Raw genomic sequence first — 144,179 nt, 5'->3', positions numbered from 1 at the left:
TTCCATTTCTTAAATTAAATAGCACATTTCAGAGTTAGTCTGATGATTTTTATGTTCTCTGCTTCTCAAGGAATTGTGATTTATTAACTTTATGTGAGTGAAAAGGGAATAACAGCAACCTTGTGTTTCACTTCCTCAACGTGTGTTGTGATACTTAATATGGCAAGGTTACTTACTTTTCCTTAAAAAACAAATTTCTAAATGCTTGATACAAAAATATAATATCAAGTCTTCCCAGGTACATTTACGTACCCAAGATTTTGGCTTACCATCAGTCAGTTACTGGATTTCTCAACAGTAGTTCAGTTGTATTCCACTCTCAAGCAAGTCAGTGCCACAGTAGCTGATAGTACAACGTTAAAGATATGTGAGTTTGTTCTTTTTCTACTTTTATATTATTAATTAGTACATATTACAGACATACGTTACCTCAGAAAATTTATGTTCAGCATCACTTAGTACTTAATAAGTATATATCTTACAGTTACCTGTAATGTGACATATGCTGCAATAATTTTGATCTCGAGTTTTGATCTAAAATACAGTGATCTAGATTGCCGTCAGCTAATCCTCAATATATAATTGAAAAATAATTTATTTTCTCTAAGTAATTCTTTTATTAAGCATCTATTCCAAATCAAATTAAGAACTGAACAGCATAAAAATTGAGTCATTAAGAGTGACTCTTTTAAAATAATAATATTGGTTCATTTAACATTTAATACATAGGACTTCTTATTTCCACTACCAGGGTTACTTTGTCAAAAAATATGTACAGATAATAAAATTACACCTAGTCATATATTCCTTTTCTACTTGGATTGTCACAAGTCCATGAGACCAGATGGGATCTACCTGAGTGCACTGAGGGAGCTGGTGGAAGTGATTAAACACACTTTCTGTTATTTATCAATAGTCCTGGTCAATCAGGTCCCAGATGACTGGAGACTTGCCATTGTGACGTTTATCTACTAGAAAGGTTGGAAGGAGAACCTGAAGAACTACTGGCCTGTCAGCCTGAGCTTGGTATTGGAGAAAAATCATGAAGCAGATGGGAGATTGGGGGATGATACCATTGTTTTCTGTAAAGGCAAGATGCAAGTTGGTGCCTCCATGCTCCCTCTTATCTGCTGGCAAGGCCTGGAAGATGGGAACAAAAGGAGTTCCTGCTGAGATCCAAAAGCCAGAAGCTGTCCAAAAGGAGCTGATTCAATCACTTTTGACTTATAAATAAGTTTGTACTGTCTTTGGAAAGTATCACTGTGGTCACCATTGTCAACTGAAATACAGCCCCCGAAGACCCATCACTACTGAAGACAAACCATGCTGGACCCATGATGGTGACTATCTCCCTCTTGCTTCCTACAAAGACTCCTTGCTTTTATTTTCTATCTTTTCTAGTGCCCATCTCCCCTTCCCCATCTCTATGATTGATTAAGATTTGTAATAAACTGGTCGGACAAACATTTGAACCATTGTTTCTTAATCCCACATCGGGTATACATTTATCAAAGATCTTCCACTCCCTCCTATACACTGGAGCGAGACAAGTAATGATGAGGGTACACTAGTATTGTGTACAGTTTTGGGCCCCAAGAAAAACATCAAAGCCATGGGGTATGTCCCAAAGAAAGGCAACGAAGATGTGAAGAGCCTGGAACAAAAGTCTTATGGGAAGTGGCTGAGGGAACTGAGATTGTTCAGTCTGAAGGAGGCTCAGGGGAGACCTTATCATTCTCTACAACTATCTGAAAGGAAGGTGTAGTGAGGTTGGTGTCAGCACAGGTTGGATATTAGGAAAAATTTCTTCTCTGAAAAAGTGGTGCTCAGGGAAGTGAAGGAGTCAACCCTGAAGATTTAAAAAAAAAAAAAAAAAATGGTTATATGTGTCACTGAGTGATCTGGTTTAGTAGGCATGGTGGTGGGGATGGGTTGAGACTTGGACTAGATGATCTTAGATGCCTTTTCCAACCTTACTGATTCTATATTTCTCTGAACTGAAATCTCTCTTCTGTCTTTACCTGAATTCTGAAAATACTGTAATTCGAATCTCTTGATAAGAATACAGTATAGGCAAAACAGTCCTTCAGATACCTAGAAGTAGTTTTCAGCATGGGTAGCAGATAACATGAATACTGCCAATTAAAAGCTGTTTTTGCTAAAGAAAATGAATGACAATTGCTTTTCTGCATTCTCTATGGAAGTATTATTTTTTAGTGCTTTTTCTGCTTAAACTAATGTCTCTATTTATCGCATAATTCTTAGTTTTCAAAATGTATCATGAAGATTCATGTAATTACTGATAAGGTAGATGAATTGTCTTTCAAACAGTTTTTGGATACAACTTCTATCATAGGTCCCCTTGTCTCCACTGCAGAAGAAAATGATAATGAAAGAAGAAGAGGCCATTTAAGCTTTCTGTTAAAAATAGAAAGGTTCTCTCATAAATTGCATTGGAAAATTGACACTGAGCTCTATAGTTATGTCTCTGAAATTCTCATCTTCAACACAATTAAACTCATTCATCTAATTCCAATACATCATTCACTTTAATGGCAGTCCTCAAACCATGTAACAATATTTCCAAGAACTTTTTTCACAGTTACTTTGTCACTGATAGATTTTTTTTTCCTTTTATTTAAGATAACATACTGCAGTAAAAGCTTTTTTTGGCAGCAGACAGTAAGTATCCTAGCAGTAAATAAATAAAAGTCACAGCAGCCAAAATCATGACACTGACAATTTTGTACAGTGTTTTTTCTTTTTATTCTTCTTCTTCTTTTTTTTAGTAATAAAGAAAAATTGTACAGGCAGATTTTCATTCTAAGATTTCACTTTACTAAGTTAGGTCAATATTTACAGCTATTTTATAGGATGCTGTGGGAGACAGCTGTTGCAATGTTCAGTGGTGTAACTGAAGAGAAAGTTCTTGGGTTATCCTGCCTAATTTTAAGTTTTCCTTTGGTGGTTAGTTCTTACAAATAGAGAAATCTTTCCTTATAGTTCACCGTGTGGTCTTCAGCTGTGCCTGGAATGAAGATAGGAGGCACTAGGCCAAGAGATAAAAGAGAAAATTATAAAATTTGAATATCATCATTGATTATGTTACATAAAAATGTATTTTGACATTGTGTTTTATTTGCAGGCAAGAGTTTTGTTCAGTTATTATTACGATTTCATTAACCTGTAATTAGTTATGATTTCATTAACCTACTCATTCATAATTTTCCAAATTGACACAAAGTAAAAATAAATGTAATAGAATAAATCCTCCACTTTCTCATTAAATCAATATAGAAGTTAGGGACCTTGTTGCAGATAACATTCCACATATACGTAAACAATATTTCATTGTTGGTGAGGTCTACTTTCATGATTGTTTGTTACTATTTGATGAAAGAAAGTTCCTCTGTCAATAGTTAGCTTCACTCATAAATTTTCATGCTAATTCAAAACAGTGAAAGAAAACATATTTGAAACAAGTTAAAAACTGCTGACTCAAAAGTGCTACACCAAAAAGTTCTGAAATCTTAGGTCTTCTTTAAATTCTTTAATAAAGGTGTATTCATAAATTCACAACTTGCATTCTTTCAAGAATTTTAGTTTCTTTTCCTATAGCATTCATATACATACTCAAAGATATTTATTTACTTAGGACATGACCAAGACAACTGATGAAGAAATAGAAGGCATTGCAGGTCTATCAGCTCTGGAAATAACAGGAAATAGCCTGGAAATAACAACCCTGAAAATTACCTTATATTGTAGTTCTCTTTACTTATCCCTCAAATTAGGGCAATAGCAGTCATATAAGACTAATTAATTCTGACTTGAAGATGGATTTGAAAAATTCACTGTTTGTGTACACTGGTGATTCTCCACAGTTGTGTTATCTCCTGAGGATGCTTCTGGAGCTGCCAGACTCATTGTCTGCCAAGTTTGGTTCTGTTTATTAGCCTGATACATTGCCTGATGACAATCTCCAGCTCCATGTGTCTGAATTCTATCTTTCAACACACTGCTTCAGGCCTGTAGTTTCTAACTTTCCATCAGGTGCTGTCATTTTCCAGTAGTCAGCTGTAGAGATGTACTGCATGATTACTTAGCAAGCTACAGCTCCTGTTTACATTAACACAGTCTTCACTAGCTATAATGTTGACTCACCCTCTTGATAGAGTTTTATTAGGTAACATATAAAAGTGAAATGTATAAATAAAAGCCTAATCTGGAATGAAGCCAAGAGATTACACTAAGGATTTGTCCCAAATAAATTTTAGCAATGAACTTAAATATGTGCGATATTCTACAATAAACAAATGTCTAGTTCTTGCACTGACTGATTTTCTGTCTCCAGAGGTGGATATTACAGCCTAGTGTTGTATAGTGCAACTCATAAAATTCACTTAAATTAGGAAAAAGTAAACCATTTAGATTTTTTTTAAAATGAACAAATATTGCATCTCAATATGTTCTGAGATCACTTATTTCTGATGGATTTATTTCGATAGGTGTTCTAGGAATTTGTAACTTGTAAATGCAGACAAAAAAAGTTTGTGGAGACTCTAAGTTCTGTGTAATATGGTTTCACAGTGACACTTTCCAAGAGATCTTCCTTTTTTTGCAGAGCAATGGCTTCATTTTACAGCTAGTAATTAATTTGCAAAAGATATTAGCTATTGTGTAATTTCGTTTATTTCCAAAAGCTAAAATTTCAGCTCTGAAGGGCTTCATTGCCCTTCTCTAGACATGCTCCAGGGCTTCGAAGTCTTTCTTGCAGTGAGGGTCCCGAAACTGAACGCAGTACTCGAGGTGTGGCCTCACCAGTGCTGAGTACAACGGTACAATTACTTCCCTGCTCCTGCTAGCAACACTATTTCTGATACAAGCTAGGATGTTACTGGCCTTCTCGGCCACCTGGGCACACTGCTGGTTCATGTTCAGACAAGCACTGATCACTACCCCCAGATCTGTTTCCTTTATACAGTCTTTCAGCCATTCTGCCCCTAGCCTATAACATTGCCCAGGTTTACTGCGGCCAAGTGACCTGGCACTTGATCTTGTTGAATCTCAACCCATTGTCTTCAGCTCAGAGATCTAGCCTGTCCAGATCCCACTGTAGGGCCTCACTATCCCCAGGCAGATCAACACTTCTGGCCAAATTGTGTCAGCTGCAAACCTGCTGAGGGTGTACTCAATGCCATCATCCAGGTCATCGATAAAGAAACTGAAGAGGATAGGCCCCAGTACCAACCCAGGAGAACAAGCTTGTGTCCAGTTGCCAGCTGGATTTAACTCCATTTGCCACCACTATCTGGGTCCGGCCCTCCAGCTAGTTCTTTACTCAGTAAAAAGTGTATCTGTCCACCCCATGGACATTAAGCATTCATGTTTAAATGGTTGGTTCATCTGCCTCAGATATTTTAAATAATTACTGAGGTTTCTTATGTAAACAGTAAGAATGATTATAGCTAATCTGAAAAATTTATCCACTGGATGGAGTGATTCTCAGGCTAAATGGGCCTAGAGAACCCATGCTTGTGCTCCTGTGGACTGCCCATCTCGAGCAGGTCATCTGCACAGCTATTCAGTGTTGTGGGTACACCCTGGGTTTTTCATATCAATTCCTTTTTCGGAAAAGGATGAACTATTTATTATCTGGATCTCACTGATAAATATATTGTTAGTCACTGCTGAAAAGTTTAACTCTGAATTTTGCATTTGTTAAAGCATATTTTTAACTGCTTTCTATAAGTATTGCTGAAATTAGAGCTGTGGTGTTAACCCAGATTTGGGAATTCAGCTTTGAACTAATGTTATGTTCAGTAGAGTATAAAACCTACCACTCCTGCATATTGACATTTTGTACGTGCTCATTCTGAAACAAACTTTACTCATCTGCCTTGTACTTACGTGGTATATATATACACAAATGTACTGTGAGGAAATGGACTAATGAAAATTAGTTGTTCAATACTTTTTGCCTATATATTGCTGAATTCTCAATAAAAAGTACTAGGAAGCAAGAATGACAAAAATGAATGTATTGTCTACTGAGTTTGCTCAGTATATATTCTCTGAAAGTGGAATATTTGGAATATTGATACCCTACTAACCACCAAAAAGAAATCACTGTAAATGCCCTCTGTTCTATTTCTGGAGGACACTTCTCAAAAAAATGAGGGTGGATACACTGCCCATAAATGGACATGAGGAATCAAAATGAGATATTAACTTCCCTGTTAGGGATAAACATAACTCTTAAATCAAATATCTACCATTGTTAGCTGTCAGGGATCAGCTAGCTGTTTCCGAAACTTGATTGTTTTGTATGGGAATATTTACAATTTAATGACAAACAATAATTGGAGCCATAACTGTATTTAGAGGATGAATTATAATATGCAGAGATCTACATTAGACGATGTTGAAATGAAAATTTCTAAAAAGAAACTAGAGGATTGTAATATGAAAATTAAAAAATATTACATGAAAATACTGAATTTATGTATTTAGCAAATAGTAAAGCTGATGCTGTTTTTGTAAAATATTATAAGATACGCCCAAATGATAGAAAAAAATTTATTAATCACTCTACATTTATGGAGAAATAAATATTTCATAGTTATAGGATAATATAGTATAGTATATTGTTTAATTTTTATTTATTTAGGATTTAACAATTATATAGTTATTCAGTTTTCTTAAACATAATTAACTTTTTTTCAAAAAGGCATCATTTCATTATTCCTTGAAGCTATAAGAATCTCTTCCCCCTCACAGAATACATCTATTTACATGCAGGATTGCATGAATTGTCACATTCTAATGTTTGTTACAGTTGCTCAGAATTTTAGGATATAAAAAGACAAGTCCTTACTGCTGGAGATAAAAGATGTCTATCAGCTAAAAACTTGAAAGACTTGAAATTTAAAAAGGGAACATAAGCTATGTAAGTCATATAAAAATAATATACATAAAGTTTTGCAACTGCTCTTGCAAGTGAGATTTCAGAAAATGCTAACTAGAAACATTCACATCATTTTGAAGTTCTGCCTTTATAATTAGGTTTCTATAGATAGCTGCCAGTGATCAACCAATTTGCAAGAGTGTAGTTGTGCTGAGAACAATGCTTTTAGCATTTTGTTCTTTATCTATTTATTTATTTTTTAAAAAAATATATTTAGGGAAAGGCAGAAATTCATGGCTTGTTTTCTCATACTAAAGAAGTCTCTTCAACCTAATCAAGAGTGAGAAAAATCTATTCTTTCCAATCATCAGTCATTTATGAAAGCAGTCTTTCAATTATTCTCATTTTTCAGCTTAGAAATTAGTCTCCACTACTACAGAATGTATTAATCCTCCTGGCACCTGAAGGCTTTTTGACTTCATTCTCTTCGTTGTGAATGAAATACCAATTTTCTGTTAGAAAAATCTGATATAAGGATCCATGCATTATCATTTTTTTTACTAGTAATACATAATTACAGATATTTTTTTTATCTTATATTTATTAGATTATTATTATTATTATTATTATTATTATTATTAAATTTGGCATAGTCTGATAGACTCTCTCTTGCCAGTGGACTGCTAGTTTTAAGGTTTATAAGTACTTTGTCCCAGTTCTTAGTATTTTTTCTTTTTTAGCTGAATGGTATTACCTTTAAAATTGTCATAAAACTTTTATTTTTATGCTAAATAAGAAAATATAAGTTGTCTAAAAATATTAAAGTTCAACAGCTGTAGACTGACATATGTTTTTGTTTCTATTTAACCTAAGATGTACCTACTTAAAGAATGAAGTTTGTTTTAAATTATGAGATCATTTTGTTCAATTCTTACAGAGAAAAAATAAAGCGAAAAATGAAGCAGAAGGAGAATTGATCGAGTTTGCTTTTTTTCCTGCATGAGGAAAATCATCAGTACTTAATATTAGCACAGCAATGCCACTATGCCTTAGCTGTTTTCTTCACCTTCCACAGCTAGTAGAATAAACTCCACTGATTAGTAAGAAAGAAAGCAGAAGACAAGCTAGAGTCTGAAAAAGGAAAATGGGAAAATCACATTAAACAGTGAAGGAATCTCTAAGGATTTTCAGTCAGAAAAGTCTGTGGTTTAAAAAAATGCCAATTCAAGAAATATTAGGATCTGCAAACCTCAAATCACTGTTTCAGAAAAAGAGAACTTGGAGGATGAGATTTAATTGCATCCATCTCCTTAGTGTCTCTAAAAGCAATTCTAACTTTTGTCTGAAAATGGAGTGGTCACCATATACTTCTGCACTGACTGACTACTTCAAATACTATCTTCTATCTTCACTCTGTCTCCTATGAAAAGCAATAAAAATTAAAACAGCACATTTTGAGTGTGTTTTCTGAAATTCTTCCAAATCACCAAGAAATGATTCATATTGTTATTGCTGGCATTTCTTTTTCAATTCAAAATTTAACTGCTTTCAGTTTGCTCACTCTTCTGATTGCTTTAGTCTAGTTTTCACAGTATTCTTCAAACACGGACTGATAGATAGTCACCTAAAATCCTTTATTCTCCTCAAAGGAGTGATTAACATTGTCTCTGATCTCGATTAAAAGTCAGTAATAAGATGTGGATATTAATTCTTTTTCTATTTTTGTAAAATATAAAAATAATGTTAGTCTATTTCCTTAAATAATGAAAAGCCTCAAAGCCTGGAATGGAGTGGCCCCACACACAAACGGGATGGTACTCAACTTGAAATTGTATCCTCCATCCTCAAACCTCCCCAAAATATTGTGAGGTCCAATGTTCTACCTAAATAATATACTTCTTAAGAAGGACATAATATATGTTAGGCAGCCATGTTCTGGTCTATACAAGGATTAAATAAGGTCTAACTTGACTGATGGAAAAGAAGAAGGTACATGAAGAGGAAAGCAAGGGAGAGGAGGAGAGGGGAGGGGAGGGGAGGGGAGGGCCATGATATCAGTGGGAGATATTGGTGGTACAGCAGTAGAGGCTGAACCTTCCTGCTAATATTCCATTAAGATTTGTTGCCATGTGACAAATGGCAGCAGAGGAGCAGTCTGATACAATGACATGTGACATAGTAGTGCGCATAAAGCAAAGGTAAGCCATTCAACTCCTGCATGCAGAAATATTTTCACCCACTGATACTCATTAATGCTTTCTGAATATTTACTGAGACCAAATAGTGGATGTGACCACATTGAGGTGATGAGTTGTATCTTTCAGCTGCAGTGACGATGACAGTAAGTCACCTCCACTGGTGCAGATTTTTATGAGTGTGGCATGCAAACTCTTGTTCATAGCTGGCATAGATAATGGCAGTGATGATATTGAAAAATGGAGCTTTGTAGCTGAGAATTTGCTCTATCAAATAGTGTTATTGTGCTCTTTGTATCTAGATTAGTTTGGAAATATTTAGGAGGCGTTGCAGTGCAACTTATCCAATTATTTTGCTATTTAACTCACTGTAGTTAAGATCTATTTTGCCCTTAATCGCTCTAATTTTTGACTTTCACAGGAACAAGACAGCAGCTAGCTACTGACAAGATCTAGATCCCTCAACGACTGATTAGAATCACAGAAGTGTTAAGGTTCGAAAGGACCTCTGGAGGTCATCTGTTCCAGCATGGACATCAAGAGCACTTTGGCCAGGATCACTTCCCAGCAACTTTTGAAGATAACAAGAAGGAGATTCCACATTCTCTCTGGACAACGTGTACCACAGCTCCATCACCTGCACAGCACAGAAGTTCGTGTCGTGCTTTCTGACGCTCGGATGGAACCTCCTGTAAGAGATTATTCTTTTACATCATTGTCTCAAAGCTTGCTGGGGACACAGATGAACAAGTCCAAGCAAGTCCTGGGCAAGGGTTGAGAAATCCTTTGTCTGCAGAACACTGATGGACAAGGCCAGGGGCGACTAGAGAGAGATAAGCTGCAGCTTAGTGGCCGTGAAGCGATCTTTCGTATGGGCTTATCTTGAGGAAGATGACCATCTCAGGAGGTGCTGCACATGACTCTTACCCAAGTGCCCAGGAATGCCACGCTGGCAGAAGAACGATAAAGAGGGGACCTATAACAATGAGGTTAGGTTTTCTGGCAACAGATTCCTCATGAAGAAGAAGAGGTTTCTGTCATGAGGAGCCTCACGACCTGCCTCTCTCCCTCCTGGACTTGCTCTGCGCTCTACCTGCATGCTAAAGAAGAACAAAGGTGTCTGCCATCAGATTCCTCATGACAGAATTCCTGCATGTTGACGGACTCTCCTGGGCATGCCGCCTGAGTCCTGCTGCTTCCTCCTGGATTGGCTCTGCCACTTCTTCCTGCTACCTGCTTGCTGCCCAAGGTCAGCCATGCTGTTGCTGCTCTCTCCCCCTCCTGCTTTTGCCTCAGATCATCAAAACTGCATGCAACAGGACGGCTGCTGGATCCTGGTGGTGACTATCCTCACTTTGCGCAATTCCTGCTTATTTCCTATCTTTTCCATCACCCTTCTTCCCTTCCCCATCACCATAATTCATAATAGTCACCGTCCTTCCCTTTCCTGTCTCCCTGATTAGAATTTATAATAAACTGGTCAGAAAAACGTTCAAACCATTGTTTCTTAATCTCATGCCAGTTATATTAAAAGAACCTCCTCTTTCTCCTATAAATTGGAGCGAGACACCTCCTTGGTTTCATTTTGTGCCTGTTGCATCTTGTCCTGGCAGTGGGCAACACTGGAGTCTGACTCCATGTTCTTTATATTTTCCATTCAAGTATTTACACACATTGACCATCCAAGAAATGACATCCATTTGTAAGGCTTCAGTTTAGGAGATTTTCCGACAGTGAAAATTGTTGTATTTTCTTTTTGTTGTTGTTTGTTTGTTTGTTTTTAATGTATTACAATCTCATAAATCAAAGATTACCTCCATGCAGAACATACTAGTGATGAACACACCGTTACCTGAAGTCATCAAGTCAGAATCGGACTTCTAGAAGACGATTTTTGTCATATACAACTTGCAGAACTTAGTGCAGAAATAAATGCTTTTGCATTTTCCAGATCTGTTATATAAAGGCTTGTAAGGTCAAAAGCTTGAACTTACTAATATGTCACCTTGATTTGTGGCAAATTTAAGTGTTCAGAGGCTTTTCTTTATCACATTCTAAATTTTAAAATTATTTCTTTCAAGTGGAAGATTCCTGAGAAAAGGGAACATCATATTAAAAAATAAAAAAAATTTAAAAAAATACAGCGACAAACGTCAACAGTAAATTTGGTATTATTTGTAGTTTGTGAATGCTATTTTAGAAGTAATTAAAAAATAATTATGGATTCAGTATAGAGATGTAAATATTTTTACTCTGAATATTTTAAAAAAATATATTATGAATAATCTGTAGCAGTCTGCTAACCTAGAGATTGTGCAGAGTAGATAATTATATAATTGGGAATATGTCAGCATCAAGATTCCTAATCAGATAAATAACCTGGAAAGGGAAACATCTCTTATTTGAATGTTATGGATTTTTTAAAAAGTAATCTATCATTTCTCTGTGAGAATGTGTGTTGGGCTTTTTCCCTTGTATTTTATATTTAGTTGTCCTCTGACATTTTATTTTGCTGCTTTAAATTTTTGCAACTTTGAAAAAAGAAACACTTTTTATGCATTGTGTGTTGTAAGTTAATTTTTCTTGTCAGCTAAACAGTTCATCTTGGGAATACAGCAAATTATTATATTTTTAACAGTGGATTTTTAATGCACTCATGAAAAATAAAGGGAACTGATGTAAAAACAAACAGATAAACAAAACAATAGGTTCCACTGCCCCTTGAACAAATAAAATAATAAGCAGAGCTCAGCTCATCCCAGGAAGAGCCTTTAAGCACTGTCATGTCAGATATTGGAGAACAGAGTACATTTACCCTTCAGGAAAGACATTTTTAAATTCATTTCAGTCATTGTTCATAATTGAGTTTAACAGCTGAAAATCCTTCAATTGACCTCCTGTCTATCTTTGTTTTTTCTTCTGACACAATTTCTCAGAAAATAAGTCTATCCAAACAATCTAGAATGACAGCAACAATACTCATACATACACATAAACATACATAAGAACAGAAAAACACTACAGGCTTTAGATATATGTTATACTTGTGCATATGTAGAGAAACATATGTCACATACATACATATAGCACTGTTACTCAATATATGTATGTATACTTTGTTGTTAAATATATCTAAAAATATATATTTATATGTTTCTACCAACCCCCTACACAAATACAAAACTAAAAAAAAATAACCCCATCTGTCTTCAAAGTGCTGGAACTGATGCAGGTAAATGACTAAAATTGCTTAAATTTCTTCTTTTTCCATACACAAAGAAAATCTCAAATCCACATGGTATAAACAGATCATATATGGAAACTAATTAAAACCCTGTCAAAGTGAGCTTGTCATCTTCAACTGAAGTGAATAAGAAAATAGAACAACACGTTACAAAATTTGGCACAGAATGTTGCTTTTATTTTGAAAACATCTTGAGAGAATTTAGAAGCTAAAATACTAGTTTTTTGAAAACATTATTTCAACAAGTGTATTTTATCACTCCCCACTACTCTTTTCATATCTGGAAGTAAGGGAGGGAGTTTGGAACACATGGGGAGGAATGATAGCAAATGTGTTAGTACAGGTTCTCTGCATAGAAGGACCAGGGTATCCTGGTGGACAACAGGTTGCCCATGAACCAACAGTGTGCACTTGTGGCCAAGAAGGCCAGTGGTATCCTGGAGTACATCAAAAGCAACTTGGGCAGCAGGTCGAGGGAGGTGATCCTCCCCATTTACTCTGTCCTGGAGAGGCCACATCTGGATTACTGCGCCCAGATCCGGGCTCCTCCGTTCAGAAATACAGGGATCTTCTAGAAAGAGTCTGGTAGAGGGTAACAAGATGATTAAGGGCCTAGAGCATCTGTCCTACCAGAAAGACTAAGAGAGTTGGGACTCTCAGTCTGGAGAAGAGAATGTTGAGAAGGGATTTCATAAGTGCTTGTAAATATCTGAAGTGCAGGAGCCAAGTTGATGGGAGTGATCTCTTTTCAGTGATGTGTAGCAATTGAACAAGAAGCAACAGGCTGAAACTGGTACACACAAAATTCCATGCTAACACAAGGGGGCATTGGAACAGGCTGCTCAGAGAGGTCATGGAGTCTCCTCTGGAGATACTCAAGACTCATTTGGATGCCTATCTGTGAAACTACTGTAGGAAACCTCTTTCAGCAGGGGGTTTGGACATGATGATCTGTAGAAGTCCCTTCCAGCTCCTCCAGTTCTCTGATTCTGAATTTCTCAGATACTGCTTTAAGTCCAGTAATACTGACCCAAAACTTTGACAAAAGTACTAAGAATGATCTAATTATCTAAGTGAGTGATAGTCTGTAATTTTACCTCACACAAAGGAGTTTATCATATTTAACTTGCTTTAGACAATTCATTTAAAATGTTGCGTTATCAGTTATGAAATCATTCAGTTTTCATCTTAGTCCCTGTCCTCTCAGGACAACTTGGGCTTCTCCAGGGCTGTACATAGAAATCTGTTCCTTGTGATGCCTGTGGTCTGCAGGGGGACAACCTGCTCCACCATAGGTCTCTTCTGGGCTTCAGGGAACTTCTGTTCCACACTTGGAGTACCTCTTGACCTCCTGCACTGACCTTGGTGGCTGCAGGGACATTTCTCTCATATTTTCTCACTTCCTTCTCCCTGCTGCTGCTGCTCAGCAGTTTATCCCCTTTCTTAAACCAACTACTGTCACTCAGTGGCTCAGCTCTGGCAAGCAATGTGTCTCTTTTGAAGTTGGTTTGAGTAGGCTCTCATCTTGACATGGTGCACCTCCCTTGCTCTGCCCACAGGGAGCAGCTCTGTAGCCATGCTTCAATCAAAACCTTGCCATGTAAACACAAAACAGTGAGAAGAAAGAACTAAATGAATACACAGACATATCATGTTATGTAGACCAATCAAGATCCAGCACCCTTATGTAAGATTTTTGCAAATCTTAAGGGATTGATTTTAAGACGGGAGCTTTCTTTCATAAGGATCATGAGCAGAGAATTGAAGGTATTTGTAACTAACGCTTGTTGTGGATTCTATGCTGACAATTTCTGCATTGTTATTTAACTCATTGACAGAGAAGGAGCTTGGAATTTGGCTTTAGCTTTTGTTACACGTTTCCTTTTCAGTAGAATAGTTGAACATGCACAGGTTAAATCTAAACACATCATAAACTGTTTAGAATATAAATAAGCATATTTTACTTAACATTACTGAATTATAAATTCTGACTGGGAAGCAAATCAGTGTGTGTATGTTTCTACTATTTATTGTATAAAAGTGAGGTTAGAAAGATGGTTTTGAATTTGGAAAGAGACATATTCTCCCATTTATTTCTTATTGAATGTAGCAACAACATTGCCTTTTGTCCTCCTTGAGTGCAGGATTTCTTAATTTCCCTTTAGTGTTTTAGATGTTCCTTGTACTTACTTATACTAGAAAATGTATTCAAGAGTATGAAAGATACAGTCATTCATTCCTGCCACTGGATATTTATATAAAATATAAGATACATATATATATTAAATACCAGAATCCATTAATATATCTATCTTGGCTACACCAGATAAAATAAACAAAAAAAAATATATGATTAATTATCTTCTACAGCCTGATCTCAGTTTGGATATCTTCCACTACGATGATTGTGAATCCTGCTATGTTGTAAGATTTCTCAGATTCAGCCTCTGTTCAGTAGTCACATTGAAGCAGGACCAGAACAAATCATTCCAGACTCTCTAAGCCAACAGATATCATTAGGTTTGAAGTTACAAGCATAGACAGATGTCCTAAGAGTGCAGTACAGATCCATCTGTAATTAGTGAAAATGAAAGAGAAAAATTATAGTTGTACTTCTACAGTGAATATTAATCAAACCCCAAACTGCAAGTGAAACAGCCAAGGCTGTTTGTCTCCTTCATTTGAGAAGCTGTTATTTGTTTTTGTACAGGGGTTCTAGACCTCAATTTGCTTATGGCATTCCATGTTAAACATTAATTTTGGAAAATTAATTAGAAATCTAGATCTCATAGAAGGCAGCGTTCAGTGCAACTTCCACACTCAAACTACGAGAAGGGGAGGAACAAGATTTAATTGTTTCTTTTCACTGTGTCAGAATGGTCAGCAGAAAAATTTCAACAGTTGTCTGATTTTTACCTTCTAGAAAAATTCTGTAAGAATAAAAGTTCAGGTAGCTGTGCATTTCCAGTCCTAGCAATAATGGGAGAACTGGAAGACTTGCTAAGTCTGTTCTTCCATGTTTGTTTTTTAATTTGGTTGCAAAAAAAGCTAGAAGCATAGATATATTTGTGATCAAATGCAGATTTTGTCCTTTAGTATGTAATTGCAATGTCTTGAATTTCATCCAATTACCATTCCTGATTTTTCAGGCTGTTTCCTTGTAGCCTTTCTATGACAGTTTCCTCACATTTTTTGCTGTCGTCCAAAATCAATCAAATTACAGAGATGGTGTTTGTAATGTATATTTTGATTTGATTTGTATGAAAACTAACTCTTACGATGACTCTCAGAAATGACTGGCAAGCTAGGATACATGCAGAATGTTATGTTATGTTAAACAAAAATAATTGGAACCACTGAATTTCTATACATTTCTTTTATTTTGTTCTATCTGATTTGTTGCCCTCATTTATGGTAACAGATAAACATAACTATAATATTTCATTCTCTCTCCCAAGTTATTCCAGCTAAGTAATTGCTTCATTCACATTTTTAGAAAGCTTTAGAAAGCAGACCTTCAAATTTTCTTAGCAGTTTAGATAATTTATATAACACATTTCACGGACTGAATTTATGATGCTTTATTCTTTTGTTGCTCTGAGTATATCAGTCCAGTAGTGATGTTCTTCATTCAGTGAATCAATTAAGAAAACTCTAAATCATTATAATAATATTAATATTATAATGAAAGTAAGTTGCAAGTAATTATTTCTATTCTCTGGAAAAAAAATCAAACTATTTCATCACAAATATTAAAATAATGTAATACTGCTGCCCATAGGAATTCATGCTAGTAAATGTCAGTTCTTTAATGTTTGTGAAAAATAATAACAATAAAATGAAACATGAATAGATGGATTCACTTATAAATCTAAAGAATATTACTAATAGCTTTTGTATTTTTTGTGTTATTTTTAATACTAGAAATGAATGTTGATGCTGGAGACAACGTGATCTAACAGTGGGAAAAGTCATCAAGCATGAAAGAAAAAGTTCAACTTGCTCTTCCTTTACAGATGTGTATTGTTATTTTTTCTTCAGTTCTAATGAACTTTTTTCAAGTAGTTTCCATAAATGTTAAGCATCAATGACAGTGAATAGGTGCCATTTTTTATGCACTGAAGAATTCAATGGCCCACCTTTGCTTCATATGCACATCCATTTCAGACATCATTCTGTCAGACTGCCTCGCTGCTTCCAACTGTTACACAGCGACAAAATGTAATGGAATATTGGCAGGAAGATTCAGTCTCTACTGCCATGCCACCAGTGTCGTAGGCCAAACCACAACTCTGCCACTGTGGGACAACAGACTAAAATAGGAGATATTACTTTTGGAGCAGCCCTCGTAGAATATATTGAATTAATGGTAGGCCTGATTATGCAGATTTTACAGGTTGATGATTGCTCTGGTTTATATTTCACAGGCAGCTAAGCATTGCACAACTGTTCACTCATTCCCCCAAAGAGAGAGAACTGGAAACAAAATAGAATTCATGGGTTGAGAAAAAAGTTATTTACTAAGACAGACAAGGAAGACACAAACAAAAATGCAATTATAACTAAATGTGTATATATATTTATATTTATATTTATATTTATATTTATATTTATATATATTATATATATATATTATATATATATACATAAATGTATTTAAAATACAATTAGTTACCACCCTCGCAAATAACAATACAACTTCTTGTTGGTCAAAGCCCTCCTGACACTACAACATCTCACTTCTCACTGGCTGACATCCAGTCAATCCCCAAGCAGTAGCCAGACCCCAACGAACTTCCCACAGCTATATGAACTTCCCCATGATGTCATGTAGTATGAAATAACCCCTGTCTAATTCAGGCTACTGTCCTGTCTCTGCCCCATCCCCTGCAGCCATGTCATAGAGGCAGTGACTCTTCCCTTCTGAATGGCCTGAACTAGCCCTCTGTTTGCTCGTCAATGACCAAAACATAAGAGTGCTAGTTGCACTATCTCTACTGAAACGAGGACAATTGTATCACTGAAGGATGAAATACTCACAGTTTACACAAATTTTGGAAATACCAAGGAACTTAGATACAGAACTGAATAGTTTCAGTGTTTTTTAGAGTGATTCATGAGCGTGTATACTTACTGCTTTTACAAACCTAGCTGTTTGACCATTAGCTGAAGAATTTAAATCAGTGGTTCATAATTTCCCTACAAGGACATTTAATAAATATCCTTATGTCTCATGCAGCTTGACAAAGTGCAATTCATCTCTTACTTCAAATTACCTGCTGCCTCTATTTATAATATTAACAAGTCTCAAGCAGACCAGACAGGAAAGTAGAAATTAAATGCAGCTCTGAAAGCACTAGGATGTTTTTTATTTTGCTTTGTTTTCACCCTCTTGCTAAGAGTAGACATTTGAAAATATTGTGGTATTGCTGTAGGAGGAGAAGGATTAAGCAGAGCTGATGTTAAGCAAAGGCATCTGTTAGTTTTTGGAAGAGGGAACAGACAAGCATGGAGAAAATACCAAGAGGAGCAGCACACAAAATATGCATATGATGAAGAAGAAAAAATTACGGTGGAAGAAAAAAATTCTGATTCACCCAAATACATATAGGACAGCCTAATTTCCTTGAATAATTCTTCCTGCTTTATGTGTTGCTACTTAAGAACGCAGTGGCCTATCATTACTATCCCTCTACTGAACTGGAAGAGCGATATCATTGACAGTCCTGAATCCTATGCACAGCACATTTTCACAATGTTTATGTGTCTATATTTAGCTAGTTAAACAAGAATTCCAATACACTAAGATTATCTTGCTAGACAGCATACCAAACCATTCATCTCAGGAGAAAATTTCAACCTTAGCTTAATCTGATACAGAACTTGAAGATAGATCAGGTAAGGTCTGTTCAAATCTCATCAACTTGTCACATTATTTGCCTAATCAATGTCCTCTGACAGCAAAAATAACATGGAACGTCCTACTCTGAATATTCCCCCCTTAATTTTAATCTCTCTTTATTGTGTATTAAATACACATACAAACACATGTATGTACCCCTCCCCTCCACCCCCACAATACACACTCACACACATATCTGAGGGCTTCTACGACTTCTGAGGACTTTTGGTTTGAAGAAATATTTGGATGGCAGTTATGTTCTAGTCATCATATCCCTATGAAATATCTTTCAGCCTTGTTTTTGATAACGTCATCTATTTTGTCCTATGTGTTTCTGGCCAAAATTTAAACTTGAGAAAATTTCATTCTCAAATAGTCTAAGGATGAACTAAGTACTATGCCACAAGACATTCAGCATGAAAGTGGGAAATAAAAAGATCTCCCTTTCAGCTCCTGTTTAGAATCTTTACAGGTGTAAATTTATTTTAATCTGTTCTCAAGTCTTTAAGCATCAATAAAACCTGTTCACCTTTTTTTTTTTTAAATTTTGAAATAATATATATATTTAGATTAGAATGTATTTATATAACTTCTTAGTTATTCTCCTTAACAGCATAGAGAGAATAGAACTGCATTATTTTAAGAGCTTCTACTATATTTTTACACAGTGAGTGTTGTTTCTGATCCAGAAGTGAATAGTGATTAGCATAGAATTAAATACTTCAAGATCCAGTTTCTAAGATATTGCTTCACTCATTAATGAATAAATAAAAAACACTGATTGCACTGCAATATGTATTCTGATATATATATCTATCCTTATATATATGAGTATATATCTATAAGAATATATATATATAATATATAAAGAGAGAACTATATATATTTATGTACTACTAAAGCAAAATACTGAAATAGAAATTGTAGTATTTTGATAAGCTGATGAATGAAATTTATGTAGGTCTGCTGCAATTTAATCAAACTTTGCATTCTGTGCTCTGATAGAAATGCTTTGAGCTAATCTTGCAGGCTGATTTATCCCAGATTCCCTGTATATTATCTGTCAGGGTAGCTGTTACTTTTGCTTTGTGGTTTACTGATATTTTTGGGACAATATAGATTTTTCTGATACTATGAAAAGATTGTTCTTCCATTCTTAAGTGCCGAAGTTCTGCAGAAGATAATGACATTTATTTTTCTTTCTCGGCTGAAGACTTTTAGAAAATACATTTCTAGAATCTGTTAGCAGATTATATTATACACTTATGGTGTATAATATATGCAGTGAATGGTAAGTTGTGGTTGTGAAATACTTCCATTTCAGATTTTACAGATAATTTAAATTGTTGATTCCATCAGAGAAGGGAATGTAAATTGATTCAATTGATTCATAAGCCTTTATGCACATTACATATTTTTTCAAATGTCTCTTTTGACTACTTACGGAAAAGAAAATACAGGGAGGGCTATCTTGTTAGTATTACAAAGTCAATACTTGAATCATAAAATGATTAAATGGAACTAATTTTTTTATTTTTATGTTTTTCTGACTCATGGATCACTTGAACTAGCTGCTTAATTCCAGTCTGGAAATATATTAGTATATACAGTTCCTGGCAACTAGTGTTTTTAAATAAGTTATTCATATTTCATAATCAACGGTTTGATTAATAAATAAATAAATAAGGTAGATACAGGGGCAAGTAAGGCAATCCTTAGCAAGCATATTAACCCTAAATATTTTCATCATCAGCCTTCCACACTATTCCCCAATTTAAACATCAGTATTGACTACTGAATATCAGAAAAAGAAACTTCAGAGAAAATACAGAATAGATCAATTTTCCAAGAAGAATTTGCTTCTTCTGTGTTATCAAATATTCAGCTTACCCTTGTAGAAGTATTAAAGATGAAGCAAAATATATAACCTCTGAAAAGTCAATCTGTTAGTTCAAGTCAAATTTGCTGTTAGATTTTAAAATATAGAAGAGAAGAAAATATTCAGTTTTCAGCAGGGCAACTAATACTGGTTTCTTCAGTGAGATTTCTTCATCTCTTTAGAATTTAATAGGTAGTCTTGTGGGAAGAAATATATGTTTACTCTAAAATGTAGATAATATAAAAAATTGTTGATATTTCTAATGTTCCTCATGGTTCGTAGTTCAATCTTGGCATTTATGACATCAGTGAGATGAGAATTTCAGAAGTGAGTTATTTTATATATGTATATATATATGTCTACATATTTTATATATATATATACACATTTGAAGTTCTTCACATACCTATGCTGAAATACTATAAGTTATAAGACTTGACTCAGTAAATATTTAAAAATTAGCATATCTGAACATTTATCTGGAACTTTACAAAAATTATTATGTTTATTAGTAAATCTTTTTAATCTTATCATCAGTATTTAAAAAATCTTCTATGAGTACATAAATTTTGTGATTTTTCTGATGCTATTTCTCCATGGATTTTCTGGTGTTTATTTTTGAGAGGAGGAGGGAGTATCCTTGAATTTATATGCTTATTCAATAATACTGCTAGCACACATGTACAGAATAATGCCATGCATTATTTAAAATCCATCTCTTGACAAGTGATGACAGTTGAACACGACAATTTTGAAGATGCTTATTTGTTAAGATTTCACAATAATCACTTTTTGGACTTTTTTCAAAACTGTTAAATAATAGTTTGAGGCAGATCAAAACCAGTTTTTTATTCTATTAAACGAGAAAATTCCTCCCCAAACCATCTGGGCTGGCAGGTGTTCATCATCAGATCTAGGTTGCTATGAAACAAGAGATTGCTTATGCTAATTAGTCATGTAGCAAACAACTCTGATTTTGCTCATTTGAAGCAAATCGCTTGCTATATTATCAATACCTGTGAAGCTCAGGATTTAAAACTCAAGTCAAGGATGTGAGAAAGTGACAATTTCATCAGTAAAAAAGCCCTGCAGAGTAAGGCCTCTGATGGGGCTATTCATACACATAAAACTCAAGGTTTGTCCATGCCTCTCTGACCCATGAATATCTGCATTATATGAATGTGTTATTTTTTTACCAGCTTTAAATAGTCCCAAGATTGACTCATTTATTCAGTTTAAAAGAAATTTGCAGTGCTTCTCTGATTTGGAGTCGCTGTATTGTTTAACTTTGCTCTTGTGAATTTTCCTGAAGTTTTAAGGTATAGGACTGGAGAAGGCAACCTGGTTTAGTATTAAATGGGGAGGTTGGTGGTCCTGCCTGTGGCAGGGGGGTTGGAGATGCATGATCCTTGAGGTCCCTTCCAACCCGGGCCATTCTATGATTCTATGATTCTATGAAGGTAGGAACAAAGTGTAAAATTCAGACTGTTTGAAATCTGTTTAATTTCAAGTATTTTGCATCAGAAACAGTGTTGCCAGCAGGAGCAGAGAGGTGATTGTTCCCCTGTACTCAGCACTAGTGAGGCCGCACCCTCGAGTACTGTGCCAGTTTTGGGCCCCTCACTGCAAGAAAGATATTGATGCCCTGGAATGTGTTCAAAGGAAAGCAACAAAGCTGATGAGGGTTCTGGAACGTAGGCCATATGAGGAGAGGCTGAAGGAGCTGGGAATGTTCAGCCTGGAGAAGAGGAGGCTCAGGGAAGACCTCATTGCTCTCTATAACTTCCTGAAGGGAGGTTGTAGTGAGCTGGGAGTCAGCCTCTTCTCTCGTGTCATTAGTGATAGGACCAGAAGGAATGGTTTCAAGCTACGGTAGGGGAGATTCAAGCTGGACATTGGGAAGTATTACTTTTCAGAAAGGGTGGTCAGGCACTGGAATGGACTGCCCAGGGAGGTGGTGGAGTCACCGACCCTGGGGGTGTTCAAGGAAAGACTGGATGTTGTGTTGAGGGACATGGCTTAGTGGGAGCTATTGGTAGTAGGTGAACAGTTGGACTGGATGATCTTTTAGGTCTTTTCCAACCTTGGTGATTCTATGAGTCTATGATTCTATATTCAAACAATATATTCTCCATGCCACCTAAACCTGGTAGCACTCTGAGGAAAAGATTACAATCTTTGCTTGCAAATTTCTCAACCCGTTTGTTCACAAATAGTCTTCATATGATGATCTAACCAATTGGTGTCAAACCTTTTGGCTTTCCTGGGCCACATTGAGCAAAGAGGAATCGTTTTGGGCTGCGCATACGCAGGTCTCACAAAAAGGAATGCCTCTTATTTATTTATTATCAGAGTTTCGTCTCAATAAATCTTCTGAAAGCATTGATTAACCCACTGAAATTCAATTTTTTCCACATAGAGGAATTCAGTGATACACCTTTGCTTCATACACACTTCCATGTAAAATGCCATTCTGTCAGACAGCACCTCTACCACCACCTGTTGCACAGCAACAAAATTTAATGGAATATTGTCAGAAAACTTCAGTCTCTACTATCATGCTACCAACAAACACCTGGACACCTTGGACATTATGGTCCAAGATAATAAAATAGCAAGTGATACATTTTTAGCTGTCATTGTAAAATCTATGTTTATATATATAAGTAATATAAAATTATTTTATTTTTAATATTTTTCATTAAAATGTTAAAAAAGAGAGCAATAAAAGCATAAAACTAGTGGGATATTTGACCTTGTTTTTCTAAAACTGACATATCAATCTGGTTTGATGACAGTGCTTGCAATTCTTAGAGAGTTCTCAAGGTATTCATCAGAGATTTTTGATGAAGTTTTATTGTTTCTGTGCTTCATCCTTGAAAATAGCAGTTCACAAATATACCTACAGCCAAAAAAGTGATGATGTGAATAAATGCTATTGTGAGCTTGTGAATTTTACACTGCTGGCAGGACAATGTTTAACCAATGTATCAAAATGCATAACATTTGTCTTAATTTGTGATAGCACTACACTGTGTCCTCCTTGTGTCCTGGTTTCAGCTCAGGAATTCCAGATCTCAGAGAATCTTCATGCCGTTGGTATACAGAAATATTTCATTTTTTTTCTTTTTGTTATTTTTGCCCAAAAATTTTACAGATATTATAGAAGGACCTTTGAGAGGGGATAGGCAGCCTGTCACAGTCTTGCTCATAACTGGTGAGTAATAGTGTAAACTGTAACTGAAAACTGAGAGTTTCAATTCTCTTGGATCAATAAAGTCTACATCACCCTTGTCTAACGACAATTTCTTTGTTTATCTAGTACTCAAAAGCCAGATATTTCTCTCTTAAAGTTTTGTGCCTGTTCTGAAATCTGGCAAAGACAATTCTTAATGAGCAGCCTTTTATCAACTACGAAAACTAGAAATCACCTCATAAAAGCTCTTTGCATAGTCCCTGAATGTTTTGCCCAAGGTCATGAAATGAAGTCAGACCTACAGGTTGCGTCTATGTCTTTTGAGGTCATCCATTATCTGTGTATAATTAGCTCAAATAGTGTAAAAAGGTATTTATGTTTTTACAATTAGAAGGTTTTTTCTGTTTCATCTCTGTCATCTGGATTTTTTATGTACTCAGTAAAATACGTAGGGACTAATTCAAAGAAAGAGACTGTAAGCAACTGTAGCTTCCCCTGTTCCTAATACTTTATCATATCTGTACTGCGGCAAGTGTCCACCTGGCTTGGTAAGTGTACAGGGCCACAGAATCTGACAATGAAAAAAAAAAATACTATGACAGAGCATCTTATGATTCACAATAGTTCTTCATACTTCAGTTCATAGTGCTACTAAACAACATTAAGCCTTTAGCAGATTCCGTACATGAAAAAATGCAGTGTGCAATTTATGTTGTTTTCAGTATTCCTCTCCAGCCCCTTATTTTTTAATTCGTAAGTGTCTAGTTTCAATTAAAATACAAAAGAGTCAGATTCTGAGGATGAAGATTTATTGTTAAAAATTGTTATTTCAGGCTTAATTCTGCAGTCCTATTCATATAAGGGGAGCCTTAACTGCCTCCAGCTCTGTCTACTCTAGCAAGTCACAGGAATAATAGAAGTGAAACTTCAAGAATGAATCTAATGATGATGAAGGCTTGATGTCCATATGAATTTTGAAGTCTGAGATAAGAGAGTATGGAGTTAGGAGTTAACTAGTGCACTGAATTAATCCCTGAAACATGACTTTCATTTTACCTTTATCTGAAAACTAGTCTTATCTTGTACACACCAAGACTGACACAGTGTGAAAGCCAGCAAAAAAATGTCAGGCGATTCACTTCAGAAGCCTTCTGTCTTGATCTGAACTAAAACTTGATACTGGTTAATGACTCATTATTCAATTATACAATCATAAGTTATGAACTGTATTGCAAGTTTTCCACAATATCTCTTAAAACCATAAGGTTTTAGGTCAAAATCATGTTAAGTCTCGCTATACTATATATGACCTCAATAGACACTTGCAAGGTCCAAGTGCAAAGACCTGCACCTGAGTTGTGGCAGCTCCAAGGCTGGGTAGGAAATAACTTGAAAGCAGCCCTAAGGAGAAGGAGTTGTGGATGTCAGTTGATGAAAGTCTCACTATGAGATGGCAGCCCGGAAGGCTAACTATATCCTAGGTTGCACCAAAAGAAGCTTGACTAGAGAGGTGATACTGCCCCTCTCCTCTGCTCTCATGAAACACACATGGAGTAATGTGTCCAGTTTCGAGATTCCAGATTCTCAACACAAGAACACTGAGCTATTGATGAACAGACTATAAGTCCATCAGCTAGTCTGACTACTGGACTGTGACTGTTTCCACAGCTGACATTTCACATGAGTGTGAATTGCAGTCTGTACTCTGCGTATGGTTGTTGGAAAAGTAGGTGTGTACCTGCAAGATTCTCCCCAACATGCATGTGCTGCCCACTGGAAAGCTAAGGAAGCTAAGGAAAGTGCCCCATCCTCCCCTCACAAGTGACAGTACCAAGAAGTGATGTGTCTGGTACTCACACGAGTCACCTCAGATTCCAAGCTCTGCCTTTCCTGGGTTTGGGCTGAGCCTCTGTGCTGTTCCAGGCAGCCTAGAGGCACTCTTCTGCTGCTTTCATAAAGAGAGCACTGTCCATACCTTGCATCAGAGCAGGGTAAGTAATAATGACACATTTCCAATAATATTTGAGAATTTCAATGCCAGAGGACATTTCCCTTGGACCTTCCTTGCTATCCTATGACACCCTGATGATTTGTCAATGATGCAGAAGGCCTGAGTCACAAATCTGGCCCATGTCATGCATATAAATCACATTGCTCTCAGTGCTTTGTTTCAGAGGATGCTGACAGAATTTAAAAATGTTCTTCAAAGAAAAATATAGTCTCAAACACATGCAAAGTCCTATTAAATTACTTCCCTTAAATTAATGTCTAATTGGAAAGTGCTTAGTGCTTATGGTTCACAACTTCTGACAATTAATATATATATTTAAATAAATTAGTGAAATCCTGTTGGTAAGATAATTAGTCAACTGCCTTTCATTACAGTGTTGTTTCAGCCTTTTATTAGCTTGGATTTTTATAAGTAAAATGAGCATGATAATTACTTATTTTCTAGCTACCTGGCGTACTGAACACTTATATCTGGCATACCTCAGCAGTTAGCATAATGTCCAAATGTAATGGGTTTGCTGGTACTGCATCTGAGCTCCATTTCTGGTAACTCATGAAATTTGCTAAATGAAATAAACAAAGCATGGTTTATAAAAGCAGAAGTTTATTGTCAGCATGATGTATGAAAGCTTGAACTTTTCTTTGTTTCAGCTGTACATTATTTCCCAATAATATACTCCCCTGGATAAACAGGTAAACAACTGAGCAACGCTTTGAGCAGAAGATTGTTATGCAAGTGTAAAAAACAGAGTATATACTACTAATAAGGACTTCATTATCTGTCTGTGTGATGCACATGGACTATGCAAATGACTCAATCATTAGAATGACTGCATAAAATCCTTTGAACTGCCTTCTACTCTCTGGAGTAAATTTGTCCCAAAGAAAACTCTTCAGCTGCTCAGATGTGAAATAGGGAAAATAGCTTTTCTTTGTGAGAATAAACACATCTGGAAGACAGAGCAATGGGATAGATGGGTGGAACAATGCTGACAACTAAAACGAACTTCAGTCCTTTTCATGACACAAAGAGATAAATTCTGCGGCAAGGTGAACATGAGATAAGATCCCCTCAAAACACTTTCTTAGACTGCAAGAGTTTTGCTTTTTCATCTTTGAACTCATTGAAATTACAAAGGATTGGAGAAAAACAAGCAAACAAAAATCCTCAAGCCCTCTGCCCCTCCTTTTGGGAAAAAAAAAAAAAAAAACCTTTGCTGCTGTTTTCTTTAGATGAAAGAAAGACTGAGACGAGTTCTCTGCAAGTAAGTAATAACCAAGCCCTCCACAATAACTACACTTTACAAAACTCAAAGCCAGATAACAAGATAAGAAACCCTCTACAAAGTGATAATAGATACATTGTTCATGATAATACCAGCAATAACAGCAAGTTGCATTTTACAATAATGTATCTTCTTGTACAGATGATAGCGTTTGAACTCCTCTGTGCTTCTCTTTCTTGCTATGAAAAATGAACAGTAAACAATGAGTGCTTTTGCCTGACATCTCAATTCTCTGTTTGAAAGATGCCACTTTTAGGTAAAGAAAGCTTCAAAAGCCTGCCCTTACCAAATGAAATAAGAACAGTATGAGTTCAGGTGTTTGTACTTAGAATCCTTGTTGGATTTGTGGCAGCATTAGTGTACACACACACAAATATATATAAAAAATATATAGAACAGCAACAACAATAACAGTAACAAACTATCTGATTTCATTTATTTATTGCTTTGGATGGATTTCTGTGCTGAAACACCTTATAGTGTATAATTTACTCTGGCTGATCTCTTGTATAAAAGCAGAAGAAAATACATACCTGATCTTACTGTCATTAATCACTCTTCTAAAAGAGCTGCCAGTAGTCACAGACAGCAGTTGGAGCCATGATCTCATTACTAGCTCAACTCCTCAATGAGGACAAGTTCAAGGCAAACACAGAGGTGAGGAGTTTGTGCTGATTCCATAGGTATGACTCAGCTGATGCTACTGCCTTGACATCAAATGAAACAGCCTTGGCACCAGGATGAGAGTATGGACCAAAACACTGCAGATGTTTTAGGAACTGAAATAATTAATTAACTCAAGAGTGAGGTCTTCCAGAAGTCTATGCAAATATACCAAGTAGCACAAAGCTGGAAGTTGATGGATAGTGCAATGGACTAATGGAAAATTAAATACAGTACTTCCAAGAATATGTAACATCTGTCTTCTGTTACCCTCTTAGCAAATGTGGATCTGATCCCTGGACTGAGATGTCCAAAGGTGTCAAAATGGAAAATTAGAAGCATCAGATAGCTAAGTAGTAAATGTCAGGTTTCGGGAGAGAAAAATCTGAATTTCATCCCTCAGACTTCCAGTTAGCAAAGCGCTTCCCATACTACTTATACCTAGGAGATGGACATGAATTTGAATATTCTCATGCACTAGCAGTTCACTTCATTTCCTAGTAGATCACCAGAAGCAATCCTCATTAGTTGCTCATATGCTGACAACAGCAGTTCTGAATATTTTTCTTTCCTCCCTACACGACACATGGATTCTCTCACTCTAAAAGCAAAATCTCAGAGACCCCTCTGAGAAACTATAACAAGACTTGGCTACTGATTCTGACTCTGATCTATTTTATGAGAATATAAAGTCTTCAATTTCATTTTCATAGATTCTTTTTTTTTTTTTTAAGTTAATAGAAAACTTAGCAATTAATTAAGAATACGTTTAATTTTATCAGAGAAAGAATAACTTAATGATGACTTAAGAGAAGTTCATAAAAATAAATTGCTTTTTATTCACAGACCTTTCAGCCCAGGGTGGGGTAAGCTCCCTTATCTACCAATTTACTGGATTGAATTTTTTATTATTATCATTTATTTTATGTTCATCAAATGTCTTCTCATAATTCTGTTTCCAAATTTTAGTCAGGGTTCAAGAAAGATGCTTGTTTTAAATCTGTGGTATCAGTTCAGATCTTGCTAACTCTATAAAAGACTGCCCTGTTTTTTCTTTTTTTTTCTTCCCCAAAATATTAACCTACATTTTGCTATGGAATGAAACATGAATTAAATTAAATTAATATCTGTGTAGTTTCAGAGGTTTCTGAGGATGAAAGTAAAAAAAAAAAAAAATCTATAGCTATATAATAAAAGATTATGATATCTTAATTATTCTCATGGGCATAAAATTGTGAGAGTGTCCACAAAATATTATAATAAGTAAATAAAATAAGTTGCTCCCTTCTGGAGTCAGACTTAAAAAAAAAAAAACCTTCAGTATACTGTGTACTGCATGAATAAGAGTCAGCATTCTTTACCTTTGGAATCCATTATGAAATGTATTACATGTTCTCTGGATGCAAAGTCTCCAGAGAGGTGCATTAGGAATTGAATCTGTGATTAATGATGAGTTTTAGGATTCGTCTGCCTAATTTTATGGATACACGCCAGTACTACTACTTTCTATTGAAATGAACAGGAAAACTTTGACCTCATCTTCTTTTTGATTCTTTTTTTCCTACTATATTTTCATTTGAACACAGAAAAATTATCATAAATATGGGCACTCATAATTGGCTAATATAAATTAATTCATGTGTGGGTTTTCTTATTACATGGTAAAGAAACATTTTAAATATAGAGAAAAAAAATATATTCTTTTTTTTTTTTTTTTTTTAACCCTATTGTCTTCACCTAAAGGTAAATCTGGATTTTGTAAGTTTAACTAATTTCCAGGAGACGTTTAGAAAGTCACAAACATGGCAGACAAAGGCTGTCTCTGTGGATCATAGTTGGTCTACATGCATGAAAACACCATTATGAAAGGTACTCACCTCACTCCAGTCTATTTAATAATAAAAATATTATTATTAATAAAAAATAATAAATCCTTCAGACAAAAAAAATCTGGTACAAATATATAGTTTTCATTCTTATTTTTTCATATTTAGTCACTGTTCATATAATCACAAATATATATGACTTGATCAAAATCAAACTGATTTTCATTCTTAGGTTAAAAATTTATAGGTAAGGAAATCTTCTAATTAATTTTCCATCAAAATTTTGTCTAAGAAAGATGAATTTCCGTCACAAATATACAGCTACTTTCAATGTCCTTAGTATAGAATAAGGCTTCTTTTCTCATTTTAAAAGCCATCAGAAGTGTCATCCCTCAGGTAGGAGCAGATTGAAAAAGTTTCTTGATAGAGAGTATATAGAATACATTGCCTTGTATTAAAAATCCTAAATGTTTTCCATTATCTCAAGTGCAATTTCCTTCTCCAACTCCTAGGAGGCTTTGAAACAGATAAATTTTAGAGTCTTGTCAAGCTACTATTTCTCAACCAAGTAACTGCTAATTTGACTTCTGAGCCACAGCTCACAGCAATTTTTATCTTTGGTGTAGTCTATATGTCTTAAAGATCCAATTCAAAGTATGAAGTCACATTTAATCACATATAATCAAGAAATTATGAAGGAAAAAAAAAAGATGAAGCATTTTGCTACTATGACTTATAATGTCAGTGAGTTTACTACTCATGGAAATAAAACTGGATTTCAACATATCTGTCAATACACACTTCCACAGTAGAAATAGTGTTGAAGACATTCACAAGCCTTTGTCTTTGGGACTACTTGTGAATCAACACTGGGATGTACAGTAAGAGGTTAACAGTCACAGATGTCTTCTCAGGGTATTTTGATGTAGTTGCGTGGAATGATTAAGTTGGAAACACTAACTTTTCTGTCCTTTTAACTTACAAATCAAAACAGCATGTGAACAAAGGCTACAGAGATTAAATAAAATATATTGACTGACAGTGTCATTAGCCACCAACATTATACATATTTGGATTTGAAGAATCTATTTCTGCTTTGAAAATTGCAGAGTTTAATAGTAAAATATTTAAATCAATGGAGTTAGAGCATTCTTGCATCCTTCAACGACTGACAAATTTACTCTGGAAGAAGTTTGACTTTCATAGCTCTATGTAACAAAAGGAAAGTACTTTTTACCTTTGTGGGATTTCACCCATTGTATATTTTTGACAGTGCTGCCTGGTCATTATGTAGATGTGCAAGACATAAATTGAAAATAAAAACAATTTCTAAAGTTTTTGTTTTTTTTTTTTTTTTTTCTGAGTGGAGATTTTTTTGCTCCCTTTTATTTTATGTCCTGAATGTTTTGTTTCTTTAAAGCGGCCTTTCTCAGGTTGCAAAAGTTGTCACTTCTCCCAAAAATGTAGGAGTTCTGAGTGCTGAGTTTGAGAAGTGTGGCCACATCTGTAATGTCAGCAGAGGATGTGATGAGTCTGAGTGATGATTGTGCAGTCATTATGTGACACCATCCCAAACTGAGCAAGACCAGCTGGAGAGAAAAGTAGGTGGCCTGTTGGTCACAGTGACTGTCCACTGGAGTACATGAGGCTTGGGTAAATGGGGGTCCAGGGTGCTGGAGTCAGTACAGAAGGCCTTGGAGAGGATTCAGTCCCATCTGCAGGACGGGCTATGTCTCAGCCCTCTTATCAAGGTATGCATACCTTCTGACTCACGAGACAAGAAACAGCTTGTCAAATGTCACTGGCACAGTGTCTGTGACTCAAGAGATTTGGAATACACCTTTGATTCATCTATGTTAATGTTACTCAACAAAATAGAAATTTATTGAAGCAGGGAGCTTTCCATTTCAGATTTGAACCTACATTACAAAATTTTAAGTGGCAGGTTCTTGCTGTATTTAATTTTATAAAGTGATTCCTGTCTATTTGATGATTTATTAATTAAGGGGAAATCTTGATTTAGACTGACTGACTCTGGGAAGGACTGGATTCAGATAAATCTAAATAGGAAACTTTTCAAAGATTATGGGAAATTGGAAAATAAAAGATGAAGGAAAAGTGAGAAATCACTGTGTTCTGTGTCATCTCTGTTCTCAGAGGCATTCACAGCCTGACTGGATAAAACCCTGAGCAAGCTGTTGTGGGATGTACAGTATAGAAAACAGCATGTCACCAGCACATAAAGAATTTTGCTGCAAGAAGTCACAATGGAAACATTCTCCATAATTATTTTGGAATAAAAAAATCAGAACTGGAGGGTTACTGACTGCACAGATATTTACTGCAATGTATTGTGTACAGTTCACTGAGAGACCGGATGACCAGAGACATGGTGTAGACTGAGAAAACCGAAGACAGCCTTAAATTTGAAAATACTCAGATGGCTGCATAAAGGGTTGTTCTAGTATATTAACTGAGGCTTTGATGAGCTTCAAATAAGAATTTTTTTGAGTGGGTACATTTTGTTGTACTTGGTGTTGTACTTGCCTGTCATGGTTTCATGATTTTTCATTATCGGTATTCCACATCATAACATCATGCAATGCACTGGGGGTTTGACTGCTGATGCTCAAGTTCCGGGTGCCTGTCCAGAGGAGAAGAGCAGCTACGTTTCCCCAGGGGGCTTTGCGGTCAGCGAGGAGATATAACTCCCGGCAAGGTCACCTGATGCTCTCTTCTTTGCCTGCGCTGCTTCGCTTGCGCTTCTCTGCCTGCGCTGCTTCGCTTGCGCTTCTCTGCCTGCGCTTCTCGCCTGCGCTTCTCATCTCAGCGTTGTGGTAAGGCCGATCCACTATCAATTTCACATTCTCTCTCCTTATAAAATTCTGTTGATACCATATTTAGTAAATTACTTTGTTTTACCTCAGATTGTTGCCACTGTTTTCAATTATTTCGGGGTCCCTTATTTTCTTTTTTTTCCCGGGGGCGCGGATCCGCGGATCCCTCCGCCCTTCTAGTCACGGAACCGGGCCGAACCAGCCCGTAAACCGTTGACATTCTTGGTGGAGAATGCGGGCAACAGTTGCTTTTTAGCTTTTTGAACAAATCTCTCTCTCCGCTCTCAGACAGCTTCATTGGGAAAGTTTATCTGTTTCACCAGTACTGTCTGAAAGCGTGACCTTGAAAAGTCCAGGCGGACGGCCAATACTCTAGGATATTTGTAAACTTTGAGCCTTGCTATCTTGTTTCTGTAAAAGAAAAAAAAAGAGAAAAAATGCTTTCTCTACTGAAACTGCCTTTTAAGGGGCTGCATGCCACTGTCTCTTCTTTCTTAATGCTAAAAACATACTGGGCCTTAATTAAGTTCACCACTTTGCTCTATGGAGCAATAGGTATATATAGCCAATTGAAAACATGGATGGAAATAACTATGTGGCATCTGCATATTATGTGGCATACCATTCCAGAGGGAGCTGCTAATTTTACAGGGTTGGGGATTCTTAAGCAGGTTTCCAGCCTCTCCTTTGAATTCTTTATGCGGATTTTCAATGCTCACCTGATCACGTTATTAATCTCCGTGAATGTACTGCTCACCATTTCACTTATTATTAGTATTTATTATATTTTGAGGAAGTCTGCCCCAAAACCAGTAAATACTGAGTGGCAGGGAATGTGGAGAGGCCTGGGTGAGACTTTAGAGAGATGGAAATCTTCGGTGTCATGGAACTTTACTCCAGAACACCTGAAAGACCCTGAAAATTTAAACAGATATTTGAGACAGGAATGTCGTGGCTCAGGAAGATCTGAGGAGGCCCAAATTGTTTGGGGCCTGGCTAATGCTTACCGGGCCTTATTCAATACTATCCTGGAGAGGGAGAGAGTTTGTGAAATTGAAAAGGAGAGTCTCAGGGAAACAGTGCAAAATGAGCGAGAGAGTCTCCTGGTCGAGAGAAACAGCCTCCAATCTGAGAGAGATGCCCTCCGAATTGAGAGAGACTCCCTGCAATCCAAACTCAACAGTCTTCAATCTCAACAAGACACCCTCCAATCTGAGCTAGATACTCTCATAATCGAACGAGACAGGCTCCGAGCTGAACTGGAGGATGAGAGCATTGGAACTGACCAACCTGATCAACTACAGGAAGCACCACAATTGATGTCACTTGCCCCTGTAAGAGGACGGAAAATGAAACGAATCTCGACTCAGTTAGAAGAGAAGAAAGAAGAGGAGAGAGGTCCAGAGGAGTGGCTCCAAGATCCACAAGAAGCACCCCTAAGTCCAGGGGAGGGGCCCTCAGTAAGACCACGGTCACCGGCGCCAATGAGGGCAACAAGAAGTCCCGAAAGAGTAAGAGGTGAGCAAGATATCGTTACCATTGTTGATCGATCTCTGAAAATGAATGAAATTCGAAGTCTGAGAAAAGACTTTTCACGTCACCCAAATGAGCCTATTGCCACTTGGTTACTTCGATGTTGGGACAATGGGGCCAACAGTGTGTGGCTGGATAGTAGAGAAGCTCGCCAACTGGGTGGCGTTGCTAGGGACTCAGCCATTGACAGAGGTATTAGTACATGCCAGAACCAGGCCTTTACCCTCTGGAAGCGGATGTTGTTAGCTGTAAAAGAAAGATACCCCTTCAAAGATGATCTGATGCCTGAGAAAAAGAAATGGGCTGATATGGAAGAAGGCATCTGTTATTTGAGAGAATATGCTGTGGTGGAAATGCTACATAGCCCCGATTTCATTCCTGACGAGCCAGACCAAGAGCATGATCCCGAGAGAGTCAGGTGTACACCAAACATGTGGCGTACATTCACAAAGACCGCACCAGAAAGGTACGCCAGCACATTTGCAGCAATGTATGGCAGAGGGGAAAGAAGACCCCTTATAAGTGAATTGGTTAATAAACTTCAAGACTTTGAGTTACATTTAAGCCCTCTGCGAGCTTGTGTTTCAGCCATTACAAAGGTAGCTGAAAAGCTGGACAGAATGGAAAACAAACAAGAAGATATAATAGACAAACTATCAACCGTGCCTGAAGCTGATAAATCCATGGAGGTAACGGATACATCAAATGGGGACCAGAATCCCCAAAACAGCCTATTGGAGGGGCTGATCAACTTGATTTCCTCCCAGCCGGTGGCATCTAATGTCTCAGCTATCAAAAGAAGACGTTCTCCTGCTCGAGCAAGTGACAACAGTAAGACCACATCACGTTTTGCCTTGTGGCATTACCTACGTGACCATGGAGAAGATATGAAGGAGTGGCATAAACAACCTACTCCTGTACTTCAAGCACGGGTAAGAGAGTTACAAGACAAATCAACCACCAAGGTGAACTTCTCTAAAAAGGTGATTGCTCCAGTTGCTGCAGACAGTGAAGGTAACAAATAGAGGGGCCCTGCCCCCAGCCAGGGGGGGAAAGGGATAATAGAGTTTATTGGACCGTGTGGATTAGATGGCCTGGCACATCAGAATCACGAAAATATAAGGCCCTGGTGGATACTGGTGCACAGTGCACTCTAATGCCCTCGAGTCACCAAGGGACAAAATCAGTTTATATTCATGGGGTGACTGGAGGTTCCCAAGAGCTGACTATGTTGGAGGCCGAAATCAGCCTCAGTGGTAAAGACTGGCAAAAACACCCTATTGTGACTGGCCCAGGGGCTCCATGCATACTTGGTATTGATTACCTCAGAAGGGGATATTTTAAGGATCCCAAAGGGTATCGATGGGCCTTTGGAATAGCTGCTGTAGACACAGAAGGTGTTAAGCAGTTGTCTATTTTGCCTGGCCTGTCAGAAGATCCATCTGCCGTGGGGTTGCTACGAGTGAAAGAGCAACAAGTACCGATTGCTACAAAAACGGTGCACAGACGGCAGTACCGCACCAACAGGGATTCCTTGCTCCCCATTCAGAAGCTGATTCACCAACTAGAGAATCAGGGAGTGATTAGCAAGACTCACTCACCTTTTAATAGCCCCATATGGCCAGTGCGTAAAGCCAGTGGAGAATGGAGGCTGACGGTGGACTACCGTGGCCTGAATGAAGTCACACCCCCATTGAGTGCTGCTGTGCCAGATATGTTAGAACTCCAATATGAATTGGAGTCAAAGGCAGCCAAATGGTACGCCACCATTGATATTGCTAACGCCTTTTTCTCCATTCCTTTGACCAAAGAATCTAGGCCACAGTTTGCTTTCACCTGGAGGGGCATTCAGTATACCTGGAATCGTTTGCCCCAGGGGTGGAAACATAGCCCAACCATTTGCCATGGGTTGATCCAAGCTGCACTGGAACAGGGAGGTGCTCCTGAGCACTTACAGTATATTGATGACATCATCGTGTGGGGCAACACAGCAAAGGAAGTTTTTGAGAAAGGAGAGCAAATAATCCAGATCCTTCTGCGTGCTGGTTTCGCTATTAAGCGAAGCAAAGTGAAAGGGCCTGCCCAGGAAATTCAGTTCCTAGGTATAAAGTGGCAAGATGGCCGTCGTCACATCCCAACAGATGTGATCAACAAAATCAGTGCCATGTCTCCACCCACTAATAAGAAAGAGACACAATCGTTCCTGGGTGTAGTGGGTTTTTGGAGAATGCATGTTCCAAACTACAGCCTCATTGTAAGCCCCCTTTATCAGGTGACACGGAAGAAGAATGATTTTATGTGGGGTCCTGAGCAGCAGCAGGCTTTTGAGCAGATTAAACAAGAGATAGCCCGTGCCGTGGCCCTGGGGCCAGTACGGATGGAACAGGATGCGAAGAACATCCTCTACACTGCTGCTGGAGAGAAAGGTCCCACTTGGAGTTTGTGGCAAAGAGCCTCAGGAGAGACCCGAGGCCGACCCCTGGGATTCTGGAGTCGGGCGTACAGAGGGTCTGAAGAGTGCTACACTCCAACTGAGAAGGAGATCTTAGCCGCGTATGAGGGGGTTCGGGCTGCTTCCGAAGTAATCGGTACAGAAACACAGCTCCTTCTGGCACCTCGACTGCCAGTGCTGAACTGGATGTTCAAGGGAAAGGGTCCCTCCACCCATCATGCTACTGATGCCACTTGGAGTAAGTGGATTGCGCTGATTACGCAGCGAGCGCGGATGGGGAATCTCAACCGTCCAGGAATCCTAGAGGTGATCATGGACTGGCCTGAAGGCAAAAAGTTTGGAACACCGCCAGCAGAAGAGATATCACGTGCTAAAGAGGCCCCACCATATAATGAACTACCCGAAAATGAGAAGACATATGCCCTATTCACAGATGGATCGTGTTGTATTGTGGGGAAACACCGCAGATGGAAAGCCGCTGTGTGGAGCCCCACACGACAAGTTGCAGAGGCCACTGAAGGAAAAGGAGAATCGAGCCAATTTGCAGAGGTAAAGGCTGTCCAACTGGCCTTGGATGTTGCTGAACGGGAGAGGTGGCCAATGCTTTATGTTTACACTGACTCGTGGATGGTGGCAAATGCTCTATGGGGGTGGTTACAGCAGTGGGAGCAAAACAACTGGCAAAGAAAGGGTAAACCTATTTGGGCTGCTGACCTGTGGAAAGATATTGCTGCCCGAATAAAGAATATGGTTATAAAGGTGCGTCACGTAGATGCCCATGTGCCCAAGAATAGGGCTACTGAAGAGCAGCAAAATAACCATCAGGTAGACAGAGCTGCCAGAATTGAGGTGGCCCAAATAGATCTGGACTGGCAGAACAAGGGTGAATTATTTCTAGCCCGATGGGCCCATGAGACCTCAGGCCATCAAGGGAGAGATGCGACATATAAGTGGGCTAGAGACCGAGGGGTGGATTTAACTATGGATGCTATTGCGCAAATCATTCACGACTGTGACACGTGTGCCACAATTAAACAAGCCAAGAGAATGAAACCTCTCTGGGAGGAAGGGCGATGGCAAAAGTACAAATATGGGGAGGCATGGCAGGTTGATTATATCACCTTGCCACGATCTCGTAATGGTAAGCGTTATGTGCTCACCATGGTGGAGGCAACAACTGGGTGGCTTGAAACCTATGCAGTACCCCACGCTACCGCCCGAAATACCATACTAGGTCTTGAGACACAAGTCCTGTGGCGACATGGTACCCCAGAAAGAATTGAGTCAGATAATGGGACTCATTTTAAAAATTCTCTTGTAGGTACCTGGGCTAAAGGTCATGGTATTGAGTGGATTTACCATATTCCCTACCATGCACCGGCCTCAGGTAAGATTGAACGATACAATGGGTTGTTAAAAACTATGCTGAAAGCAATGGGAGGCGGTACATTTAAGCACTGGGAGAAGCATTTGGCAGAAGCCACCTGGTTAGTCAATACCAGAGGATCTATCAATCGTGGTGGTCCAACCCAGTCCAGCTCCCTACATACCGTAGAGGGAGATAAAGTCCCTGTTGTACATGTAAAGAATATGTTGGGAAAGGCAGTTTGGGTTATTCCAGCCTCTGAGAAGGACAAACCTCTTCGTGGAACTGTTTTTGCCCAGGGACCTGGGTCCACTTGGTGGGTGATGCAGGAAAACGGGGATGTTCAATGTGTACCGCAAGGGAACTTGATGTTGAGGGAGTGCAGTCAGTAATTCCTAGTGCGTGTGTTTATATTTTGTTTGTCTATATTAAGCATGATGTAGTGATGTGGAATAAGGGGTGGAATGTCATGGTTTCATGATTTTTCATTATCGGTATTCCACATCATAACATCATGCAATGCACTGGGGGTTTGACTGCTGATGCTCAAGTTCCGGGTGCCTGTCCAGAGGAGAAGAGCAGCTACGTTTCCCCAGGGGGCTTTGCGGTCAGCGAGGAGATATAACTCCCGGCAAGGTCACCTGATGCTCTCTTCTTTGCCTGCGCTGCTTCGCTTGCGCTTCTCTGCCTGCGCTGCTTCGCTTGCGCTTCTCTGCCTGCGCTTCTCGCCTGCGCTTCTCATCTCAGCGTTGTGGTAAGGCCGATCCACTATCAATTTCACATTCTCTCTCCTTATAAAATTCTGTTGATACCATATTTAGTAAATTACTTTGTTTTACCTCAGATTGTTGCCACTGTTTTCAATTATTTCGGGGTCCCTTATTTTCTTTTTTTTTCCGGGGGCGCGGATCCGCGGATCCCTCCGCCCTTCTAGTCACGGAACCGGGCCGAACCAGCCCGTAAACCGTTGACATTGCCTTTTCAAATTATTTTAAAAGATGCAAAGTCTGTATTTTGTAGAGGAGGACATAAATCACTTTTTAATGGCTTAAATCTAAATTTTTATTCTCCCCTTTTCAATTCAAAGCTGCAAAGTCTTGAAGTCTGAAAAGTCCAAGGATGTCTTTCATTTCTTTTGTTGAAGCATGGATTTCATGAAGAGAGCAGCAAGTATGCTTTTTGACATTAAGCGACTCCGATTACGAGGATGTTTCAGGGCCAGCTCTTTAATCTTCTGAGAAGATTCTCTTGATGACTCAGATTATAAGGATAGATCTCATTTACTGATCAGTTCAAGCGGACTCAATTTCTGGTACCATATAATCTTTCTAACAGAAGAATTTAAGAAGATGAAATATAAAATAGATAGTTAATTATGAATATAGAGAAACTGCCTGAATTAAATGAGGATTGTTCCCTATGAGCAGGAAAGCTTTAAAAGTTGAAATATGAAACTTTTTTTTTTAATAATCAATCTTTTAAAATTGAAGTGAATCAAATGGAAATTCACCTGAAAGTTACATGGACAACTCCACAGGATGTGTATACTCAGTACTGCAGATTCCTATGGACCTTTACACATATATGCTAAGAAAAATGAAAGTGCAAAAAAATATAAAAGCTGTATTAAACAGTGGGATTTCAACACTGCCTGAAAAATTACCCAACTTTTTCTATATACCAACTTTCATTAAATGTAGAAGAGATTAAGTAAATATTTCCTAGAAGAGTCTGCATTCAGATGATTTTCTTTCCTTTTTTTCTGGGAAGTGAGGAGTATTTACAAGGTATAGAAACAAGATAAGATGTATTTATATGTATATATCTGTTTGCAGAGATGTAAATGATCACCTTGAACATCACTTAAGTGAAAGGTTTCTGTTTTTTTGTTTGTTTGTTTTTGTGGGTTTTCCTACACAAGTCACTACAAGTCTATTGTGAAAATCCCAAATACTATAACATGCATATGCCAAAGCTGTTATGCAGCAGCAGAACTGTATTGCTGTGAAATTATTTCTAGTTAAGCAATTGTTATGTATATTTTCATTTAGAGAACATATTGAGGGACAAAACAATACACTGGGAAATCCTCTGTGAAGAGAAATGGTTAGAGATGTGCTAAGCAGAAAAAGGCCCAATACCTATACCCTTTCATCTACCTTTCATGGCAGATGCTACTCACATTTTGTTGGGAAAGTTGAGCCTTTCCCCTTCTGGCACAGACTGAACTTGTGAAATTGAGAGAAAGATGTAATGGGAAAAGAACACCTTATAAAAATCCTACAGCTCTTGACCTTATCTTCAACAGATATTGACAAAAAGAAGCTGTGTCTCAATACATTAACTACTGCTCAAGAGAGCAGTCTGCTGTATGAACTTTCCCTTGCTCCTAATTGTCTACAGGTCCACAAGGCTGTATAGTGTTAGCCTGTTAATACAATTTAGGGGAAACCAGCTGGGCTTATAGATGCTTGTTCTTATAGTCAAAAAGAAAAAATGGTAACTGTGAGCAAGACACTTTCATACAGACTAGATATTGTACTGAAACTGTGGTACTCAGTTTATATTTTCAACTTCACGAAGTGTTGTATATACATTATATAATCTATTAGCACTATTACAAACGTGTGTAATCTCCTACATTAACAAACTTGACAGAAATAAAGAGTTGAACAGAGAAAAAGATTTGCTTGTAATTCAATATGTGGATTTGAACATTCAGAACTATGAAGTTATTTATATCCTGGAGATGTTAGAAAGTGAATAGCTGTTTCAGTAGTTTTTTTATCAGTGATACTAGCAACCTCATGCTGATAACAGGGGAAGTGTTTCTTCAGCTGCTACAAAGGTGAGAAAGAAACAGTATGTGCTTTGAGAACATTAAAATAATAGTAATCACTGATATTACACCTTGAATACATAGGTCTTACCTTGTTTTGCAAAGGTCTATAGACTTCATTGCTGTTCAGGTCTCTGGCTGCAGGGAGTGCCTGAGCCTGCTGCTGCCCAGGGAGAGTGGCAGGGACTCCACCTGTGTGACGTGTGACAGGTGGACGAGCTGCTTATCCTGGTGGTGGAGCTCAAGGATGAGATGCAGAGACAGGACGATCACGGAGTGTGAATGGGAGATCAACTGGTGGAGTGACTCGCTGGCTTACCAGAGGGAAGGGTTCTGGGAAAATATCCCCAAAAAGGTGGTGGACCCCCTTCCTTGTCATAGTCAGGCAGACCTGACTGATGAGAAGGGCTGGAAGAGAGTCCCGATTCGGTGTCACAGGAGCCCCCTCCATCTGCCTAGCCCACTTCCCCAGTTCCCTCTAAGAAACTTGTTCCAGTTGCTGGAAATTAAAGGGGAGGTGAGTGGAGAGGAGAGGCGATGGAGGATCTGCTTAGGAGGGAGCCTAGAGTGAGGTGGTCACCCCTACGCCTTGAGACTGTCTCTGACAGGAAAGAAAAAAGTGTGGTCGTGGTGGATGACTCCCTTCTCAAAGGAATGGATGGCCCCATATGCAGACCTGACGCGGGCCATCGGGAAGTGTGCTGTCCTCCTGGGGCTCAGGTCAGGGACATAACCAGGAAACTCCTAAGCTGGTTAGATCATCTGATTACTTTCCATTACTTGTAGTTCAGGTAGGCAGTGATGAAATTGCTCAGGCAAGCCTACGGACTATGAAAAAAGATCTCAGGGGTTTAGGGCGTTTAGTTCAAGGATTGGGAGCTCAAGTGATCTGCTCTATACCTTCAGGGGCAGTAAGGGACACTGAGCAGGATCGGAAAGCACGAGCAATGAATAATTGGCTCAGAGGCTGGTGTCGAGACAGAAACTTTGGGTTCTTTTATCATGGGGCATTTTACTCATCCCCTGGCTGCTGTCTGTCCGTGGAACCCACCTATCTCAAAGGGGGCAACGAATCCTAGTGCAGGAGCTAGCAGGGCTTACCAAAAGAGCTTTAAATGAGCTACGATAGGAGAAGGGGACAAAACAGGCCTCACCAGAGATGAGCCTAGGGGAATGATGCTTAAACTGGGGGTGAGGCAGACAACTAGGCTGAAGTGCATCTATACCAATGCACGCAGCATGAGCAACAAGCAGGAAGAGTTGGAAACGATTGTGAATCAGGCTAATTATGACCTTGTTGCTATTACCGAAACATGGTGGGACCACTCCCATGACTGGAGTGCTATGATAGATGGCTACAAGATCTTCAGAAGGGATAGATGAGGAAAGAAGGATGGTGGTGTGGCCCTTTATATTAAAGAGTGTTTTGATGTTGAAGAGCTTGGGATTGGAAATGACAGAGTTGAGTGTCTATGGGTAAGGATCAGGGGGAAGGCCTGTAGGGGCGACATCTTGGTGGCGGTCTGTTAGAGACCGCCTAGTCAGGATGAAGAGTTGGATGAGACATTTTACGAGCAGCTTGCAGAAGTCACGCAATCACCAGCACTTGTTCTCATGAGAGACTTCAAATTCCCTGATGTACGTTGGAAATATAATACAGCACAGAGGAAGCAGTCCAGGAGGTTTCTAGATTGCGCGGAAGATAGCTTACTTAAGCAACTGGTACGAGAGCCTACCAGGAGTGGTGCCCTACGAGACCTGCGCTTCACTAACAGAGAAGGACTGGTGGGAGAAGTGAAGGTTGGGAACTGTCTTGGGCAGAGCAACCACGGAATTGTAGAATTCTCTATTCTTGGAGATGCCAGAAGAGTGACCAGCAAAACTACTTTCTTGAACTTCCAGAGGGCGAACTGATCTGATCAGGATGCTTGTAGCACGGGTCCCTTGGGAGTCTCTTCTTAAGGGTAAAGGGGTCCAGGAAGCCTGGACTCTCCTCAAGATGGAAATCTTAAAGGCGCAAAGACAGGCTGCCCCTGAGTGATGTAAGGCGAGCCATAGGGGAAGATGACTGGTGTGGATGAGCCGGGAACTACTGTTGAGACTCTAGAGGAAAAAGAGAGTCTATGTCCTCTGGAAGAAGGGACAGGCTCCTTGGGGAGATTATAAGAAAATAGCTAAGGTATGCAGGGAGGAAGTTGGGAAGGCAAAAGCCCAACTTGAACTCAGATTGGCCACTGCAGTAAAAGACAATAAAAAATCCTTTTATAAATATATCAACGGTAAAAGAAGAACCAAGGATAATTTTCATCCTATACTTAATAGCAGGGAATGCGGCCACTGAGGATAAGGAGAAGGCTGAGGTCCTCAACGCTTTCTTTACATCTGCCTTTAATAGCCAGACTAGTTATCCTCTGGGCATTTTACGCCCTGATCTGGAAGTCTGGGATGCTACTCAGAATATACCCCCAGCAATTCAGGTGAAGATAGAGAGCTCCTCCTCCTCCTCCATCTGGACTGTCACAAGTCCATGGGACTGGACGGCCTACACCCTCGGGTGCTGAGGGAGCTGGCGAGGGTGATTGCTGAGCCACTCTCGGCCATCTATCTATCAGTGCTCCTGGCTAACTGGAGAGGTCCCAGAGGATTGGAGGCTTGCTGATGTGACTCCCATCTTCAAGAAAGGAGGATCCAGGGAACTACAGGCCTGTCAGCCTGACTTCGGTACCAGGGAAAGTCATGGAGCAAATCATCTTGGGTGAGATCTTGTGGTGTCCAGGGGATCAGGCCCAGCCAGCATGGGTTCATGAAAGGCAGGTCGTGCTTGACCAACCTCATCTCCTTCTATGACTGGGTGACCAGACTGGTAGATGAGGGAAAGGCTGTTGATGTAGTCTACCTAGACTTCAGCAAAGCCTTTGACACGGTCTCTCACAATATTTTCCTGGGGAAACTGGCTGCCCATGGCCTGGACAGGTATCCCCTTCTTTGGGTAAGGAATTGGCTAGAGGGCCGTGCCCAACGCGTAGTGGTTAATGGAGTTAAGTCCAGCTGGTGGCCCGTTTCAAGGAGTGTCCCCCAGGGGTCAGTACTGGGGCCCATCTTGTTTAGTATCTTTATTGATAATCTAGATGAGGGGATTGAGTGTACCCTCAATAAGTTTGCAGATGACACCAAGCTGGGAGGTGATGTTGATCTGCCTGAGGGTAGGGAGGCCCTTCAGAGTGATCTAGATAAGCTGGATCATTGGGCTGAGGTGAATGGGATGAGGTTCAACAAGGCCAAGTGTCGGATCCTGCATTTTGGCCATAATAACCCCAAGAAGCGTTAAAGGCTTGGGGATGAGTGGCTGGATGATTGTGAAGAGGAAAAGGACCTGGGGGTGTTGGTTGATGCTCGGCTGAACATGAGCCAATAGTGTGCCCAGGTGGCCAAGAGGGCCAATGGCATCCTGGCATGCAATAGAAATAGTGTGGCCAGCAGGAGCAGAGCGCTAATCATCCCCTTCTACTCAGCTCTGATGAGGCCGCACCTCGAGTATTGTGTTTGGTTTTGGGCCCCTCACTGTAAGAAAGACATTGAGGCCCTGGAGCGTGTCCAGAGAAGGGCAACAAAACTGGTGAGGAGTCTGGAGCACAAATCTTATGAGGAGCGGCTGAGGGAGTTGGGATTGTTTAGTGTGGAGATGAGGAGGCTCTGGGGAGAGCTCATTGCACTCTACAACTTCCTGAAGGGAGGTTGTGATGAGAAGGAGTTTGGCCTCTTCTTCCAGGCAACAAACAGGACCCAAGGAAATGGCCACAAGTTGTACCAGAGGAGGTTTAGATTGGACATGAGAAAAAACTTTATCTCTCAAAGAGTGGTCAGGCACTGGAATGGCTGCCCAGGCAGGTGGTGGAGTCACCATCCCTGGCATTGTTCAAGAGGCGTCTGGACGAGGAGCTGCGTGATCTGGTTTAGTTTCTGGTAGCTATGGTAATGAGAAGACGGTTGGACTAGATGATCTTATAGGTCCTTTCCAACCTTGTGATTCTATGATTCATTTGTATTCCTAGAAATGCAGGATAATAAGAAAACTTCCCAGAACAGCCCATCAGATAGGTAAAAAATGAAATCCTAGTTATCTTGCATTTTTTATTTTTATTTTTTTATTTATTCTCTGATCCTATTTTGAACAGATAACTTTCCAAATATACAAGTTATTCCATAAAGTCTGTATAAAAAAAATAATTATAGTATTTATAGGAGTTGGAGAAAGACTCCTGAATGAGCAAATTCTGATTCTTCTTATATTGGATATTTTTCTCACAGTCCTTCAATCCAATCAAGATCCTTCCATCATGGAATAGCTTATAATTTTCACAGCCATGTTTAGTTGATATTATCCCAAAATGTACTTTTCCATAGGGTGTCTGAAAATTTTTTGGCAGAGATGAAAGTCTCATAAGGACAAGTTGCATGAAGTGAAAAAATCTGTTCAGAAAGCTTTCAGATTGCATCCATGTGAAGTTCCTAGGATCTTTCCCAAAATCTATTTTAAAGAGAATTCCCTAAATTTAAAAACTGTAAGTTTTTCCACTGGAATATAATCACACACACTGAAGATCATGACTAACAGAGAAAAAATCACCCCAGCTGTTCAGCCTAAAAGTTTTCTGGTTGTGCTTTGTCTAGGTTTGGGGCACAGTGAGGAAGAATTTGGAATATGTTAGAAACAGATAGTCCTTGAAATAACTTCTAGTGAGCTGGGCCTCTGAACTGAGCACCTTGAAGAGAGCAAGGTATTGTGTGGTTGTTTGGCATTGTAGATTCTTAGCTGTAAGCTGGAGACCGTGCAAAAAACTAGAGGCAAGCAATTTTCACCTCAGGCTCTCCTGGTAGCTTCTGATCTGCACTTAGAGGAAGGTGACAGAAAGGTCATCATGGAAGCTTCCCAGTGACTTTCTTCTGTAAACAGAAAACACACTGCTGAGACTGATGACGGAGATATGGGAGCAAGTTATGAACTGATATACAAAATGGACCTTATAAATGGTTTCAAACTTGTTCACCTTGCTGTTGATTCCCTGCAGCAACTACCAAATTTCAAACAGTCCACAGGCTAAAAACTCATGTTATTTTCAAATTCCTGAAGTCTGTGAAGCACTTAATACTTTTCAGAGCCTGCAACTATATGCTTCTGTTAACAGCCCTCTGCCTGCTGCACTGAATCTTCAGATTACTGTGGCTGTTGTTAAAGCAGAATTTAGGAATTAGTTTTTAGTATCTTTTTGCTTGATCTGAGAATTGAGAGCATTTAGTGACACTGTTAACATATGAGAAGTATTCTGATAGAATGATTAACTGTTTTGGAAAATAATTGTTACTTTGGGGCACTATTTCCCTTACTTATTTCTGAGACTTCTGTATCTAGACTGTAATTTCACACTTTTGAATTTGAAGACGGGAAGATAAATATTAATTGCATGAGGTCATCATTTTGAATCAACTCAGACTATTCCTTTAATACAACAAATCCAGTGTCCATTTAAATACAAAAAAGCAGATTGTGGATTTTATTAATATCCCAAAACAAAATGTTTTGTTTGCAATATACATCAGCCAAGTAAAAAAAAAGGAGATCATCAATTCCAGCCCACTTTTTTTTTCAGTCTTTCAAAACTGATGAATACTGCATCATTTCAAACCAGTGCATTTCCTACAATATTATCCAAACACAATTCTGTAGGGTTTTTTGGTTAAAGGATATCAGAACATTCTTTCATTGGTGCTCTTTACCTCTGCTTTTTTTTTTTCAAATTTTTATTTTTGCTGTTGGAAGAGTTGGAGAGCAGATGCTAGAGTGCCTCCATGTAAAACGGAACAAAAGATTACCAGTCTCCATGGCAGAAAAAATTACATGGAAGAGAAGACAGCAAATCACTCACTAATCCCCAACAGCTTTAGAAGAGGAAATCATGCATTCATTCATGTCAGACAGAAGAAAGAAGTGAATGCCTGTCTATATAAATAAATAATGTGATCATTTATGAATCCTGTTGCTTAATAAATGGTGTCTAAGTCTACCTTTATTTCCATTCAGAAGGTCCAAAACAGAATTGAGAACATTTGTTTTCTAATTAAGACAAAGAAACAGTTCTTTTCTGAAGGAAATGAAAAAAAATAAATTCAATCTCAACCATTTTTCCTCAATTATTCAGTTCAACAATTGAACTGAATAATTACACTGCCTAACTACTACTCATCTATCATTCAGGCAAAACTGGAATTGCAGTTATTAATCAAAGTATATTATGATGGTTGGCAAAATGAATCACTGCTCCTCCAAAATAAACTTTTTTGTCAGTGAAAGCTGATGCATGTGACACTTCACAAAATGTTGCCATTTCTTTTAGTACTCCTGTGGCTTTAGATTTTTCAAGCACCATTCCTGAAGATACTTTTTTGAGGAAAATATGTCTACAAAAAATCTAGGGATTTCTTAACCAAATTTTGCAAGACAAATCTTTCAATTCCTAGCTGGTTTCAATTTCTTTTAACAGAAAATTTTTAAAGTTTCAAGATGTTTGAATAACTCACACTTTTAAAATATTTCTTATGGTGTTGTACTCTGAATTTCAAATACAATTTAAATGATTTTATTAAATATAGCCTTTTTGTAGGATCCCACAAATATTGGTGAGAAATATAAAAAATAGATTGTGTTAATGAACTGCTGTCTGAATTAAATTAATAAATAAGAAAAATTGTATTAGCAAGTTGCTTATTTCAGTTCACAGTCATTCAAGAACTATATATGGTTGGTATAGATGACATCAAAGATTTCTGGAATCACAACAATTTTACACAGAAAATAAAACTTGTGATTCTTTGCAACTATATAATTTCTAGGAGGAATCTATATCTATATGCATATAATTAAATTAAGAAAAGAAAATAAGCATACCAAAAGAAAGAAACTTCATAAATTTGTGAGAAAACAAAACCTTGTAAGATGCTGATGGATAGGATTGCAGACGAGTGAAAAGTGTGCTGTGACAGTCAAGAAAGCCATCTGTACCCTGTGAATCAGACCCAGCCCTGCTAGCTGGTCAAGGGAAGAGATTATTCTGCTTTGCACTGTGCTGGTGAAGCCTCACCTCAAGCACTGCCTGCAGCTTTGCATGCCATAATATAAGGAGGACATAAATCAGAGTGTCCAAAGGAGGACTACAATGATGATGAAGGATCTAGAGGGCAGGCCACATGAGGAGCAGAGCTGAGGTCCCTGAGTTTGCTCAGCTCAGAGCTGAGGGGGGGGCCTCATGGCAGCTGCAGCTCCTCCTCACAGGGAGTGGAGGGGCAGCGCTGAGCTCTGCACTCTGTGACAGAATGGCATAAAGCTGTGTCAGGGGAGGGGCAGGTGGTAGTTAGAGAAAGGGTCTGCACCGGAGGATGGAACAGGTTGCCCAGGGCGGTGGGCATGCCACTGAGCTGTGGGAGGTCAAGAAGGTCTTAGGACAATGCTCTCAGAAATACGGTTTGAATTTTTTGTTGGGCCTGTGTGGAGCCAGGGGTTGGGTATGATGATTCTTGCAGGTCCCTTCCAACGCTGGATATCCTATTATTCAGTGATTCAATTATTCTGATACTTCAAAGTATTCAAGTGAAAACTGAAGATTTCAGTCCATTACTTATATACTTAATTAAGTAATATTTTAGCATGGCATTTACATTCAGGGAGGCAACATATGTTTTCCATGCAAGAGATAACAACGTCTTTGATCAAGGTTAAATATCATATTTGCATCAAAAACAAACTGGAAAGAGCAGTATTGGACCCAGTACATTGTACAAAGAACAGTTTTACCACTATGTATTTTTAAATTTAATTTTAATCTTTGTTTGGTCTATGCCTCAAAATAGATTATTTATGAATATTACATATATTCAAATATGCAAATATTACAATTGGCTAGAATCTAAACAGAATCTAAATATATCTGAATCAACGTTTCCATATCAAGAAAATTAGTGATAACATTACATGAAAATAAATGTTGCAGTTATTAGAAATCTGAAAATAAAGGTCATTTTATTTTCATAAAATTTATGTTTTGTATTCAACAGTTAAGAAATGGTACATCTTTGTTTCCTAGTAGCTTGTTGTGCTTGTTTATAAAGGCTCGTAGATAGCATGAAAATGATGTTAATCATTTTTGTTATCTCTGATTTCAAACACCCAATCAAATTACGTACATAAAAAAGAACTTAACTGAGGCTAGCAACCGTAGCCTTAAGCCAAGTGACAAATAAGTAGGATCTGGAAACACTTGGAAAGAAGTGAATGAATAGAGTTATTTATATCCACTGTTTTAATTTGTATGTACTCATTACTCATTACAAAAATGAGTACTAGTAATAAATGAATGGTTTTGCGTATACATGGAATACAGAAAAACTTCCCAGTCAGAATAATTGAGAAACATCCTGGGTGTCCAGAAGTTTTTTTGAGTAATTTATGAAAGTTAGTTGTAATTAATGGTGTGGTTAGGGATGGAAGGGGCTGGTAACATATTTACTGTTAGTACTACTTTTTTCTGCGCTAGAAACCTTTCAGATCTGTATACAGATATAAGAGATTCTGAGGTCTTAGCTAAATCTGAATAGTTAATCTATGCATATATATCTATGAATATCTTCACATTTTAAAATTGAAAATAATTTTCTACTAAAGAATGAAAATTTTAAAAAGCATTTACATACTTTCAGAAACTTTGCATGGAAATTTTATTTCTTTTTCCTTTTTTTTTTTTTTTTTTGATTGTTTATCATACATATTTTTCTTTGTAATTTTCCATAAATAGACATGGACAAACTGGACATATTAGACACTAGTACAGGCCTGGAATAGAAGTTAATGAGCAAAAATGCATTTAAATACAATGTAATGCAGTGCATAAGCATTTTACAGGATTAATATACATTATGAACAATGACTTTTGTCAGGTCAAAAAAGCATTTGGCATCTAGAAAGAAAATGTTATTATCCACCCAGATCTCTTTGGAACATAAATAGCACCTCTAGCTAATAATTGATTGTCAAAACAAAACCAAACAAAAAGTTTAGCCAATATATTCAAGTAAAAACCATACAGTATTGCAAAATACAAAAAGGAAGAAAAAAAAATGTTAGCCAGCAACAGTGGCAACTACATGTTGAATTATTGCATAGGAATACCAAGTTCTATTAGCAGACTGCAGACATGGCGAACTTTCCAAGTAAGCCAGAATTGAAAAATGTCTATGTCACAGATCAGGAAGGGTATTTTAAGTGCTTTATGTACCACTCTGAAAAACTTCTCAAAAAAAAAAAAAAAAAAAAAAAATTAAGGTAGAGCTTCTTAAGAGTCAGAGACAAGTGTAGGCATTTCACAGACTTGCCTACCTGCAGACAGAATAAAAATAATATGTGGAAAATGTATAAAAAATTGCCACTGTTTTTATAATTTAATGTTCTGGAGAGTTCCCCACAAAAATTTAATTGGAATAGTGTTTGCAGAGCTTCAGTTTCCTCATTTTCCACAGTTTTTACAAGAATATCTTGTCTATCAATATCTCATATGATCTTGTAATACATATTATAGTGTTGAAAAATCAGTCTACATTTCACAGTCTGCTCAGAGATCACACAGATAATATTTTCACAGCAAGAACAACCAGCCAACCACTCCACCCTCAGTGGAGGAGTTCTAGTCTAACATTGAAAATTCTCAGTGAATTTAGGTCAACTTTTAATTGAGTCATGCTTGAAATACCAGTGTTATGAAATAATGAAGTTTTCTGAATGAATTTCTGATATAAATAAAACCAGCAGAAACTGAAAAATAATACTTTACCACTGTAACAAATCTCTACATTGTTCTATTACTTGCTGAAGTTTTTTTATCTGCTTACAAGTGAGTGTCATTTAATAGGCACAATATGCAACTTACTCTAAAACATTATATATATTTTATATATACATAAGTATATATAATATATATAAATTAGAGTTCCATATATAAGGGAATACATATACACGCACATACACAAATACAGATATATATTCCCTTATATATATATTTATATATAGACTTCCAAAAGACTCAAATCACTTTCTAATAAAAATAATAAAAATGAAGATTATAAACTGCTGAAAGAAGGCTTGAAAGGAAACAGATATTCTCTTCAGGAGTTAAACGGGTTTGTTCGGATATTTATTTAAATATATCCTCTCTACTTATAATTTACATTCAGAGGGTTTTTTTGTTTGTTTTTGCTTTTTGTTTTTGCTTATTTACATAGACTAAAATAATACATATTGTGCGTTAATTTAGGGACTGATTCACTACGTATATTATGCAGGCATAGCTAAATTTGCCAGTTGCAATTAAATCCTGCATTTGTTGCGTTTTATCTGACATTCCTGAGATTTGATATGGAGAAAGTAAGGCTGAAGCCTCCACTGAAGCCATGTCACTTCCAAAGTCTGATAAAGCTTATATGATTTTTTATGTTGACTTCAGTGGACTTTGTTGACTGTTTTAGAAGGCAAGAATGGTTTGTAGACTAAACAGAACAGTATATTTGATGAAACAATTCTCTCTTTTTTTTTTTCAAGACCAACAACCATTATTTCTTGTCCCCAGTGGAATATTTTGTGACCAGCTTCCCCAGCTGTCCCCACAAAAGAGAAAGAAAACTAAAATTCTGTATTCAATTATTTTCCCTCTCCTTCCTTCGTTCCTTCGTTCCTTCGTTCCTTCCTTCCTTCTTTCCTTCCTTCCTTCCTTCCTTCCGTCCTTCTTTTTTTCCTTTCTTTTCTTTTTCCTTTTCCTTTTCTTTTCTTTCTTTTCTTTTCTTTCTTTTCTTCTTTTCTTTTCTTTTCTTTTCTTTTCTTTTCTTTTCTTTTCTTTTCTTTTCTTTTCTTTTCTTTTCTTTTCTTTTCTTTTCTTTTCTTTCTCTTTCTATCTTTTGGGATGAAGAATGCAAAATATTCTGCAACACTTTTTGTAACACTTTATAGGTACTAATGTCCTAATATTTCCATTTAGTTTCTTCCTTTAGTTCAGAAATAGAAAGAAATACAAAAAGGCAGCATCTCAGAAAGGGCAGTAGACTTTGGATACTTAAATGACACATCAATTTTTTTACACCAGCTCAGTGATGCAAAAAATATACCAGTATGGCTTTAGTCTTCAGATTTACTAGAAACATTGAAAAGGAATAGAGTCATCAGTATGCAGTGCTTTGAAATATAACTATGAACTACTTCAAATATTTTGGAGACTGTCTAATAAGCTGTGCAAGTTTAAACACTATGCTTTTTGTTAGCTGTATTCTTTCAGGGTCATGCAAGTCTCCAAACTGTAATTGAGAGGTAGATGACAGAGAAAAAAAAATGAATTGCAAAATAATACCATGAAATGATGTTGAAATTATATAGCAATACTTATGCAAATTGTGATTTAAAAGATGCCTATACATGCAAATGCTTTAAGTATATATGCACAAACATCAGAAAAATGCCAAACCTCTCCCCCCCAAAGTAAACCAGAGAGCCTTGTTAAAATTGATGTCATCTCTGATAATAAGTATTTTCTAAAAATCCCTTTATATTCCTCAGTAGGAGTAAAAAAAATAGTTATCTATAGAGAAACTAACAAAAATTGCCTTGATTGAATTTCATTAAAGGCAAAATTGTCAGTATCCATTCCAGCAAGTTAATGTAGCCAACTGTATCCTGGATTACATCAAGAGAAGCGTGACCAGCAGATAGAGTAAGGTGGTTCTACCCCTCTGCTCTGCTCTCATGAGATCCCACCTGGAGTACTGTGTCCAGTTCTGGGGCTCTCAACACAAGAAGGACATGCAGTTGTTGGAGCAGGTCCAGAGGAGGCCCATGAAAAGATCAGAGGGCTGGAACACCTTCCCCATGAAGACAGGCTGAGAGAGCTGGGGCTCTTCAGCCTAGAGAAGAGAAGGTTCTGAGGAGATGTTATAGTGGTCTTCCTTGAAGGGAGCCCACAGGAAAGCTGGGAAGGGACTTCTTTATTAGCTCATGTAGCAACAAGATGAGAGGAAATGGATTTAAATTGGAAGAGGGTAGATTTAGACTAGATATTATCAGCAAGAAATTCTTTTTTGCAAGGGTGGTGAGACGCTGGAACAGGTTGCTCAGAGAGGTTGTGGATGCTCCCTCCCTGGAGGTGTTTGGGGTCAGGCTGGATGAGGTTTTGAGCAATCTGGCTGAGTGGGAGGTGTCCCTGCCTATAGCAGGGGGGTTGAAACTAGATGATCTTAAATGATGCTTCCAACTCAAACCGTTCTATGATTCTATGATTTTAAAAAAGTGGGCTTGTTTAGTACATCCTGATGGCTAAATACAATCTGGCTCTGTGTTATATCTGTAGTTTATTATATAAGTGAATAACACCTTACCTCCCCACAACCATCTAAAGTATCAAGTGAAAAAAAAATTATTTCGGCATTTGAAGGAAGACAATGAGAGCAAGTATTTAACAATAGAGATTAAGAGATTCTGTGCCATATATAAGTTTTTTTGTGCAACATCAGAATGGAAAACTGGGAGTCAGGAGAACTTTCAAGTTGAATAAGAAGGGAAATAAAGTTACAAAAATAGTTAATAGGGATGCATTTCTAATAGGAAATAAAATCAATATGATTTCTGTATGGATAAAACTAGGCAAGATGAATCCTACTCCTTGAGGGAGTATATGATGCATTGCTACTTCATAGAATCTTTATAGATGGTTGTACCAAAAAAAATTAAAAAAATAATAACAAAAAAATAATTAAAAAAAAAATTGAAACTCATTGTTTACCAGCAGAGCTTGTGACTCTTCATAGATTTCTCTGGCTTAAGTTTTGAACAGTTATGTACACGCTGACAAACTTTTTTTTTTTTTTTTTTTTAAGTACAGTGGATGTTGCTATGCAAAAATGCCATAAAAATTAATGTGAATGTTGATTCACAAAGTCAGTGAAATTGTTGCCATTAACTTCAACAGCAGGGAAAGCTGAACTTACTCTCATAAGGAAAATATCATTAGAAAACTGAAGAAAATAATAATAATCTACTTGAAGAGAACTTTTTCCAACCCTGTTCAAAACAGTTCACAAATCACCTTCTTGAAACATAAATATTGCTCTTTGACTACAGGACTTCATATGTGAAAATGAGGAAGATACAAAACTGGCAACAGCTGCAAGCACAGTTCAGTGGTGAGAAGTGGCAAGGGTGAACTATTGTTCTTGAACAAGTACTAAGAATTATTAGTGAGAAGGCTTTCTCTGGAGTTGAAAAGGGCAAAACAGAAGAACTGTCCTGCTACTAGAGAATTATAATGTCAAAAAAGACTAAAGAGATAAAAGTATCTGGATAAGTACTCTGAGAATCTGAAATTTAACCTTGATGTTAAATCAAAAAATATGATCAGTGGAGGCTGATTATTCTTTTTCCTACTAATTTTAAGATTTTGGCATTATTTGATTGATTGAATATAAACAACATGATAATCTGGCTCAGAAATGTTATAGCAGAGAGATAAAGAGGATGAAATATATATCAGATTAAGGCTAACTCAGGATTTGCTTACACTGACTGACAGAGACTACAGACTTCATAGTGTGTAAGAGATACGTGTGATACATCTTAAAATTTGAGAGTACATTATATGACTGTACAGCAAAGGCATCTCTTAGTTTTGACCCTGCAGTGGTCCATAGTGAGGGCTGACGAAGGTAACTAAAATAAAGCAGAGGGACATAAATAAATGATATATACTTGGGTCTCATTCTGAAAGCAGAATGATAAGGAAATTATTTGCAGAAATGATTTCAGCTCAGTGCAAGAAAGAATGATATTCTGCATTTTATAGGCAAGTTATATTCATTTCACTACTTTAATGCTCATAGAATTGAACGAAGGCAGTTTATTATTAATATTAAAATAAGAACTACATATTCAAATTCCACTTTAGGACTCTTATTTGGAAGACTTTTTCATTTCTGGCATGGGTTTTTTTTTTTTTTTTTGTTTGTTTTTGTTTTTTTTTTGTTTTTTTTTTGTTTTTTTTTTGCATAGATATGGCTCCAATCTTCTTCATTATGCTCTGCATTCAAAATTCCGTAACACTTAGTAATATCAAGTGCATTCTGATTTGCTGTAGTAGTAGTAGTTGTTGCCAGTTTTAAGAAGAAAAAATGAGAAGGATGTTAAGAAATGTTTTTCTTGATTCAGTTCACATCTTATGTTGTTTCTGTTGCCTGATACTTTACTTCATTATATGATTAAAAGTTGTACATTGGTGAATGTGGTAATGAATTTGGTAAAACAGCTCTTTCATTCCTACTACTGACATAATTGACTGGAGATGAAAGATCAGGAGTCCTCTAGTAGTACCTCTGAGATAGTAACATCAATGTTGCTATTGCAGGTGTGTCTATGGCTCAAAGAATCTTGGTTTCTCTTATTTCCTATACCATGTTTTATTGTATTCTGCAGTCCTTTTCAGAACAAGTGAGCTGCCTGCATGATTATATCAGTTTTTAATGGGCTTAAATCAAAAGTTGATACTTGCTGTCTTTTACCCTGCATTTTTAATCATGCTATTTTGTGTTTTTGTTGTAGTTGTCCATGTTCTTTTTTTTTTTTTCATTTTGGTTTATTGGGTTTCTGTTTGTTTGTTTGCTTGTTGTGCAGAGATAATAAACACACAGACTTTTGCCTCAGTCATTTTTGTTCTACCTCTGCACTCAACTCTTTTCAAATAATCTCTGCCTTTTACACTTGCTGTCAAGAGCAAAGTGATGTTCCTGATGACTACTCTTTAGCTGATGTTTCAGTTCATCCTTTGTAGTCCAGGATTATTACTGATATTCCTAACTGTATGACAGCTTGCCATTTATGAAACTCCACATCTCTGGACATGTGGGGCATTTTCAGGCTGGACCCTGGAACTCCCCCTGTATGTTCATGCATCCACAACCAGAGCAATGCTTTTATCTCGTAGTGTGTTGTCTGGATTACATTTTGAAAGAACGTATTTATTTCTCTGAACTGCAATTTTATGGGGATTATATCACTTTCCTTTAACAGTTCACTGCTCAAATCTGAGCATAAAACCCTTATTTTCTTCTAAAACTCTGAAATATGCATTATTTTATTGCTGAAGTACCTACAAGACTTGTAGAAGCTGTCTGGATTTTCTGTGCATAGTTAGGTAAAAAGAAGATGCAAACTTCTGTACTGTCTTGCTAGCAGATTCATGATGTTTCTTCTCCAAAACAGTGCTGAGATAAAGTTCAGCATTACTGTGGAAGTTCGTAGCAAATAAGATGATAATCCTGCAAGACAGAGGCAAGCAATATCTTTTTTTTTCTTTTTTAAATAATGAAAATAATTAAATTGAATGCTGCTCTTAAGAAACTGGCATTTGCACTTGCTAGTTTTTGTTATTGTATTTCTTTTGTTATTGGCACTTCAAATTGTGTTTAACATATCTGTCTGTCCAGCGTATTTACAGCTATATGATATGTATTTGAGGACTAAAGAAAAATGACATACTTTTTCCTGAATTAAATGTACATGTAAAAATGTTCTAAGAATTAGACCCTTAATTTTCACAAGTTCTGTGGCATATATATGCAACTCTGCAAAATGAAGTTCCTCAACTATGAATAGAACAGAAATATTCTCATCTAAAATCTTCAGAACCTTGCACTTTTCAATTTCAAGTGCAATGCTAAATCTTTTTTTTATTAATAATTTTTATTTCATTTTATTTTATTTTTACCTAAAGGAGGAACAATTTTGTATATTTCAATTGATGTGTCTATGTGAAAGAAGACCAAATATACTGCACAAAAAATAATACGCTAATACAAAGCTTCCAGACTTGTACTGACAATGCACTTTGCAGCATTTTTGATTAAACCAATAACATGAAATAGAAGTAGCTTTTCATTAAATACAAGGGAAGGGGAGATGAGAACTGGTATGAAGTTACCTGCCCTCAAGGACCTGAAGTTAGACCTTACATCTTGTCATCAACCAGTTAATGACTTGCCAATTAACTCAAGCATCCATGCTGATCTCATTGCCATGAAGCAAGTGAACAAACTGATTTCCACTCTTGTTTGCAGTATAAATTCTAGTTTAAAATACTTTCATTTAGCTTATTTTGAATTAGTGAGGTCTGAATGTACTTGTGTTCAAATGCATCTGTTGAAGTACAACATAGCCACCTATTACAGGAGGAATCAACCTCTGCTGTTTATTGCATTTTATAAATTGTGCCCACCAATTGTTTATCTTCCAACCTTAACTTCTACATTCCTATTGTAATCGTTTATATAGATATAATGAATATTTTGATCTAGTGGGCATACAAATGAGAAAAAAGTTTTCATTGTGCTTCATTCAGGTAATTTTGAAACAAACCTTTGAGCTCATATTGTTTGTTGATATTAGTAGTAAATACAGTTTGGGCACATCAATTCAACAGACATTAAAAGTACTCTATTAAAGACCACAAAATATCTTCCCATACAACAGTAACAGATGCTTTTGCATTAGATGTATTTTTGAAACAAAACTTTGTCATATGAAGGCTTTACACATAGTTTTCTTGACTCTTCACTGTCCAGAGTCATAGTTTGGATGGGATTATTGTATGGAACCACTACCTCTGTAACTTCAATTTTGTATCACTGAAATAAATAAACTGTAGATTGTTATTTAACTCAGAGTCTTGACATGGGGCAAAAAATCTGTTCCCATCCAATATTATAACTGATCATTATTAACACAAAACCTGACTTGTGTCTTGAAGGCATATTTCTAATGGAAGTCATAAGTGTTGTCTTCTGGGCTACATAGCAGATTAAATATTGGTTTCTCTTTCTGAAGGATCTTCAAGAGATTTGTCAGCTCTGCTAGCAGCATCTTCGTTCTCGTTGTTTGTTAGTGGTTCTGCCTCCTTCAAGTCAGTGTTCTTCTGTGCTTTCTGTTTCTCATCTTCTAACTTCTTTTCTTTTGCCAAAAGCCTGTAGTTAATAGCATTGCCAATGAACAACCAGATGCTGGCCACAATCACAATCACTCCACAGACAAAATACATGTATTGATATTCACCAGTAACATCCACTAACCAACCTGAAATAGAAAAACAAAAGGAGAGAAAAGCATGTTTAGAATAGAATACCTAACACAGTCTAAATATTTCTCTAGGAGAAACATCTATGTAAGACCTGGTATTCAAAGCTGGAGCAGAAAAGCGTTTCCAACACAAATTGTCTAAAATATATAGTGGACTTCTAATAAAGCTTGTGTTGGTTAAACTAGCAATTGTCACTGGAATCACTGACAATGATAAAATATTGAAGAACAAAGTAGGTAAAGCTTAATGAATAATGATAGACAGTTTTCAGTCCTTTCATTTTCTTTCATTGTCTTATTATTTTATTCAGCTCCTGATTTTGTTTCCTATTGTTTTGGAGTGGCTGTCTGACAGTCATGGAGGCTGTACACAGACAATAGGATGAGAAGGAATGTGCCTTCTTAGACTGCTGTCACTGTGCATCAACTGCTTGTTTTCCATTTTTATTTCCCTGTGACTGGTGAAAGAAATAGAAAGGCTTATCTTTTCAGCCATCATCCTTAACTGTTGATTTTTTAACTCAGAAGTCTGTACCTAAAAATTATATTCACAATTCTAAGATTAGTTTGGACATGACAAGGAAACTGCAATATTCTTCCATTTTATGAGCCATTCTTTCTGATTTTTTTCAACTCCCTAATCAACATTTGTACTTATCCAAGCATTCAGCTTTGAACACAGCTACACTATCATTGAAATTCAAAAGATAACCTGCACACTTAAATTTAGTACTTACTTAGATGCTTCTATTGGGTTGCAGCCATAATGCCCTAATTCACCTGAGACACATTTACAAGCCATCAGACTATTTTAGTCTTTTCTTTATTTCACAAGCCTAGCATTAGGAAAAACTCAAGTAGTGCTGCAAGTGTATAATTAACTTATTACTGTAAATAGTACAATTTACCTCTTTTTATTCATAAGCAGTCTCATAAAATTGATTAAAAATGAGATTCTGCACTAACATTACTTCAGCATAGTATTTTAAAGAACATGAACTAGTCAAAACTGGAATTTAGATTTTTCACGTGTTCATCCCCTCTGTTGTCTCTGTTTAACAAGAACAATCAATTACTTATCCTTTTAGCACAAATACTTGTGGTTATAGCACTATACATAGCACTATAGCACTATACATATACACATTAAAAAATAAATAATCATATATGCCATTGCACCATTGATATTAAATTTAAAATTTTTGGATTCATATCGATTTCAGAGCCTGGCTGAAAAAGCTAGACTATCAGTCACGGATGGCTCCCCCCACTAGGTGGCACAGAGAGAATCTGTGTGAGTTGTACATGTTTTGTTCTGCCATTACCAAAATAAACTCATATGTGAAAAGATGCGGCAGACATGGAATATCTTGAGGTCTGTTAAAAATATACTTGTACAATTATTATTTATTGAAATGAGTTGAACATTTCTGGCTTATTTAAAATTTCATAAAGCAATGCTTTTTTCATACAAATATTGATGGTTATCCTAAAAAAACTTGGACGTGTACTTTTAGGCACATATAGTCTAGCTGACTTTTGTGACACTGCTCATTTGGGTATAGTGTATGTTCACAGAGCTAGGAGTCTTTGCATTTCTATATTGTTGGGCTTACAGTGCAAGACACACACACACACAATTAACATATACTTTTCAACAAGATTTGGGTATCTTTTTTTTTTAGAGAAACTTCTATAAGACTCTTTTCATCATTTTTGGTACCTGATTCCCAAAAATGTTACAAATATAGCCCAAGCTATACCAACTAGTCTGCTTTTTATCTCCCCTTACATTGAAAAGAGAAGTTAGTAACGATAACAACTTTCAGTCCAAGTAGGATGATTCGTACACTGAAATGTCTCAAATCTATCTAACGGCTACAGAAACAGGCTGAACAATTGGCTGAGGGTAGAGGTGTGGTATGACATTCACACAAGGGCACAGTGCCATGCAACACCATGCTGGAGTCCTACCTGAGCTGCTAAGCCTGACTCTGTCCATTCCAGCACCTCTCTGCTGTTTTATTCTATCTAGATGTGCAAATTCTCTCCATTTAGACAAATTAAGGTTGTCATTTTAAATGTAAGAAAGTATTCCTTCAGCTATGATGAAGTTGGAGAAACTATAAGTCACTCTGTGAAATCTTCAACAACTGACCAGTAGGTCTGATGAATTCAAGAGAGTAAGAATTGTTCCGGTGAAGGGCAAAGTGGAACTGAATATATGTAAATTAAGGCAGCAAACCTAGCTGTAAGTACTACCAGGGAATCATATATTTATTACCTGAATTTAAGGGCTAGTCGAGATACACTCATAATCTATCTACTGCAAATGCATTCCACGTACGCCTTTACGTTTTCATGTAGATATGAAACTGTGAAGTGCAAAGATAATAGATGCAATGCAGTGCTTCTACATTACATTCCTAGTCACAGAGAAAACATGACATAACATTAAGTAAAATTATTTTATTAATTCATTAGTAAACTGCAAGATCATGTCTGGAAAAAAAATGGAATAAAAGAGATTCTTACCTCCTAGAGGAGGGCCTATGAGCACAGGGCAGCATTCCACAATGGTGACCAGTCCAACTGCACTGGAAAATCTGGCAGCACCAACGAGGTCCATCAGAGTTTCAAAAAGTACACTGCTAACCATTCCAAATGCAAACCCAAAAAACACAGCATATATCACCAAGCCAGTGTAATTTGTTGCCAGAGGGCACAAGATATGACAGACTCCATTGTAGAAGACAGCAAAACTAAAAAAGTACTGGATCTTTGGACGGATAAATTTAGAGTTTGCTACAAGTCCCATTGAAGGCCTAGCAAACATATCTACAAAGGCTAAAATGGATAGCAAAAAAGCAGCAGAATACTCATCAATTCCTTTGTGTTTGGCGTAAGGAGCCAAGAAAACTATTGGAGCAAAGAAACCAATAAACATAATAACATTTCCTGACAAATAGATCAGAAACCCTCTGTGTTTGAAGAGGGATAGGTCTAGGTATTTATTAATAGTTTGCCAAAAAGACTTCTTGTTGTTTTTGTGCAGGCTAGAATCTCCTGTGCCTTTTTCAACATCTTTTTTCACAGGAGGGACTGGTTTTGGTCCAACAGGCCTCATAAGTGACCCAGCCACACAACAGTTCAAAAGTAGTCCTCCCAGAATGAGAAAGCTTCCTTTCCAACCAAATGCATTAAAGAGGAATTGATTGAGAGGTGCCAATGTGCTCAGAAACACTGGACTTCCAGCCATGGCCAATCCATTAGCAATGGGACGCTTCTTATAGAAATACTTGCCAATCATTGTTAAGGCAGGCTGTAAATTGAATGCCAAACCCAGACCTAAAATACAAATACAAATAGTACAAAGTATTATTGCATAGCATGAACTACAGAACATACACTATACTGTTGCCAAGTTATTTTAAAAAATACCAATATCTAATCCAGTGATTTTGAATGAAAATGAAAACCACCAAGCATGAGAGTGAAACACAGCTTCATGCCTTTCCATCTCTCTTCATGACAGCAGTAAGTCACAGTGGTATTCTGTCATTTCCGCCTGTAGCATTTTAATATAAACCCAAATTCCTTGCTGTGTTTCAGCAATGACAGAGACAGTGGAATGACACAGGAATTATGGTATCAGCATCAAGATTCCATTTTTTTATTTAGTAAGCTGTAATACAATTCTCTTTTGGCTCATTTCACAAAAGTTATTAAATGGCACTTAGCTACAATGAAAATAGGGTGAATTTAAACAAATCTACTGCCATTTTATTTCCAGTCCTATTTAAGATTGAAATTGTTTATAAAAGTGGAAAATAAAAGGGATAATTATTTTGGAGCACATTCAGCTCTACAGCCTCAGGTATGGAAGTCCCCACTTGTTGCAGAACAGTAGGAAAAGTATGGAAACAGTCCACACATTCACATGAGAATATGAGTTGCACCTCTAGGCCTTCTGTCCATTTTAAGACATCTCTATAATAAAGGCTAAGTAGCTATTAATCTGTTTGGTGGCATTCATTTTTTTAAAGATACTTTTGGTAAATAACTAATTTACTGGCTTTACAACTACCTCATTGTCTTATGAAATATTCAGGCTTTTAATGACATAGGAAAAATTTTGTTTAAATTTTGACTTGGATTTTACACGGAAAGCTTTAGAACTGAAACCTATAATATTTTCTATGGGAGAAAACCTACAGAAAGCTGGGATTAGGTTCTGCATTTTTTACTAGAATTCTGCTACTCTATGCCACCCTGCTTGATGTCTAACTTGATTGAAAGCTAAAACAATGAACGTGAAATGCTACACAAATTACTGTAATAAGTGCTGTCAATTTTTATACCATAATTTCAGTGCGGCATGGAAGAGTACATACATACGGCATTTACTGAATAAAATTCTCAGCTGTTCCTTAAATATTCTATGAAATAATTTAACATCATAGTGGCTAATTTAAAGAATTAAAACATCTATGTGGCTGAAATGAACTGATATTGTTACCTTCTTGTTTTGCATGCGCAATGCCTTGCATGGTAAGTTCTTCCTCAGTAACAGGTTGTTGGTACAACAGTATTAGAAATAATATAGTATTACATTTTAAAGAGCACTCTTACCTCCAACAACACCAATACATATATAAAGCTCCAGAACACTATTGCAGAAAGAGGAAGCAATCATGCCAAATGAACACAGAATACCCCCTGCTATCATCACTGGTCGGCTACCATATTTATTCACCAGAATGCTGCTTATGGGACCTGTTGGAAGAAAGAAAAAGTATTAGCAGATAGAAAGTAACTCTATCATACATGCCTTTTTCTTCAAGATATGTTGGAATGCCTTACTATTCCATCCAGGAAAATGTTTAGCTGTTTCTATACCAATTTGTCAGACAAACACTCTGTTTGCAGACACATGAGTCTGAATGTGGATATACTATCTCCATGACAATATAAATATCGATTTGTCATGGAGATGGATCAAAAGATTAAAGACATCAGACAAGCAAGAGGGATTGTTACAATTCACAAGTAATCAATACTGAGATCGGACAGTGGAAGTTTTGAAAGTGCAAGGGCTGAAGAATTTCATGTATGAGACAGATATCAAAACTCTGCTTAACAGAGCAGGAAAAATCTCCAGGCAAACAAACCAACAACTGATCTTGTTGATACTGTAGCACATCAGTATGTCTTGGACACTGACTTAAGCCTACACATAGACTTAGAAACATTGTCACATCAGAATGTACATTTCTGGCCCCCAATCATCATTTTCCCTTACCTGATTCAGAAAGGCAATTAATGGGGAATAGGATGATTACAGGTTGTCTGGGAAAATCTAAAATGTGGTTTAGCATAAAGATTTTGAAACTTTAAAAATATTACTACAAGTCCGTTTTTCAGTTTCAACTGCAGTTCAGTTTATGGTGTAATTACGTCCACACTAAACAAACAGCTAGTATGCAATTTAGCATGACATGCATTATATGTTTCTTAAACGACCGTGACTAGAATAGATGGCATCCTACATATCAAGATTAAGAGGTTGTCAAAGCTCTTTAGGCAAAACTGCACACCATCTGATTGCACTATATTTGGCCCAAACCATTATGAATCACCTTGTTTTTGCAATAACTAAACTTACTCAATTCAAAAATAAAAACACCAGTATTAAAAAGCAATAAATTTTAAATACAAAACAGGCACTTGGCATAAAGTGGAATGCCAAGCACTGCACCTGATGTCATTGCAAAACACTTTTAAGTCTCTCTCTCTAAATATCTGAAGGATTAAATGCCAGAATTTTCATGATGGAAAAGAAAAAAGAAAAAAAAAAACAAACCAACCCTAAATTCCACCAAATTTAAGACTCTATATTTCATGTGTATACTGTTATTTTGGACACCACTGTTTGAATTACTCTAAATGTATTAAATGAGTATTATGAACATACTGTAAATGGTAAATATCTACAACAAAAATCCTTAGCATATGCTGAATGACCAAATTTTAGCTTACTTTCTTAAGGAAACAAATATCTACCATAGTATTGCTCTGTGCCTGCTCACCTTTTCTAATAGCTTGTGAATCCAAAGGTCAGCTTGAAGTTAATTTGACTGACAAACATGTCAAGTTGACTGACTGAATATTTAGGGTTCTAATTTACTACAAGATTTCAGTGATGCTTGGATCTTACAATCTGTATTTAAGAAACAGCTTAGGGCCCAAACAGCCCAGGGAAATTTCTGGCAATAGAAGGAGCTCCTTGTCCAGGCAGCCCAGGCATTAGCAAATGTGCTCAATTCTGCATGAGTGATGGAATGGCCTAAAAACACTTCCTTTTCTTGCTCAGGAAGCTGAGCAATGGAAGATAGGTGGTGGAATATCGGAGAAACGGGAGTGCTATTTTACTGGGAAGGTAAAGGATAATCAAAGTGAAGGTGTTAGGGCTCATCTTGCTGACGCACAAAACAGGACAGAAGACTCTGTTAGCTCTGCTGCTCACTAATTAATCACAAAAGTGGATTGAAACCTCCAGACTTAAAAACTCAGTAATAGAATGGCCCACCAAATATACAATAGCACAGAGATTTAATGAGTTTAAATCACATATGAAACACTAAACCATTTAGCAGACATTTTACATTGTGAGATACTCAGCATTTTTTTAATTATAGTTGAGGGGAGCCCATGCAGAACCAAGGTAAGGTGAGGTTTCTCCTTTGAGGACATATGCAGAAGACATGAGACATGAAGGATGGATAACTTATACTCAAACCACTTCTAAATATATCATGTGTACCTCTCTTGTCTTAATAAACTTGTGCACTCATAACTACAGTGATATGTAATTTCAATCACAAATTGTTAAATAATAAATCACAATTGTTTTATACAGATACGTCTGAAAAATCGGTAGTTAGGCTCATATCTGGATTAGAAAGAAAGCCCTTTTAAAATACATGAACAATATATTTTCTTTGGCTAAAGTGAAAACAAATAAACAAAAACCCCAGAACTTTAACACAAAGTAAAAAGTTTCATTCCAATATCAAATAATATTTATATTATTGAAAAACAATATTAAGATGTTTTTTCAGAAAGAAAAAGGTTTAAGTGTTCTCATTGCTAAACACAATAATGGTATCTCACTCCAAACACCAAAACAAGGATATTTTATTATTTTCAAGTTCTTTTTCTTATTATGAGATAGGAGTGTTTCTATAAATTTGACCACATGTGATATTTGTTAATTTCCCCAAAATTATGCCAACTTGCTGTAATCATATTGGAATGTCCTTTCACCATCCTTGGGGGAGGAGGAGGGGAGGAAGGGGAGAACTACAAAAGAAGCATTTGGAGAATATTTGGTATTTACAGATTTATTAACTACAGTCAGCATCTTAAGTTGTACTATGTAAGAACTTAAGAAATTATCTAGATAGCAAAAGACCTGATAGCAATCTGTTTCTTTTCTCATTAAACAAAGACTGTGAAAAGCCAAGATAGGTGTGAAAACATGTGAAGATGATGAAGTAAATGCACACATAGCAGACTATCAAATGTTGGAGAGAAATAGATTGGAAAATATTGTTGTGCAATATTGCTGCATTGCTAACTTAATTTAAATAAAACTATGGATCAACATTGCACCGTGTTAACATTTTTCCAACTATAATCATGGGAAAAGTCATACCCTACAGCATTTACCGCAAAAGAATCTGAACTATAGTATCCATATTCTTTGATACTGTTCCATCAAACCTTCCTTCCTTCTACAAGGTAGGATAATATGTCAGATTCTTATTTGTTTAGTTGTCTGGGGAAGATATTTGCTTTTGGAAGTTTTCTTTTAGGGAATGGGAAATAACTCGTTTTCACAGCACAATACTTTCAGGTACATAGCTTTGCAAACAGTTCAGAAACAAGAAAACTACGTCTCTGTGAATCTTAACTATGGCAGCTGGGCCAGGACTTAAGGACTTACAGCTTTTCCGATCAAAGAATGCAATGTCATCCTCACCTACAAGGTGTGTTATCTTGAGGTCAAGTATGCATGTATCAGTTTAGGCAGGTAGGGGGCAAAGACACCAGAGAAAAAAACAAAAATACCTGGTATATCAGAGCTCTGAACTTTCAAACATCCTAAACCTGGACTGTATAAATTAAAAATTCATTTAAAATTTATATTTTCTTTGAGATGTTTTACTCAAATAATGATGTGCATTTACTGCCAAAACTTGATGTCACTTCTTTTTCCTTTGTATATTCTAGTACTTTAGTTTAATATATGTGCATTTAAGAAATACAAAACTTTCTATTAGAGACTAATTTAGTTCAAGTCACCTCCATTAGTATCCAGAAACCCTCCCAATCTGTTGAGTAGGTTAAATATGCTCTTGTGTCATCTGTGTATATACTTGGTTTCTGAGTCTCATAAAATGATGCATATCATATCTCAGTGTATATGAGTCCACATAAATTCCGGCTGTTTGTTTGTCTGAAATCATACTTTTTATAGCCCTGCTATAAATCTAATTTCACATTTAACAGTTTCTGCAAACAAGCAATGCTCACATGCCAACAGAAGGGACCTAAATTCCATGCTTTTCAGTTTTGTTTTTTTGGGAGGGTTGTTGTTTTTGGTTGTTGTTTTTTTGTTTGTTTGTTTTGGCATTTTTTAAGCTGTTTAAGTCACGTATCACTGCCAAAATCATGCATGCTAATGCGCTAAAGGACTACTGGATCTGTGAGTCTATTTTCCTGAAGCTTGAAATAACTACCTAGCAGATGTTAACTCAGGAAGCCCACAAGAATATTTAGCCTGATCTCTCCCTTAGCACCTACAAACCATCAGCCACAAAAGACTATGCATTCCCTGAGATAAATTTAAGGCCATGACCATAATGTACTAATAGTCTCCTGGCTGTATTTTTGTTTTATATCTATCTAAGGTGATGTCCAGACATCGAGAAGGAGTAAGATAGCAACAGTAACTGTGTCACTGAAGAACAGACTCAGGAAGAGTTATACAGCAGGGCACAAGTGTTTTAAAGGAAGACAAGGGAAAGAAAGAAGCTTTTCATGTTCATCATACATTGAGGAAAAGATTGCAATAGCTTTTTCAGCTATACATTTGAGAGCTGTTAATGATGTTTTATACAAAGCCTACAATAATGTGGCAGTTATTTTGACAGCTAAGCAAAACATTACTTGTCCAGTTGTATGCAAAAAATGTGAGGACAAGCCTGCTTTGACTGGCCTTCAGAGAATACAGAGAGCTCTTAGTAGAAATACATTATTTAGAAATGAAATACATTATTTCTTATAATAACAACAGTAGCAATAATCCATGCTTTCCTCTCACTTCCAAGTTCAATGTTTCAATCACTGTTTAAATCTCCCCTCTTCAGTTAAGCTCTGCTGTTAAAGAAAGACAATAAAAAAGACTATGTAACTGAATAATAAGTAGATTTAAAAAGCAGATGTTTGAAGAAACAATCACTTTTTTCCCTTTAAAAGATAATCATGTGCTACTATTGTTTAAACAGAACTCAAACAATAAAATGTTGGGTTTTTTTTATAGCAGTGTACTGCTGGGTATTTTTGTGGAAATGAACACAGCTCAAACTACTGACTATAACTTTAATAGTCTCTGTCTCATTATCAGAGATACACACACAGTCATGCACATACCTATGTATTTATTTACTTTTTCTAGTCCTAAAAATATATACACTTAAAAAAATTATCTGACTCTGGAGACAATGCAACAACTTCATATCTAATATCTCTGAAAGCTTAAAGGATGCAAACCAGATGATAACAGTATTTCCATTTCACGATACCCAAAGGTTATAGTACTGGAAGATCTGTTTGAAGGCCACCAAAAAGCATAAAGGAAGATTTACTTGGCATAAAATCTATATCTTATTCAGCTCTCTGGTAAAGTAACATTTATCAGTCCAAATGTATTAGGTACACTCCATTAATTTATAAGAGAAAAAGAGTCTAGGTCACTAGAATTCTTGCTGCCTTCTCTCTTTTTCATCTTTTTTTTTTTTTTTTTTTTTTCTCGTAATAAAATGAAAAAAATATAGATACCATTTTTTCTGAGGTATGAAAAACTGATCTGCTTCTGCTGTTTAAACATATAATAACTGATCAGAACAGTTCCAACAGGGACTGCAGCAGTATAAAGGATCATACAGGATACTTGTAAGCTGCCACAATTGTGCTTTATTTTTATAATGAATTTGTCTTTGAATCTTTTCTACATTTATGTTTACTGAAAGAGTGGAAATATTTAAATGTAAATAAAAATCTAGGTTTTAGTATTTATTTCTAGTTTGATCCCTCAATGCTATAACACAATTAAATGCGTTCATGTCTGTAATTCTATTCACACACAGCCAGAGCATCACTACCTACATTATCTTTACTGAACAGCTAGAGAAGAATGTTTTTGGTACAAAAATTATGTTTTAAACATATACTGACCATGTCATACAGTGTTCACAGTGTCATTGATCCCGAGCAACCTGAAATGACTCAGTCTGAACAATCTGACATTTATTTAAATACAGAGAAATCTTAAAAGAAGTTGAAAATTAATGCAATAGTATTAATATTTGAAATTGCAGTAATGCATTATTGTAGATTGCATCTTGTCAAGTCAAATATTTAAACACACATACATTTTTGGAACTTGCAGAGTATAACACCAGCTATCGTTTTGGTCTGGCTGTATTTTATTTGTGTGTCTGACAAGGCAGAAAATACAAAGGGACTCCAAGAACTAAAATGAGGATAATCTACTTGCTAATACTAATATCATTTCAAAATTTTTTTATATTTTATTTTTTTATTATTTTTTTTTTTACAAAATACAAAATTCAGTTTTAGGAGTTGATTTGCTTTGTTCAGCAGTCACCAGTATTTTCCTACAGCAAAGCCTTACTTTTCATTTTAAAACTACTCCTTCAACCACAAGTGCTTTCTGCAAGTACTTAGCATTACTCTTGGAATGTCACATTAGTTATCCAGAGAAAAAGCAAATCAAAATTCATTTCTGATAGTACTGAAAATTATGAAGGCTAAAAAAGTCTTAAAAATATTTTGTTTTTCTCAAGCAGGATTAACTAAAAATGTTGAGTATACTGGGACATTCTTATCTCCAAAACCTTCCATTAAACACTATCATTACTCTTGGATGAGCTTATAGAGGGGATTGGAGTAGATGGGGAAAAAGAAAGCATTTATGAATTATGAATATTAAATGTCAGACAACTTTTTATTGTTAAATTCTTTATCATGTCTGCAGGATGGTAACACATATAATAAACTCACAATAAACTGTGAGTTAAGACTGTGCAACAGTTCAAGCACTGCATGTCAGGATGCAAGCAGCCAAGAGCTCAACCATCTACCAGTGCACTGAGCTTTTCTCATCACTTCCCCATCTCAAACTACGTTTCCTTTTTTTTGGCTTGCAGGCTTTTACACATTAGTTGTGGTATTGAGGTGTATGGATCTATAGATCACACAATTTGGAAAACTGATCTCCAAGTGAGCAAACTACTGTATAAATATTAATTTTGAAAGGTTGGAAAATTGTTCAGTTTTAATCAAAGTGTAGTGATGCTGGTTATTATTTCAATGGATACACATTTTTGTTTGATATTAATTATCTCTTGCATGCTCTGCCATAGAACTTTTTTTCACAAAAGCCTGTCATGAAAGAGTCAATCACAAAGCAGAACATTTGAAGATGATTTATGGCATTTCTTTAGAAACTAGCAATAAGAAATCGTATGACACTTAATCAGAAATTAGTGTGATTCTATGAACTGCTGAACAGTCAGCCAGTATCACTAACATTTATGGTCACTTACTACTACCAAATAAAAAAGCATGCTGACTCAAAATTAACTGGACACAAAGGCCTATATGCTTCTGTCATGGGAACAGCTGCAAATAGAACCAACACCATGATATTGGAATCTCAAATCGTCTTCTAAAAAATTAAATGTGTTTGCTTTGTTTTGTTTTCTCAGAAAACTGATGTAACCAGCTTGTAACTTAAACAGCAAACGTAATGTAGTGCATCAGTATTAACATTAGAAAATTCAATTGCAAATGCAAGGCTCTTGGAAGACATAGTGAAAATGTCCCGGAGAAGAAAAGATTATGAAATTTTCTATGATAGCATTTAAAAGTAATCAACTTCAACCCTCGGGAGCTCATGTACTCACAGTCTTTTCAGACTTAGAAATGTGTTTGGAGATTTCACCTAAATAATGTTACATGCACACAGAACTCATATGACAAAAGATTACTTCTTTAAATGAAAAAAAAAAAGAAAAAAAGAAAAAAAAGCAAGATTTATTCATTTTTCTGCTCAAAAATACATGAGATAAAACCCATGTAAATATTAATAAATATAATTCTCTACAACAGATAGTTAACATTAAGGTACTAATAATAAGCTTCATTAAATTTCTATCCTTTCAAGGTTTCAGCAGGAATTTCAGGATGCGTAACTCCAAGTACATAAATGCTCCAATGAACATATTTAATTGTTTTCTTGGAGACATCTTGTCTGTGAAGTATTATTCGTTCATCTCAGTGGCTGCTCCTTCTTCCTCTGTGGATACTTATGGGATGAAGGACTTAGTTTAATTTGGTAGTAGCTGTGTGTTTGTACAAGAAGCAGCATCTGAAGAGATCAAAACAAGTTCTATCTATCTTTTTTTGTCTACTGACAGGAAACAAAGGAAAATTAATTTTAATGTGAAATTAAAGAATAACTTTTAACTAAAAAAAACACTATGCCCATACAGATACAACAATAACAAAATGGGAAGCAGTATTTACATAGAAATATCAACTGAGATATAAAGAAATATAAACACTCATTTTTCCTCATCTGGTTGTGAGATTTCAAATGATACAAATGGACTGTTTCCACCTGGGGCAATAGAAAGTATTCATCCCATTTGTAAGTGCTTTTTGCCTGAGAACTTCTGAATCTATCAGCGAGACAAAAGAATGTGAAAATTAATAAGTAAATGTCTATATGCAGAAGACTTGTGTCTTGTCAATGCAGATCACAATTTTGGGAGTAAAAACTTTCCTTACAGCTCGTATCTTCTGTGAACTGAATTGTCAGACAAGCTCTGCGTATTCTGCTACTACAAAGCGATTTTCTGCATTGTTGCAGTTCACAAAATGAAAAGACAGCAGTTGTATTATACTACTGTGGCAGCTACAATTATAGCAATTTGAAAATAAATCCATGCTTTTAATTTCAGAGTTAATCATTGAAAAAGAAAATAAACAGTTCTTGCTAATATTTAAATTCTTCATGGATATTTTCCTAAACCATGTTATTAACTTTTAAATATATAGTCATAAATATTTGCCTTGATTTTTTCTTTCTGCCTCTGAGCAACAATACTTCTACCTCTCTGTATGTGTATGCACACATGAACAAAATATTCACAAATGTTCATTACTGATCACTTTTTCTATTTATTATATCCTAATCATGATTTCCTTTACATCTTAAAAAACACTGACTACTTTTCCTGGAAGAAAACAAAACTTCATCAGTTAAGATTAATACTGCCATTTGGATTTTTCTGTCTTCTTCAAACTGCCTGTTGTAGTAGTCTTCATATAACATCCTATTTTTACATTGCACATCATCCTACAGTTGTTTTTTTTTTTTCCAGAAAAATATTAAGTGTAACGCAACTTAGAAATGACTCCTTATAAGTTATTGCAGACAATAATACATTATTTCAGGAAAAGCACAACATACATGCTTCCTCTTCCTTGGTCTTTCTTTATCAGATTCCTTTCACAACTCAATTATTTACTGTATAATTAAACTTCAAATTGAAAATACTCAATCTACCACCTATGATTCTTCAGTGAACCACTTACTGTGAATTATGGATTATGAGTTAATCATTAAATGTCATCTAAATATTCAGAATATAACTACACGAAAGTATAAATCTGGATGTATTTATAATTGAGAGTCCTGAGAACTCATCATATTTAGGTCATTCTCAATAGTATCGTTAGATTATTTCCAAATGCATCTGTTGTCTAACACATATCTCACACTATGCTTATGATGTATAAAAAATCTTTCTAAAATAATCATTTTCATTATAACTGCATTCTTAAAAATATCTGATAAAATGTATGTGGTGACTTTCAGTAATTACAACTGACAAAACTTGAGAGTTGGAATTTCAGAAGCTTCTCAACAGCCTCCTTGACAAGTAAGCTAGCTCACATGTGAGGAACTGTGTCTGAATAATATTTAGTTCACAAAGTATTGAGGGAAAGGTGAAAAGGAAGATAAACTGTTTGTTGTTCAGAGATATTCTACAAGATGTGAACTGAGCACTTCCATTAGGGTTTGGCACCAATGATATTTAGAGTGTAAATGGGGCAGACTTTGGTATATGAAAAGTTATCATTCCATGGGTAGAATTTACATATTTCCCAGTATTTTGCAAGAGGGGAGTCTGAGCAACCAGGGCAATGGGAAGTGGGGAAGATAAACAATGACATTCAGCCATTAACTTAAAGTGAGTATCCTTGGGATGTTGTTTTCCTTGTTTGGTTGGTTTTCTGTTTTCAGACAAACAAAAAAATATGATAGAGACAACTTAGTGAATAATTCCAGAATTTTGGAAGTGTTTCTTAAGTTCAAATTAGAACTTTTTCCAATTTACTTACAATTTAGGCACCCCTCCAAAAAAAATTTAATAGGAATATTTAGGGAAAAAATTCACCAGTGAATAACTGACTTAAGAGTGAGTTCTAATCATTACTCTCCTAGTCCTTTTTTCTTTCAGTTCTTTTAACATTTTAAAGCAAAATACATATGCTTGAGAATAGCATTGTATTCAATAGAATTGAAAGTGAAATCATATACATATATATTTTATCAATACATATAAGCAGATGTCACTTTATCTTTCCATATTCCAATATCTACCTTACATATTATTTTTTTCATTAGACTTGAGTTTGTCATCAGACTGACACTTCGAGATTTCCTTCTACAATAAGAGCTTTGTATGTTGAGTCTTTAAATTTTTTAGACATTTCCTGTATATACTAGTCACATGCCATTTCTTTTGTGGACTTCAGTACATACTCATTCCACAGACTCCAATCAGCTAAAACATGATGACTTCCCTCAACAAGGAGAAAAGTAGCTTTCTCAATAAAAAGAAAATGTCATAAAATTTGAATAGGTAAGATGAGTAGCAGTCGTGAAAAAACGAGTAAGTGAAACCTGGGACTTAATAAGTGGAAAACTAAAATATTACCAGGGAGTTAGGCAAAGTTACCTACTGGATTTGTTTTTTGCCTGGACTACAAAGGAATCATGTACAGAGTCCATTCTGTTGTGGCATCAGAGATTACATCCCCACAGACGAGGTCTTCTTGAAAAAGGTGGAGGTGAAAGGGAGTCTATACCAATTTTGTTCATATGCATAAGGAATATCTGAGCTCTCCTGTAGGCAGCAACATGAAGTAGCTTGATCACTCAGGACCATCTTATTGCACTTGAAGATAATAATCATGTGGCTTTTGAAACAGGTATATTTTCTTACTTGATGTGAGATAACAACCTAGCAGTGCCAGAAACTTTATTTTCTACCGAGTAACATAAAGCAGCTTAGTTCTAATGATTGTAACGCGTCATAAATTCTAAATAAATCAGTGGCCATTAAAATATAGGCTTCCTATGATTTGTATTATAGATGCTGTTTAGATATCATGCATTGCTGGAGTCACCTTGCATCTAAGGAGTTATGCTAATATTTTTCAGCCAGAACAGATTAAAATGATCCAGTGAAATACATCTGCCTCTGCAAGGATTTAATGTATGTACTGGTGAGGAGAATATTACTTAGGTTTCCTAATAAAGGAATTATTATCTTCCTGCAGGAGGAACTAAGTTTGTCTAATCAATTTTAATACATCTTGCTTAAAAACTATTGGTTAGAAAGTTGAATGATCTAGGCAATATGTATATCTGAACACACTGTCAGGTACATTTTTTATAACATATGGAGAAGCGATCAAGAAGAAATCGTTCATTATATGAATTTGTTCATGTCTTAATCTCACTTGCCACTTCAGATATGTTCCTTTGAGCGCAGTCACGTGCCATGCGCTTCAGTTACTGCTGTATTCGAGCAGGTGAATACAAAAAGCTTCTGAATCAGAATGGCAATGGCTTATACATCTTTGCACATTCTTTGTACAGATATAAATTCACTGTGTGAAAGACAAAAAAAAAAAAATCACTCCTGGGTGTATTATTTTTGTGACTTGCTATTTGATTGTAAAGGAATTATACACAAATCAGAACCAGCATTGTATGAAATGTCCTTATGCTTTAACATCTGTTTTATTCCTAAACTGAAATAAATGTTTAAAATCTCAGAATTTTCAGCTGAGTCAAAACTCTTCAAATATATTATTCTGAAATATTGCAAACTTCTCCTATGGTACAAATAAACAAATTAGAAATAAAGCTATCCAGCAGACAAATTCTTACTCTTTAGCTTTACAGAATAATAAAAAAAACATTTTATTCCAGATCACACAGTACTATTTTACATTTCTAAATGTTATTAAATCATTTTTAAACTGCTGCAGATCCACAGTATTTCAACTGGAGCTTAGTGGAAGATGAGCTACTGAATTATGTTGGTCAATATTGTAAATACAGTCATGAAGCACACAATCTTGCTCTGAGAGAAATTCCCCTTGCATTGTGAAATATGTAGTGTTTCTGGAAGTCCAGCTCACAGAAAGGAGGAATTTCTGTATAAATATATAAACACACATTTATATGTTGACTTGCTTTAAGCAAGTGAGAAATATAAATTTGAACTTGATTGGTTGTTTGGCATTTAAATTTAAGCACATATTGCCCATACTTGGAGCAGAGTTCCAAGCAGTTCTTTCGCATATCTCTGATAACAGTCTAACATTGTCAATGAAACATGTCATTTGTCACTATCTGTATCAATGGATTTGTTTTAAGTTTTCCTTTCCAACTCTGTTATTTTTTTCAAGTGTCACTATCCAGAATATTTGGCAATAAGTTCAATTAAGATTTTCACATTCATGATATGTAGCACACAGTCTATCTATAATGTATCTATTTACTGATTTCAGTCCTTTTATTTTACTGTATTTTGCTGTAGTTGTTCAGGCATCCTAGATAAGCAAATCTTATTCACCATAAGTAATGATGCCATGCTGCTTATGTACAGCTTTAAAACTTTATGCTCCTTAATTAAATACTTCATGGTAACAGTTATAGTGTCTTGGTTTCTTATGGATTAAATAGTTAAGAGTAATAGTAAGGAGAGTATTTATGTAGAAGATCCAGAAGTAAAACCTCTTGTACTTAGCTTATTTACTTGCTGCTTTGGAAATTGCAAGTATTCTAATTAGACAAATAACAACAGCTTTGGCTACTTAATTAGATACACTCAAAGCTTAGCAATAACACAATAAAAATAAATTAATTCTGCCATTCAGGTATATGCCAATAATTCAAATGATTTAAAACACAATTGTTCTTGAAGCTTTTCTGAGTGAAATTTGACATCCAAGGACACAAGATGACTCCATCTTCTAGGGAAGGCCAAATAGGACACTTGCCTTCTTGAATTATGCCTACTTTGAAAGCCACTGCAAGGAGTCCTTGAAAGTTCTGACACTAAGCCACTCCTCTGAATAAGTTATATTTTACTCTGTTGAATAACAAGAAGATAAAATCTAGGCTGCAGCAGTAAATCTGGACAGCAGCATATGCTGGACAGCAAAGCTAACTGCTGTAAAAGAAAAAAAAAGGAATCACAAATAATTTGTGTTCATCGAAAAGCAAAGGCATCCTATAAAGAAGAGCAAGCTGAGCAAGACTTCCAGCATGACAGGTTTGGTACTGTCAGTTGATACCAACAGGAAAGTGTTTAGGGATCTTGCCTCAAATAAACTGGAATGTATTGAAATTCCAGATCCAGATCATTCACAGAACAGATGAAGACATAAAAAGATCAATAGATTTCTATCAGTTCATAATCAGTTATAATTATTAAACAAACTGCTTATTATTAAACATATAACTTATTCCCCCAGATGTGTTATCTTTATTTAGTTAATGATGGAAGCAAGTGAATTAGGGATATGAGGAAAGATTTGACATTTACAAGCCAATAATTTTAAGATTACCATGTTATCAAAACTAGTACAACTGAAACTGTCATTGAAATTCTGAAGCACACCTACCTACACAACATTCAAGACATATAGAAAGACTAAGAATATTAATTAAATCTCTACCAGAACAAGCCCAAATCACAACCTGTTCCAGTGCATCATCATCCTTATTGTAAAAAACTTCTTCCTTATATCCAATCTAAATCTCCCCTCTTGTAGTGTGAAACCATTTCCCCCTGTCCCATCACAACTGACTCTCCTAAAGAGTCTGTCCCCTTCTTTCTTATAGCCTCCCTTTAGATACTGAAAGGCCCCTCTCAGGTCTTCTCAGAGCCTTCTCCAGAAATTATAGCCCCAGCTTTATCAGCTGGGAGTTCCATCCCTTGTGTCATTTTTGTGGCTCTCCTCTGGATGTGTTCCAGCACGTCCATATTTCTTCTGTACTGAGTACTCCACATGCGGACAAAGCACTCCAGGTGAGATTTCACCAGCACAGAGTAGAGAGGCAGGACCACATCCATTTGTACCTATGCATTATTTTTGGTGATGCTGTGCTCCATCCTTACATTCCCCAACTAGTACTGATAATGGGGGTTGCCACAACCCATGTGCAAGACCTTACACTTGGCTTTGTTGAACATCACAATGTTCACCTTGGCCCAGTGATCAAGCCTAAGCCTTTCTGAATGACATCCCCTTCCTGAGGAGTGTCGAGTGTGTCAAACAGCTTGATGTCATCCACAAACTTGCTGAGGATATACTTGAACCTACTGCCAATGCCATTGATACAGAAGATATAATCTCTAGCTACTACTATTAAAAAGCTGTAATGGTAGCACCATTTCCTTCCAGAATTTTCTGAGATTCAAAGCACTTAATAAAAAGTGTTTCAAAGCAATATAAATAGAAAATAAATCAGGGCACAGTCAGTGTAAAACCTGTCAATGAGAAAGTGCTGCAGGAAGTGTTTGAACTCGATGAGTAAATGAACAACCTATTTCTCAATACAGTCTCCTATTTTAATTATAATCTCCATATTTAAACATGTCATTTTGTTGTCTCATCATAGTTTTTATTCATCTAAATGAAAGCCAGGTAAAATTGCACTGGAAATGCTTGACTTTCTTGACGATTAAATAAAGATGCCAAAATCTGTGAAAAATAAAGGTAAACTTTTCTTTTGCTTGTACACATTGCTGAAATGCCTATTGGCTATGAAAACTGTAGTTGTTCTGTACTCTTTAATATGGGTGATCTTAACAGTAATCTTAAAAATCTCAATAGTAATATTAATAACTAATCTTAATAGTAATAGTAATCTTAAAAATCTAGATGAAAAAGTTCTGGTTGATCAAAAACCTCTTCAGATGGTACATATGTTTATCTATGTGTGTCAGATCTGATCTCTGCAAAAATCTTCAAAACTGGCTAATGAATTAAAAGACAATTTAAAACAACCTCATTCTTTGATTTCTATAGTTACTCTGGCAGGAGAATAAACCTGCCACTAAGTCTTCTATTAACAAATATGTATCTACATACGTTTAGGAATCACAATAAAAATCTCAGCTGTAGTCAATTGATACTGCTTTATAATATCTTATAAATATCACAGGTCAGGTCTGTTTCCCTTGACTATACCCTTTCAAAATAAACAAGGGAATAGTTCTTAGACGCTCCAAAACAATGGACCAGTAAAATTCTATAATAAGTTCTTTGTAAAGTGCCAGGTTTATTATTTCATTTGAAATGCTGATGTGATTACAATGGTATACACAGCATGAGTAGATAGACTTTTCCTTCCCCATAATACTTCTCTGGGATCTGCTTAAATATCTCATGATTCCCAGTTGTGCTACACTATTGTTTCATTATCTTTGAATTATGCGACACACATCACAAATGCAACCATTGTATGATCCAGTGATATGAAAAACTATATGGGAACTAATCCAACATTATTAGTGTACAGAAAAAAAGCATTCCTTCATCAAAGTTTTGCAAGCTCAATGAACATATCAAAGGCCTAAGTTTTAAATTAAACAAATCCACATTTTTGTCCCTTAGAAAATGTACTGTATGATGTATGCTATTATTTTTTTGTTTTTGACCCATTATTTTAAATAAAGTGGGAGATAAAAAAGTATTTTCTTCAGGAATAAAAAAAAAAAGCTGTCATTATTGATTAATTTATCTATAGAAATGAAGATCAATGTTGCCTGCTTGTATAAAAATGAAAATTGTTTTCAATAGATGCTTGAGTTAGTTTAATCAAAGTTAATGCAAATATTCCTATGATAATAATTACTAATAACCTATGCTTCGGACACTGAAAATGCTTAGTAGAAGTACAGTGGCAATTCTGTTGATGTCTTTCTGACAATTATTCAAAAGACCAAAAAAATTATTTTTCTAAATGTACTTAACTCTGAGACTGTCTCTGAATGGCAAGACTGAGACTGGCTAGAATGACAAACCTGTCCAAAAAGAAAAAAAAAGGTATGAAACCATCTAAAACATTATCATCCCTCTTCCCAAGTCCAATTTTAGGGGTGTTTTATGATAGAAACAGAGAACCTCTCTGCATTTAAAACACAGGTTACTACAACAGAACACTTCCCTAAAAGGTAGTTTTACTAAAACTCAAAGACTTCTAAAAGTGAAATATACCTGTACTACTTTATCAAAGGCTTTATCAGGCCATCTTAGCATTCGGGTATTCTTTTAAAAACAGAACAACTGTATATTTTTAATATTTTGTTACACTTGGTATTTCTTTCTAGAACTTATCTCTGTTAGTAAGATTCAGAATGTTTTCTTCTTGTGTCTCATCATTACACCTTCTTTTCTTTACGTGTGTGTCTCAAATTAACTTGACATAGACACTTTACATACATTTTAGGCTAAATGTAAAGTATTCCCTCATGCCCATGAGGCATTTGGAAAGTTGATAAGTTCTGCTTTCAAGGACACTCTAAATGAGGTTATTAAAATTCAATGCTTTTCATATTCTGATGGAGAAAAATGTTTGTCCCTAACAACAAAGGACATAGGTCAATTTAAGAAAGCTTCTCAGTCTCCTTATCCACGGCCATGGAATATCTTGTGCCAGTATTTGTAAATCTAAAATAAGAAAAAGTTACCAGGGAGGAAGAAAAGTATAGGAGACTAGATTCTATCCAAAAGTTAAAATCCATAACCATATGTTGTTTGTGTTGCATGCATTTTGCAACTGTCATCTCCACTGTTCACGTAATTCCATCTTCACAGCAATATCACTGAAACACCCACTGAGATAAAATCACAAATATTTTAAACATACCATATGATATTTTACTTTCCAAATTAATGTTCAACGAAGTCACATTGAAAACTTGTTTTTAGTTTACTTTTGTGTTGTCACCTGAAAAATCTTTTAAGAGTTTGCTACTACACGATGGTTAAGCTCAAACTTGAATAATGAAAGAAACATGAAAAAAGAAAAAAAAAAAGAAAAACAAAAGAGAGAGAAGAAAGGTTGTTCAGAGAGATTATGGTCTCTTGCCTTGGAGATATCCAAGCCCTGCTTGGATGCTCACTTGTGTGACTTACTGTAGGGAACTGGCTTTAGCAGAAGAGTTGGAGTCAATGATATCTAGAGGTCACTTCCAACTCCTGTAATTCTGTGATTCTGCATCTCTGTGAATCAATTAGATGCTGTATTTTTTAACTGTAAGCATGTTTTCAAAAATGATAGTGGTGACTACTTAAACTCTGCTTGTCTACTCAAACTACTTAAAGCATTTTTCTTTGAGAATGGTCTCAAAATGCTTTTAAAATTATTACTTGGATAAGTCATCTGGGAGTAAAATGGACATTTATTTTTTGAACTTCAGAACAGCAAGATAATCCCACAGTTCACAGTTTGGAAGAATTAGCAGTTTTCAAGCTTATCTCTATAACCTAGTGTCACATCTAAAAAGCTATTTTTGAAAATAGAAACAACAACAACCAAAGTGAAATTTCCCCTTGGCTAAATGACAAGAAAAAGAGTTAAAGTCAATTAAGTAACCTGCTTTTTCCAGTTTTTAGACTTCCACAAGGAAGTCTAAACCCAAGGTCAGCTGTGTCTGAAATCAACATATTTGTCACATGGCTTTAACGGCCACCGCTAAGGTTTCCCATCAAACCTACACTGAAAACAACAAATATATTTTCTTTCTAGAAACAGATAGAGCTCTAATAAAATTTGTAATCACTTTTGGTTGGTTAATGCTGTGTAAAATTGGAAATTTTGTGCAAAAATGGAAATTTTGAAAAAGAGAAGAATGAATGGTGAGAACTTGAGGTAAAGCATATTTGGTCTTTTGGGTCTTCAATTCCTTAATATATGTGTACATCAGAGCAAACATATGACTCTTTAAGTATGCATACATAGTTGATATATTAAAGAAAACATACATGCATACGTATTATATATATATATGCTTTTATATGTATATACAAACACAATATGCCCTGTGAGGATAGCTCCACTAATTCCATCTTACCCCAAATTCTGTCTTCCTGTAGTAGAAGTGTGGTCATCCCAGTCACAGTCCCTTGTGTGTAGGAGTCCATCACAAAGCTATCACCCCTAATTTAATACAATTGACAGTCTCTGCTCAAGAGAGGCAGAAGGAGGAGTTGCCATGGAGACTGAACTATTGCTCTTCTCCAGAGGATACTTCTTTCAAGCACAGGCTGAACCACAGAGGCTGTTTATTACACGTAACCTTGATCGTATTACAGGATCTTGCATTTTGGGAAGGCTTTTTAGTAAGCTCTAATAAACATCCAGGAGATAAGTGTTGGGAGGAGAAGAGCATGTTTCAGAAAAAAATAAATAAATAAAACCAACAAGAACTGCATGGAATTGCTTATTATCTTAGATTGAGAGGGGAAAAGAATTTCATATTGACTAGATTTATCAGATTTGTCACCTCTGCTTAGTGCTTTCCTAACAGAGTAAATGCTGTGCTTGACCTATTTGCAGGAATTAACCAGGACTGCAAGAGACCATATGGATTGCCAGATGGTCTGCTATAATTTAATGCCATTTATTGTAAGTATGAAGTAAGTGATAAACATAATTAACATTCTTTTAGTTCCTTATTGGATGCCATTTATTAGTTTATTAGTATTCGTGTTTGTTTGTTTTTTTTTGTTTTTTTTTTCCTAAAGCATTGAAAGGCAAGTTAATACCTTGTTATTGAAACACAGAAGCCAGCTAATCACAGCAAGAGGCTGCAGCCTCTAAAGCAAAGAGTGTCAGCACAGACTCTTAACTTATTCACTGACCCCACTGTGATGATTAATAGGTTGAATGCTAAGCTCTAATGAGAATGACAGATCTTAGATGTTTTCAAGTTACCTTAATTAATAGTATGATGAAGAGAGTGTTCACGCAGACATATTACACTTCATAGTAAACACTACACACTGTACTTGTGGTCTTTATGTCTTTCACATTACAGTACATCAAATGCTAAGGAACCAAACCACCTTCAGACAGTAAAAACAATGGAGTGATTTCCTTCAGAAATGTTTTTCCTGATTGCTATTTCATATTCTGCCAGTGATTGTCTAAATGCTCTATTTTTTAGGAAGTGGTTCTAGAGAAGCTATGTCTTCAAAGAGTGTTTATACCCGGCAGAATCGTCATTTCAAAACCAAAGTAAGAATAAGTAATGCCTCCTATTAAATTCCATGGTATCTACAGCAAAGAATGCAATAACACTGTTTGATAGAGCAAATTTTCAACTACAGAATACTGTTTGTCAACAGTCAACACCATTAGCTATGCATTTTGGCCAGCAATGAACAAGCATGCCATGCTCATAAATTCTGCGCCAGTGGAGGTGACCCACCGTCACCTGCCACTGCTGAAACACACCATCACTGCCTCACTGTGCTCACATCCATAGCTTAGTCTCCATATCTGTTCAGCAAGAGTCAATGCATGTCAATGGGTGCCTTTTTTTCCTTGTGGAGGAATTCAATGACACATCTTTGCTTCACATGCACTTTCATGTCAGATGCCATTTTGTGAGACTGCCCCTCTGCTGCCAAGCCACCAACATCCACCTTTGATATCATGGGGCAAAACAATAAAATAGGGGCCATTGCTTTCAGATCAGCCTATGTACAAACACAACCACAGCTAAATGCCTTTCAGTTTGTGTCTGCACTATTAATAAAAGTTGGATGAACTCTGAGATGATAGAAATGGCATAAATTAGATGTTATTCAGAGATTAAAACAAAACAAAACAAAAAAAAAACTGTGCTATAAAGTAAATCTGCCCTTATAAAATTAAGGTAGCACTAGAAAAAGCAGTGAACAAGACTTCAGTTCAGAAGTCACAGCATAAAGAAAATGGAAGCAGATTCCAATTCTTATCATCTGTGCACTTCCCTTCTTCCAGATGGATCCACACAGAGGCTTCCAGTTACATCTGTGCACTTTGCAGTGCAAGTGCATATGTATTTGTAAATACACAGCCTTCTGAAGAAAGTACTTCCAGAGGGAATCTGAATGAGACTCTCTCTCCATTCCCATAGCACCATGAACACTGACTATCTTTGGGCTGCTTGCAGACAGAATGGACAGCGCTAGTCAAGCATGCTTGGGCACACGAAATGGTGCATTATCAGAGTGAAACACATTTTCAGGCTTGCAGTATCCATAACCGCCAGTTATGATTTGAGAGTGACCTGGTCGTAAGTCATAACCTATAGCAAGGACATGTATGTTCCTTTACTCCACTCTTGAAGGCACTGATTCAAGTTACTTCTTCACTTGGTGAATTGTTGCTGCTCCTATAAACCCCTTCAAATTCTCCCTATGAATAAATATAAGATCAAAATATCTGAAAAGCAAGTTTTTATTGATATTGACACCACTTGCCAAATCATCTTTATTAGGCCATGTCTCTGCTGCCATTTGAAAAAAAAAAAACATTATGTTTTCCATTCCATTAACTGAAAAATATTTTACTGAGGTGCTTCAGCTGATGCTATGCTGGCTGTAGAGTCTTCTTTATAGTCAGAGGAGTAAAAAGTACTTAAAGAGTGAAACTCAGCTAGTCTGAATTCTCTCCTATAGACACCTACCTCTCTTCCTTGACTGCTAAAGCAGTTATGGTTACTCAAATGTCAAGCCTTAGGTAGGTTGAAATCAGTGATAAAAAATTACCATGGTAAAAACAGGACTTCATGCATCCTTCACAAGGTTGTTTTCTGGAATCTGATAATATCATACTGTATTACAGAAACCACTTCTGAAAAATACAGAAGTGCTGCTCTTCGGTGAATAAAGATACAGCGCTATAGGCACAGTGTTCTCAGTTTCTATATACTTTATACTATATTCCTTTTCTATATAAACTTTTCAGTTTCTATACATACAGTTTCTAGACATTTTTATACATATGTACATATATTTTTATAATATATGCATTTAAGATTTCATAGTTCCATTATTGAAAACAGTCTGAGATGTGCCAAGTTATAACATTCAAAGAAAAAGCATTAGGTAAATTCTTAGGTAACTTATAAAATCAGTTAGTAATTAACTTGAAGTGCTTTAAGACCATGCAGGCAGGTGAGCTGTGATATTTGCAAATTTCACAAACATCTTACCTCCTGCGTACATGACAGCCAACATTATTGATGATATCCAAGCTATCTCACTATATGATGTATGGAAGATTTCCTGTATTTCCTTGAAGAATACTGTGATGGCTTTGGGGAATGCATAGGAGAATCCAATGGAAATAAAGGCCCCAAAGACCACAACCCACCCCCAGCCTCCATCTGGAGGTGGGTACTGTGGTGCTCCTATTGCTGGTGGCATTTCTAGTCTCTGCCTCTTCTCCAATTAGGCTGAAAAAGAAGAGAAGAAACAAAGTGTCAGATAGTTGTTCTTTTTTTTAAACATACTGCAGTATTCCACCATCATCCGCAGAATCCTCAAAGCAGAGACCAACTCCCAGTTTACATGCATACATAGAATACAAAAACCTGTTTTCAGAAGCAAAAATCTGTTCTTTTAAAAAAAAAGAAAAAGAAAAAAAAAGAATGTTTGAATATTTGAAATATCCCATTTAGTATGTGCAACTATATGTCACTGAAATTGTGTTTGTAATTATTCATTTATTGGAAAATGATGTGTTTGTGTAGGTAAATTTGCTTATCTCTTCGATCTACAGTATGACAGAAAAAAAATTGAACAATGTTGTATAGAAAGAAACGGAAAAAAGTTACAGTAAATAATTCCTAAATGCTGTTTTGTTAACAACATTTGCAGGTACTTTAGCAAAATCATCAGCAATGACAGTAATGAACAAGTATGTAACAGAATGCTTTATCATGTGCTCTCATTTTCCAGTCATTAACCATTGTTAATATTTCTCGCTTTACTCAAGATAACATTTTAAGAGTGCATTTTAAAAAAAGATTTAAAATTCCTTGTGTAGCCATAAAATAAACACAAAATATTACAATGTCATACTGTACTGTTTTTAAAATTTTATTCTGCTTATTAGTAACTGCTGATATTACTTGCAGGGGCAAAGTCAAACTTGATGGTACTTTTTTTTTGCGCTGTATTCACACATTTAAAGACATCAGAAAGTCTTTCACTAATAACCTCACAAACTTTTCAAAGTAATTTAAAGTTTACCATAATAGAGAGCATCAGAGTGATTTTTTGCAGAGGTTCGTAGAGGTGCAACAACAACAACAACAAAAAAAACAAAAAACAAAAAACAGGGAGTTTAACAAATCATAGGTAATTCACTTAAAACTCCTAAAGCCTGAAATTGATTTTATATTTTTATTATCATCTTGATTATTTATTCCTATAGATATTATATATTATCATCTTGATATTATATTCCTAAAGAATATGTAGCAGCAATAATTAATTTTGTAGTTCTGAGATATTTCCAATCTAAATCCCCTTTATTACTAAACAAAGTTGGAGTCCACTGTGTTTTCATCTGTGTAATGCAACCTACACAGACTGCATGTTCTGAACGTTCCACCTTCTTCTATGTTTCTTACTTGGGCATTTGCATGACTTCTTACTCTTTACTGGTCTCCTAACATACAGTACTGAAAGCTGTGAATCATAACAGTACATAAGTTTTTTTTTCATTATGCTTATGATTACCAGTGAGTCTCCATAGATTTTTTCTGTGTCGCTTACATCATACCCCAATTTCTCACAGTGAACTGCATTAGCATTGGGAGTGATATGATTACTTTAACAAAAACTAAAAAATGAACTGTGTCAGCTTATATTAATTCCCAGTATATTACCTAGAGTGCTGTCAGGGTAAACGCCCCATACTAGCAAAGCGTTCCTTTACAAATTATCTATCATAAGGTCACCTCTGTGATAGAAACCTCTTTAATTCTGATTCTCCACTTCACTGCAGCTGGCTGTAGACATCACCTTCATACTGGCCAACCTCCATAGGGGCTAAATCAACCACTAAAACACCTGGCTTCTATGCAAGGCTGCAATATCACAGCTAATTTGTTTTCTGCATCATGTCATACAGATTTGCTGCTGACAGCAATAGATATCTACTGCTCCATACACAGACAGTTGTTTTTTTTTCTGTTTTTTTTTTTTGTTGTTGTTGTTTGTTTTGTTTTGTTTTTTTGTTAATATGCATGTCCAGAAAGAACCCCTGGCATGTACTTTGGTTCTGGTTACCCTGGTCTCAGCTTAATATTAGTCATGAATCAAAAAGTAAAACCTGGGTCTGCCACTAGAAGTTGGAAAAGTAGAGACATAGAGATAATTACAGTTGCTGAAATTTAATTTTGGCAAAGTAGTTAAACACCTGTTTACTGACTGAGAACCCACTGGAATGCAGAGTGTCTCAAAAAGTCCATCATACACTAGAGCACGCATAGTAATTGATTGCCTCCACAGGAAAGAAAAAAAAAAAAAAACATAAATTGGCATGAAAAGAAAAATCCTATTTCTATGACCTAACTGAATGGCCTGGAATAGCAGTTTTCTGTCCCAGAAAGCTGTTGTACTGCTCATCAGAGAAAACTTTTAGTAATTTCCTGAAAAAAAAGTTAACTATTATTTTCTTACACTTCAAAATTTGAGCATATTTGTTTTTATATTTCATATTCATACAATAGCACTTCTATCTCTATTATAAATTCTGGTAATATGGTGCAACATCAAGGAATTGCTCCTCATAAAAATGGAAAGTGATAACCAATTTTTTGAGGCAACACGCTTTTTCCTAAAAATAAAACACCAGTGTTTGGCAAAATCACTGCCAGTACATTGGTCAGAAGAATTCCAGTGGTGCCCAAGTGTTATAGCAATCCAATGCAGTGCTGTAGGCCTGGGGAAGAGTAGCTAGAAAACTGCTTGGCAGAAAAGGACCTGGGAGTAGTGGTCAGCAGACAACTGAACACAAGCCAGAAGTATGCCAAGGTGATGAATGCCAGCAGCATCCTAGCATACATGAGAAATAGAGTGGCTAGCAGGCAAGAGTTACAGCTATCAATACAAGCTGGGAGATTAAAGGTTGGAGAATAGCACCATCAGAAACAACACCGGGATACTGGTGGGTGGCAAGCTGGATATGAGTCAGCAAGGTGCCCTTGCAGCCCAGAAAGCCGACCATATCGTGAACTGCATCAAAAGAAACATGGTCAGCAGGCCAAGGGAGGTGATCCTGTCCCTCAGGTGTCAAGTATTAGTTTGCAAGGAAGTAGACACAAGTTGTGCCAGGAGAGGTTGAGATTGGATCCTGGGAAAAATTTCTTCATGGAGAGGGTAGTCAAACATTGGAAAGGCATAATGTACATGGCATTACAGGACATGGTTTAGTGGTGGATTTGGTGGGTTGGGCTGATGGTTGGACTTGAAGACCTCTTCCAACCTAGATAATACTGTGATTCTAAGGTATCAGCTCTTTGCAAATATCTCATTGTATTTGCCCTGTCAGGGTAGCAGCTCCTCTCTTTGAAAGCTTCAGAGTAAACTAAGAGGACATCAGGGAAAAGAGCAAAGGTGCAGTAGCTTTCCTATGCCTCAGCCTATGCTGCAGAGCCCACTGCAGAGCACTGCCAGCTGATAGCACTGCTATAGTGAATGACTGTCTGCTACCCTATGCCAGATGCTGCCGTGCCACAAAGAGGAGCCTGGATTGTTGTATCGTACACCTCCTGTATATTCCACAGAGTGATGTTAATAATAGCTTCCCTGATATTCCTTTATGATCACGATAGCCAATTTTAACTCACTTTAAAAGGTAAAAAGAAAATGCATAAATAAATACATACATAGTTGCATTAAGAAAAGCAAAGTAATCATTTTGTCAGAAATATTGAGTCCAACGTCTCAAACATCCCATACTTTCTCAGGAACTAAAGCAGCTTTCTCCTGTAAAAATTTAATTTAATATCCACAAAATGGAACTTCTTCTAAAGCAGTCTAGCACATTAATATCCTCAGCTCTTCCCTTAAACTTAACTGGTAAGATTTTGATAGTATAAGAAGTATACAGATGAGTGCAAAATCCATTAGCAACCAAAATGAAACAGCATTTTAGATGAGTAGGTACAAATTCTGACAGAGGAAGAAAAAGAAGAGGGAGGACTGAAGCAATGACAAGGGAAAAGTGTTTCCAGAGCTCTCAGAGCTTATTATAAACTACGAAAGATATTAAGATATATGCAGCAGAAAATGTAAAAACAGTCAAGTGTGATGATGTGCATGTGAAGAACACAGTATCAAGGGGAAAAAAAAAAAAAAAGCTGCATTTGAGTAAATAAAGGTCACCAGCAGAACTGACATGCAGTCACACAAATTCCATTGTGTGTAAATGGCTCACCAGTTAGGCTTGCTCACCCCCTTCCTTTTATAGGCAAGAGGTGGGTGAGGGACAGTCTGCATGGAGGAGAAGCATGGGAACAGTGAGTGAAGCATGTCCCTGAGGAAGCCATCAGCCCTCTTCTCTCTGTCAGGTACAGAGAGGCTGCTCAGTCTTTCTATACCTTGAATTAGGCTGTGAACAAGGATTTTATCCTAAGCTTCTTCTAGTTCCTCTGTATAAATCCCTGTTACATAACAGCGAACAAGAAAATCTCTAACTTAAAGAGCTGTACGTGTCTACCTACTAAGAAATAGTAAAACAAGAGCAAGAGGATACTTTTAAAAATATGATATGCAAGACTGTTATATAGGTATCTCAACACACTAGAATTTAATTGGGCAAATGAGAACAAGTGAATTAAAAAGAGAAACATGGAGGGAGAGGAAGGGAAGGAGAAAAGAAAGAAGGAAATGGAGAAAGGAGGAAGGAATGGTGAGAGAGAAAGAAACACATAAGCAAGCAAGCAGCAAGGTCAAACCAAGAGGAAATACGACAGACAAATAATGTATCTTGATACCAAGTGCAGCAGACTTCCGTCAGTCACGATCAACCTGTTCAGACCAGGGCTTCATTAATATTCTGCAGTTGCCAGCACCAGCATCAGCTCTCAGTACAACAGCTTGTCACAGACTTCTGAGAAGAGGTTGTGCTGTTCTCATGTTTACAGAGACACAGATTTTACTGAGTGTTTCAGTTTTGCTCATCTGCACCATTAAAGTAACTGCTTCATTCTCCACTTGTGTTCTGTCTGCCATTTGTCCCAGAGGAAAAGAGATCGTATGTGAAAAATCTGTCCCTATATTTTTGCACAATAGGAATATTTAGCACGTATGTAGGGCATTGCAGCTTCACATGGTAAGCCAGGGACTGCAAAGATCCTCTCAAATTTCACTCGGTCTCCTAATATTCTGGTGAGGTGATTCAGAAGTTTCATTCACTTCCAGAAAACCAAAAACAAATACAGTAACAGGATAAATAACTTGACTGCATTTTACACCAAAATGGGTGGCAGAGCTGAGATGTGGACTAATGTCTAAGCAAACTGTCAGTTAAGAGTGAGATTTTTAAAGCTCATTATATAACAAATGCCAATTAATTATACAGCTCCATACCTGAAGTGGAAGCATAGGTGGGGTATAGTCTTTGTTTTGTAGGTTTGGATAGTCTGCTGCTCTAAACCCTAATGATATTAATGACAGTTCTATTTAAAATCAGTGACTTTGTGGTAGCATTAGCTAAGAAATGAGATATATGGAATTACATTTATATAAAAAATCCCTGTTTGAAAGCTGAGAATATTTTTTTTTCTTATTTTTATTAGCAGCTCCAATTAATTCCAAGCAGGACAGTATTATAGGGTTACTGTTATACTAAGTGGTACTTCTTTGGCAATTTTCTATTATTCTTTAAGAAACATTCATTATTTGGAAAAAAAAAAATCTTTATTAGTTTTGTGAGACGGTTTTGCTCTGACTCGGGATTTTGTTGTGAGGAAAGGCAGGACATAGAAAGACTCTTACTGAAGGGACCAAGAGAGACTGTCCTCTGCTCTTATTCTAACTATGAGCTTTAATAGGCAAAGTAACTCCTAAGGAGCACTGATAGCCAGCCTATTGATCTTCCTGAAAGAGGAAAATAGGCTGCATTTTGTCTGAATGCCCATATGCAGAGACTGAGGGCTACATGATAATTAAAACCCAAGTGTCTTACAGATACACTCAGAATTAGACTTTACTGCATTTTTTTTTCCACTGGGGTCTAACCTCAGGATAAAAACACTCTGTGAAGAACAAAACTGCTAAAATGCACCCTAATTATCAAGTATTTTAGAAAGCTGCTGTTTTTGTAAAGTTTCTCCAAATTCCACGAATTGAAAGACAGTGCTTTCCAGATAGCAAAATGTAACAATAAGTACATTGTACTATAAATATAGTAAACTATACTAATTTTTATTTATGAGGTTTATGATGGGATTTATCAATTATTATTTTTTTAATCTGGTCAAATCTTTTTTAAAAAAGAACCACTGGTCTTATTTAATTTTAAAGCCTGTTTCACATCAATCCTTAATAGCACAATGACCAATAATGTTAAAAGATATTACCACAGCTATTTTAAAAATCAAGCTTTATCTTATTAAAGAAAAAAAGACAAATTATTTTTTTCTCTCCAAGATCAGACAAATGAGTAGTTCTAAACACTCATATTTATGAAAGAAACATGCAGTAATTCAACCATCCATAATTTACAGTTAAGAATCAATATTGTAACATACTTTTCATACCACTGAAGCAGTACCAACACTAGCGTGTGCCTGAAGGTAGAGTGGGAAAGTAATAGCCCCTCATACTTGCAAAGCACACATGGGAATAACTTTGTTCCAAATGCCTGGAAGGTTAGCAGAGGCAGGCACTGTGAAGAGAAGCAGAATGAAGGGAAAGTCACGTGCTGAAAGACAAAAATAAATGAACAATCCCAGTAACTCTCTTTACTCTTAGGCTTTGGTGTTGCAATGGGCTGATTCCTAGTAACAGCATCACCTAAGCAGAAAATTGGATGGAGAAACAAAAACTGTTAAACAAGCACTAATACAAGCTGTGAGTTCCTGATGTTTGCAGGAATGATGAAAGGTCTAATCCAGACTGGAATAAAGGCACATCTTCTGTTCCAGTTTGAGGACTCAGTATAGGATTACTGAAACAGAAGGGAATCCTGTGTGGTAAAATGTTGCCCTGTGAAAAGCAAAAATGTGTTAAGTACCACGACAGAGTGTAGTTAAAATCTCATTCACACCAGGCCTTTAGTTCATCTATGTTTAAACAAAGGCTGGGCTGTTACTGCTAAGTCACTAAAGAGGTTCTTACTGAACTGAGACACCCATTCGACAAAATTTACACTGAAATTAATGCTACATGATTGAGATCAGATTATGAGCACAACTAAGTCATTAATGAGATAACAATGTAGTCTTGGTAATATTCATCATTCCTTGGAATTAACTTATTTATTTATTCATTTATTGTTGCTGCCAAATTCACATGGAGTACTATTATTAAAACTTCTAAAATCTGTTCTGCATTCACAGTTCCCACAGTTCTGGGTCAGACTTCCATTCATCAGGCATTTGTTATTACCATTTTTCTCTGACTTTATGGGAAACCTAAATGACCATCTTAGTCTGGATTACTAAATGGCTAGATGAGTAAAGTTAAATGAAATGTATTCCAACCACAGTGATTGCAATTCTGTTTCAATTACTTCAAAAAAGCAGTCAATAAAATATCTAACACAGAGAAGTTGGCACCCCCACCCAAATTGAAGTACACTGAAATGAAATGTTGAAGGCTAAATTGAAAATGCCAGTGATCCACTCCAAAGAATTAATCAGCTTTAACAATAAGTTGATTGAGGCTGATGAAAAATTTGGCATAATTGAAAAAAAAATCCTCAAACGAATCAACTTTTCAAAAACAAACAAACAAAGAAAAACCCCAAAACTTTGTTGTTCCATTAAAGAAGTTTTAATAAGCTCAGCTAAACTCCTTCATTACAGCTCAAAGCATCAGCTCTTTGCATTGAAAGAATATTGATCTGCTTATTCATTTATTTCTAACCACTCCTATCATCCTTTGAATTCTAGGAGTACTCCATCATATTTAACTATGATGGTTACCAGCCTAAAAACATGTTGTAGGCACATATTATTTTAACTCTTCATAGTCTGCTCTTGAGTCACAGGCTCAAAGCCTTCGGAGTACATGAGCATATTCATAGTCTTTACAATTCAACTAGAATTAAAGTTATAAAAAAGATTATCCAGAATAACAGAAACGGCTTCACATAAATCTAAAGCTATATGTTGGATAATATTTTAGAGTTCTGATGTTTGCAGGGAAAAGAGTTAAATATTCACTTTTTTAATATTTTATAAATGGAAGAACTGAGGCTTCAAGTCAGTGTTAATAGAGTTATCTGTATTGCTGCTGCACATTACTTGAAAAATAAATAGCAGAGTCTTTGCAAAGCAGCAGATTTTACATTATCAATAATAAAAGATATTCATTTTAATATAATTCTACACTAAGCTGGAGAAAAAAATATTGATGATGGTAAGAAATAGCTTATTCTTAGTCTGCACAACTAGCTAAGGTTTTCAGAATCAGAATTTGTGTTATTTTATGTAATTATACACTTCAGAAATTGCAATATTTTGTTCATTTCTTGCTGAAGATAATACTCACATCCATCTATCAGTTTAATATTATGAAGATGCAATACACTCCAATTCAAATTCTGCTGCCATAAATTTCTGTAAGTACTATCAAAGTTCATTTGTGCTCTTGAGATTAGGATCCAAGCTGTTTGTCTTCTCCACTTCAGTATCACAGTCCAGGGTATTTTCTGCATACATCCTACCCTTCACCTAAATCATGGCCTGAAAGTATCACCTTGAGCATATGGAGAAAATATTTTTCTTCAACATTCATGCAGCACATGACTCCTATGGGTGGAAATAGTTACTAATGTTTCAGGCTCCGTGACAACTACTTTGATTATGTAATAGGAAGTAAACTGATCTGGATTCTGTTCCTAAGGACATATGACTGGGATCAAATAACTGTCCAAGGCTGGAAAGTATCTCCAGACTGCAAAAGCTTATGCAGGGTTCACACTTCAAGTATTCTTGTCAGTTTGGAAATTGTTATTGGTTTAAGAAATGTTTTCTATATTATAATTAAAATGGGAAAAGTTAGTAATGATGAGATGGAAGCTTTTAAAAGTGTGAACCAATAAAACTAAAAAATTATACATTAGTTAAGCCACAGTTAACTTGTGGAAAGATATGCAAAATATGCTGGCAAGAAGAAAATGAGCAAAATCATAAAAACTCCCAATAAGGAAAATAGCCTTTGAAAGATATTATTTGAGAACTTCTGAATCTTGGAAAACACAGAATATTTTTTGTAGGTATCCAGTCTGAAAACCTCTCCAGAATTTAGGTCACATAAGTAAGAAGCTATTCAGTTAAGGCAGATTTTCTAAAGCTTTATGGGAGCAGAGAAAGTGATCCATCTATTTGTATGAAACAAAATTAAAAACATATGGGTAATTTAAATTGAAAAACCAAATTGATACAGCTGTGCCCATAAAAGCTTGATGTGTGAGCTCCTTCTGCGAGTGAAGATTAAAATGTGATTTCAAGCAGACTACAACCAAAAGATAAATTAATTCAGAGATCATTCAAGAATTACTAAAACCTATTAGATCAGTAGAAATAATGAAAATAAGTATTTTATCAATGTGCCTTAACAGAATTTAGCAGAGATGAAAAGCTCTATACATTTATTAAAAAATGATTTGAAAATTGAATCTGTGTGGGCTCATAAATCAAAGTGGAGGAGTTCTGAAAACTCAACACTTTTTTTTACAGACACAGTTTACCTGAGCGTGTTCCCTAGCTGGAAATACTAGTTACCATTTTATTCATCTTATTACCAGTGATTTCCAGGACTCTAAAAAAGTAAAACTTGAGAGCAAGGTATGCTCACTCCTACTGCATCCAATTCCTCAGTTCTATGCAATAGATAAACAGGCTAACATGACGCCCATGCAGAGGCCATCCTTGAAGATGCACTTGCTGATTTCAATAGCACCCTGAGGACTATGTAGGGGAAAGTAACATCTCCAACTACCTAAAGCAGACAGCAATGTCCAGCACATTTAAGTTACTGTTTCTCTCATGCTGATATTTATGTTGGTACAAAATATATTTTTATTTCATGAGATGTTACATTGAGTAGACAACTGAGCAAAAGGGGAGGTATATATTTACATGGAACACTGTGGTATTATACAGAGGTACTCACACTGTCTCTTAATAGAACAGCTTTCTTAACTCAATATCCCACCTAGACAACTTAGTTACACTCAGGTATCATGGCACTGCACTACATAAAATAAGTGCATGTGTGGTGATTACTTGTCCAGTCTGGAACATGGTGATAAAAATTTATTTGAAGTATGTACCAAAACTAATATAATTTAGGCAATGATAATGTTTAACATAAACAAATACGGGGAAGGAAGAAGCTGGGATTGTATTTGATTTCCATGGGAAGGAAGAGGATGTTTAATTACAAACTTACTATGTACTTTGTCCAAGTGTTAATGAGGTGACCTGCTGATATATATACAAAATAACTTTAAAGACCAAGACAATTTAATCTATTTCTAATGTGTACTCTGCCACCCATTGTGAGAAATGGGACGTGAGGAGATCAAAAAACCTGTGTCTATTGTGTCTACTATGTAGGACACTTTCTTAGCCCAGTACATGCTGTCCAAAGTGTACATCATACAGCTGTACCTCTGACAGAGTAGTTCTACAATGCTGCACTTAAAACAATCTTTGAATAATTTGCAGAAAGCTTTAGAATTCATCGAGAATCTAATTTAATCACATTGTTTATATCTGTATTATTTTCAGGTTTTTATTCTGTCTTTTACATTCTGCTCTCATTGAATGTCCAGAATATGTGTGTGAAGACTGCAGCTCTGCTATTGCACAGTGTCATAAAATTATCGATTAACACTTGCTTGATGCACTCAATAAGATGAGATGACCAACTATGGAAGGATGCTAGAGAAGTGCTATAAAATCCTGAAACCTCTTCCCTCTTGTGCTGACATGAGGAATGAAGACTAGGAGTCAAATATTCATTTTTCCCTGTTTTTCTTAATTTTCTGTGTTTTTCCAGATTTGAATTTCTCATTATGTGTTTTCCATTGACTCCAGCACTATGTGTTTACCTTATACAACGTCCATTTAACTACCATATAGCAGCTTTTTTCCAGAATGTAAGCCATTTGATCAGAACCTATCAAGTACTTCCAAACATTAAGAAAAGTCCTTTTCTTAATACAAAGCCATTTCTTAATACAAATGGACAATTCAAAAGCGATACTGTTTGGGTCGCAAACCCAGTAAGCAGTCTTGCAAACAGAAGTTCTGCTACTCTGCTAGTTCTGATTTAGCTAGTAAATTACACATTTTGGACAGGGGTTGTGTATTGGAGACAGCATTGTTTCATTAGTCAAAAGCAACTCAATAAATTCAAAATTAGAAGCATTTCTGTTGATATAAGTGCTCTAATAATAATAAAACTTATTCCAAGCACTTTTCTCTACATAGCCCTTCTTTGTCAAAACCAAACAAGTAATTAGACTCTAAAGTATAAGCTTTTTCATTTCTATATGGTTCATTTCTATACGGTTACCTTAGATAAGTCATCTCCTGTGACTTGTGATAACATATTGTAAAACACATTTCCCTCATTTTTATAGAGAATCTAGGTCAGAATACTAGTAGTCCTCAAAATTTCTTTATAATAGCTGCAATAGAAGAAGCAGTACAGTTTACATAAATATATAGCAAATGAGAAAAGGAATATAAAGTTATCTACGGTATTTGCATGATTCCAACTATCAAAAGGGTACAGTAAAAATATTCACAGAAGAGTTTCAGTAAATCATATCTATCTGAAAGTTTAATAAATCAAAACCAAACAACATTGAATGTAGGACATCAATGTTTGCAATGATCCTGCTGTCCCTTTCAGGATAGAAGTTTAACCAGATCAGAAGCAAAAAACTATGAGTTGTGTTTTTTGTTATGACAAACCGATACATACACACATTCTATTGCTATCATGTGATATATACTAAATATCAACTGTTACTGTTATCAACTGTTATAAACAGGAGTTTAGCTAACTTTCTACATGTAAAACTGATCATAAAATCTTTTCACTTTGTCTTGATAACAAGACAAGGAAGTGGTAGTGCAGATTTTTAGATCTGAAGGTTTCTCCTTAAGAAAGTACTATAATGCTGGGATTCACAGTCTAAGATCATTATAATTCTCTGAAGTCCTCCTTCAATCTTCAAGACAATAACACTTTCCTTTGTAAACAAAGTGTCTATCTCTGGAGTATATATTTTTCTCTTAAAACCTTAAGCACATATCTTTGATTCATTTCTGCTGGTCTTAAACAAATCATCTTACCTGTGCAAAAGAATGAATAGACTTACACACACACTACCTATGCATTGGCATGTGCTTTCACATATGAAAGATACCATATTTTTAATTGTCATTTAGCTAGATCCTTTCTCAGTTGACAATTGCAGATGAAACAACCACCCCATTCTGGGTTGACTAGCTTCAAGTAAGCATCTCTTTTCATTCACAGGTTCTTCGCTTAACACATTTTTCAGTATTTCACAACTCTCAGTATATTACTGGATGTGCTGCCTAGTATTTTTGAGGGAAGATTAGACTGGTGTTAATCTGTTTGACTTAAGCCAAAAAACTTTGTTCTGTTCAAACTTTGTTTTATTATTCCCTTTCCATAATATCTTGCATTTAATATATTATATATGGTATTCAGGCTTTTGTTTTCCTTTATTTCCTTTTGTTTTTATTTCATTTCTAAATTAGGTAAGCTGAGATTCATCTCAGTGATCAAAAAAATGTTTTTACTAAGAGATGGCGGTAGTGTAAAATGAACTCTGCTCTAATTGGCTCCAAATAAATTTGTATGGTTGTCACATGTAGAAAGAGCATGGATTGGTTTTTGGTCTACTGCCTAGCACAATTTACTCATTTATATACCTGTAAAATTTTACACACATTTACTGTACTGTCCACAATAAAATGAATAATCAAATGGAAAAACATACCTAAGTTGCACTTATGTACATCTCAGAAAATGGTGCTACATATGTAGGTGACTCTAGCTATGAAATGAAATTGGACAGCACAGAATATTTCACTTGTCCTTTGCAGGAAAATGTTTCATTTCCCCCTGAAGAACAGACCTGAATGCTGCAAAATGCAGTACTGATAAACTTCGATATTGACCTTTAGTTTACCAACACTGTGGGAAAGTGAACAGGGAGTCAATGACTCAATGCATCTGTATAGTTTTCCTGAGGAAATAATTGAGTACAAAAGGATGAAGCAAATAGTGTTGCTTTCATCATCAAAGTGTAAATAAAGCTATGACTCGTCTTCTTAACAAAATAAAATAGGACTTTTAGGAGAAGCATATGGAATGCTCTGGGTATTTTTGACTTTTCCAGTTGGCTCCAGCTTCTTCTTGTTATGCATCAAACATAAAGTTGCTTTGTAGGGTTATTTATATATATATATATAACCCAACTTTTGGTTTATATAGTGCAGATCCATAACAAATACCTATTCTTACTACCTATGATTGCTAAGTATAATTTAGTAGCAAACTAACGTAAATAACTATTTAATTCTGCTTCAAAGAAAGGGAAATCTTTTCAAGCAAGCTCCTTAAAGAAGAATTGTATTTTTTTTTCCATAAGCTGTTTCAGACATTATTAACAATTAAAAAAAAAAAAAGGAAAAAAAAAAAAAAAAGAATGCAAAAGTTTGTTATTGGAAGACTCTTATTTACTTTAGTCATTTCTCACACATCATATCTGGACATGCAGGTGGTGATTTCTAACAAATGGACTTTTATATATGTCCTGCAAACTTAAGCTTACAGAATTAATGGGGAAAAAAAGGCTTCCCCAAACTTTGGTTGGGTTTGATAACTAATTATGAGCTGGAAAACTGGTGCACCAACACGGTCCAAGAATAATAAAAGTTGAAACCTCTTTGAAATAAATCAGATGCTCTAATTTGTGAATACTCTTAGGTATAAAATGAACAGATTGAAACTTTGCAAACAGAGTGCTTGATGCAGTTATAATGAACTTGTACTGCTATAGTGGCCAAATATCGCTATGGGTCTCTCCCAAGTAAGTGTTTGTGAAAGGCTGTTCTGACCATAATCTAAGTGCTGAATCATCCATTCTAACTCTCCTTAAAGCTTTTATATCACTCAGTGAAATTCACTGTAACCTTGCTTCTGTATATGGAACATCTCCAAGGTTCATTATCGTAGGCAAATAATTCAGTAAAACTAATCAGGAATTATTTAGCTTTTGTTCTGTTTGTTTGTGTTGTTTTTTGTTTGCTTGTTGTTTTGTTTTTGTTTCTGTTTTTTGTTTTTTGTTTTTTTTTTTAATGCAACAAATGCAGAATTGTTTACAGATTTAAAAACTTTGAAATAAAAGGATTACAAATTACCCTTCTCTAAAAACCAAAGAAACTGAAATAAGACTGAATAATGGCTACCTTTGTGAATAATGACTACCTAATACTCCACAAAATCATTCAGATTCTGAAAACTGACTTAGAAACACTAATGATGTTGTCATGAGCCAGAAAACAAGGTTATATTTGTGCCTTCTACATAACTATATGTAAGGAAAAGATAACTTATATTTATGTATCTCATGTATGTGGTATACCCTCAACTCTTTCTGTTGAAGATATCTGCATAGCTGCACCTCACTTTGGAAAAATGATTTGTCTCTTAACAGAGAAGTTCATATATATATTTGCCCTAATACATCATAAATACCTGCTTTGATGTGAAACAATACAATATTAATCAAACATACTGTCATGTAATGACAAGATCATCATTAACTGCCAATAAAGTACTTGAAATAAAGTGCTTATTTAAGCAAAGCAAAGCAAAGATGGCTCTAGAGCATATTTGAACTAATATAAAATGGCTACTGTTCAGATAGAGTATCTGTTCTGCTCTGTTACAAAGACTTACTTTATCAAGAAACCACTATCCAAAATAGTATTATTGTGTGCATTCTAGGATATTACATTTTAGAGAAAAAAAAAATGCTGCCTACAGATGGCTTTGAATGTAATAACTGGTTTCAGGTTTTTCTTCTGTATAACAAGGTTGTCCAATCAGCTGACTGTGAAAAATATGCAGTCTTTATGAAATATTATGCTTATTTTGCTAATAGGTAGATGTAGCCAGGACAGAGAACACGAAGCAGAAAGGTGTATTAAATCTTTAAAGGCATACATTAGTTCTCTCACTCTGAGATGTGCTTTCACTCCAGTACGAGTTGATTGTATGTATCAAGTTGACTGACACATTTAATTCCTTCTTTGAAATTTGTTTTAACTTGGTTCCATTGTATTTATTTTTTCATCTTAATGATGATTTTATCGTGATCTACATTTACCTTACGAGTGTACCAATAATAATAAGTATACACCTGACTGTCTTTTACCTTCCTGTATAATTCTTCCAGTCAAGGCAATGACTTCAGGTGACCTGAACCCATTCTCCCATTCTGCATCAAATTCTTCTGTAATTTCAAGAAAGCCTTACATGTCTCAATTCAACAAAGTGCTTGAGAATCTGCATAGATTTCTTATTATTTCAATTAAAATAATTATTCTTAAGACATCTGCAAAATGGTTGTGGGCTAAATGTGTTTAACTGGTCTATAGTGAAGATTCATTCCAGGTAAACCTAAAGTTTACCTACCTCTAAAGCAGCAATTTCTCTAGCTCAAGCTAAATTTTGTTTACTTTTACTTTTCAGCAGCCAAAGAATATGAGATTATTTCCTCCAAAACAAATATATATATATATCAAATAGAGCAGCAATGTCCTCCAAACAGTCTCATAACTGATGAAATCTCTTAAAACAGAAAAGATGACAGGTAGAAATTTTTCTGATAGAAAACTAACTTGAATGTTAGGTTCTGTTCTGATCCTTGCACAAGCAGCACAAGGAATTGACAAGTTCACCTAACAGAGCCAACACTGTGACACCCTATTAACTAGGTGTCAAATGTCAAATAGCCCTGACCCATCAAACAACCTCATGTTGCTTACTTAACAGGCCAAAAGGCAGCATGACACCTAGCACAATCAAGACTGGACATTTCTGACCATGCTAAGCACAGAATTTTGGAACCCTGAAGCAACTAGGAATTTAAGGGCTTTCAGTCATTCAGCAGCTGTTTGAGATTTTGATTACTCACGTTTATATATAAGCTTACACTTATTATCAGGAAACTTATATAAAAAGCTCATGTATTAACTTCCTACTTCTTTTCATATTAATTGTATGAATTAAGGGATTATAATATCAAACCAAATACATTCCTATAAGACAAAAAGCAATGAAAACCAGTGACAACCATTTTCTAAGGACAAGAACAGTTCTCAGTGAAAGTGTTTGTGTATGATCAGCTCTGTTATTTTTATTTGGTCCATTACAGAAATTCATTGATTCTACTGCTGTAGAATATTTTGTTTATTGGCTTCTTTCAGTCTTTAGAGACAGAATATGCATTCTTGATGTCAAGGTCTTTAACACTGTAATATTGTTGCCCTTGAAAACTGCCTTTTTTGCAAGCCAATGTCACAACCTATTTAATCTATCTGCATTTTTTTTAAGTGTTTATTGCCATGGCACAGTACTCTGAGTTATGTACAAATATTAAAATGCAACAGGAAGGCTTGCAGGTAGGCAGTGGCATCTGTGTATTTTGAGAGCTGTGACACCATGATTGTTTCTCTGAAACAATCACAGCACACAGAAAAGGACAAGGCACTGCACAAATCTTTCCAAAATTAGAGTGGTAGTGGGGTTGAACTCAATTTCAAAAAGCTTTTACCCCCTCCCCCCACTCCCCAGATTCTTGTGACTGCATCAAAGGTTTGTTTATGCAACTAACTTTAAAAGTAAAATGACAAAAATAACAATATTTTTTTTAGCAGTTTAGATCATAGTTAGCAAAAACATTCCAGGCACTAAAAAAAAATCCTGAATTCAACAGGAGAAAGAATGTTTCTGAAATAATTTTTCTCTATTAAAAAGGGAAAAAAAAAAAAAAAAAAGAAACCAACAGACAAAAAAAAAAAAAAAATTTTAAATGCAACTTCCTTATTTATCTAACATTCAACATTTATGAATGCATTTATTTTGCAAGGAAAGCAATAACAAGTCTTCTTTTAGCTGAAAAAGAAAAAAAACGCAGCATTTCAGATGAGGAGAATTTTAGAGACATTAAAAGCTATTAAAGATTAAAGCCAATGTCTCTTAGCTTCCAAAAATATTCCCCTTTCTCTTCACTGTAAACCTAACAATTTCAGTGCCAATAATATTTTTAATTGAGAGTGAAGGAAGCCTTGTAGCATATTTAATTTGTTGATTATATGATAACAACAGTCTCTCCATGGTTCATCTTAGATTGTTTCTCTCTCCTTGGCAAAGAAACATATCATTTTATTATTCTGAATTTAACAAATTCCATCTCTAGCAGGCCAAGTGAGAATCTAATTTCCAAGATCTTCTACTGGAAAAGTTTGACATCTCGATTTTGAAAATCTGAAGTGATGATGTAGCAGCAACCTTCTCTTTTTGCTTGTTGCAAATGAAAATGTCAATCCTTGAAAGACACAGTACTCATCCCCAAATGTACAGATTAATAGAAAAAGTCAACATTGGCTTTGCATCATACATGATCTATATGAAATCATAAATGCAAATCCGATAAAATCTGCACTAACAAAATAACTCTCTTTTGTATGAGAGCTGCTCTGAAAATAGCATTTCCTATTTTATTTTTTGGCCCGTGACATAAGAGGTGGATGTTGGTGTTGTGGGAGAAGAGGTTGAACCTTCCTACCAAAATCCCATTCCATGTTGTTGCCATGTGACAGATGGCAACAGAGGGGCAGTATGACACAATGGCTTCTGACATGGAAGTATGTATGAAGCAAGGGTGTGTCAATGAACTCCTCCATGCAGAAAAAATCGTACCCACTGACATTCATTGATGCTTGCTGAACATTTATGGAGACCAAACAGTGGATGTGAGATCACCGAGACAGTGGGCGGTGTGTTTCAGCAGTGGTGACAACAAGAAAGACAAGACATGCTCCAGATAGATAAGCAGCTTTTTATGAGCATGACATGCAGGCTCTTTTTCATCACTAGCAAAAATGCATAGTTAATGGTAGTCACTATGTTGAAAAATAGTGTTTTGTAGCTGAGAACTTGTACTTTCAAATATTGTAACTGTGTTCTTTGTGTCTAACGTAGCATGGAAATAAGAGGCTATGAACAAAAGACATTAATTCAGGGCAAAATAGCATGCCCTGTATAATATTTTTGTATATTTATGTATAATATATTTTTTTTTAATCCTCAATTGTACATTTTCATCATTCATTTTATTTTCTGTATTGTCCCACTTATCTTATTTAAACCGTTTTTTATTTTTTCAGTATTTCAAAAGCTATGCTCATAATTACAAATATAACAAGAAGATTCAGTTCAGATTTCAGATAAAATATTTGACAACAAAGCACAAGGTCACCTTTTAGCCTAATGAATGGAGGTTTTGGTTCACCACCATTGACCCTGTTTGTACCATATTCTGTGTTAAGTCACGCATGGAGTTGGGGAGAATTATGCAAGAAAATGTAGGCAGATCCGGTAGCATGTAAGCTACACTCAACTCAGTACTCAGTTCTCCCCTGCCACTGGAATTTGCTTCTAGTCATGTTTTCAATTTCTTCTTCCTGTTTTTTCTAGTCAATTCAGTGAAAAACAAAACAGAACAAAACAAAACAACAACAAAAGAAACTGTATTTTCACACAAACTTTTCTTTTGCATTATATAGCACAGTCACAAGCATTTAAAAAAAAAAACAAAAAAAAAACCCACAACCTTATGGCTTGCTATCACTCTGCAGCACATTTTCCAATAGCTGCTCTGGCCTCATCTGACTGTCACTGAATACCATAGCATTTCTGGAGATCTGGCATGCCAAATAGCTTTCAACAGTGAAATCATTCAACAGATTTTGGAAAGGAGGTACATCTGGGCCAAGCTGCTGAGTGTTACAAAATAGTAATCATCAACACAGAATTTCCTACATGTTTATAAGAAAATACAAGTTTTTATCATCTTCAGCAAGTGAACTGATTGAGCAGCATTTTAAGAGCAAATATAGTGTGATTTCTATTATTATTTTTTTAACTACTTTCTTTAGATTGTGCCCTGTGGTGTGGCATCCAGCATACATCCAATTGTTTCTTTGGAATGATCACTTATTATTTCCTGTCATGTATTTTTTATCTATGATCAAATCCTGAATCAAGTTAGAGAGAAAGGACAGGTGAACTTACAACCAGACTCAGTGGATAAGGAATATCTTCCAGAAACACTTTTTTTTTCCCCCTCAGCTTCAGAACCTTTTACAAATGGGGAGGTAGAGGGAAGGATGAAGAAAAAAAGACGTCTATTATTGGAACTAAATTAAGGAAAACTTTTCACAACCTTCTTTAAAGTTTCCAACAATCAAACGTGCATGAAACTAGGGGGTTTAGTTTTCCCCAATATATCTCTGAGACAAAAGTCATATGAAAAGTTAATACTGCAGCCAGAGTAGTTGAAGAAAAAGAGATTGACTGAGATAGGTGAGTAAAAAAAATTCACATCATTCTAAAACCTTAGTAGTTAATTTTCCGTTCATCCTTTCTTAGGCATGTCTGTCTTACTTGTGCATGCAATTTAAACAAACAAACAAACAACAACAGAATACTCTTAACAGGTAAGCTTTAAGCAAGGACTCAGAAATATTTTTAAACTGACCAACCATTTCATGAATTTCAGTGTCTATAATCACTTATGTCAAGACAAAGCAAAGATTTGTTTTCAGAAAATGCAGAAATCTTATGCTGTGCACGACAACTTAGTATGAATAACATAGGAGTAACTTAGGGTGCAAGGCAATAGGAACTCTGTTCTGTGTATGCAAGATTTGAGCAAGTTTCTCATAGGGAAACTAACAAAATGCAATGTATTTTGAAAGCAAAATCATTTGCATTCGTATAGCTCCCACCTCATCAGATTCCAAATTTATAGGAGCTGTAGGATTATAAAAAACTTTTAACTCTGGGCTGACTATCCAGACTTCAGATTAATGTTGCCTGTGCCTCTCTGTGATTTTCTGGGAAGAAATATGAACATCTCTTCTGTATGACAAAGAAACAGTCAGTCTCAGACAACGGAGCTGCAAGAGACCACAGTACAGACACAAAAGACATATCTGAGATTTCTGGACAATTGCCAAAAGTCCTAAAATTATGACCTGAACATATTTCCAGATGAAAAACAATGATCTGCACATCAGGGTACAAATATCTGTTATATATAATAAACGAAGTCATAGCCTATAATTCAACTGCAAAGAAATACAAAGATTAACCCTTTGTCCGTTAATTCAATATTCTGGATAATATTTATATGTTTCATATTATCATCTGCATTTTAATTTACATTTGGTAATCCCATTTCCCACCATTCATTCTTTTTTCATCATTTTTTTCATACAAAAATCAAATAGCATTTAAAAAGATTTTTTTTTCTTTATAATAGTTTCAATTACTTACTTTTATTATTATTATTATTTACTTAATAGCTAGAATAATCTTATTTAGAAATGAGTTTTAAATTCAGAGTTCAGTAAGCAGTCAAGTATCAATGGAAGCTATTTTCCATTGACACTTCAAATACCTTTTCTAAAAATGTTACAAGAAAGTTTCAGCTTTACAAGCAATGACAGAGAACAATCAGCTAGCAATATAAAAAATGAAACAGACAATATTTCCACATCCTTTAAGGTTTACCCTGTCAAATTTTACAATTCTGAGGACCAAACAACTGAAGGAAAAATTACCAGGGATTTAAACTAAGAGAATGAGGAATTCAAATTATTCAACTATAAATGTTATTCTTTTTCAAAATTGAAATTTTAATTCTATGGAAATATATGAAACTTTCTACCGGTAACAAAAATGAAGAAGGGGATCAAACTATTTCATATGTAAGAGAAAGATTTACATGACACAACTAGCAAAATCCATGTAAGCATGTCATATATACATAATACTTCATGAAATACAAGCCATAAGGCAACTAGAACACAATGACCAGCACTAGAAATTATGCCAAAAGGAAAAAAGCCAAACTCAAGCAAAACAAAACCAGTCTCAGTTTTACTCCATACACAGCCTCTTGGAAATAATCCTACATTTTTTTCAGGACTCAAACTACAAATTCCCCTGCTACTATTTGACATGCCACTATGGTCCACCAAAAATGACAAGGAAGTAAATTTCATACTAACAGAGTAACTTGCTGAACCACCCCCAGCTGGCTGAATCTAGATACACGCACCAAGTCATGCTGCACTATGTCAAAGCTTAAGTACAATTTTCCTACTTGCATGGTATGCCTGTGACAAATACAGCTTGAGGTTTCCAACAACAGATCTGCTGTTATTATGGCAACTGCACAGGGTAATAAAAGAAACCTCGTGAAAGTCACACATGACAAAAGTTGAGAGGAAAGCCTTGGTAAACAACTGCTTCCCAGAAGCCGGAACTGTGATTGTTCTTTCAAGTACTTCTAAAACTATTTGGTAGTCTGTGAGTTACATGAATTTCACAGACAAATGATTATTTATCAGTACTACAAATATGCAGATGACACTAGATGCTGAAATGAGAATTTTGTAAAGCAGGCCTTAGGCCATCAGAATCTATTGATTTTTGATTGTTATATCCTACTGGCATCAATTTATTATTTGTAGCAGACTTCTTCCTCACTTTTAGGGTGTAAGAAATAAATAAAGCTGCTTCTCTGTTCACGGAGATGTTAGGAACTCACAAAGCAACAAAAAGTGGATGTGTCTTTGAAACGTTTGTGAAATAAAATTGGATTTTAACCTGATGCTTGTTTAAATAAATAGGGTATTTCTGGTTACTAATATAAATGTGAAAAAGGAGAAGAAATCAAGAAGAAGAAAAGAAAAAAGAAAGAAGAAAAGAAAGAAGAAATAAAACAGGATTTTAACATATAAAATTCAGCATTTAAAAGAAATAAAGGAAATACGTAAACTTTGGAGCAACATTAAAATAATGCAAAGCAATTTTTACAATTTGTGATGATGTAAGACATCTCCTCCCAGGAACTGTTTCCGTGGTGACATGACTTCTGAAAATCCAGTATTTCTTAATGTTGGATAAATCTTTTCAGTTCTGAGTAGGCAGAATCATATTGTACCATTTATACAGTGCAAAGATCAAGAAGTTGCCAAAAATGCGTAGCTAGGCACTTATGATTCATGCCACAAGTTCAGAAAAAATCCTGTTTTAGCTTCACTACACATGCAATACTCACAAAGCAATCCATGCTCTGGAAACATGTTCAGACATTATCTTCATAAGAAATGAGGAAAGAGCAGTACTCCTTCTTTCAAGAGTACACATCGCTAACCTGCCATTTTAGACACTGAGATTATTTTTGAGAGGCCAAGATCTAGGTCACCAGTTTGAAATTACCCACAGAATTATCAGCCAGTGCTTTTTTCTCTAATACTCTGTACATGTGACCATCAAGCCAGTATTGACTTTTGGCTGTCTCAAGAAGTCACCAACATACATGTCTTCACAGCACTGGCCAGACATTACATCCATCTTGCACCTGGATAAACAGCTATTGTATGCCAACACAGAGAACATCTGAGACAAATACTATGCTGTTGATGCCTAAGTGACGCAGATCTACCTTCATATCCCTAGCCCCTCCATCGGGAACTGCAGATGCCTCCAACAAAAAAATGTGCTCTGGGCCTCTAAAATGTATAAGATTTCCCTTAATTTCTCTAATACCTACACACAGAAAGAAGGCCCTAGATGATATACAGATAACTAGACAAAATAAACTGGCAGATCTTACACTAGCTGCATTGTCATTTGACCATGACAAATTTGGGGCTAAAGAACTAAAAATCATAACAAAGTCTAAAAAATTTCTACAGATAAACACTTTGGGAAGATGCCATCATCAGTGTTTAAAATCTCAATATCATTGTTTGCTATACTGAGTTTCTTTTTTAAATATGAGGGATGCTACAAAGCTTCAGGAGTATCTTGGATATAGATGAATGGGGAAAAAGTGGATGGGGAAAACAGAGGGATAAATGGATGAATGGATGAATATATGAGAGAAAATTAATTGGTCTTCAGTATTCACAGACAAGAAAAAATTTCAACTTGTGCACTCTTACAGTTAGCAGAGAAGGAGAGATGAGGAATTTATATTTAGCTAAAGAACATCTCCCCTTTGAGACATGGAAATTCAAACATAAATGAATTTGAGGTTAACTTGCCCTTCAGCCACCTCGCTGTCTGAAGTGAAAAACGGTATCAATTGTTACACTTCAGTCTTTAGATTCAATGTTGCGACTTGGCTGATAGGAGAGCTGCAATAACCACTGAAGTCACTTTTTTGTAATTGATGTATTTAATTGTGATAATGCATAATACATCTAGCATTGAAGGGTTGGCTTCTGTAATTTCTTTTCAAAACTTTCAGTTCAGCTGTACAATACTCAGCAAATCACCAGTTTTACAGTATGATTTGATTAAACACAGGCCTAGCACAATTTTATTGTTTACATCTGCTGCTTGAATTATAGTAACTTTTATTTTGGACCTAATTATATTTTCCCATATTAACACATCTCAAACTGCCTCTGCTTTGTCAGTCTGTTTAATCAGTGTTGCACAAGAATACTGGGCCCCTGAGCCTAAAATTATGTATATTTGCTTGCCATTTTCTTTTCTTTTCTTACTGTTATCACACGAGTAATTCAGCTGCACTATGCAGCCAGATGTTACTACATACTGTTGATCTAATTCTAAATCCTTTTTGCCAAGTCAGAAATGAATATCATGGGATCATTTTGAACACATAAAGTACTTACTGTGGGACAGAAAACAATGTGTCTTCTGTGAAGGATGAAATGCATCCCACAAGGCTTTTCAATAGACAGTAATTAACTCTTCAATATTTTCATACATTGTAGCAAGTCTTCCTTGTGAGTCAGAGATGAATTACTAAACAAAGAACATTAAGGTTTGCTTCAATGGTGCATTTCATAGTTACTGATACAAATGAGTTTCCTAATAACACATGAAGAGAGTTCATCACTAATAGAAAAATTTCTAATCTACAGAATTACCTTCCTTTCTATGTCTTTTCCTATTTCTCAGTTAAAAATGAGTCACATTTTGAATTTAAGATCAAGGACATAACTGTAATTTTATGAATTGTAATGAACTTAAAACTCAGTTCATAAACTCTGAGAATCACATCTTACTAAACAGATAGATAAATAGATAGCTAGCTAGATAGATAGATAACCCAAGTCACTTAAGATATGGAATAAACACTCCCAGGCACTTAAATTAAATTTAAGTGTTCATAGGGTCAAACTTGGTTAAAGTACTTTTTTTTTAATTGATTCTTGGTTTGTCACTAAGCAGAATTTCTTCTTCCTTTTCCATCTTTCTTTATTTCACTATTCAATATATTTTTGAAGTGCCTGTTTTGTGGGGATGAGGGTGAATAAAAGGAAAAATTACTTCTTCCTTTGTCTTCTGATTTGCAGAGGGTATAATTTTGCCCTCATTCAAACAGATCTTTTCAAATGTTAATGATGTCAACTCTCTAATTGAATGGTTGTTATAAAACTATTCGGGGAAAAGGCTTTCTGTTTCACAGTTTAACTTCTGCACTTGAGTAGCTAATCTCAGGTCACCATGCTGATTCACCTTCTTATAACTCTATCTCAATTGTATCCAAAACCCAACGAACTAAAGGGTTTTCTGGCTGCCACTCATAGAGTCTTTTCAATTTTGTTCAGTCAGTTGTCCCCTAAATCATATCATCTTAATCGCCTCCTTAGTCCTTTACCTTTCTACTGCATCTCTCAAGGTCTCACATTCACTTCTTGACTGACACAGTTCCCACTGCATGAAGGGACAAAACCAAAGTGTGTCAAAGAGACTTTCAACCCCACAGAGAAACTGTTTTAGTTTTGCTTTTCTGTCTCCCCTCCACCTAGCCCACCAGCAACGCAGACCACTCGAGCTAGGCACCACCTGCCTGCTACAACAACCTCAAGATGAATTTGCATCAACCTGCCAGTTGAAATGTAGATTAAGTTCTCCTTCTTGAGCCCTAAGTCAGATGTGTTCAGGCAAGTGCCAGCCAACAGCATAGGCACGTGTGTGATAAACTTCCTAACTGTTTTCCTGGGAGCGCTTGCCACTCTGTGCAGCCTGCCAGGACAGGTTCTCTTCCAGCAGCACCCTGACTGCCCAGGCTGCACCAGCATTTCCCCCGGTCTGCATTCCCAAGGAAATGCAGGCTGCAAAACAAACAAAAAGAGCAAGCCAAAATTTTCACAACATATTATCAAATATATTTTCTTTTTTCACAAATATCTGAAGTTTACTGTCAATAAGAGCAAGAGTTTCAGCTTTAATGAATGTGGCAGCAGTGGAAGAGAACAGAAAAATGACGTAACATTTCATGCAAACACTTCTCAATTTCACAAAGGAGAGCTCCTTGTCACAGGACATGATGGACCATAATAGACATTCCCTTTTTTTTTACAGACTACACATACCCAGCCAACTTCTTTGGGGAATGATATATTGAGCTGATTGGGACATTAATTTGAGATTGTATGTCAGCTTTGACATGCATTGTCAGCTTTCATGTTCTTGCAGGGGACACAGACTATAAAACATGGTGTTAGACCAGTGAAACTAGCCCCTAAATATTTCATTCTACAGATTGAAGGATTCTAGATTGCATGACCAATGTAATTATCAGAGTTTTAGAGAGGATTTCTCTTAGTGACCTCTGCATGTACTTAAAATAATAACATACTAGTTCCTAATTACTGACTAGTCCTTCTCCTTTGAGAAGGGAAAAAGTAATTACACCAAAAATTAACAAAAAACTGTTTCAGGAGATAAGTTGTAAGAATTTTCTATAAGAATGCTTCCTTTTCTGTGCACCTAAGGATAAAGTTTCTTCTTTTCTTTAATGATGCATATTTTCAATGCAAATCCAGAAAGAGCGTACTTTCCTACAATGCACTTTGAACTTTGTCTGGAAGGTCAAAAAAATAGGGGAAAAAAAGTCCTATTTCTCAAACTAGCCTGCAGCCATGCCAGTACTCCTTTTCTTAAGACAGTCACTAAAGAGGTGGGTTTAAAGCTTTTTATCCTTCTCCCACAGATCCAGATTTCAGAGGACACCTTGTGGACTGCAAAATTTTGCAGCCGCTGTCAGTGGTTTAAGTTTCCCTGAACATATTGCAAAAATTAACTATTTTGAAAAAGAGAGTAACTATTATTATTAAATGCAGGAGTTAGTCTTTGGAGGTTAAGTGATAAGAAATTTCTTGAGAGTAGGCAAGAGAAATAGCAAATTTAACTAAATCTAAAATAGTTTGCTACTAAGCACTGCAAAATAGTGGTTACCAGGAAAATGCTCATTTCTTCAGACAATATTCCCTATAAAAATCCTCAATAAACAATGTCATTATCTCATCCAACAAAGGCTGTATTCATGCTATATTTTTCCCTCAAGGAAAAGACTCTTTAGCTGTTGCGGGGCACAGACACAAGCTAATTATTCTTTCTGGACCAGAGCTAGAAAGCCCAACACACCTAGACACTGCTTTCTGGACAAATGACTGCTAAGAAGAGCATCTTCCCCTTTTCGTTTACCATTTGCAGCTCAACTGCATGATAGCTCGAGAGCATAAATACTGTTGTCAGGCTGATCGCAGGAAAAGGAGGGGGATGCATGGGACAGCTGGCCAGCAACAGATGGGGATATGCTGTTTCATCTCATAGGTTGATACAGCTCCTGTTGCAGCACATGCTGTCCAGAAAGAATCCTAACTAGTGCAGCATTGGTCTTCCAAAGAGGACCTGGCTTTAAATGATCACTGAGTCCTAGAATTTCTTCCTAATTCCCTATTCACTCCTTAAGTAGTCCAGTCAGTCAAAGTTTAGATCCATTGTTTGTGCTGGAAATTAATTATGCCTTTTGGTTTAGGACAAGGTGAAAGCATCCCATAGAATTCTCCCATTTTGTGAACAGGACTTGATACATCTGGTTTAAGATTTCTTGCCTTTAATGAGAAAGTTCCTTGCTTTTCTAATCACAAGAAATGCAAAAAGGTCATCATCTGTCCCAGTTACAACAAAGATGATTGCTTTCACTTCAGACTTCATAGTTATACTGGCTTTGACCGTCAACTGACTTCTGAAACAGTTAAGCTGCATTCAAATTAGACTGTTGTTATTGAAATTTACAGTGAACAGAATTTATCTTTTATTCATTCTCATCTTTGTATAGACACCTAGGGTTTAATTTTGTTCTTTTGATACTTCAAATTAAATATTATTTGAAAACCAAAAAGCGAAACTCATTTGAAAACTTATAGAAGCAGAAATGAAGATACCAGTTCATTCTGACCCTCCAAGCAAAAAGAAATGAATAAATTAAACATCTATGCCTGTTCTCTTTATCAGGGTGAACTGTAGGATTCTTACTCCATGGAAACTCACTATGACCCAACTAGTGATTGTATGTCAATTTAAAGAATCACCACCTTGTCTCATTACCTTAAAATGTAGATACTGTATATTATGGAAGAAGTTACCTATACATGTCATAAACACCATATTAGAGCACAGTAATCCTTTGTAAAGACAGAATAACCCAAGGTTTAAAATACCAGACGCTGATATATACTAATGGAAAAGATGAGAATACATAACATGTAACAAGCAAATCAAAAGGGATTGCAAAACAGGATTTGGATGAGAAATATTGCTTTGTTGCATTACTGTCTGTGGCGCTGAGTCTTTGTACAAAAAGTGTTACAACTTCACACAAGTTATGACAAGACACCTTAAGCTGATATTTAGTAAATGTTTAGAAATTTTATGCAAAAGACACTCGTATGATCACATACAGATCCACAAGTCTTCAGTGAAACATTGTTTTCTTTATGCTTTTTCCCCTTTTATAATCACTTTCAAGTAAAAAAGATCTTTATCGACAGCAATATATAAACACAACTTTGTACTAAATTATTTTTAAACATACAAATCAAAAATTAGAAAACATTGTGTTAGTAGTCATTAAATGTTATTTCTGTATTAGTTATTTATTTATTTATTAATGAAGAATCAGTTTACACAAACATATATGCAGTCTGATCCTTCTGGTTCATGGGAATGCCTACTGATTTCAAAGGGAATCTGCCAAACAGAGATGCATGTTTTACAGCATTTATCAAGAAATATTTAAGTTTTAGAACTAAAGGAGCAATTTTAGTGAATGCTTACACATAGCATTACACATTTTCATCAGGAGTCCTGATAAAAAAATCCACAATGTCACAATATAAGCTCTACAAGAAACAACTGAATATGAATAAAATCAATATTCAGACTAAATGTTTACAGATAGGAGCATTTAAACAAATGGAGTGACCTACAGTTAAGTTTACCTTACTCCCTTTGCTGCTTAATCTATCTCATCACAAATGAGAACATAGCTCAAATAGAGTTTTAATCCAGATATGGACTTAATTTATGGAACAAAATTTTGCCTTTTCTATCTCTTTTCTTTCTCTTCAAAATCACAGTGCAACCTTTCTCTTTGTTTTGATCTTTCTATACTTTGAGGCCTAGAATTTACCCACTACCAGCTTACTAGCTACCAACTCACTGTTATTACTTAAATAGTTAGAATTATTATTCTAACCTATTATTGCTGCTCTAGTTTCTTCATATACCAGACATTATTGCTAGTTTTACACATATATTATGTAATATCCATGCAAATCACAATCCCCATATCAGAGTTCAAAGTGTAATATAAAACCACAAGTATAGATGAAATTACATAGTTTATAATTCTCATACCTTATTTAATTGTGATATGTACGGTTCATAGCTTTTGTAGCAGTGTACATCACATACACTGACACTTTTATGATCAAGGAAAAGCATCTATGATGATTCACTGTTGCTAAACCTGAAATAGTAATTTGTTGCAGTATAATGAATGTACAGAATTTTAAAAAGAATCATGATGATGGAGATAGTTGAGTGTTCTGCTAGTTTTCAGAATCTTCAGTACCATGAATCACATATGGCAATTTTATTTCAGATTGATGGTCATTTCCATTTGTCATCCGCACAAACTTGATTCCATCAGTTTTGTATTGTTTTGAATCACCAGATGACATTTTCTCTGCTCTAAAGACTCACCATCTGAGTACGTAGGAGTTAGATCCAGGTGAAACATTGTCAGCTGAACTGAAATTCTTTATAGATCTTGAGTACCTTACCAGAAAAAAAAAAAAAAAAAAAAAAAAAAAAACAGAAAATAACCCACATATCTCAATCTCCCTCTTTAGTTTGGAATATTCTTTCTCAAATTAGAGAAGATATATCTTGTAGACAAGCTATATCTACAAAAATGGAAAATCAGAAGAAACAAACAAACAAGCAAGCAAGCGAACAAACAAACAAAAAACACTTTAATCAACACGTATGTACTCCCCAGGGACATTTTTTAGAGGCATTCTTTCTCATTTCCTAAAAATTTATATTTAAAGCTGCACTTGTATAAAGTAATATTGACAAATTGAAATAAAGTGGTGTTGAAAAGTTTGTCTGCTTTTAAGCACCACTGTAATTTTGCTGCTTCTATTTTGGTTATGTTCTTCAAGTTATTTCTCTCCTTTTTTTTCCATGTGCAATCCACAAGAACAAAAAAAAATTAAGAGAAGTATGCAGTCAAGGCAAGAAAGTAAAGTACAATCATGATTTGTTACCATCACATGGAACATCAGTGAAATACCATAAAGTGATGTTTAAGCATCAAGCAGTGATTGTTTTACACATGTAATTACATTGCACACATCACTCTCTTTCTTTTCTTATGTGAGTTGATCACAGTTCTTCCTTCTCCGTGAATTTTGGAAGAAAAGATAAACAGATTTTTATATTCCTCCATTTCTTTACATCTTTTAACTGTTTAAGGGAACAGAGAGGGTTACTCATAAATCAATTTTGTGTGATAATCTGAAAAAAAAGCATTTGGGGAGGTAAGTTAAAGCAAAAGTAATTATCATATTCAAATCTGGCTAAGGTTGTACACTGCATCATGCTTGCTCAAACATGACTCCTTTATGTAAGGATTCAATGTCCCCTCTACCTTTATACTCTCTATATACAGAATACCTTTCTGTTATCTCCTTCTATTTTTACTAACAACAAGTGGCTGTTTTTACTCTGGAGATATACAGTACTTCTGTTCTACATCAGGGTGGAACTATGTGAATAAACACTGGAGCTCCACTGCCTGCTGAAAAACAATTTTTTTCTAATCTTCTCAATATTTTATTTTTTTCATTAACAGTTTATGTATAATATTTCATGTAGATTTAATGAGAATTAGTGAAAAAATGCAAATAAAAACATATAGAGAAAGGTATAAAAATGCTCAGTGGAAATGTGAAAACAGTAACAGTTGAGTAGTTTTGTCATTTTTGATTTTGTAGTTTGACCTAGTTACTTTGTCTTACTATGTGGTAAGCCATCAGTGTGCTTCTGATATCATAAGAATCGTGAACATGGTAAGAAAAATTATGGTCTCTAAACCATTAACTCATTCTATTGAAATCAATGATTGTTTTGAACTGTATTTTGAGCTCAGTAAGGACAGAATTAGTCCTTAAAGCTGTAAACTCTGATAGCAGAGGTGACACAAAATCAGCATTAAAAATCACAAGGTTCTCCATGGAATAAGCTCAATAAATATTTGTTTACAGTGAGGAATAAACAGCCCCTGTAAAAATTTTTAGAAGTATTAACCACTGGCAAAAGTTGGTTGGAGGTTGGAGGGAAGGAGGGGCTTGCCGTATATGAAAAACAGAATTGGAAATTACTCTTGCATTTGCTTCAGTGAAAGGAATCTAATAATTTTAAAGTGCCTACAGCTAAAACCAGTCATAGCACATTGAGTTCTGAGGTTGCAAAAGACTGAAACAGAGCTACTTGTGTCAATGAAATATACACCTACAGTGCTTGCTTTAAAAGCAGTCCATCATTCTTTATTATAAAAACCCCTGGCACAGCAGAAGAATCATGAAAGCGTTCAGCAAGGCAGAACAGCCTTCACTCCACTGCTTGGTTTCATGCAGTAGTATTATGGTTTTGCTGCCCTCCCAAATCTTTACGAAAATAAGATGTATATCATGCAGTCTTGTCTTGTAAGTAAAATTAATATTGCATTTATAAATTGTGTGTTACTTCAGAACGCATGGAATTAATTCCCCCTGTCACCTATGCCTACTGTTACAGAGATAATCTACTTTGCCTGTTGCCTCAGCCACATTCAACTTGTCTTCAAATCTACTTCCTGCTCTCACTCATCTTTTCCCATATCAGTTGTGAAGTTCTTGAACTTCCTCAAAGTTGTGCTTCTGCCAAACACTTTGCTTGTACTCTTTATCACTGTCTTATCATGCCCCTATTTCAATCCAAAATCAAATAACTTCCACCACATTCTTCACTCTAACTCACATTCACATTCCATGTGCACCAATTCTGAACTCTGACCTGAGCTTTATTGATACTTCCCTCTTTTTAAAGTTCCTTTTCACAAGTCTCATCTTTGAATTCTTGATTTTGTCAGAAATGTTGGCAAAATACAAGAAAAAAAAGCTAATCAAATCTAAAAAGTCTGTCAAGAGTCAAGTGTCACTATTTATTCACATTAATCTTTGCTAAAACTCATTAGATATAGAAAAAGTGTAAGATTATTTCCTTCTGAAAGCATTTCACACTATTTTGTCAATATATACTACAAAATCATTAAAAAGCCAATAGAAAATATTGTGCAACTTGTGCTGCTGCATTGACTTCTCTTGCATTTAATTAGTCAACTAGTTTTGTATGGATTAACACAGTAATCTGAAACTACCTATTACATTAAGCAAAGACAGAAGGAAATAGAAAAACAGCATATTACCTGTCAGGGAGCTGCTGTTCAAGATAATTATCTGAACTTGATAGATACAGAGCCTTTGTTCAGCTTGAACATTTAAAGACTCTTTGGAGACCCGATTGGCTGTTGATCACACATGAGGTTTGGATGGTTTATTTTATGCGACCAATTGCCAAATCAACAAGCATCTCAAATTGCTGAGGCAAGAGAGGTAATGGTGAAGCTCAAGGCTCAGAACGTGATCCCACAGAAGGGCATCCTCCGTTTATGAACATTGCATGGGGTTTCTTTCACAGTTTCTTTGTCTGTCATACAGGACTTTTTTTATCATTGCCTGTAGAAATGTATACATTCAAAAGAGAGTTTAAATGCTACATATCTGGGGACATCTGAACATACTGTATGCCTAATGCTACAGGAATTCAGCATTTATAGAGATGCTGGGTGTGAACTTGCCTTCTAAAATATTGAGCATTAATATGATTTTGTTCAACAAAATAAAATTTTATACAAAATGATCTGGCAATCATAAGCAGAAGCTTAAAAGCAAAATGCATACACTCAGTCCAGCTAACAAGTTGCAGAAGTCTAATATTTTTTCTCATTTGAAGAAAATTGTCCAGCAATTAACCATAAATATGCACTTAATGTACACTTTTTCAGATTGTTCCAATTACAGACATAGTAAAATTCCACATTAGTCATTGTAGAGTAAATAGAAAATTCTTTGAATTAATAAGTAGTGCTAGTTACTATATTAATCAAAAAGGTGTGTTTTGCTGACAATAATACAGAATTTGCTTCAGAACTCCAAAATTTATTTTACATTATTTCTTTAACTATACAAAAATTCACCATTTTTGTATAGGAAAAAGAATCTAATTATTTGCAATACTGATGATAAAATAAATGCATATATGTATAAAAGGCAAGTTGTACCTTAGATCAAATCATAACTTCCCTCAGGAATTCTGAGCAAAATGCATATTTTTTTTTAACATCAGAACCCCTACCTTTTTAATAGCAAAAAAGACATTAACTATATTGTTGGAGAAGCAAACAAAGTGTATGTGTTCTTATAGTTGTCATTTTTCACTAGCCTCATTTACCATGCTTCGCTTGACCCAATAAAGGCTGGAAGGGATGAAACTGCATGACCAAACGAAATGGAAAAACATTCCGCCAACTCAGATTAAAACAACTGAAACTTCTCCTTGTCCACTGTGTAACTGATATTAAAGCTTAAAGGTCTTAGAAGTGCATTGTTCGGGAATATCAGGCAATCCCTGTGGCAGATCTTTATGAGAAAATGGCTGTTGCTTCACAGTCCAGCACTTGGAATATTCACAGGGAAAGAAGCAATTCCCACAATTTTTTAATTATTTATCTGGAAAAAAAAATAAAATAAATAAAATAAAAAAAAAGTGATGCCAATGGTGATCAGCATTTAAAACAGCTGTGACAATCTCTCATGGAAAGTGAGATGAATTTTAGAACTCCTATAAGCACATCCAGTGTGAGCACTGCTTGAAGAAAAATACCAGCCTAATCATGAGAAAATATTATCATTTAATTGATCTCTGTACTGTCTAAAACTTTAATTTGAAGCTGAAATGGCTCCTTCAGGAAGGATGAAGTATAGTGAAGATAATATGTAGCAGGAATAGGTAAGCCTCTGATGTAGAACTGCAGGGAGGGCTCTTTGCAAGGGGTGTCTGTCCCAGTACAACAACAGGAAGGGAACAACTTTGCTGACATACGCACATAAGAAGAGGGAAAAAAAGGAAGTAAACATGGGTTGTTGAACTCTGACAGAGAGCATGTGGTAACAACAATAGTACGTTTCCTATTATTGGGAAAAAATAGGAAGCGAGCTATTGTTTGTGCTGAACACACTCTGTTAGATTTTGACAACTTGTATGTAGTTGTGGGTGCAGCTTCTCACTTGTGTCAGCAAAGATGTTCCCCCCACTGTGGCCTTCAGGAGAGGCCCTTCCTTTCACAGGCTCCTGGCCCACCCGGGGAGAGCCAGGGCAGGGGAAGACAGATCAGCCATGGCCTTAAGACTCCTGAATCCACAAACAGCAACTGTAGAAAGAGAATAACAGCAGGATAGAGAAACACCCTAAAAGGTGCATCCATAGTTGGCCTCAGGGGACACTGCATGGAGTCAACACCAGCAAGCCTGGAACAGCTCTAACTGGGCACCATGTTGGTGGATCAGAGCTGGAACGCGTCCACACACTTCACACAGCAAACAGAAGGGCTTAAATCTATGCCTAAGCTGAGGCTGACCTTCTAAATACAGGGAACTGAGCATGAAGTAGAAGGTCAGAGCTCACATTAAAGTGCACTTCTGAGTGACAGAGCTAATTGGCACAGGGCACGCAGGTGGCAGGCATCTGGCCTCCAGTTCACTGTCAGCTTGAACTTCACAAAAATAAAGTTAATGCTGTCTTGGTCTATTGTCTACAAAAATTTAGACATACCAGGCGCTACTACTCAACTCAGTATACAAGACTAATCTACCAGCCTATTTTGTGACCAATAGCAGCAGTAGATTTTTAAGTGTAATATAGATTTAACTCCTTGTGAACTCCTCTGAGATGGATGCCTAGATGTAGCTACTTTACTGCACATTGCTGCCCACTTATACACAGGCACATGCTCATTAAATTTAACCGCTGACTCCTGGAAGAGAGCCAGACACCAGAAACAGGCTGAGAATTTCTTCTCAGATCATAAGCTTAAACTGTAAAAATTGAGGTAGGTTCACAATAACCATTTACTTTGGATGATCACCAGAACTCCAGCTCAGGTTTGCTACTTACTAATGTCTGTTCCAGTACATCTGCTTATTAACAGACACCTAAAAAATAATCTCTTTTGCATACAGCCAAGCGACATATTTAACACTCCAGCACAATTTGTCCTTTGATCACAATCTAACAATCTAAGGATGTTTTCTTTCTTGAAAGAATGCTTTACATTAGCAGTGGCAACAGTGCTTTAAGCTAAACATTGGTTTGGAATTTGGTCACTGTTTTTTCTGTTGGCATGAACTTTTTTTTTTTTTTTGGTTCATCATCTACAACATCTCAGATATTGGAGAAGAATCTCTATTTCTCCTGCCTCTCCTCCTACTACATAATTTTAGCTTTTCACATTTTAGGAAATATTAAGGTTTGTAATAAAGCTTTCAGTGTATTCTTTGGTTTACAGACCATTTGTGATTCTTTCTGATTTAAAGGAGGGATTCATCACAACCATCTTTTGACACAGAGTACTGGCATCTACATGTATATCTAAGTATCTTGATTCCTTTTATAGTCAATGGTCAGAAATAAACTTCTGAGATCTATATCACCTTTTCACATGTCTGAATTACAGTTAAATGATCTGAAACATAAACATAGGCTATATCCGTCCATTATATAACATAGATAACTAGCTCAATTATACATATCTACGCTGCCAAGCTCTGCATTTGATCAGGTTAATCCACCTCTATATGCCCAGAATGCATTTTCTTAGTATGGAATACTACATTAATGACTCAGATGCTTCTTCCTGTTCAATCTAAAGTTTTCTTGAAGTAGAAGAGATTTTTTTTTATTTAACTCGCAATAAAATACAAAATTGAAAAATATATTTTCTGAATTCTAAAAAATGGTTCTTGTGATCATCCTTGAAAGAGATCCACAACTTAACAGCACAGTGTTGAAATCTGAAATTTTGCAATCTTTTCTTTATTGCTGTGAAAAATAAACTCATTTTCGCTGAGCAACGAGTCTCTGAACAGCATGTGCTGCAATACTCATATTTTGTACAGGATTTTCTTTTGCTGTGTTTGTAAAATCCGTAACTCTGAAATACTGCATTACTAACATTTTTGTGGCTATCATGGCAGTGTAGAGGAAAATTTAGGGAAAATGAAGATAAACTATCTCATGCCTTATGTACATACCATAGCCAACTAATACTATCCATTTTGAAAGTAAATATATAGCAAAAGCAAATCTCTTGCCATCTTTTTATAAAAAGAAAACAGTGGCAGATTTCATATGTGCAGTATTAATTCACAATTTACTCAACCGTATCATCGCATAAACCATCCAAACACCAATTAAAACTTGAAATGATGTTCAGTGCCTTACAAAACAATGCAGAGGGCAGCTTACCTTATGTAAAGACTGGACAGTTGCCCAGAGCTGCAGAATTGGAGATGCAGCATTTTCAGAGCCAATTTGTGACTGCACTAATTAAATTGCTAATAAGGCATTAATTTTTATAAGGTATAGATACTTTGTCTCATATTTTTTCTGGAACTTTCTGAGACTATACTGAATATGTAACAGTCTAAAAGTCTGTAAAAAGGGGTGGTTTTAAAAATGATTTCTTACAAATGTTGGAGTAGAGGCAGCAGAATATATTTTGCTCAAGGCCACAAAATAGCTAAGGCTGTTCCTGATGATATAGTTAGGATATGCATCAGGGATAGCTTACTACTAACCAGGACAACAATAACTGTTTGCCAGATAGGGTAACAAGACTTTTCAAATAAGCTCAAGAATTTCCTAGTAAATCTATTTGCAGAAAAAAAGTATAATATTCATTTAAAATTATTTTCCATGACTTCTTACATAAGTGTTATCATTCAGGCCTGAATGATAATGTTGGTTTAGATAACTGCATATATGCAAGAGCTTGAGTAATAAGACATGTCATAAGGCATGACAGTGCCGATTAAAAACAAGTTTCAGTGTGTTAGGTATGAAGAAAATGCAAATACGAAAGTTATATGGCACATCACATTGCCCAACATTGTGTGAACTCACAGCCTTTGGGGCTGGCTCTTGTTTGATTCTCCTGTAGGCACCTGATGACAGTGGCTAACATTAAGGACTCAACAGAAAAAAACACAAGGAATCATGAAGAGACAGCAGTAGGAAGAGACTGACCTGATGTCCCTGGGCATTAAGATTTTTTATCTGCCTCCAAGGTGAGTGATGGGAAAAAGGGAAAAAGGCAGTTTCCCTCTTGTACACCATCCTTCAGAATGAGCCAGACACACTGGTGACTTACAAGCCGCAGCAAGCACAGAGGACTGTGAGTGCCTGTGTACAAGCTGCAAATCTCAAGCTAAAGAAAAATATCAATAGTTTCCTTCTTGCTACCTGTAATTCGGCACTGACAGCAATGGCAGCGCTACAAAAACGCATGCTCCCCACCAGTCTGCCAGCCCTTCCCAGCAGTGCCTGCCTGCCCCTTGCTGATAACCCTCTGTCCACTCTGCCTCCCTAATCCACCAGCCTCCAAGGCTGCCAGGCTTACCCCCTCACTGTTACAGCTCAAACAGTTCAAGCACACACCAGGATACAAAGTCCAAGGTAAGGAAAAACCTCACAGCTGATCTGAGGCTTGTTTGCCACAGGAGTGATGTTTTATGTTTCTCCAGTACCTCGATTTCCCATCAGTCCTCCTCATTATCTTACATTTTGCTACATGAATCATCACACACAAAAGAATGAATTATTATTATCATTAAAATTATTATTATAGCTACAGATGAGTGTAACTCTATGAGGGCAGAAGTAGCAGCTGTGGTTATTTGAATACCACTTAATGCCTTAAAGAAAGTCATATGAACCTAGTGGCTAATTTCCTTGGTTTAAAAAAAAAAAAAAAAAAAAACCTGTAGCTCATGAGGGACAAAATATGCTCAAATCACTAACATATGCTTGCAAATTTTCTGTTTTACTTGGGTCAATTTTAATTCTGATACCAAATTCCTTCATTTCTCTTTAATGTATTACTGCGTTCGCAGACAATTAAAAAAATACATTTTTGTTGTCATATCAGATCACATCGGTGAGACCAATTCTGTAGAAATAAGTGCGTGTGCATGAAGCTTAGCGAGTTTTAAAAAAGAAAGGGTGGTCTCCAGAGGAGACGGGATGCTGTGAGGACATTGAGAAATATAAGGGAAAAGGAAAACGAGCTTCAATAGAGTGGTACTACTGCCTTTTCTGGTATCTTAACTTCGAATGGCGTCAGTCTTCTGAAAGTCTCCTGTAACTCTTAGTTTTAACGTAGTAAATATCTGTAGTTTCATCGCTATGCTAAGCAAAAAATATTTGTTTCCTGTCTGTAAGAAAGTCTCCAGCTTTTAGGTTATGATTTACACGCACAAAACTTTAAACATATGTTATCTTTGTTGGAATTTCACTTGGTTTTCATCCAAATGATTAAGGGAGGCATTCAAAACAAGTAAGCAATAAGTGCAGGCATAGACTAAAGTGGCAACATGGCAGTTGTGCTTGGGTACACAGTACTTCAATACACAAGCACAGTGACAAAAATATCCAGAAACTGACGAAATAATTTTCTTTAAAGACAAGGAGACATACCCTGTAGTGATTAAGGGGTGTAGTGTAATTTCTTTCTACTTTGCCTAGAGGGGCAGCTGTTCTGGCAGAAGCCTTCACCCCCAAGGGATAACTCTTGGCTGCAGTTTCTACCAACGAAAAGCCGGTTTATTTTTATGGGCAGAAATCCACACAAATCCTGCCAACAGACACCTCAAGAGAGATACAAATTTTATGCAGCTCCCAGCTGGCCTGAATGCCACTTCAGCAGCACCTTTCCCTCACAGTTCACTTTTTTTCTCTTTCAGTTTTTTTCCTCTCTCAACTAATCAGCCACCTTGAGTATGTCTATTTGAGAGAAATTTAATAGCTTTAACTTCCACAGGCATAAGATTCAAATCACTGTACTAGTTTGCTGTGGATCTACAGCAACTGTTTTGTCTTTTTTAAAGATGGTAAACTTAGCACAGCCTCTCAAAAGTCAACCCTGGTTCACAACCAGGCTCAATCTGGTCTCTATTTATACTGCTGCATTTTAGAGTTTAAATTAAAGCCAGTGCTCTGACAGTACTGTTCATCCTGTTCCTTTGAGGCATGGAGCTTTTTTAGGTATCTTGGGCTACAATGGCTTTCCTTAAGAGCAGGGCAGCAAATGAGTGAGTTGACAAATTTCTGGACTGCCAGAGAGAGAGTGTCTAGCAGCCTAATGGATTTTAGCAGGTTATAATGGATTACACCGTTCCTGCCTTTCTCCTCTTTCAAAACTTTGCATCTTCTCACAGCTGTCATCAGTCTCCTACCCCTATTTGAAGTATCACTGCAACAATCTCCAAGACAAAATAATAATAATAATAATAATAATAATAATAATAATAATAATAATATAAGTCCTACCTAAGCTTTTTTCTCTTTTGGACTAAAGAAACAGTTTCTCTTGATTCCCTTCTGCAGTAGAAAGTAGGTAGCCCATTTCTCCTTAACAGGATTCAGATAAAATTGTCTACCATGTGAAGAAATAAACAACGATTCCCTCTGGCAAGGTCAGAGGAGCAAATGAAAATGACCCTGGGAGCACAAGTTCGACCAAATACAAAAGGTTCTGTGCTCTGTGGGGTTTGGTTAAATAATTCAGGTCCAGTCTTTTAGTAACATAAATGCAAACCATTCTCTTCTCAACTGGGGTAACAGAAACAAACACATAAAGTTAATGAACCCAGTAGAGACGGACCAAACAGTTCAACCTTCCTTTTGGAGCAGTGAGAACACCATGAAGTAACACTAGCCACTTTGCACTGAAAAACAGAATTTGCTCTACTTTGGTAGGATAAATAAAAATTTCCTTCATTAGTGAAGTTCTTCAGTCTTTAGGGGGCTAAATTTACTGCTAATTCCTGTCTAAAAGATCATCTGTTCTGTTCTAGCAGCTCGTAAGGGTAAGGCAAAGTAATGGCAGTAAAACATCTTAAAGCATTCAATCCTTATGCATTCTTACTGGGTCCAGAATCTACACCTCCTCACTCTCTGGTACTGCCAGCGTGCAAGTTCCCCTCCTTCATCCTCATACCATCTTTCACACTGTTCTTGTAAGAAATAGTCTTTCTTTACTATCCGTAAGTATACACTATTCCTCCTACAAACCTGGTCATAGAAATGTTACAAAGGAATCAAAAAAATCTTATGGAAAACACTTTCCTCTGTATGTTTGATACTTGCAGTGAATCAATATAGGTTCTAAACTTTATCGAAACACCCAAACATCCTGAAACTTCAAACAACTGTATTCACACCTCTTTTTTCAGCGCTTTCCTATTTTGCTCATTCATCTCCTAGTATGCAGTATGTTGCATATTTCTTCCTATTTTTTCCTATCAACTGCTATTTGTATATATGCAACATTATTTCTATTAGAAAACTATCATCTCCTGACTTACATGTATTCAGTTGCCTTTATGAAAAACAAAAAGATTCTTTGAGACTACATCAAGATGCAAGATTCTCTGCTTATAAAACCCCTGTAACTGCTGTTCAATGCACTTATAAGCTGGGCTGTTCAGATTAAAGTTGTAATTTCTGATTTTATCCTGTAAGAGTGTTGGTTAGATGAGAGGACTGATTGAGAAGTAGAATTTAAACTCCAGTTATTAAGAGACAACAACCTCCTTATCTAGGACTCAGTAGTATTGAAATTAAAGATCCTAATTTTGTCTTGCATACAAAAAAAAAGTATTTCTACAACTGTGATAAAGCTGGTAAATGAAAGAAAAAAAAAAGAAAAAAGAAAAAAAGAAAAGGAAAAAGAAAAAGAAAAAAAAAATCCTTAACTAACTTACTAGGGCTAAAGATATATTCTTCGTCCCAGTGAAAAGTATTGTTCAGTATTCTTTGAGAATTCTATTTTACTAGACTAGTAATTTGGTGTAATACTTTAAAAATAAACTTGTACATATCAACTAATTCTGCTATTTTTTTTTCAGGAAATTGGTATAAGAAAAAGAAAAAAAATAATGTTGCTGAAACACATTAATGAGCAAGAACAGGATTAAAATCAATATTTTCAATATACAGCCTTTCAGTAATATTTAAATACATCTAGAAGTGCAAGCTGATTACCTAGTTAAGAAAGAACATCTTGTTACGTTATCGGCTATTTATGCTGTCAGAGTCAGAAAAAGAACTTGTATTAGTTGTGGAAAAAACAGGCCTTTATATCTCATCACACATGAACATATTTTTGCAGATTGCATAAAACAATCAACTTTACTATTAAACAGAATGGTGGAAACAATTTATCTTTCTTTCTTATTCACAAAAATAATTCCAAGTTGGAAAGCTTCAGGTGAATCAACACATCCTTATGTGTTTGGACAATACCAAACATGGAAATGTACACATGACATACTCATTTCTTATGTCAAAGTGCCTTTTTAATGGTCCAAGTGAGAGGAAGTTATCTATGCATGTGTACATGAACTTTGCAAGAAAGCACTGTAGGATGAGTTCACACTTCTGTACAATCAGTAAGAGGGGAGCAACTTATGGAACTAATCTATACTGCAGAGTTCATGTCTCCCTCTCCTGAAGTCACAGACTATCTTTACTGAAGGAAATCCAAAAGATATAATCTTTAATAGATTAAAGCACAAAGTGTAATGTTAAGCTAAATGGTTCTGAACATGTCTTTTTGAAAACTACTTCTGGAACTCAAGATATTCTCAACCACAGGCTAAACAATGACTACACAATTCAACGCCTAATTTTTACTTTCTAGCCTGTAGTACTAAGGTTTGAGAATTGTGTTGTTTAACGGTTAGTTTTCCTCATAATGTATTTGGTATTTATTCTTTTATAAGCATCATATTTGGAAGAAATTCTGTTATAGAAAAGTGTAACATTTTGTGATCAGATAACACAGTTCATCAACAACAAAAATGTTGCTAAGGCCCACAGTTAGCATACAGATATAGTAAAAGCTAAAGTCAACATTCTTTCTACTACTTTCTCAGAAGTAAATAAATAAATAAAAATCTAAAGACAACTAAAAACTACTGTGAAAATACGATCCATCAGTCTGCTTCTGGTGGCTTGAAGGCATTAGCCTTTGTGAAATTCCTCAAAATAATGACAGCTCTTGTACTTCTAATCTGTTTTCACTTCTTCGGTTTATCATTCTTCTAAGGCTACATATTTTCCTTTACCCTTGAGATCTGAAAAGCGGAAACAATAAATAAATAAATAAATAAATAAATAAATAAATAAATAAATAAATAAAACACTAAGGGTAAAGAATGTAAACGCTTGCAAGTCTAAAGGTAACATACATACTGGTTACTACAGAGGAGCATCATCTACTCCATATAAAAGCTATCTTACAAGTGAGGATGTATAACAGTTTCCAGTTTTAGCACGGAAAATACAGCACATCAGTAAGATGAGTAGAGCAGAATATTTACGTCAATATCTCCCCCTGTTCTAATAAAGGCAGAAAATGCTCCTATGGAAAGAACTGAGGGGAAATAAAGTACATAGAAGGACACATGGAAGTATTTGTTTCTAAACAGAAATCATTTTGATAATGATTAAGAGAAATAATTTTCATTTAAACTAATCAGGCAAGTCAAAGTCAGTGATCCAAAAGTCTTTGAAAGCAATCAAAAGAGTGAACTCAGCCCTTAATATATGTAAACAAAGAGCAAGCCAGTGGAATTGCACTAGGGTACGGAGATGAAATACAAAACTGGAGTCACAGAAACAGGATATGCCAATTAGCAGTACTGTCATATTCTTTGAGTGCATCTCTGAACATAATTGACAGAAAACGCCACAGTGTGTTTAGATGTCAGTTTTAAATGTCCTTCCCTGGTTTCTCAGCCTTATGTGAGTTTGGACCTTACATTCACTAACCTTACTTGTAAACCTCTTTCACTGTTCTACTAGAGCTAAAACCAAAACAGGCCATTTATGACACTGCGCTGCAGTGATGTTATGTATGAATAAAGAATTAACCTAAATTGAAATAAAACACTCTTATATCCAGTATAACAACATCAAAACATCTCCTTTTGGATAACTACATCAGAAAAACATGAGAATAAAGCCTTTATGCCTCTAGACAACATAATTATATCTACAAAAGAACAAGAGCAAAGGATCTCCTTTTCCCTTATTCTTCACAAATTCAATATATGCTTATATTGTTATATATATCTTATATATATTTTCTCATTTTCCTCAAATATACAACCCAGAGGTCTCAAAATATACAAGTTTTTATCACTTTTTGCCAAAACCTGGTGCTGTGACTTCTAATCATGGGCTACTGAGTCCCCTTATTCACCTATAGTAGCAGTTGAGAGTGAAAGGCTGCATAATGGAAGACTAGGAATTAGGAGCCCTGTGTGACATAGTGAGCAAAGATACTATAAGTTCCTCAGGACAGCAAGGAAGTCCTTAGTTTAATACTATGTAGAAATTATTATAAAGAGTACATTTGGTATTTGGTAATTGTCTGATAGGCGCGCTGTCTTCTTCAGCTTATGGCATCGATTTCCCTATTGGTGAGGATCTGTTCTCTCCACCTGTTCCCTGATGCACACCTCTTGCTCAGCTAGCTTGAGTCTCTGTCCCAGACACTCTTTTACCTGACCCTTAAACCATCCTTAGTTCCAGCTGGTAGTTTATATCTCCCCAGTCTCCATTTCTAACATCAGCAGATGGCACTGCTGAGAACAAAGGTCAAGCACGCAGTTTCAGACCCAAATGCAGTCCTATTTATAGCATCATAGAATCATTAAGATTGACAAAGACCACAAAGATCATCTAGGCCAACTGCCAACCCACCACCATGCCCGCTAAATTATGTCACTCAGTGTCACATTTAAGTATTTCTTGAACACCTCCAGGGCTGGTGACTCAACCACTTCCCTGGACAGCAAAGGTAGTTCCAGCACCTGACCACTCTTACTGAGAAGAAATTTTTCCTAATATCCAACCTGAACATCCCCTGGTGCAACTGGAGGCCATTGCCTCTCACCCCATTGCTGTTACCCGGGAGAAGAGGCTCATCCCCACCTTGCCACAACCTCCTTTAAGGGTGTTGTAGATTGATAACATCTCCACTGAGCCTCCTCTTCTCCAGACTCAACAATCCCAGTTCCTTCAGCCACTCCTCATAAGACTACTTTTTTGTCCCTTCTCTGGACATGCTATGGGGCTTCAGTCTCATTCTTGCAGTGAGAAGTCCAAAACTAAACACAGTACTTAAGATGTGGCCTCACCAGAGCAGAGTATGGGTGGATGATCACCTCCCTGGTCCTGTTGATCATTGGCCTCCTTGGCCACCTGAACACACTGATGACTCATGTTCAGATGGTTGTCAATTAATCTTTTTCCTCCTTGCAGCTTTATACCCACACTGTTGCAACACTGCAGTGATGCATAGGTCTGTAGTGACCGAGGTGCAGGAGTCAGCACTTGGTCTTTTGAACAGTTGCCTCACCCCATTGATCCAGCCTATCCAGAACTGTCCATAGATCTTGCCTACCCTCAAGCAGATATTCATTTTCTCCTATGTGACTTCTCCTTGGTGGCACAGCTTCCAAAAGCAGTCTAGAAAATGAGTTCTTCAATGGAGAACTTACTTATCAAAAATCATCAAGGAATTTAACACATATAATTCCAGTTCTAAAAAATCAGACACCTACAGGCACAAGAGCAGCTTACTTGCAACATTAAGGTTTCTTTTTTCCTTTCTGTTTGAAACTTGTCTCAAGGGCTGAATTAAGAATGCAAACGATAGGAACCCAATTAGGTATCTGCAACTCCAACGGCATTTAAATTCAATAGCATCACAAAACATTTAGATATCCCTTATTTTAAGGCTTTCAATTTCTCTAAGTCAATGTGGCCAGCAGAGAAAAGCAGCAATGTCTAAGAAGTCATGTCGTTATAGCTAGTTGTTTGAACATAGTCCTATGTTATTTCAAAAATTGTAACCCTCACTGCCAAATATGTACATAATTATTGCAGATAACTGGGGGGAAATAAAAAGCCACAAAAGACTTCATTCCTGGTGTAAAGGAAAAGATATCTAATGCAATTAATTTTAAAAGCATATGCATTTTTTCCACCTGCAATACTAATCAAATAAATTACAGTAGGAACTGATTTTGTTTAAAAAAATAATAAATTATGCATTTTGCATTTATACTTCTTTTCACAGCAATGGTAAATTTTTTTTGGCTTGTTTCTTCTAGTACTGTACACTTCTAGTAGTGTATACATTTGTTTTCAATATTTCTTCACTTTGGAAGAAACTGAGCACTGAGAAGTATAAACCTGAACTTGATGCTGAACCAATTTGAAATTTTATTTTTTATTGTCTCGTTTTTGCTTGTACCATAGACTGCAAGTGTGGCTAAATGATGGATAACTTCTTATATTTGCAAGCATGTTGTTGAGAATGAATGCCAAAACGTGCATTAAAGTTTATATTTCCTTGAAAATGAAATCACTTTTATACTTAGGAATTATGTAGCACTGCTTTGGAACTGACTTTACTAATCTCTGTTGCATGCACCTCATGCAAAAGGCAACATTCATCATTGTACTATCACTACCATCACTGTAGTGACTGCAAATGGTAAAATTTCTTTGATGTCGAATACGCTTTGAACACAATTACAAGTCTTTGTTTTATATTCATTAACCTGTGTGCCAAAATTGGGAGTGCTGCCAACAGTTTGCTACCACAGAGGCCATCTGATGGGAGCAACATGCCTGAAGGACTAGCAGGAGGCTTCTAACAGATGAGTAAAGATAAGCTAGTCTAAAGAACTTCTTAAAAATATAAAGATAACAAAAGCTATTCATATAGGACATGGTCTGAACAGTTTTCTGTGTAGCATATGCTCTCTGAATGTTCCCACATAGGTCATCACCTTGACCACAACCTTTTTCAATTGCCCTAGTTATGTCAATATCCTTTCGATAATAATTATTCACTTTTTCAGCAATTACTTTTCATGCAAAACAAGACAGGAACGCACCATGCCCTGAAAATAAAAAAATTATAAGAGGTAAGTGGTGGCTTGAACTTGATGATAACAAATAAAGGAACCACCTAACATCACTTTATAAACTAAATTCAAAAATATAATCAACAAAAGGAGCCTGATGATAAGAAATTGTTCTAAAGGGAGGTGGGAGGCAAATGGCCAAGTTCTTCTCAGAGTTGTGTAGAGATAAGACAAGGATACAAAATTCCATCCTAACATGTGCAAGAACCTCTTTATGGTAAGAGTGATGGAGCATGGGACAGGTTGCCCAGAGAGGTTGAGGAGTCTCTTTCTATGGAGATGTTCAAGATCCATCTGAACGCCTATCTGTGTGACCTATTGTAAAGTACCTGCTTTAGCAGGGGGGTTGGACTCAATGATCTCCTGAGGTCCCTTCCAACCCCTGCAATTTTGTGACTACCCCTCCTCCAGACATAAATACTATAAATTAAAACTCAAAGATTCCAAGGGAAAAAAAAAGAGACTCCTTCTAGTTTGCCAGACACTGTGACCAATGAGCTATGAATTTGTTTACAGTAAAAGCTTGTTTTGATTGTTTAAGAACAACAGCTGTAAGAAATAGTGGAAATACATGATAGAATGTAAAGCTAAGCAGTTAGCCTATATTACTCAAGTCACAGAATATCATACCCTTACATCTACATCCCAACTACTTTTGCTTGAATGTTACAAGGTTCACAATAAAATTACGAAAGATGGCACAATGGCTCACAAATACAAACAAGCCAAAGAATGCAGGTTTGGACTGGGATGCATACGTGGAACACAGCCTGTTTCTCACATTTGCTTGATACATAAAACGCTTGATGAATGAAATCCTATTTCCCTATGCAGTATTCTCCTTGGTGCTGTGCAAACACTAGGACATTATATATATTATTATCTGAACAGATATAGGAACTAACATTCACTATTATATATATATAATATATATATTAATGGATATGACCCAACATATTATTAAATAAAAATCAAAAGAGAATTACATTTTCATAATCACACCAACCTTGAAACAACAAAAAAATCATTTAAAGCACAGTTAATTAGCATAGACAAAGACCATTTTTCTTGTCTTTCTCACATAAGAAAATAGCCAGCATTAACTCTAGCAAAGAGAGTTAGGTATAGAATCAATTCAGAATTTCATTCAGACACCATCTTTGCTAAAGCAGAAATCTACTCAAGAAAAATTCAACTCTTCACAAGTATCCTATGATGTTGCAATAGGAGAAAAATCAGGAGTTGTAGTCTCCTTCCTTAAACAATAACCAGGAGATACTGCAAGCAAAGCCAACTGCTTGTCATAAAAAGAGGACATGAAAAATTACTTAAGAAAGAAAGGATACTAAAGTGGATTTTTTCGTCTAAAATGATGAAACAGAAAACCAATGGGTACCGAAACATAAGTATGCATACACAAGGAAATAGGAAAAATATAGAAAATACTGAACAAAATCCAAGGAAGAAAAGTAATGAAAGGATAACATTTTTTTAAACAAATCAGCTTGTGATTCAAAGACTGCTCTTCACTCTGCCTTAACTTCTATGCCCATAAGTAATAGTATCTTCAAAACTGCCCATAGGATCTCCTGCTTCCATAGAACCCTGATTCTAGAATGAGGATTTTGCAATAACAAGAGCTGAATGAGTCCAAATCCAGTACATACCACTGAGAAGTGACAGATGGAATTAGGTTAAAGACTGAATGGATATTTTTTGCACTATTAGTGGCGTATTCATTTACACTGAAAATTGCTGAAAAAGATTCAACCTATCCTTACTGTAGCTGCAGAGTCACAGTGTTAAACTGTATAACTGTTGCTTTGATATTTCCCTTTGAAATATTTCAGAGTCTCCCCCAAAAGTTTGTATCTACTGTTCCTTCAACAATTTACATGAGAAGTACCACTTCTGACCAGCTGTATCACTAGATCTTTCAAAGAGTCTTCCTATGCACAAAATGTGGGAATTTCATTTCCTACAATCCATGAAGACTTCCCATGAAGACTCCATTTGAGACTTAGGCTATCCCATGTCTCCATCATATTAAAAAAATGAGGCTGGTGAAATTATCTGAAATCACTCACACACATACACATACAAGCTACCAGTATTTGCCTTCCACAGAGTTGTTTTGTTCTGAGGTCACTTACATTAGAAAGACTGTGTTCCAAACTAAGTTAGTTGAGCTATTCAGATACGTAAAGTTATGGTTCTATAATTAATTGCACACTTTATAGAAACTTTTGAAATATAATTTCTTGTCTTCCTTTTATGTGGAAGATACTCAGCACTCATTCTCAAGTACGATATTCAAAGTCAGTAATATGGAAGACGAGGGGAGAGAGCTGTCTTTAAAAGAAGGAAGAGAATCATTCATGCATTATTCACAAATTTAATATATACAAGTAAAAGCATTACCACTTTCACTGAACTACTTCTCAGTTTCCTGTTTCCTTTAAATATCAGTCTACCCCCTCAGTGTTGAAGACCACCTTTCATATCATGGTTCATCTAGAGAGAACTAAGGCAATATTTCACTGTCTCAACTGGTGTGCAGTTAAGTTTATGGCTCCATTCCTGCAAGGGAAGCTGCAAGCATGTCTTTCATTGCTATTTGATATGTAACTGGAGCCACAGGTGGATGTCACTATGGAGACACGAGTGGTTATTATAGAGATCACGGAATCGGGAATGGATGCCTTCACAAGGCATCCACATCCCTCAGTTTACTGACAACTGTTTGGGGGAAAAGCAAGAATAATCTCAGTAAGATTTCTTCTTTGCTTAAAAGTTCAGGCTGGCATCTGAGGAAGAAAAAAAAAAAAAGTGCTCTCTAGAAACGTTATTTTTCTCTGTTTAGTTTTCTTGTTCACCTCTGATTTGAAAAGCAGTGGTGTGCCTGCATGAGTGTGGTGTGCCTGTGGGATGAAGAGATCACCGGCTCTCCCCGGAGCACCAGAGCACACTTTGGTCTCCAGAATATGAAAAGGTCAGTGTTAGGGCTGTGTCCCACCTCTTGTAGGGGTCACTTCAACAACCACAATGCCAGAGCACAGAGATCTGCGTGGGGACAGAGAAACCCTTTTCTCTCAGGACAAAGTTATCAATGCCCCACACAAGAGAGACTTCAAGGACGCTGTGTCCCCAGTGTGCTAGCAGAGGTCGTATAAAAATAACGCTGGAGGAGTGTTCTCCCGGCTCTGGTACCAGTCACGGGGAGAGCTGGGTGCACAGCCTCTAAGCAAAGCCAGCGGTGTTCGGAGATGATGAACCAGCGCTGCTGAGCTCGGAGCGGCCCGGCCGACGCCAGGCAGAGTCACAGCACAAGGGTCCCAGCGGACCCCTCCCGAGATCAACCCGAGCACAGTAGTGTGACGTCACCGCTCCCCTCGGGGCCGCAGCCGCCAAGTGACGCCCAGTCAGGCACATTGCTTCAGCCTCGCTGCCGCGCCTCCCGCCCACGTCTCCCGGCGGAGCTGCCCCGGGGCGGGGGCGGCCCTGGCCGCGGACCCGCTCTGCGCGGAGCGGGAGGTGCGGCAACGCCCCGGGATGCGGCCTCGGCTCGGCCCCGCCGCCCACCTCCCCGCCCGCTGTCAGCGCCCGGCGGCCGCATGGGCACGGCGAGGCGTGCGGCGCATCCCTGCAGAGGCTGCTTCGGGACCAGCGGGCAGCGCCCGCGAGGGGCGGCGTCCGTCCATCCGTCCATCCATCCATCCATCCGTCCGTCCATCCCTGCGTGGGTGGCGGCTCGTGTGCGTGTGCGTGTGTGTGACTGACACTGCGGCGCGCACAGCGCGGGAGCAGCAGCGCTCCCGCCCGCAGCGAACGGGGCTGAGGGAGTGGGGGGAGACGCCGGCGCCCCCGGCTGCGGCAGCCCCGTCTCCGTCCCCCGGAGCCCTCCCCGATGGGGGCGACCTCAGCGGCCTCACTGCTCCTCCTCCTCCCTCCTGGCGGGTAGGTTACGTTACCTGGTCTCTAGCTCGGGCTGGATCTAATCCCGCGGCCGCTGCCGGCTTCTCTCGCTGCCGCGGGGGTGAGCGGGGCTATGAATTTATTTATTCCCCATGAGGCGCCCTCGGCAGCAGAGCCACGGCAGGAGAGCCCGGGCCGGGCGGCGGGGAGGGAGGCCCGGGTGCTGCTGCGGGGCCGACAGGGCGCCGCTGTCCCGGGGGTGCTGCGGGGGAGCGGCCGAGGCGCTTCAGCACCGGCGCGACGGGGCGGGGGCTACGGAGGAGACGCCTCCCGGGCTGCCCAACCCGGCTCCGCGGGGCCGGCGGGGGCGCGGCGCCCGGCCCGGGGACGACGAGCCAGCGAGAAAGGCAGCGCCCGGCCCCTGCCCGGCCCCTGCCCGGCCCCGCGCCCACGAGGTGTCTCGGCCGCGTGTCACGCTCCTCACCTCGGCTCTAGCAGGACGAGTCGTGTCCGTCCGCCCCTTCGTCCCACCCCTCTGTCCTCCTCAGCGGGACACGGAGCGCCGAGCGTTTCGCATCATGTGGCTGTTTGCACTCGATGGCCGCTCCACACAAAGGTTACGGCAAGGCGCGCCAAGCTTATGTCAAGAAAAAATGACAGCGATCTTTGTGTGCAGAACAGGAGAACATCCTCTTCTCAAACAGCAAATCTGGCCATGAGGAGTGAGTTCTTGATTAAAGTCCTGGCTCTCTCCCTACCTCCACACTTCCCAGAAAAATTCAGGAACATGCCATGAACATATTTATAAGAACAGCCATTAAATTATCCCAAAATTCTGTCCTTGAGGCTAAAATCCTATGGGGAAAATGATGGAACATAACCACATAATTACATAATTAAACCCTTTACCATAAATGTCTATTCTCAACAGTAACATTGCATGTCATATGCAACATTTTAAGTAATCTGAAAAAAAGTAGTTACAGTTGTTGACATCATGTTGCAAAATATGTACAAAAAGTAAATGTGAATACCATGTGATTTTTATTTTTTTTTTTATAACTTTAATGCTTGCAGATTGTTTGGTACAAGCTTTACAAACAGGACCCAGGACCCTCACAGTCATTTTAAGAACTGGGCATAGATCTTTATGGATATGAAGAGAGAAGTTGGGTTTTAGTTGAGAATAGTCAATTTGCTGAGCTGCAGTTGAGCAATAGAGGGACTCGATAGGCTTGTCTATCTTCTGCTAATAGTGTTTTTATCCCTTAGCTGGCATCAGCCAAAATGAGCAATGGCCTTTCAAAAATACTCTGGAAAGGAGCAGGACATCCCAGAAAAGGCTGCAGTGGTAATATCTACTATGCATCAAAGAATTCAGGCACAGAGGACTGCCATCTTGAAGCACAGGTGCATAGAAGTCAGATTTCTTTGTTACAACTACTTATTTGCTCTGGTTGATTTTATGTGAGTTTTTTTTTCTGTTTAAAATTTGTATTAAATAAGAAGACAGACTCAGCAGTGTAACAGCTTGTCTTATAATTCCTTCTTTCTCTAAGATATTATTGTTAAAATACTTCTATCATCAGTTTCCACTGGAAGATCTTTAGCTTCAGAAGGAGGGAGTAATTTATCACATGCTTGTAAAGCAGCCAGCTTGCTCCTGTCCCTGAGCAGATCCTGACGCAGCAGTTGTTTAAGGAGCAGTAAGTAGTTCACTGAGTAACACAGGAAATGCTTCCATTTCTGAAACAAACGATTTGGGGCCATTTTTGTGGCATCACATAAGCTCAGAGTAATTGAGTTACTTGCATATGTCCAGGGTCATTTTTGGGAATAAACATCCACGGTGATTGCCAGTGCAGCTCATGAAACTCACAGCTGTATTAATGCAGGTAGCAGTGTCAGTCATCTCTCGTGCAAGTTGATGGAAGTTGTGCCCTGAATACCCATGATCACAGGGTCTATTCTGGCATCAGGTCACACTACAGGCTTTGAAAGACACACACACACACACACACACAAAAAAAAAAAAAAAAAAAAACACTTGAGAGAGGCCCACACCAACCAGTGACTCCTGGGTATACAAGCAAAGGGGACTTTGGTACAAATGCCGTGCTCAAACTCATGGTCACTTCCAGGCAGGCCTACAACTACAAGACCACCAGATCTTCTGGGCTGCTATCGCTGAAATACAAATTTTAAACTTGGCATTGTGTTAGTGGTAAGCTGTCTTCTGTATTGAAACACCTTGTGTGCCCTGAAAAAAATTGTAGGCCATAGAGGACCTCATATAGTATGTGTAAAATGCAGAAAAACATGGGTAAATTATCTTTTTCAGTGAAGTATCCATAGTTCACATACAGCTTTGCAGAATGTCAAAAAAATGGTTTTCAACTGGAGCTGAAATGGGAAATGCATGAAAATAAATGGTGATGTTTTTTCACTTTATAATTCTATTTCCTCTAGTTTGCCTTAATTTTTATGAATACATAGCTGTATAAATATAAGTATAGGTTTTCTTTATGTATAAATGTATGCAATATATATTTTGGACAATAAATTTTACATACAGTGATATGTATGAAATCACAGATTGTATTTGCTGTACTAGTGTGTACTAGTACACTATACACTAGTACGCACTATGTAGTATGATATATAATACAGTGAAAATGGATGTATTCTGTGTATATATAATAAGTATTTATACACTGACACATCTATATAGAAATAGTAGACAACGTTAGAATATTTACTGTTACATAATACTACACGTATTCCATATATATGTATATGCCCCAAGCAGTTTGTATGCCTCTTTTTGGAGCAGCCTCTCTAGGAAAGGTCCATGCATCTTAATTGACCTATTGTTGCTGTACTCTTCACCACATTTCTCTAGTCTGAGGCAGAGACTGAACACAAGCTAACTGCAATTAAAGCAGTGTGCGATTCTGGCCCACAGCCTGCACAAGTTTGGATATAGCTCAGTGTCCTGCTTAATGTGACAAAAAGCTGCAGTTTGCCCTTAGACTAAAGGTTGAAGTATGATTTTATCTTCTTATGCAGCTCCTGATTTCACCAGCACTAGGTTTTTAAAGCAAGTGCCCTCCTCTGAGTGCTACAGAAGGAGGGCTCTGAAGTGAGTAAGGTCCCTTATGTAGATAAAAAAAGCCCTGTCATTGTCCTACACCCTTCTAGTCTCTGAGAACTTTCAGTGTAGGCAGCCCATTATTCAAAATAAGAATGTTCACAACCACTCTAAGGATAAGAATTAAAAATGTATTAGTGATAGCAATTAATAATTCACATGTGAATTTCAAGAAGCTAGCGAAGGTTCCAAGCAGTGTATACACGTGTATGTGTTTGTCTATGTGTGGAGGGTGATGCTGTCAGTGTATGTTTCAGTGATCTATTTGAAAAAATTAAGTAAACTTACTTATGTACTGTATATGTGAAAAGAAGTTACACATTTGGTTATTCATTCCACATCCATTTGACAGTGAGATAGACTTTGGGAGACTGCATCTTATGTACTCTCCTCTCTGGATTCATAACAACTTGAGTTTCTTTTAGTGATTTTATTGGAATTTGTTTTTAAGAAATATTTTTCTCTGGAGAAAGAAGAAAATAATGCTGCTGATATTGAATACCTGATATTATTTATGTGAATCTGTCAAATAATCATTTGGGTAAGTCTTCTACTGGATTAGCCTATTTGCCCCCATTACCACTTGTTCTGCAGTTTCATTTGAATGCAAAATTTTAGTTTTCTCTGCTACCTCACTAGTTATGTCTTCTAATCACAGTCCGAACCTAAAGGGTCTTGGTGTCACTGTTCTACAGTGTTTGTATGATTACATGATGATAATATGTTTTTTCTAGACAGATTTTTGTTCTATGCACACACTGTTCAAACTGCTCTCATACATAGGCAAGCTGGCATGGTGCCTGTGCTCATTTCCAGCAAATACTCAGTGGTGTCATTAAAACCGTATTGGTATTTCACCTCAGCCACCTTCTGTAACCTTTGTATCAACCACTAGTCATTGTCAGCCTGTGTCCCATTGCATCCTCACTCATGAACACAGAAAGCCCATCCACTAACATAAAATTTTAATCCTAGTTTTGCTATGTGAATCCTAGTTTTGCTGTGCTATTGTGAAACAGATAGGTGCACTTCGTTTTGTATGTGTGTGATAAAATTCATATCAATATGACTAGAATTAGATATTGCAGAATTCTAATGATAAAATATAGCCAAAGGACATCTTTCTGCTGAGATCAGTTTTCTTTATAACCATCAAACACATCTATTCAAGGCCCAATAAAATTCTTTTCTTTTACAGCTCCTGGGGATAGAGAACACAGCACATTGTAACAACAGCAATAGACTCAGCTGTGAGAGATCTTTATCAGGCATCACAAAGAATTTGAGGCAGCTGGCAGTTATCAGCTGAAACAGGTAGTCAGTAGAAGTATAGAAGATAAATAGATAATAGAAAAGCAATCTGGAAACCTGGGAGAGATAATAAACCACTCTTCTAGAGGGGAGGTAACAACTTAGGTAGGTCACTGATGAACTCAACTCCCAAATCACTACTGTGTGTAATACTGCTGAAAATACAGCTGCAGTTTACTGCTCGTGCTTGTCAGGTCTCTAGTAGCGTTCAAAATGTTGTTGGAAACACAGTTTGACATATTCAGTTACATAAATCGCTATCACAGGGAAGTGAAGAAGGCTCCTGCAGCTGAAAAAAGCTGACCACAATCCTTGTGGTACCATGACCCTCTGTTAAATTACAGTTGCTAGACTAGGAAGCTAAGTATTCTACTTGCTGTTGTCTATACTGCCAGTGCAATCATTACATAATGTTCCTGTTATGTTGATCATAGTCTTCTGTAGAGCATATGATTTCTTTTTTTTTGTAATTTCTTGTTATCTAGAAATGCCTGAACCATTATGCTTATTCTAATACAAGCACAGAGAAGAGAGAGAAAGAAGAGAATCATAGAATCACCAAGGTTGGAAAACACTTCAAAGATCACCCAGTCCAACCATCCACCTATCACCAGTATTTACCCAATAAGCATGTCTCTCAGTACAACGTTTAAATGGTTCTTGAACACCTCCAGGGACAGTAACTTCACCAGCTCCTTGGACAGCTCTTTCCAGTGCCTGACCACTTTTTCAGAGAAGACATTTTTACTAATATCCAATTTGACACAACTTGAGGCCATCCTATCTAGTCTCATCACTAGTGGGACCTCACCATAACCTCCTTTCAAGTAGTGGTAGAGAGTGATAAGGTGACCCCTGAGCCTCCTCTTCTCCAGATTGAACAATCCCAGATCCCTCAGCTGCTTCTGATAAGAGTTGTCCTCCAGATCTCTCACAGCTTTGTTGTCCTTCTCTGGGCATGCTCCAGAGCTTCAGTGTCTTTCTTGTAGTGAGAGGCCCAAAACTGAACACAGCACTCGAAGTGTAGCCTCATCAGTGCTGAGTACAGAGGTAATATGATACTTTTAGTAGACATTTATTCAACAGACAAAACATCTTTCACTGCAAATTGCTCTTGCAGTTTCCAAGTTCTTACTTGTGAAGAAGTGAAATCTTGCATGATCATACAATGATACCATTTGATAATTCTTCTTAGTGTTTTCTGTGATTCTGTAGAACAGAGGGAGATAACATCAGGATATATTGATTCACCAAAGAAGCCACAGAATTGAAATTTTAAGGACATCTTTCTACCAAATAAATACTGAAGTTACTCAACTGACATCTTTCTTGATGATTTCTTGACATCTTTCATGTGATTCTATGATTCTATGATTTCTTGAGTTAGTTAACTCATTCAGATGGACCATATAAGGTAGCTGATGTCAATGGATCAGAACCCCCCCAAAAAAGGGGGGGAGGGGAAGGAGAGGGGAGACGGGGGGGAAGGTGGGGGAGGAGGGAAAGAAAGAAGATTTGCTCAGTTTGCTTAGAAAAATGCTGAAATAAAACTTGTTTGTACCACAGAAACTAGAAATCATTCCATGCATTTATAATGAAAGACCAAAAAACAAGTAAAATTCATCAAATGTTTCTAGACTGCTAGCTACCAATATTAAAGTTCTAACTTTCTTTAGGAATGCAACATACTTTCAGAACCCATTAGCAACATTTAAATGTGCTGATTATGTAAATAATGTGTGGTCTTCTTAAAAACTAACCAAATTATATATTTTTAGTGCAGTATTTTAATGTGTTCTTCTGCTGAACATTAATTAATTGTGTGCTTCTGTAAATTTCAGCTCTAAGTGGTGATTGCTTAGAATACTTTGTCATTTTTTTATCTTACTCAATGGCTGCTAAAATAATAATGTAAATGAAATAATATAAGGATGAACTTTCAAAACTTACAAATCTAATGTTTCAATCTTTTTCTGTGCTATGATCCAGATTGAGGAGGAAAATTTGCCTTTTTTTTTTTTTTTTTGACAGGCTATGCAGCTCTCTGAGGTGGAGGCATTTCTGTAGGAGATATAAACAGAGGAAAGTCTTACAATCTCTTTCTGTTCATATTCCCTAATTGTGCATAAAAAGGGGCATCCCTCATTAGCTTGTGGTGATCAAGTGTGAATTCAGTGCTCTGAAGATGAAGAGATGAAGATGCTTGTTCTGCGTAGGTACATGAACTAACTGCTCAAACAAACGCCATGGTGTAGTGTACCCAAAGACACTTGCTATCCTGCCAGTGGAAAATGAAAGGCATCCCACTTAGGTATTCTTTATTTCCTCTTTGAAGCATTTAACCCACTGTCTGTGAGATGGCTGGGATATCTAAAAGAAGAAGTCTGAATCATCCTGTCGGATAGATGTTTTAACACTGGCAGCTACGACAGTCTGAATATTACCCTGAATAATATCAACAGGTTGGTCTGTAGAAATATAACACTTTTCTCAAGGTAACGTGAAAAATCAGAACCTATTGACTATGCAATTAATTTTCCATACTTTCCTTCATTGTGTTGAAAGGATTGGACTATATATTCAAAAACATGCATGAAGAGCTTTTAGTTATTATCTTTATGTCTTGGTAAAATTAAGCTTTATTTTGCAGCTCTCCTCTGGGATAGTAACATTTTACCAGAGTGTGTAAAACCTGACAGTAAGTATTACGTTTTGATGAGTGTTTTTGCATGGTTCAGAAATAAAACTCCTCAACATATCTTGTATTTTATTCTTTACCGATTACATCAAAAATATAGTTGTGCAATTTACTGTCTCCAGGTAGTTTCTGTCATTCCTGTGTAGAGCTACAGTAGACAATCCCGTATAAGAACTTATAATTTATAGAAATTTATTTTTCCTATGAGTCATGAGACTGAGACATTTTCTGTTATCTTGGGATTGTATTGCTATGTCACAAAATCAGTAATAAATTATTTTTTCAAATTACCATTTTACTGTCAGTCCTTTTCTCATTGCAAGTAATACACATCTTGGGATACGAAATTATGATATCTTGCAGTAGCCACTTCCCATCAAACAACATGAATTCTTCAGCAGTTTTTAGTGGTGTAGGGAGAGACTCCAATGAAGATTAAGACATCTCTAGGCATCTGTATGGAAGTGCTCTACTGTAAGCTATATGTATAAACTTCTGTTCTAGACAATAGAATTAATAAAATCCATGGAGCCTAGTCAGGACCTCATCAGCTAATGAACTGCCTTGTATGTATTTCAGAGTGATCTGGGACTTGTGCTAATTGAACACACAGAAAAAATATGACATAAGATAGGCTGCTAATTTTGTATCTCACATGTTTAGCATTTTACATATTTTTCTTCTTGATGCTTCCAGAAATTGGAAAAAATATTCCACTGTAATCATTAAATTTCTGAGAATAGCAATAAAAATATCTCTCTTATTTTTTTCTTTCTCTAAGTTAAGTTGGGATTTCATGAAATTATCTTTTTTTTCTTTTTTTTTTTTTGTCACTTGCTGTAGTTTGTGCAAATTGCATGACAGAATACTGTAAACTGAGTACACCATATATAGACAGTCTTTGGTAAACATCAACATGCTTGTATCATTGTTTATCAATGTAATGTTGTCAGCTCTTCATTTTTGGGGCTGTTTACATTAAGGTACATTAAGATATTAACAGGATTATTTGAGTTGTTAGTATGTGATACTGAAAGACTGCATTGATGCAGAAATTGCTCTGAATTTTGTGTCTGAGTGCCTTTCTTACCTGTTCCATGTGAATAAAACACTTCCTTGTAAACAGAGATTTTATTTTCCTTGTTAGTGATTGTATATATCAGGGAAAGGGAAATTATTTTTCTCTTAGTCTAAAGATTTTTACTTTGTATAGCACCTCCAACTCATTTTCTTCAGAATGTCAGACTGATCTGAAGGATCAGCAGCTAATGCACCGTAGAACAGGTTTGAATCCAACCATCAAATAAAAATGGAAAGCAATTGCAAAGGACACAATCCAATTTATCATAGGACTAAGGTTACATAGGGTAGCTACTGACCCAGAACAGCTATAGAGACATAGCCTAGACAGCTGCAGAGCAGTGGCAGCCAGCCAGCGTTCTTGAACAGATGAAGATGAAGCCAAAAGGAGGAGGACTTAAATCTCAGACACTAGCTGCTCTAATATAGAACAAACAAGCCTTGTAGGAACCTTACATACTCTGACCAGAATTACAGCAGCTAGTTGGAAGCAAAGTCCTTGGATGCTCTTGTACAACTTTTAAAATAACCAAAGTATTAAAAAATATTACCTTTTGGGACATATTTAGATCTGAAAATATTTTATGCTAGGTATATAATAAACAATCTTCAATCATCAATATTTTATGTAGTGAGTCATTAAAAAAGGGCATGGTTTCACACACACATCTCAGTTATGCAAAGATGATCTAAACTATTCTTTTTTAGGCTAGAAATTAAGATCTTTGAGCCTAGAGATATCATTTTTATTTTCAAAATTAGCCCATTCTTCATGACGTCACGCTGTATTTTGTGTACTTCAATTGTTCTTTGAACAAAACTGCACATGAAAACCCAGTTTCTCTCACTGTATTTGAAGATATGATCTACAAGCTATACCCAACTCCTGAAGACTTGAAAAGGCTACGCTGCTTATCTTATTTATAAAGCATATTAATGAAAGCAGTTGCAGAACCTAACACAAAAACCTTCTGAAAAATAGGCAATTAAGTAGCTCAAACTAAGTAGTGCAGTAGAAAAAGATCTCTTCTTGAAGTGTATAGTTTTTTGTGACCCTGCCTGGAGTTCTCTGTAGGACATCTCTGTAGTTTATACTCAGGGTCTTTTCAATTTTCCGTTATGAAAATGTGCTATGGAACTCTTGTATCAGATATGAAACAGACACACTTTTTTTTAGTGTGTATTAATGTAAATAGAACTATTTCTCATTCAGATTTAAATTGTGTATTATATACTATGCACTTTTTTTCTCCTATCTAATTCAAAAATCCTTTCCTGATAAGGGCATCCTTTCTCAAGGTACTTCTTAAAATAGAATTGCTTGATTCTGTGGATAATACTTTGACACTGATGAAAACCAGGGAGAGACAAACAAATTCTAACAAGACTGGAAGTGGTGGCTGTGTACTTCAGAACTAGTTCGACTCATTAGTAGATTAATAGGATACACAGAGAGCTGAATCTTTGAAAGAAGTCAGTGAATTAAGGTCAGACTATTACCCTGTAGCTCCCATTAGCCTGCACATTAGCTAGATAGATCTACAGATATTTCTGTTCCATACAAATCACTGGAACAATAGATACAGGCTTTCTATAAAATTGGCATGGCCATAAAATGGAATGTAGGAACATTTTACAATTATTGCAGTTAACATGGCCAAAGGTTTTGAATACAGCTTTGTCAGTATTTTTATCCTCAAGGGCCTACCTATTCACAGCCCTGAGGCAGCTGAACAGCATAGATGTTGGTTATCTAATATGGATATTTTTTCTCAATAATAATTCACAAAACCGTTTAACAAGTTTCATGTAAAAATGTATTTTGATATACCTCATAGAAAATACACTTAATCTTGCCCAAAGGCAAAAGAATACATAAGATGATCTGTCATCTGTGATTGCAAGCCACTGTTGCAATCCTTTATCTATGAAACACGGATCAGTTGCAGTGACAGTTACGGTGAGATACTGCAGTCCCCTCCAAATGGCTTGCAGGAAGGTCACACAAATGGTAATTAGGATCCCAAACTACATATTAAAAGATTCAACTGCAGAGGGACACACTTATCAGGTATGTTTTAGATGTCAGTTATTTTATTTGAGATTAATAAAAGAACTTTTGTAATGTATCAGCTACATCTGAGCTCATATTCTAGGATATCCTTATTGTGAGTGGTAGAAACAAGTACCTCAAGGACACAGTTACTTTCACTGAGTTGAGTACAAGAGGTTATTTGTGTTCTGGAACTGCCCATTTGTTTCCACTGACTGCAACGACGGCCCAGAGTGTTTGTACAGATATGAACATTTGCAGTTTAAATATTTAAAGTTAAGTGAAATAGCTTCCATCCTAACTTTTCCCTTCTTTGCAATTGCCATTGTTTTTCAGAGAAAATTTGATCAGTACTCTCATAACAGATTTATCCTACCACTCTTGACTATTTTTTGACTGATGAATAGTTTGTTTGATCCACTCCTTTTATCCTGTAGTGCAAGAATTTACCAGAAGCCTCCAATTTTTGCTGATAGTTCTGCACTAAGTGTGTTAGTTGAGCTGAAGAAAATAAAAATAAATAAATAAATAAAAACCACTGGTAATAACTTATGAATTTCCATGT

General features: G+C 36.5%; 2 protein-coding genes across 5 annotated transcripts; one reads left to right on the top strand and one right to left on the bottom strand.

Annotated features, from left to right (window-relative positions):
* Nucleotides 1-48,899: 48,899 nt before the first annotated feature.
* Nucleotides 48,900-133,939, bottom strand: SLC16A7 (solute carrier family 16 member 7). Of its 4 annotated transcripts, none has more exons than XM_085220157.1 (5): nucleotides 133,806-133,939; nucleotides 83,294-83,536; nucleotides 61,968-62,111; nucleotides 59,871-60,683; nucleotides 48,900-57,332 (listed from the first exon to the last, which is right to left on the bottom strand). In XM_085220157.1, exons 2-5 carry the CDS (start codon nucleotides 83,505-83,507, stop codon nucleotides 57,061-57,063), a joined length of 1,443 nt encoding a protein of 480 aa, XP_085076283.1. In that variant the 5' UTR covers nucleotides 83,508-83,536; nucleotides 133,806-133,939; the 3' UTR covers nucleotides 48,900-57,060. The 4 variants fall into 4 exon arrangements, with proteins under 4 accessions (XP_085076283.1, XP_085076271.1, XP_010705936.1 ...); XM_085220145.1 differs by lacking the exon at nucleotides 133,806-133,939 and adding an exon at nucleotides 133,378-133,518; XM_010707634.4 differs by lacking the exon at nucleotides 133,806-133,939 and adding an exon at nucleotides 89,849-89,984.
* Nucleotides 132,837-140,771, top strand: LOC146545242 (uncharacterized). The gene is made up of 3 exons (XM_085220176.1): nucleotides 132,837-133,363; nucleotides 134,594-134,731; nucleotides 139,815-140,771. The coding sequence occupies exons 1-3, from the start codon at nucleotides 132,959-132,961 to the stop codon at nucleotides 139,848-139,850; spliced, it is 579 nt and encodes a 192-aa protein (XP_085076302.1). The 5' UTR covers nucleotides 132,837-132,958; the 3' UTR covers nucleotides 139,851-140,771.
* Nucleotides 140,772-144,179: the final 3,408 nt, after the last annotated feature.

Source organism: Meleagris gallopavo, chromosome 1 (assembly GCF_905368555.1).
Source record: "Meleagris gallopavo chromosome 1, MGAL_WU_HG_1.1, whole genome shotgun sequence".
Lineage (NCBI taxonomy): Eukaryota > Metazoa > Chordata > Aves > Galliformes > Phasianidae > Meleagris > Meleagris gallopavo.
The sequence above is the reverse complement of the archived record's forward strand: the minus strand, read 5'-3'. Positions and strand labels throughout refer to the sequence as shown.

What these genes read in the sequence shown, in the direction of transcription:
- SLC16A7 (XM_085220157.1), bottom strand. Translation starts at nt 83,507, where the DNA reads ATGCCACCAGCAATAGGAGCACCACAGTACCCACCTCCAGATGGAGGC. An exon ending in ATGTATTGGTGTTGTTGGAG is followed by an intron (nt 60,684 to 61,967) that starts GTAAGAGTGCTC and finishes TTTGTATTTTAG; the next exon opens with GTCTGGGTTTGGCATTCAAT. An exon ending in CATAGGCCCTCCTCTAGGAG is followed by an intron (nt 57,333 to 59,870) that starts GTAAGAATCTCT and finishes TTTCTATTTCAG; the next exon opens with GTTGGTTAGTGGATGTTACT.
- LOC146545242 (XM_085220176.1), top strand. Translation starts at nt 132,959, where the DNA reads ATGCGGCCTCGGCTCGGCCCCGCCGCCCACCTCCCCGCCCGCTGTCAG. An exon ending in CTCCTCCTCCCTCCTGGCGG is followed by an intron (nt 133,364 to 134,593) that starts GTAGGTTACGTT and finishes TTTATCCCTTAG; the next exon opens with CTGGCATCAGCCAAAATGAG. An exon ending in ACTGCCATCTTGAAGCACAG is followed by an intron (nt 134,732 to 139,814) that starts GTGCATAGAAGT and finishes TTTTTTTGACAG; the next exon opens with GCTATGCAGCTCTCTGAGGT.